The following is a 144,179-nucleotide window of genomic DNA, read 5'->3' as shown; positions in this document are numbered from 1 at the left end:
TCTTCTGCTTCCCAAACAACCTCTGTGTTGACTACCAAAGCCCAGCAGCGCTGTCACAGAGGGAGAAGCTGTCTCCCTGGTCCTGCTGTTTTGAACAGCCCAGCACAGCCTTAGTTGCCACTCTCTGCTGAGGGCTGTTGTTGAAATCTTTGCACAGGCACCCCTCCAGATCCAAAAGCCATGTCCTGTAGTCGTGTCCAGCTTTCTTTGATCTTGGATTATAAACTGTCATTGGAAAATGGCTGAACAGCCTTGCTTATCACATTTTTGCGATCCCTCAATTTAACAGTCTGCTGATTCCTATATTATCTCCACATTTTCTCAGTAATGAATTTAGACTGTTGCTAAAAATAAGCACTAGTTTCAGTCTTGTGACTGTCTTAACAATATCTTGCTTAATCTATGAGGGCTCCTCATTTGCAAACAGTTGTAGAGTTTTTCATTTACCTTGATTTTGACCTATAACATTGCTTTGATACAAAACAGTACTAATACATAAATCAGAACACAGCAGTGCTGACAAAGCACCTCAACAGTCACTGATCGCACTGACAAACATCAGTCATCTCTTTAGCCAACTTTGCCATGCTAGGTTAGTAAGAGTTAAAGCCTACTGGCTTTAAAAGATTTGCCATAAATATCTACCATCATCCTTCTCAGATAATAAAGGTCTGTAAGATCCTTCATCAGGTGAAAATGAATTCTTCTTTACAGGCACACAGAGTTATATTTACTGGTGGTTTTTTCCCTTTCCAAATGTCCACCTACTAATGTGTTACCTAATTTTCAAAATTTACTTTATTTCAGGTATTTGTGCTCTTAATCTTTTGTTTTCAGGGAACCTGTTTTTCTCTTTTTTATTTTGTTTCCCTAATAATCTTTTTTGCTTTTACATAACCTGCCATTTATTTGATTACTATATAATTCTACAGATTTTAGTTTTATGTGCACATGTATGTACACACACATGATTTTTTTTTTCCACTTCATCTGTGAGTCATGAAGTCTTTTTCCTTCTGACTATTTGGTACACCACTATTTCACAGAGTTAGCAAGCTGTATAGCTGTACCAAGAACAGAGAAAGTTCTTAAACAAGGGACATGTCGTCACTGACATAATCTTAACAAAGTCTTACCTCTGTTACAAAATTAAGAATATTAATGACTGCCTAAATTTCCAATTTCCTATATGGAAATACAGGAATTCAGAATATAGGTGTTCAGAATATGAGATACAGAGTTCACTGGGGCTGCAGTATGCTGGTCCATCCTGAGTTACAAAAGGCAGCAAGAGAGGAGGCTAAAAGCATTTCCTTTTCTTCTTGCCCCTCTAAAGGGCACAGATGCCCTCTCCTTGCAGCCAGGCACACCCAAAGACCTTCTTACAAAACAATGCTAGTCAAGGCTGAATAAAGTGTTTGAACACAGGACGAGACCTTAAAAGGAAAAAAATAAAACCACCACAACCCCTTTAAGGTCTATAAATTGTGAAACTGAGGTGAAAAAATATCATTAACAGCTCAGAAGTCATTTCAGAGGCAGCAGAATAAAGCCTTTACTTATGTGCCAAAGGAAATCCAAAACCCAAGTTGAAGCAACCCATTCCTTGGCCAGTATTAAGTTTATAGAGACAAGTCACTTTCTTCCCTGTGCAGATAATGTGTCCAATAAAGCAAGTTTTTAAGTATTGCAGTCTGTCAGGGGAGAGTGAATCCATCCAGTGAAGAAGCATGGAGTATTTCACAAATTTCAGCTTAGAAAAAAATAAAGGCACAGGGAGACAATTACAAAGGATATATTGTAAATATTGGAACTATTATTAGGTAATTATCAGCTCATCGTGTCTGATACTCATTTATCTGTACAAAACAGAAGTTACTAATACAAGTCATGAATACCTGACCCACTCTTCAGCTTCCTCTGCCAAACCTCTCCATTCACCTCAAATGTTTGTGAAGTTTCAACTCAGAAACAAATTTAACATAGAAACAGTTTTAACAATAATTTTTTAAGCTTTTGGAAGAAAGCAGTGGATTAATCATGAAAGAAATGTCATTATTCCATTTGGTGTTTGGCCCTGCCTTCATTATCAGGGAATGGAGTATTTAAAAAGGATGATGAATTTCTCACCAGCCCTCTCTCTTACTCTTCCATGAGGATGAAAAAGCTCTATATCCCAAACATAAAGATGTGACATCCAGGAGAGCAAGACATAAGTTAAAATCACAGCCAGGTGCAACAAGTGGCCCCTTGTCTACCTTTCTGCTCGTTGTTCATAAATAACCAGGACAGTGGTCCAAGAAGGGACCCTTCCAGCAGAGCTATCAGAAGAGTCATCTGAGAACAGACTTTCTTGGTTCTTTTTTTCTCCTTTCCTAAAGATTGTGTGTATTTTTATACTTTCATTTTTGCGGGCTTTGAGAAAAGATGGTTCAGGGAAGTCAGAATGCAAAATGTCTTCAATGTTAAAAGGGGAAAAAGTGATGAGATTTCACACCCCAAAGTGGCTTCACGGATGTGATTTTGCTGTTTATGTCTCAGCTCTAACCAGAATTATGTTGTTATAGTTTTGCCCAGAAGCTCTTCCCCAAAGCAGGTGCTTTGTAGATCCACAAGACAAATCCCTGACCTATGTCTCAATGCCTGAGGAACAGTAAAAATCTTGCCTGTATAGCAAATGAAGGTGCATTAGAAGCACAGGTAGACATCATTCCAGTAGCTCCAACCCCTCATTCACAGTGAACAGTAGCTGTTAAGATATGACAACAAGAATTTTGGAGTTGTACACTGTGCCAGAGATCCAGGAGATTAAGTCACTTTTTATCCATCCAGTAATTTTCAGCACTACCCACAGTTGCTAAATTAAAGCTGAGGGGGTCAGCTGGCCTCATTACCATCTGTCCTTTTATTCAGCTTTCTAAAAATGCCTGGTCTGACCAGAGCCTTGTGTAAACTCACTATCTAAAAAGCTAAGTCTTGTTTTGAAAGAAGGACTGCCTGTTCTCCCTGCAACCCTGTGTTTTATTTAACATGAATTATGAATCATGCAATGCTCCTGTGTCACTGTTTTGCATCAGTCATTCTCAAGGATATACAGGGAGTGGGCACAGATGATGTGACTGGATGAAGTAACATGGCTTTGCAATTATCCCCTGGTATACACTTTCAGTCACTGGCATTAGGAAATGAGAGTTCATTGCACAGAGCTAAGCTGCTTTGGGAAAATACTCAGGAAACATGTGGAAGAGATATTAGCAAAAGCGTTTCAGCTACCCCTCATTGGTGCCAGATGCTGAGTAGCCAGCAGAAGCAAATTATTTTTAGGTTGTTGCTCATCATCTGTCCTCAGGTCAAGAGTTTATGCCCTTCAGAGAGGGAAGGCATGGCACACTGGGAGGCAGGAGGGTGATGCTTCTCCTGTAGATTGAGCTTCCTTTGCTTTCCTTTCAAGTATATGATAGTCTTCAGTGAGAGTACTCTAGGGGGGAGAAGAGTTAGTGGATAGAAGCAAAGAAGAAGTCAGAGACTTGTGAACAGACAATTCACTCATTTCTCCTGCCGATTTATATTCTGTGTGTCCAGGATTTTTCTGCCATGTTCCTACACCATGTACTATATTAGATTTCAGGGCCCAGTTGACAAAAAGTGTTCCTCCATATGGATAGATTCATCACAACTCTGGTTAATTTGCCCCTAGTTCCTGCTCTGATGCTTATTAAAACCAAGATGTTTTTCCAAGATGAAGTGAGTCCCCCTCAAATACTGTAAAACCCCTGAAGACAAATTTTCTGGAGAGACAAGAGACTGTATAAGAAGCTCCAGTGAAAGGAACCACTTAAAATCCCTTGAGCTCTCATATTTAAATAATATTGATATAATGTTTTAATTATATGCTATGAAATGTGGTTCATATATTAAACACATACATTTACACTTTCAGTAGGCCTGTTTTCACTGACATTTGGTGTGCAAATGTTATTATTTGTAAAAGTGCTTACTCCTGTGCATAGCTTCACATTACGCAAAGAGAGGAATGCAAGGGTCCTAGGGTGAGAAGGAGAACCAGAACATTTTGTTCTCAGTCACTGACTCAGCTTAAGGTCAATAGCAATCAAAGTTGTTTCCAGATGAATGGAGTTCAATGGTTCATACAAAATAAATCATCACTCTTGGCAGTCAGATCCACAAAGTGAATCTGTCATGTTCCTACAAAGCAACATGAAGAAAAGAGAATCCAGAAGCCTGTTCCTGAGCAGACATGTCCTGCAAAATCCCTTGCTGCTAGTCCCTGTTCTGAGCAGCACTGGCATGATGGGGAGGAGGAGCCATGTATCCACTGAATTTCTTGAGCCTATTCCATGAATCAAGAGATTTCCATTTCCCAGCATATGAGATATAGAGAATGAGCAGAGAGGAACCTTGGATCCTGGCCCCCTGAAGGGCACAACAGCATCACTGTGCAGTGCAAGGCAACAATTGATGTGGACAGATTTTTAAAGGTGCTTATCAAGAAGTTGAACAGACCTGATTTGGGACTCCTTTGTCACACACTCAGTCTGAGTCACTCAAAGGTATTGCCGCACATGGCAGCACTCCCGAGTAATTTTTATCTGACTGGGATAAGCCCTAGTCTTAACAAAGTAAAATGAGGCCAGTTATTAAGGCACCCAAACTCTGTAATTTCTGAAAAAAATCAGAAGGCAAACTAGCTTAGTATTCCAACCAGTGGTCTTTTCCTCTAGAAGAGAAAAGATTGACTCACATGCCATGAAAATCTGAGAATATTATAGCAACAGGAGGAAGACAATGAGCATCTTTTGGAAACAATTTGTACATATTTCCTGGTAGCTTCACACACTCAGTTGGAAAAGCTGTAGATAACAAACTTCTTAATAGCATTTCTGCCATAAAGCTTATATAGGTGAGGTCATAATCCATATAGTTGTGCTTCAAAGCAATAACGCTGTCTGATCTTCCTGCCCCAAGTTTCTCCAAATTACCATTTTTGTTGTTTTGTTCAGACACTCTAATTTATAGAGGAAGGAAGAAAAGTTACTGACAAACTGTTCAAGCTGTTGTACAGACAGTGTAATGAGGTCCTGGTTACACTATACCTCTCCCTGGAGAACAAATCAGCTCAGAGTGTCTTCTTGTGGCAGAGACCTGCAGGTGAGACTTTATCACGGGGTATCAAAAAGCACTAGAGCTGATTTCTTCTGGTTTTGTTTGATACTAAAGCTCTGCTTTTTAAAAGAATGATACACTGTGGCAGTGAGAGCTGCCACAGGAGCAATTCAGAGAGGGCAGCACCAATTATTGGGTGCTTTTAGTTCATGCTGGGTTTAACAGACATAAGCTCAGCACACCAAAATCAAGAGAGAAGTCATACCCAACAGTGAGCACCAGAAACTTCACAACCAGCCCAGCTTTGTGCTAAGCCTATCTATTTGCTTGTTTGATTGACCTATGTAGGTCAGACCCAGTCAGTGCTGAGCAGTGAAAAGGGGATCCAGCAGCAGTTGCTCAGCTTCCCTCACAGATAGGCTGCAAAGGCAATAGGTTGACGGTTTTGCACAATCAAGTATAAATGACTCAATACAAAACTTGCAACTTGAAACTTACAATTGCTTTGGCAATCCATCTCTATGGCAGCAGCTACTTTCCTGCACCTACTTCAGTGACTAGTAATATCAACAATTATTACCAAAAGACGCCTCTCCTCATGACTCAGCTACCAGAAATATTATATGTGCTAACTGTTAAGAAATGTTACCTACACTCCTGAACAGAGTCCCTGTTGACATATCAATAAATTAAATATTTCTATGCTTTCGAACTTTTGTAATGAGTATCTGAAGGTCAAAGAAGAATAATCATCTGAGATTTGCACAAATACAAATAGCTCAGCAGTTTCTATGGCACAAGAAAAATAACCATAGTAATGCAAGGAAGAAAAGGAGGTTCAAGGGGAGACCTTATGACACTCTACAACTACCTGAAAGGAGGTTGTAGCCAGGTGGGGATTGGTCTCTTTTCCCAAGTAACACAAGAAAGGACAAGAGTTAACAGCCTCAAGTTGTTCCAGGAGAGGTTTATATTGGATATTAGGAAAAATTTCTTCACCAAAAGAGTTGTCAAGCATTGGAACAGGCTGCCCAGACAAGAATTCACTGTCTCTGAATGTATTTAAGTACATGTGGTGCTTGGGGCATGGTTTACAGGTGGGTTTTGCAGTGCTGGGTTAACAGTGGGACTTCATGACCCTAAAGTCTTTTCCATCCTAAATGGTTCTGTGATTCTACGCTGGCTCAGAGAAAGTCATCTACTGGCTGCAGTGTGAGCAGGAAGAATACAGCAGGAGCAGCATTGAAAGAATCAGTCCTGAACACTGTGCATTCCTACCTGAGTGAAGCGCTGAGGACATGAAGAAGGCAAACAGAACCATACTAATCTCATCCTCCTTGAGCCAGGACCCGTGTTCATATCACATCTGCCAATTTACCTGGTGTAGCTTCTGCATGGTGCAGTATGGATGCCTTGAGAGCTGCTGCCAAAAGGTGCTGCTTTAGGACACATACATGGTAAAGGGGGGAAGGGTCTTCAGAGTCCTCTCTCTTTTCAGGCAGATGATGCAACCAGTAAAATTACATCACTCGGCCAGTTATCCCTTACAGCACTCTTCTGATTTATTTCCCAAGAAAAACCACTTGTTTGTTTCTGGTACTGAAAGGTTCAGAACCTTGTTGGGACAAGCTCTGATGATTAACAACAGTCTGCTGCCTTGTTCAGGTTTCTGGGTTTGGGAATGGGAACCGTTCAAGAACTCTCATCTCTAGAGAGGCATTTGCAGGAAATGTTCAACAAGATTGAGGCTCAAAAAAACAATCAGATTTTGTTTTGATTGAGAATAATTTTAAAAAATATTAAAAATCCTGCAATATTTATTCCAATTTCCTTCAAATGAAAGCAAGAAAAAATGCATTCAGTGTTGAATCAAACCTCAAAAAGTTGATTAATTTTTTCTGTTTTGCTTTGTTTTTAATCACAGATGTTTCCTCTTTTTTTTTAATCAGCACAGTTTTATCCCAGGGAATTTAGACTAAATAACATTAAATCAATTTTAATTAAAAGCTTTAGCTATTTCCCTGCAGGTTTGTTTCAAAATCAGAAATAGTCATGGAAGTCACTGGCACTATTCAGCAAATAAATTTTTACTAAAAGTGTAGAAAACTTTGGGTTGGAGAGAATATCTAGAGGTCATCTGGTCCAATCTCTCACTCAAAGCTAGAGTGAGTCTACTCAAGATCTTCCCAAGCTATGTTTTCAAAATATCCAGGCTGAGGATATATTTGAGGATATAAACCTTTCCAGCATTATGTTGCCTGTGTCAGATATGTTTGCTCCATGAAGTAGCTTTTGTGGTGGTCTCCCACCGTGGGATGTGATCTGCACAGGTATCAGAGGTAAAGCTATAATGGCTGCAAGTAGAACAAAGTTCCCCTGTTTATTCCTCTGGATTAGAAGTAAATATGGACAGCTTTCAAGGAAGCTTCACCCTTCAGTGAGTTTTCCTGAGCTGCAAACTTGCACAAACTCTTCCTCAGGAAAGCAGAGATTAATGTCTTCATAAAGAGCAACAGTTCATTAGCTTACCAAATCCCCATTCAACTTACTCTTAGCATTATAATTAAAGAATACTAATACCTTTTATCTAGCACATCCCTGAAGTAAGATCTGAATCAGACTCTGGATCTCCCTTTGCTGTGGAAGGAGCTGCTAGTCAGTGAGTGGACAACCTTGATTATTTATTTGCCCAGATATGGTTAGGAGGAGTCAAGGTCTATATGTAAGTCTTTTAGGAAACGTATGCCCTGTACTTGCATCCAGCAGCTAAAAAGAAACTGATAGTTTGCCATTGTTTTCCTTCTTTTCAGCTGACAGGACCAAGCAGCTGTAACCACAACAGCATAACAGGAAAATAAAAGACCATTTAAATCTTTGGTCTTGTTGCGCATTTCCTGTTCATTTTCGGTGTGCTCATTTCCACACAGTTACCAAAAATTTCTCAAAGCTTCCAACAATACTGTCATAAAAATTTAAAAAGCAGGTTACATCCAGGTTTGTCAAATGCCAATACAGGCTCAACTGTTTTTCATGAATCTCTAAAATTAAAGCCCACAGCTCCCCACATACTGACATTGCACAATGGTCCCATGATAAGCAGCAACATATCAAAATTCTGATTTTTTTTCTTTAATCTGTTTGCCAACTCCTATTCATCTGGGATATGCCCCCTTCTTCCCAGCTATATATCCCAACAAACTACTTTGCTGTGCTTTTCTCAATAATTTTGTCCTGTGTTTTTTAATTTTTTGTCCATAATTGCTGGTAACATTTTTTCAGACGGGCATGCTGTCACTCACTCTTGAACGCGCGCTTCTCTGAAGATGTCTATAAACCATAACTCTTCTCCTAAGAAACTGATGATTGACCAAACGAGTTAGAGAACAGATGTTCTTGGGGGTGAGACTGGGGTCAGCAGAGCACAGAGCAGAAGCAGCAAGTGTTCAGTCCTCTACCTTCTTTGAATACGGTGTCTGTGCCAGCAGGTTTCTAAGATAATAATTTCGTAACTATTCTGTAAAATGCCTCATTAGTAATAGTAATAATAACCATAGTCATCAGTTCTTTCCAGTTAATCACAATTATCAGTCTTAAAATTTTCAGGGAGGTTTTTTCAGACTGAAAACTGGCAGCAGTGCACAGGGCAACAAAACCTCAATGCTTTACCACTCCTTTCTTCCTGTTTCTGGAACAGTCATCCTGCAGAGCATCTCATCCTAACAGCCTCATGCAAGAAGGATCAGTGTCTTTTGTACAGTTTTAATTGGCTGGAAAGCATTTTCTGATTCTCAAGTCTTTGAATTCCAGCTTTGCCAAACGAAGTAGTCCCAGCAGGGTCCCATTGGTTATTTCTGCATTGCTTCATATGAAAGGCTCATTCACTTCAGAATGAATTATAACATGTGATAGTAATTAGCTGTGGAACTCTCATCAAATTCTAAATAAATTCCTTGTGATCAAAATCATATTAGGTAAATAAATACAAAAAAATTGATAAACAAAGGCTTCTGCAGGAGTTCATTGTATGAAGAAAAGTTAATGAAAGTACTGTGTCCTCAAGAACTTCCCCAAAGAATGGGAAAGCAGCAAGGACAGAAAGGCAGCAATAACAGCAGGATTAACATGCTCTTAAAAGGAAACAGAAATTAAAATAAGAGAGGCTTGAGGAGCTGACTAGAGGATGTGGATGGCAGAAGGTTGAATCATTCAAAGACTCCTGGGCCTGGAGGTTACATGATCACTCCTCAGCCTTTAAACACACTGAGATGTAGAAGGCTGCATTATTTAGTGCAAAAAATACATCTCTGTTGAGCTTAGCCTACATTGATAGGGTAGTACTGTTTTACACTAGATGAGAACCTGTCCTACTTGTTAGACTCATGCTTGACACCAGCAGGTTGTTTGCTGGGTTTACAGCAGACATTAGAGAACATCACTTGCTCTTTTAATCCAGATTTTGAAATAAAATAATCCAAATCCAATTGGATTTTTTTTTTAATTTTCTTTACACTGTGCAGGAAGCTGGGAGGGGTGGGGGAAAGGGGAAGGGCAGGGGCAGGCCTTTTGCAAAAGGATGAAAACCATTTGGATTTTCTATATTTTGTTAAAAAGAAATGAAGTATGAAATTTAGAGGAAGAAATTTTCTCAGTGAAAATCAAAATCCACTGGACCATAACACAGTTTCAAGTTATCCCTTTGGGGGTTCATAAATCTTCCGTTAATTTGAGCAAAGATACCCTCTAGGGGGATAATACTCCTAATAGAATTGACAAAACAAGTGGAAAATATCTTTCCAGTCAGATTCACACTATTCCTTACTCAGGAGGAATGAAGACACAACTGAGAGCTCAAGGCAAGCAGTTCTCTTGAGGTTTCTTAAGAACTGGAAGCTGGAATAATCATCTTAGTCATCAAAAGATGAGTATTTAACTGGACCAACAATGTCCTGGATTTTAGAATCAGAGCATGCAATGCTAACTGTAAGCCATATTTATCGAAGACAACTTTGGAAGAATATAAATAGAACCTTCCCAAAGCAGAAGAATTTTCTGTCCAAAAATCTCTTTTCTAATTTGAATGTGGAAAAAAATATGTATAAATGCAAACAACTTAGCAGGAGCAGGTAGATGAAAAGCCTTTCAGTGAAATATTTCTCCTCTTATTGTACAAAGGTTTTAAGAATGGATGACCACACTTTCAATCTAAGGATATTTTCTCTGTGGAGAGTGCTATTCAGAAGACTTCAGCTCCATCTCTGAAGCAAGGTACCTAGATCTGTGTCATATACAATAGTGCCACATCTGTTGCTGTGATGATGGGTCAGTCCTACAATAAAGACCACACACAAGACAAAGCAGCTTGGTATCCTGAATGGTACTTTCCCAAATCATCTACCTCTGGGCATCAGGGAGGAGAAACATTGAAATTTTTAGCAGGGAAAAAGAACATTGCTCTAAAATGCAGAGGTGAAGAACTCAGTCCATGTCAGGGTCAGATAAACTCAGCAGCTGGAATGGACTGTTGCTGCATCTGTGATCTTCACCAGGTAAATCAATATGAAAACATGACCAAAATCTTAATAGTTGGCAATAAGCTGATTGTATTTACTAATCAATAAGTCAGTGCATTTATAAAGATCTTTGTGATGATCTTCAGGATTCAAGAATAAAATTCAAATTTCCTTGAATTATGTCTTCAAACCAAACAGGCAAAATACATTTTTGACAACCTTTTTTCAAAGCACAACCATGGGTTGTCAGCATGTTATAAATTTTTCCTCTTACTGGAATATGATATTCAAAGGTACAAAGCACTTTCAAACAATATTATGTTTAAATCCCAAATCTCAGAGCAGCAACAGCATACTCAGAGTTAATATAGTCAAAGCATTCCTGACACCACTTCATTTTTCCCAGTTGGTGTGCACACTGTCTGCATACCAATATATCTTACACAGTAAAGTGTGCCTGGAATAAGTCTCTAGGAAGCTCTCAGAGCTGCTGGAATGATCAGGCAGGAAGATTTTGCTGCTAGGTCATTAATTAAACACTAGCCTCAGGATAATAATGACTAATCTCTTTTAGCTAGTGTTTTGATATCATGTCCAAAGCAGGGCAGTGGTTTCAGCCCTGTTTCCAGCAGCCAAAACCCACAAAACAGAATGCACTTGCACTCCAGAAAATTTGTTTGTTTGTTACAGTGAAAGCCTCCAAAGACAGAAGGATATCAAGGACATGAAAAAGAAACTCATCAGATATAACTGTGACATTTGCTAATGATGCAAAATGCTAGAATAGTGGCATGGGTGAGCTCCAGGACTCTCCATAGGTTTAATTAGTTGTCCCTTTCACTATTATGTCAGGGTGAGAACCTGTATTCTCATTTTCTGATACCAGGTCCCAAGAAAAACAGGCTTTTCTTCTATTGACATGTAAGCAGGGTCAGGACCTATCTCCTCTCTCTCCCATTCCATTGTCCTGCAGCAACACATGCTAAGTCCTGTTCTTGAAGGATGTCCTCTCTCATCTCTTGCCTAAAACCCACCTTTTCTACACCTCCAACTCAGCCCTATTCCTTCTTCTTTAGGAAAGCAACAGCTTTGCTTTGATTTGGAGAAGCCCTGACACGGGGGTAGGGGACCTGACCTGCTCCTGTCCCAGTCAAATGGAGAGCTCACCCACCCCATGCTGTGAATCTGTCACCCCACCCACACACCACAAGTTGGCTGTCAGGCACCACTGCCTGATGTCTGACTGTGGGATGTCCTCTGTCAGTCTCTTTACAAAGTTTTCACTGTAAGGGTTCATAAAATAATTATTCTAGGATAATAGCTTTGCACTGCCAAGTGTAACATTAAATCCCACAACTATGTACAACTGCAAAGGAAACTTCTGATTGTGACAGTAAATGTATCTCTAAAATCAGTTTTAAATCCCTTTGGCATTTCTTCTGGTATGTTGCTTTTTTTTTTTTTTTTTTTTTAAATAAAGATTAAATTGCTAGAAAATTTGCTTCTGAAGACTTGACTTTGGAAAGAAATTCAAACCCTTACATGTCAGACTGTGCAGTGGAACCAGTTACTTCCTCTTGCTCACTCCAGCATTTCTCAGAAGACTGCAGTTGAAGATAAAGGCAGCTGGTGACAAGGAGCAATCAGACAAATGTGTACACTTAGGATACTTTCTGTCTAGAGGATTTCAGCTTTTTTTCCTACATTCCTTTGATGAAAATATGGAAATGTCAACTTTCCAAAGCAGCCTGGTCTTTCTTCGGGACTTCTTAAGAGATAAAGACGCTCAAGACCTGGTTAGGAAATGACCTTTAAAAAACCCACAAGCTGTACCCTGCAAAAACTTACCTGCTTCAAAACTCCTGATTACATAAAGGAGGAGAAAGAACATGAGTTGTTTTTCAATATCCACCCTGTTAAACGACATCTTACAAGCACTTCATAAAAGAAATCCACTTGACTATACAACAGCTGTAGAAATTAACGTTGCAGGCATGCATTAAGGCACACTGAAAGCTGTGCTCAACATTCCTCCCCAGTCACATGGAATCTGGCTGCTCCTGTGGTCACACACGTGAGGCAGGAGCACTTGGCTGCAGCCTGTGGAAAGCTCACCCGTGACACGTGAGGGTGGCTCTTCCACAACACCAGACTTTCCCCTGGCTTTTCCTTGCTCCTGCAAATGTCGATTCTACAGTTATTCACTTCTTAAAATATTTTCATTTCTTTATCACTGCTATTTTGAACTATGTAACAAATGCTAAACCCGTCCCAGCATATACATGAAGGGGTTTTTTTGAAAGAAAATCTCGGAGGAGCCAGGGTGTCTGGAACAGCCATCTTAGTGCTGAGGGAGCCTTGCAGCACAAATCCTCACAGGCTGCTTCATTAATTAATAATCTGTAGGCATTTAATTGGTACCACTGGATATATTCAGAACATAAAAATGACAGTCTGAGAAAGGAGGCGGCAGAGGTAGAGCTCTTTCAGGAATGCTTTTCTTGTGAATGTTCCTATAACTTTTAGCCTGACTCTCTAACACAGCTCTCCCTTCCACATCCAGGGTGTTTCTGTGGGATATATACATCTCACGCTTCCTTCAAAAGCTGTTGTCAGTATTCTTGGGGCTATGGAGCAAGAAGAAAGGCCCACCCTTGGGCCTTTCCCATAGGTCCCAGAGGGCAATGGAAAAGTTCCTGTTGACTGTGGGCACAACTTTTCCTTAGCATACATTCAAGATGGATGAAGGACTTTCTGCACAAGGGTTTTAGGGTCTGCTCCAGCAAAGGGTTTTGGTGTCAGTAAAATCTTACCCATCTAAAGGCCATGACAGTGCCCTTAAAAGGTCTTTTATTACCAAAGGGCAAGCATTAGTCTTGTTGAGGATTGTTTCCAAAGCATCAAGGGAGAAGGCTGAGCCCTATTAGACACAAGGACATCATTTCCCACCCTTCCTCTTGCTAAATATATGCATGACCTAAAAGTACATACCTTCTTTCCTGAAAAATAGAAGTGACCAGTACAAATTAGGGCTGCTCTGAGTGGGATTGGAAAGTGTCTCAGTATACTTACAACTTCAAGTAAGCGTATAAAATGTTCATTGATTCAAAATCCTTTGTTAAAGTACTGCTTTGCTTCCTCTACGAAAGAAACAATGTCCCTGCATTGAGGCAAACTCCCCAAGGACAGAATGTAGGAGTGTGAGCATAGCTGCACCCTCCCAGCTGGACTGGCAGATGTGCCAGTGCTGGAGAGGCAGCTCAAAACTCTCAGACTTAGAGCTGCCATCAAGCCAGCATGGAAGCTGCCATGGTGCCCACCACTAGACCAGACAGACCTCTGACACTGGACACAAAGGTGTGCGAGGTGGAAGGGAAGATGCCTGCTGCCAGAAACATTTCTCAGCTCCTTGCCTCAGAACAAGTCCCACTGCACACAGCAGGGACAGGACTCCTTCCTCTTCCCACATCTCCAGGAAGACCCACAAGGACTCAGAGCTTTGCCCTGTGGAATCCAAAACCTATTAAACAACATGCTGTAGTTTCAGAGACAGGACATGTTTTGGTTAAAGTGCTTTGCCAGAAGGTTTCCAGCTAACTCCAATTACAGCAAGAGCTTTCAAAACTCGACAGCCCCCAGTTTGCTGAGTTGGTTTGCTAATCTTTTTCACAGCCTCTCCTTCAAACTTCAGCTGGGCCATAGCATCTCTGACATTGATTGCCTCTTCCTCTGCTGAACCCTCTAATTTGAAATCTTCTCTGCATGTTCCTTCTTTCCTAGTGACCAGTATGACCAAATTTAAGCTCTGTGCCCACATTATTCGGGTCATTCCTAACTACAAGTCTCCCTGTGCTGTCCAGCCTATTGACTTTGGCTTTCAACTACCCACTCACCATCTCACCCCGAGCTTTACACTCACAGCTAAGAGAGTGATTCAGCTTCTGGGTGATGTGAAATGGTTTCTATTTCACTTTGCATCACTTGCAGCCTGAGAGGGGAACTAGAGCCCCACTCCCTGCTCTGTGAGCAGAGCATCAGACATGGAGCAGCCCCTGGACAGGAAGGGTGTGGGGGTATCCAGGTAGGGCAAGCGTGGGGCTGCTGATCCTGTCTGTCAGTGTGCTCAAGGCACATATGGTGGGCATGCACTTCCAGGTAACTTATCCTGCATAACTTCGGTTGCCATACCCAAACCTCCTCCTCTGTCCATGGCCTCATTTTTCAGCTGGGCCTTTTGCAATGTCGGCATTTCCCTGCCTCAAGTGTGAACCATGGCAATATTGAGGTGAGCACAAAATCCCTGGCTTCTCAGAGCAGGACACTTGTCTCCACATGTCTGGGCTCAGACACTCACTCAAGGAGGGAGCTCTGCTCTTCTAAAGAAAGATGATCAAATTCAAGGTTGAGTTGGAGGGCAGGATTGCTTAAGCTGTCTTTTCAGCTAAGTTCCAGCTAATTCCTGCCTTAAGCACGTAAGGCAACAGTCTTATGTATCAGTCTCTATGCTTATTTAGAATTTGTATGCACAGTTTGCATTAGGAAATCTGATTCATTCATCTGCCAGAAAGTATCTGGCAAATACAAGGTTAATGTAAAGACATAAAGACATTCCTTTGAATGCTCTCCAGAAGTGGTTAAGGAATTTACACGATTTGTTTCAGAGGCCTAATTACCTAATACCTGCTGAGTTATGACAAACAGGTATAACAGTAAGGACATTCTAACAAACAATAATTCCTGCTGAGGAAAATAGTATTTGCTCCTAAGATAAACCAGGTAAGGTATGTTCTGATTGTCTGGTGACAAGACCTTGTTAGTGTATATAATAACTGCCAAAGGCATAACTTCCAGAAGGCATTGACGTGTTCTGGGTGACATATTTCTAAATCTTCTGTGATTTTGCCATGGTTTTTCTTAAATACCTGCTATTATATTGAACTTAGTGATAAATACTATTTGTGGACAGAAACACTTAAGTCAATCATGGCAATCAGTGGTCATAGCACATTAGCACCATTACAGACCATAGGGCAGTACAGCAGAATTTATTACATATGTTATATTAGACACTTATTAGATTATTCATTAGATTACACCCACCTCACACCTCCTTTCTCTCGCCCCCACTCTCCTGCCAAAAAGAAGACAAAACTAAAAACCAAATCACAAAACTACTTTGGTTTTACCTTAAACTACTATTATGAAACCTGTACAACCACTTTCTCTCAGGAGACAATTATCGGCCATAGGACCACCAGTTAAATGTATTAAATAGCAATATAAATATCTTTTCAAGCAAGAGAACATCTGATAGGTAAGCAGTAGAGAAGTAAAAGGATTCTTTTAGGATATCGGAGATTGTTTTGTATATGTTCTACTTTTTCACCTAATGCTATTTCTAGCAGATCTTTCTCTAACTTCATTTTAGAGCAATTTACTAAGGCTTTATCTCTGTTTGTGTTACATACTTCACATGCCACCACCTCTCAACACCTCTTAACAGTGTGGTGACAGATTGCAGGTGCCTTCAGACTCTTGCTGAAATTCTAAATGTAAGGGAGGGGTGAATTTAGAAACTGCAAATGGACACATCAAAAAATACAGCCAACAAAAAAATCTGTGCGAGTTGTTGCTGAAAAAATTTTTTCAGAAACTTCTCTTCTTTGCTTTGGTCATGGCATTTGTTACACTGATAGGTCATTTCCAATAATAGCAGCTGCAGAGTTTGTCATACATGATTGGGTCACACATGCATAGCTTCCCCAGCTTGTCTAATTCCCTGCGCTTATCCCTTCTCCTAGCCTAGATAACTTTTTTTCATTGACCCAATTTTTTCTTTTTTCCTTTTTTTTTTTAATTCAGGAAGTTCTGCACACTTTCATTCATCTGAGGACTTGCATCAATCCTTTATTTGTGCTCAGGCTCAACTCTGCTCTGGGGATACAATTCTATGTACCCAGCTCTGCTCCTGGCTACACAGACTAGCCTAGTCCATAAAGACTTCATTCAATTGAAAGTCCTTTAAAATAATCAGCTCCCTAATACCAAGGCTGGCTTCTTTTTCCTAGAAATGCAAAGCTGAGAAGTTGCCAGAGACTTTCATTTCTGGAGATTCAAGTACCAATTTTAATTTCAGATGTATCTGAATTCTGATGTCTTCAGCAGGAAGGTTTCTGAGGTAACTTGTACCTACACTTTGAATTTGACAGCATTACCTGTCTCAGCTGAAATACCAGCTCTGTAGATGCATCTTCCTGTCTTGGTGGTCAATGCCACTGACTCTGAGGACTTACTTCTTAGACACAGCAGGTTGTAGACACCCTGTCTGAAGCTGGCCCCAAACTTTTTCAGCTGTTGGTCCTATGCAGTGGCATAGGATGGCACTTCTTTTCAAACAGAATTTCTGGGTTGTCTGCTCTCTTAATTCTCTTCTGACAGTACAAAGTTGATATTCATAGTTCAGGGAAGTAGCTAGAGGGTAATTTTAAGGGGCAGATATATGGTAGTGTTAACTGATCAATAACCAGTTCTTTACTACATTAAAGAAGAAGTAAGTTCACAGTAACCATAGGTTCTATTCAGTCAGGTCTATCAACAGAACTTTTTACTTTCTTACTGCTGAACTTCCTGAGCTATATACTTCATGATAAAAGGAATTATTCTGACCTCTGAGTATTATTTGTAATGCTCCAGTACTTGTAATTGAGCCAAAGCCTTGGACAATGTTATGTCTAACATAGTCTTGTATTTCCTAAAAGTTTTGCTATGGGGCCCACCATTTGTTACAGGGATTTTCAAGAGGGTCCTGGAGCAGAGTTCTTCTGTCAATAGTTACTGCAATTCTTTGAGCCTCTATTGTGAGGAATTGTGCTATTGTCTTTCAAGCACCTCTTTAAAACCAGATTTTAAATTGTTCAGCTAACATTATTAATTACTTTCCTAAGATCTGAGTCACCAATGTTGTACATCTGGTACTGTCATTCACCTTCCAAAATAGTGATAGATTATGAAATTTCACTCTTCTGATTGGTAACAAGCCAAGAGACTCATTATATTATTCATCCTGTTAAGATGCAATCCTCTCTAAAAAAAAAATCAAGATTACTTCAGCTGGCATAACATTCACTTGCCCTAAAATTCCTCTGATGACTTCTGCTGGTCCGTATATTACAGACGGAAAATAACATTTTGGCAATTTGGTGCAGTGAAGTTTAAACTTTAAAATATGGAGGCAAGATTTTCACTGAAGTATAGCGAATGGTAAAAATTTTCTATACCAAAGCTGATCACAGGTTTTGCAGAGCACTTGTGAATATCTCCTACCTTTGCCAATTAAAACAGTGCTATGCCTACACTGCAGTCAGTAACCTCGCCTCTCAAACAGCAGATTAGAGAGCTCTGTGCTGCCTCACCTGCCCATTCCCCAACACCCACCCGAGCCACCTCATAGGGCTGACAGGAAGCACAACCCATAAACTACTCCAATGAACTAAGCAGCACTGTTGGAGACCAAGAAGAGTGGTGTCATGAAAGCTTCATTTTTCCACAGAGCACTTTTACCTTTCATTCCCATGCTGGCTTTTAATGGTTGTTTTAAATTGTGCTGAGTAATTGTGATGTTCCTTTAATCCAGGTCCAGATGTTCCCTTGCTCGGGTCCTGTGACCCCCCCCTCACATATCACAACCTCTTCTGAGCCAGCTTCACGTCTTACCCTCATGCTCAGCAGTTGCTGTCAGCACTGTCATTCCCTGATGCCAGCTTTGAGCCTGCTTAGTGGGTCTAGGTGACATTGTAGCAGATGTCACCCCTTAATAAAGGAGAGAGATTATACATACTCTCCAATCCTAGAAGAAAGGATGGCCAAATGTGTATGCAAATAGCATGGAAGTGCATTTCATAAATAACAAATGACTGCAGTGCCTAGAGAAACTGAATTCAATTAAGAAACATTTATATCACCGTTCTGTGCTCTGATCCTCCTGCATTACAGTTCTTCTTGGAAGTCTGCCTTCCTAGCAGAGCTGCATTGATATAAGCACTATCTAAAAGCACTTTGCAGAGACATCCACTTCTAGCTTGATACTGAGGCTATTATAAAGCAGTTTTCATGAAAGAGTGTTAATTCAAAGGAAAAATCAGAACAGCTTCTTCTCTCTTAAAAACAGAGTTTTTAATGATGGAAAGCAGACACGTATGCCTAAGAGAAACCATCAGTTCCACTGTGTGCAGTCAGTGGAGTATATGAAACCAAGAGCAGCTATGAGGACCATAAGAGGGCCACTGATGCCTAAGTTTGCATGAAACATAACAGTTGGTTTTGCATAAAGGCTTCTTTTCATGTTTCATTGCTACCTGCTTCCTCAGTGGTCTGTTTTCTACTAGACAAACACTGGATAATCCCCTGTTTCTCTGGTGTCATATGCAATCATCTCTGGAATTTAAGATTATTATGTTGCTTACCGTAATTGCCTGTCCCCTGGTTAATGACTAGAGTTATAGATGGACAAAAAGCCTTTCATGTGCTTACACAATCTGCCAGACACAGGGCAGTATGAGGCAGGGTTCAGAGTCCAATTGATTCTAATTCCACACACTAAAAATTTTCACAGCCGCTGTCCCCTGAGGATTTGCTGAGCCTCCCTATATGTTCATGAGGGTATGACAGTGACATGAATCCACCAAATACAGTAGCAGAGAGTGTCTTACCACCCATACAGTACTCCTTGCCTAAGAAGGACACATTCTCTGAAGAACAACATAACCATCCTGACTACTGCTTTTCGCACTACACTGGCAGCCCCCAGAACTACCAGGAAATTATGAAATAGTTAGTTTTGATGAGAGACTACTCCCAATAATGAGAGAAAAAGACTTGATCCACATCATTTCCAGTGAGAAGAGACATATCCAAAAATAGATGGTTAATCAAAATGTGAATCAGATGTTGAAAACTTTGAGAACTTCCCAAACTCTGGGGGCAGAATTGAATTTCAGTTTCCAAGTGCTGGCAGTACTCATAAGACTCTAGATAACCTTCCTAAAACCACATCTACAACACAGTTTTCTGCCACAGCATTAAACTGCACACAGATTAATCTTGGCTGCTGCTGGCTTTGTCTAAGTTACAATGGAGACTCCTCTGTTTTTCTTACACCCAGTCCTGTCAGCCAGACCAATGAATGAATGGCAGCGTGTTTGCATACATTCTGACATAAGCCATATCAGAATGTACTCTAGGAATAATTTATCATGAACATGGAAGTAAATAATATAACTCAGATGAAAGCTTTTATGGGCAATCTTTATAAGATATGTGGAATGAATGAGCACTTCCCAGGATGGGACCATGTGCTCTCCTCAGTTATGTCCTAGCTCAATGTTAAAAGAAGACATGGTTGTGACCCCACTCCCTTACACCTCAGAGTTCCTCTGCATGGCAGAAGGGAGCCAGAGCATATCCAGGGCTTCTTTAGTTGTCAAAATACACCTGTACAGCAAATGTAATTGTGAAATGCCTGGGTGTTTTCCTGCATGCTGTCGTCTCTCTACAGCTTCTCATAAAGTCATCTGGCATCAGAAAAACTCTGCAGCTCTCAGTGTTTAGACTTTGCATTAGGGGTGATCAGTCTGCAGCCTTTGAGGAGGCATGATCCACCAACACTATGGCAGAGACCCTTAAAAATGAGCATATGCCTCATCAGAGGGAAAGAGATGTAAGTACAGATGCTGGTTTTCTTACGGATCTACTACATCATTTTATGGCAAATGTCAGCTATGACAAACAGTGGGATTTTCATATACCTACTGATATAAGCAGCAAACCTGTGATAATGCAGACAACAGAAAGCCTTTATGTCATGGAACAGCTCTCTTAGTGAGCTTGTAAGACAAAGGTGTACAATAAAGTGTAACACTGCAGCATTTCTTTACCACTGCCGCTTCCCGAGCACACCCGGTGAGGAGCACTCTGCTCTCTGGGCTGCTTCTGATTCTCATTTTTAAGTTATTATTGCAAGTGTAATCCCCAGCAATGAGGTAACAGAGATATTTTAGTCTCTCTGTGGGAGGCCTCTATATATCAGGCTTGTGATTGCGAGGATCTTCCAGAGCATTGCACCTTCCCTGCTTGACAAGTGTACCACGTCAGAGGCGTGCTGGAGGGGTGGAGAAAGCAAAATGATGCTCACACAGCAATGTCACCCACAGCATCACTCTGCTCTGGTGACATGGATTGGAACGCCTGCAACCAAACTGAGAGGATCTGAGTTTCTATCAAAAAGCACAGCATCAGAGCAGGAGCCTTACAAAGGGAATCCTATTATATACATATATATATATGCATATATTTTTATATATGTATATGTGTGTGTGGGTATGCGTTTCTGTAGGGGATGCTGTATGGGATGCTGTGCCTCTGGCTGGCAGCTGGCAGGCAGTGGCTGTTAGAGCCTGGTTCCACCTCCCAGGAGCGAGAAAGCTGCCAGCTTCCAGTGCAGGGCTGACTTTCACAGAAGATTGTCCTTGAAAGAGATAAGGAAGCATAAGGATAGTTAACCTGACCATAAGCAGGTCACTGAACTGTTTTTCCTACAGTTGAAATTCCAATCTCACGGGAACAATGGAAATTTCATGGATTAATTTTTTGTATGTAATATTTGGCTCTAAGAGGACTGGAAAGAAAATCAGTTCTGCTTCAAACCCATAAGCTTTCTACAGTTTCCTATGATAAAATATTGTTACTGAGGCACACTGTTTCAAGGAAACTTGTTTTACTGGAAGCATCTGGGAGTTTAGAAATTATCAAGCATAAGACAAAAAATCAAAATTACCATTAGGTTCACCAATCAAGCTAAGTAATAAAAGAAGCTTTTGAAATCCTCCAAGCCACAGTTACAGAAAAAAGGCAGTCCTCAGAGACATGACTGACAGTTTTGTCTTTTAATCCCAAAACCTGATTTTGCAAATTTTAAATTTTTATGCAATTAACTATGGGCACAGAAGGTTGTTTGTGAGGGTAACCTGATTAAACTGTCGGTAAGACATATATGCCTTTAAAGTGCAATATAGAGTAATTAAACTAAAACATTTGGTTATTAATTGGGTTATAAAGGTGAGTGCCAATTTTGACTATTGACAGTATTTAGCTTTATGTCATTATTTTTTCCTTGAGAAATAATCAAAGCCATTTGCAGATGTGAGTGAGTGAAACCTTGCCATGCTCCTGCAGTCATGAAATTCCCTGCTGAAATTCCCACTTCCCTGCTGAAGACCATGTCGTGCTCTGTACACTGGCGCAAAGGGATAACAGGACCTTGCAACAGCAGCAGAGAGATTCATTGCCAGGCTAGAAGCAGGACCAGGGTAACCAGAGCCCTTGGCATACATGTCACAAGCACAGATTCAATCTGAATCTTCCCTTCCCACCTGAGTAGAAATAAAATGAAAAATGCCACAAGACTTCAGACTATGCCCTATACTAATATACCAGTCTCTCAAATGGCAATACTCTCCTTCCTTTGGGCCATCCAGACAGGTCTGGCTTCTCCCTCACCAAGTGGAAACAAACAGCAAAGCTTAGCTGTGGCTGTCTGGTGGCAGCAGGAGCACACCAGGCACAGAGTCAATCCATCACTGAGCGCAGCCTGGCTGCCTTGTGGCTCATGAGGAGGATGTGCAGGATCCTCATGGCAATTTAAGCGATCTGGCCTGTGACCAGCACATTCTTGTTACCAGCAGGAGCTCAGAGCTGGTTTCCACAGTCACCCAGTTCAACCCCTGGCATAATGGTTATTATGAAATGCAACCTGAAATCAGTAACATTTAATAGAGGAAAGTGTGAAAGTATGTAAAAGGGCTGGCAGTGAAATTCTGAGGTTAACTTCCAACTTTTCTAGTTACAGGTACAAGCATAGGGACTTGAGACAGACATTTAACATTATTTCATCTACCATCTCTACATTTCTAAGCACAATTCTGCATTTCTCAAGGCCTTTCCAAAAAGAAGAATGAAGATCAGCTTCATGGGACAAGAAAAATCCATCTGGAAAAGAAGGGCCATTTTATACTATGACAGAGCAGAGGTATGTAACTTCATATACTTATTTAGAGCAGGGAATATGGTGAAGCAAAACAAGGAGAACTAAAGCACAGACACAGTTATCAGTATGAAATCTTCTCATTTACTTCCCACTGTGTAATTTATTCATGTCAGAGCATAAGGGTACATCAAAAGAAACAAGGAAAAATGTGTTTTATCAGAATTCAATCCGTGTTTTCCAAAAAGAAAAGGCCAGCTTTATCCTTTAGGTAATCTTTAATTGTGAACACAGTCCAATGTTCTTATAAGGATACCCATTGCAACTTTTCAAAAGTAGTTAGTGTGGATGATGTTCACAATTACCAATTTTAAAAAGGCCAGAGGAACTGAGACGTCCGTGTGAATCCCAGCTTCCTGCCACACAGCCTGGGAACAGCAGCAGACCAAGCCAGCCTGTTCACCTCATTATGCTGCTGACAGGGAGTCATGTCCTCCACATCCCCCTCCCGCTCTCACAATGAGGGGGAAACAGGTATGTAATAAGGACAGTCTCTCTTTGTTGAATATTTTATGGGAGTGCAGGGATCCAGTCACTCTATTTCCTTCCTCTGCCTCCAGTGAAATTAAAACGAACTTCAGGGCAGCAGAGTGCAATGCCCAAAGAATTTGATTCCTCAATTTTTTGTGCCTTTTAAAAGTTCTAAAAACCCCACTGCATAAGGATAATGGCATTTTCTACCAAAAGTGCATTGTTGCTGACAATGGCAAAGCATTGAGTATTCAACCCCTGCTTTTATCTGATTCCCCTCTGTAATCTCCCAGATAAGAGCAAGCAAAGTGTTTTACTTGTAGACCTTTCATATACCTCCTGGGAAATTAAAAGTTGCAAAAATCCACCGTGGGATACTGGGAAGCTTAAGGGAGAAATAATGAATGCTTGTTAGTGAGAAAGGAAGAAAAGTCTGAGGAACCTGAGGACAGAACTTTAAGGAAAGTCAGCAATGACTGAATGGCTCTGGAAAGTAGGATATTAGCCAAAACCAGTGAGCAGATCATTATGTATACGGCCTTAAGGGACTCCACCCAGAGGAGATAGCAGGGAAAGTTTTTGCAAGACAGCAGGGAGACATAAAGTTTCTTATTCCTCTCTTTCAGATTCATGAGGAAAAAGGAGCATCACACCCTAAGGATGGCTCCATGCTGAAGGACAGCAGTAACCCATCTGGCCTGCAAAAATGCTGGGGAGAAGGGCCAGGCTTTTCAACTGAATTTCATTTCAAGTAAAGAACTTACTTTGAGGAGCCACACAAATTTGGCATCCCTTCATTTTTATTGTTGCAAGTTATTTGCAGCGGAAATAAGGAACAATGACAGAGAGGATATACTCAGTTTTTGAAGGAATTTGTTATTATTTATAGCTAAGGAATGAACAAGTTTTACATTTCCCACTTGCAGATGTCATTTGATGCCCTGTGTTAACTGTCCAGGTTGCCCACTGCAGCCTACCTGTGGCTCTGGGCTGCTGCATAATGTAGCTCCCAGGAGTTTAGGGCACTCACATGGACTGGTAAAGCAAGTGCTCCCAGCAGAGGTGAGCTCTATCAGCCCACTTCACAGTGCCCAGCACTGTATGAGACTGATGGAGTAGAAAAAAGCAGAGGGAATGTGTATAAGGGAAGCTGAAAGTCTGGGAAAAAAGACATTGGGAGATCAGGGGCAAAATGAAGAGCTGAAGAATATCATCTGAGAAACATCACCTCATGTGGTACCATATTCCTTACTTTTACCTTTACTGGTTGTTCCTAGTGCTCTAAAACTCACACACAGAGATCCATTTCAGGCAGGTCTCAGACTGGGAGTTATTAGTGTTGAACAACATCCTGATATACAAGGTTCAGGCAGGGTCCTGTGTGCTAAGACAGGCCAAAAGGAGAAGTCACACCTTTATGTCTGTCTCTTATGACATGAATCTGAAAATTCAGGGTATGTTATTGAATAGCATGCAGCAATTAGTGAAATATGAGTCTTTTTCTAAAACATTAGCTGACAACTTTCTATTGCTGCTATTGACCTTATTATAGCAATAAGGATATAATGAGTACTGAATCCAGAGAGTAACAATTTCCTGGGTACAACATATGGATGAACAGGTCATTTTCCCCTGAACCACTTACCCTTGCTTCATAAGCAGGAATCGTGACCGAATTAAAGGAAAACAGAGAAAGTTCCAATCAGCAGTGCTCACACTTCTGTTTTCAAATAGCTAATTTGAGGAAAATCAAGGACAAGCTGACTGATGACAATGAAATACTTCCAGTTAATTTGCAACCAAGTAGGAAGAATATTATAGAATTTTAATTGGAGAGAAATGGATGAGTAGATCGAGATAATGCATACCAAGGAGTGCCAAAAGTGATGGATGAGGTGTTAGCTGTTGAGAAATTTTCAGTTACGAGTGAAAATTTCAGAAGTATGTCAGTGTTTTATTTTTTACTAAAACAGAAAGTGAGGCAATTCATTTAACTGACATAGCTGACATCAATTTCAGGCAGAGTTATGGCAAACTACACCAGGAGTTTATGACTAACAAGATTGGAGTGCGATGGAAAAACAAGTGTGATCCCACATTCCAGTGAGATTTCACTTCTGCTTGATAACTTTACCAGCACTGGCATACAAAACACTGGCAAAATCAAGAGAAGTAGTGGTACAAACTTGTGATGGGGGAAATGCACCTGTAGCCCTCCAGCCCCACCAGCAACAGCGTGGCGGTCAGAGAGGAAATGGCACAGATGTGGTTTTACATGCCCTGTGGAACTGGGTGGCAGATTCAGTTTGGAGACTAAGGACCAGAATGGCAGCCTGCCACTCTTCATGGTACGGATGTGATGTTTCATATGGTTATAAAATCAAGGGTATCATGGAGTATGGAAATGAACTTTGCCGCCAAAGTTCATATTGACACAAGAAGCTCTGGTAACAGCATGAGAAAGGAAAAAGGAGGAGGAAAATATACTGAAAATTAGAAATTAACAGTTGTTTATAGGAACGGTTTGGTTGATAAAAAATGAACTGTGATTGATGAGAAATTAACTGTGTGGAAGATATACATTTTGTCAGATTATATCAGGTTTGTAAACCCTCCCCTTTTGACTAAAAATCTTAGCTAATAAGCAAAAGTCTTAGAGGCGTGTGTGCAGTTGGAAAATGAGCTTTTCAATAATGCACAAGTGGTCCAAATCCCAGAGGGAAACAGCCCCATGTGGGACTGGGACAGGGAAGCAAGAGGACATGTGGGACCTTATGGTACTCCCTGCAGATGGGAATCTGAAAAACCCAAGCCAGAAGAGATCTGCAGCTGCCAGCTGAATTTGAAAGAGATTTTCCACAGGTAAGACTTGAAGTACTTCCACTTTAGGACAGAGACGGCTGACCTGGCTGCAGGCTCAGAGGGAGCTTATAAGACTTGTGAAGCTGAGTTCATCTCTAGATTCAGACATGCTGGTCATGCAGCAGTAATGGAGTTTTCTGCATATCTAGATGAAGAATTTATTCTGATGCTGAAATTTATTATTTAAAAAATAACTAATGCTATTTCACCTTTGCAGACAACTATACCAGAACATGATATTTCCAGGCATTGATTTGTGAAGTATATAAGATAGACAGATACGAAACATATGTAGCCACTGATTAGGGGACAAAAAAGTAACCTTCAGATTCCATTTACAGTACAAATCTGCCACAGTAATCAATAAAGGCCTGTTAAAGTGAAGAGAGAACAAATGGTGAAGTAGCATACCAGAAAGACACCACTTACATTTCAATTAGCTGTCAAAACACTTCTCTTTTTAACCCACAGCCTCCAGAAATTCAACATTGTTTGGCATTGTTATTTCTCTCCTTTATTTACACACTTACTCTTTGAATGCCTGCAGAAGTCTGATGGGAAACATTAGTGGAAAAATATATTTCTGAAAAGACTTTTGTTTGTGTTTGGAAGAACCCAATTCAATAGAGCTATGAAGAAAATGTGATTCAAGAGGGCCACATACATGCTTACATTTTTATTTGTAATTGCAAAAACAGAGGAACTAAAAAAAATGTTTGGTTTTTTTTTTTTGTTTTTTTTTTTTTTCCCAAACAGATTTTTAGTGGAGAAGTGGGAAAAACTTACTGAAACTGGTTGAAAACAGTGGACCAGTACTGTCTTCTTGTGACCTCGGGTTCCCTCTTCTGAATATTCTTCTAGCTGTTCCAGATAATTAGCACATGCCCAGACTATGGAGCACAGTGTAGCAGTGAATGCCTCCAGCTTTGAACAAGCTTCCTCAGGCAGCCCAACAAGCAGACTGTGCTGCACTTCATGCTCCCACTCTGGAGAGGTCAGGCTCACCAGCAGTGGGTCACAATACCAGCAGCAAGATGGTTGCTCACAGACTGAAGCTGTCCACAGTGATGCCACAAGCCTGGCAGTCCCCAGGACATGGGTACTGTCCCCACATGATACTAACAAAGCAGAGATGTTGTGTTATAGTCCTCCCAAAATTCAAGATCTTTTGAAGAATTTGACCAGCCTTACAAAATGCCTCTCTTCTGAGACAGGTCCTCTGTTTTAGAGGAGAAAGCAATTTTTCAAGAGGGAATAGTCTCCATGCAGTGGGTCTCTGTGATATAATCAACCATTAACATGATGAGGAGATGAAGCCCCTGAGGATGGCACAGCCACGTACCATTGCTCTTTAACTACCAACAGCAATGCAAACCAAAGCCTTACTGGCAGGTTTTTTTAATCTGGATAATTTGACATTTAATAGCTAGGAAATGCACCCTCACGAAAAAGATTAGCAAGTCAGAGCAGTCACCAGGGAGCAGGATACTAAAAAAGAAAAACAAGTCATGATTCATAAACTGCTGTAGTGCCATTGAATGTAGCAGAGCTCTACTGGTCCACGTAAGCTCAGGCTCTGTCCGACAGGACCAGATCCTGCCAGGTCTCTACAACAAATAAGTGGGCCACACTGCCCACATGCTAATTCCTCATGCTGTCCCACAGATTTTTCCCATCTATCCACCCCTGCACAGTCCTTTGACAGCATGGTTTTATTCACATGAAATACTGCTCACTGCTGATAAAGGATCACACTGTCATTTTCTCCCAGGACAGGTGCCAGGGAACTACTGTTCAGTCTAAATGGGGAAGTAAGATATGCTTCTAGGAAAGAAATCATAAGCAGTAAATTAAACACACTGAAAGTCTCCTTGAAGAGTCATCTGCAAGCCCTTGTGCTTATCCAATGCTGACTACACAATGAAAAGCTCATTTGATTAGGAAAAAAGGCTGACAAATCCATGTGACTAAGAAAAACATGTCCTGAGGAGGCTGTCCCTGCTACAGTACAAGAAAGCACACTGTGAAACCACCGTGGTGTGGGTGGGAGAAGCGAATTCCAGAGTTGCAGATGGTATGTGGCAGCATATTGATCACTCCCTGACAGGACTGTCCCAGCTCTGTGCAGGCAGTTTGCCTGAAGGAGATGGAAAACAGAGAAGCAAATACTCCTGCAGCACAGGAACTATTCTAAACAGTCAGTTCATCATCTACATGAAATTGTCCACCATGGTTAGAGTCGTTTAGTTTCTTCAAAAAGTCTTCATACTCCTAGGCTTTGGGCTTTAAGTCTACAGAAACTGTGAGAAGGACTTTCCAAATCAGCTGTTAAACAGCAATGTATTTACTTTAGCTCATTATATAAAAGCACAGGTTCTGTTTTTATAATATTGTAGATTCCTTTGTTTTTCTAAAGCCCTATGCAAACTCTTGGTTATGTAGCACTAAACTTTGGAAGACTTGACCTTGTTCTTCATAACAAAAACATGTGGTAGGGAACCTCTAAGATGAAAGGCTCACATTTCAACCCGTGCACCATATTCAGCTGTAAAAACAGTCTTCACACTCCTCTTGAGAGCTATTGAGCAGGCTTAGCAGTAGAGTGCCTCAAAAGGAATTGCCTACATGGCCCAGAGAGCCAACAGCCCTATTTTAGATCATACTGAGGGAGAAACCTGAAGTGAATGCTGCTAAAAGGCCATCACAAACTGGTAAGTAGAAATGGGAGCAGATTCAAGTACAGACATAAAGTTTTTGCTCCTCATGACTGAGGAGCATGTGGACTTTTTGCCCACATTTCAGGCTTTGTTTGACCCAAATCTTCCCAAGTCATGCACCTACAACTCACAGCCTGAGTTCAAACACTTAAGAGATGGCAGCATCCCCTGAGTCCAAGAAAGAAAATTACAACTGGAAATTATTGCCATGTCTTCTGGGAGACCTGTGGTGAATCCTGGACCTGCCTCTGATTCACACAGACTGCCTGAACAAGCAGACTCGAGTCTGCAACATATCTTCAGTACACTTGATGCTCTGAATCTCCAGAGACTGGGATAGATTTCAAGTTGTGCAGAGATGGTGAATGGATCCAGTCCTTGGTCACACACCCAGAAGTTACCATAAACATGTTCTGCTTCTCCTGCCATGTCTTGTCTTACTTGCCTGCTTGGTGGTCTTCAGAGTTCCCTGACGTAAAATAACAGCATTTCCTATCACTCTTCACACACCTTTTCAGGTAGTCACAGTGAAATTTTCTTGTTAATGAACATTAGAAATAGGCCTTATTGGAGTGAAACACGTGCCGTGAACAGTGACAGAGAACTTCAGGATGAAGAATTATCTCCAGCTCAAACCAGATCACGTCAATGCAGATGCAGATTCAGGCTCTACCAACCTTTACCCCAAGCTCTGTCCAAAGCAGACAGAAATACTATTCTGCTTCTAGCTGGATCAGGCAAACAGCCAGCCAACAAACAAACACTCAAAGCTCAATGCTTTAATTTTGTAATAGACAATTTTGCAAAACAACTATTCCACAGCAATAGGGATGATGTTTCATATCAATACATCAGCTATATACAAGCACCCTGACACATTTCTGTAAGGATGGAAGACTAAGCTTTGTGGTAGTCTATTTCTGTTAGGCAATTGGACCAACTGTCAGAATTATCAGATGCCATTTAACTTGGATGCCTCGCAATCTGGGTGCCAAAATTAGGACATATTGACACAGATTTTCAGGTTTCAGGCACCAGGTAGTGGCAAGTTGTTTTCAGACCTGTGGAAAATAAAAGCTCTCCACACCTCAGAAAGAATACTGACCTCTTTATGTTTTAAACCAGGTGATACAGCTAGGGACAAAAGATCAGACAATCTTACAGGTACACAAGCTTTTGAATGGAATGAAAGGAAACACTCTCTATTTTCCTGATGCTGTGCACCTGCAGACTGAGTCACATCCCAGTGCAGATGTACTCTTTTACATCATGGCTCAAAGAATTGAAGAAGTTGTTTGTGTGTTTTATGTAACAGCTACTGATGTCCTATTGGGAAACAGAACCACTCTCTATTAAGCTTCTTTCTTTGCTTTAGTCACTGGATCGTGCTTTCTGTATTGGAACAGCTCAGTGAAGAGTGGGAGAGCTGAAACACAAACACCAAATGGTAGGACTTTTCCTCCAGTAGCGCTTAAAAAAAGTAGAAAGTGATGGTGATTTGAGCCAGATGATAAAATAGAAATGCAAATGTGCTACATTGCTAGAACAGTGGGGAAATAAATGAAGGCAATCAAGGATTATGCCTGCTCAAAATGTAGTCATATCCAGGTAAAAGTGCACTCATACAGGGCAAGGCACACTTTTTCTTCTATCACAAGTGTACAACCTCATAAGTATAGGACCTCACGGACAAGTATTAGCCCTTACTGAAACCATTTTAAGTACTTCTGATGATATGTACTGAAAATTTCTATGGTCCAACTTAATGATTAGGTGCTAGATAGCTTACATTTTTTAAATTCTAAATAAAAAAAAAATCCTCCTAATTAATTCTAGTACCCGCTAAATTCTTCCAGTACTAATTTAACACATTCCCAGCTAGGCTGAGCCATTCAATATAGCTCACTGCAATACAGATCATCATATTGTCCTGTGCACCTACACTGTGTACACTGCTTGTTACCTCAAAAGCTTTTCATTCAGGCTAAAAAACAGTTATAGATGGAACAACAGGTCCCAGGGCCTTATGGGCTTGGAGAGGGTAGAAAACTGCCAGATAGTTGTTTCCTCCCCAGCATGGCCATACCCTGACTGCTAGGCAGTGATAAATCCTGCTCACAGGTAGAAATACACAGAAGTGAAAGCATTTCTGTGTTGTCAAAGATCTTACTTACGGCTTTCACTGAAGAGCTGTGACCAGTAAATTGTACATTCTAGCCATTCTCCCTTCATTTTTAATAAATAAAAATGCTTTCTTGCAAAAATCAATGACTCAGAGAAAGGTTTGTTTACTCTCCAAGTGATTTGGGAAGGCAGAGGAGAATGCTGTTGGGGAGTTCTTGGCATGAATTTACAGTGTGGAGACAACAGCCTGCAATGGAAGTTGGGAAATATTTAGAAAATCTGAAAACAGATTGTGTTATATTGTTCTTGTCTCAAGTGATGTGTGGATGGTGTTCACCTCCCGGCGGGAGGGAAGGGGGTGAATGGCTGAGGAGGAAGCCAGTGGAATTTGCACACTCCGGCCCTACTGGCCTTTGCTTTGTTTTGGTACAGGGGGAGGATAGAGGGTGAGGAAGGACACTGCTTTTACATCTGAAAAATAAAGAGGTATTTTAACTGTTAGGAATATGTTGTCTTGTTTTAATAGTTTATGGGCAAGAGGCAGCAGGGAGAAAAAAGCTGGAGGTACTTTTTACCCCTGAACTAGACAGCACAGGAAAGCACACATTTAGAGACAGTCAAAAATCTTTGCCATATTAAATTTTGCTAAAATTTTGCCCATTTTGCTAAACATAAGCTGTCATTGTTTTGACAGGAAGGAAGGAAGAGGGTGGAGTAGGAGAAAAAGTAAAGAAGAGAGGAAGACAAAGCACATGAGAACAGACACATGTAGCACTTCCCAAACAGTTCAGAAAAATATGCACAGCTTAAGAACAATTACAGTACTTCAGCAAGTGTTGGGTTCAACTAGGATCACCTGGCAATTTAACCAAAGCAGCCAGTCCATAGTGACCCCTAGAAAACCACCCAAGATTATTGCAGCATAACAAGAGGGCATTTTCTACGTGATTGTTTGCCTTCCAGTTACAGTGAGTGATGCCTTGCTTATGTAAGGTTACCCCTATTACATCAGGTGTAAAGAAGATCAAGGTCTTAGAAAAACCAAAGCTCAGCTGGCTCTGTTTCTAAGCAGAAATCTTATATTTCAAGATCATTGGAGTTCAGGCTTCCAGGGCTGCTCAGGTCAGAAGACAATGGGTTGACAGTGGCTGTAGAAAGGAGCCATGTTTTCATCTTCCCCGCCTGCCACTGGCTGCAGCAGTCCCAGACATGTGACAGGAAGAGAACTGGAAGTGCCATATGTGGTTACAGAGCAAAATATCTTTGCATGGTTCTTAGCATCACTGCAGGCCATTGCTTAGGGGGAAAGACTGTTTGGCAATATCTAGGCATCTAAAATTTAAAGTCAAGAGGGAGTCAGATGTGTGCTCTTCAACGCCCTGTGCCACACAGCACTTCCACATAAGCCTTCCTCTCTCCTAGACTGAGAAGGAGCAGGCACTTTCCTGCCTAGTGCACATGCAAGCACTCATCAGATCCTGCTCAACCAGAGGGACCAGTGCCAGATTTCAATACTCACTGCCTCCATCAGTCCATTTCACTCCACTTACGTGATCTATGGGAATCATTAGGGGACTGTTTGCACAAGCTACTCTGAAAAAGAAGGTCAGCCAATGCTAATCTGCTGAGAAACTGGCAGCCCTATGAGCTCGTGGCACCAGAACTCATTTGCTTTCAAAAGCAGCAGCGTCAGATGCAAAAAAAGTCAGGTCAATAACCTCCAGTTATTTTGTGCCAGTCTACATCATGGTCAGACTAGAATGGACAGTCTTGCTAAATGTGATAAAGTGCTTTATCATATCTACTCTGGCATCTAATTTCCATGCTAACCCCTTGCTGAGTTTTGTATCCTCCGTCCTTTATCTATCGTAATGACATGTTATTAAATATGGAAAAAGTCAGACTTAACATAGCTGGGGAGATGGGAATGTTTGCATGGTGGAGTTACCAGTTCCAGGCATTTGTTTACTGTACACTAATTGTGTCACTGAGTCACTGACACTCTAACATATGTGATGCACTGGCTGGTGTCTTTCAATGCATGGTAAACCTACAGTCACATTAGGTATTGCTCTTATTAGGGTCAGCAAGAGCTGTGCAGATGTTAGGGTGAAAAATCTGAGCTCATCATAAGTTATAAAAAAGACAAGAGAAGTTGTCTACTGCTGTGTTCACATATTTTTGTGCGCTCTTACTGGAAGCAGTCACCCACCTGTTTAACTAGGTTAAAGCATCTTCAGAGATGGAGTTCATACTTACAGATGCAAGGGTTTTACATTTTTACCTCACAAAGTAATCATGCCAGAGACCTGGTTGCAAGTATACTCTCATACTTGAGTGAAAAGGAACATTGTCTCTTATCCAATACAAACTTTCCATCCTGAGCTGCAGAGTTTGCATTTTGCATTCTCAGCTCTGAAAATACGGGGTCAACAAAAGCCAGGAACAAGTTTGTGAAATAATTTTGATTGATGACGGTAAGATTGTTCATAGTCCATTGCCTCACTGAGCAGTAGGAGGCCTTTCTATGGTGATGAGTCAGTGTCTGTAGCTGGGACTAGATGCCTAACAGCAGGTTAATACAAAATCTAACACAAAGGGATCACCAAGGACTGAAAACCATGCTTAGCACCTTCAACAACAAAAACTGGCTGCAGCAAAGGGGCACAAATACCCTTAAGATATCTTGTCACATATCCCACAAAAACATTTCTCCAGACTAGCACTGGATGGCTTTCTGAGGGACCTGTTGGCAGTCAGAAATCCCAGAGGTTTATTTGGGGTTGTGATTATAGGGCTCAGCTCCAGTATTCTCTGAAGTGCACTCTGAATGGGAGCACACTGAGAATGTCTGTTGCCTTGAACCCTTCCCATGCACACTGGCACATGAATGTGGTGGTACTCTCTGAGATGCATCTGAAAGCAAAAAGTGATGCAAGCCTGCATCATAATGAGATACTAGATGGTTAGAGGTACATCAGGTTCTGTCAGTGGGTTACTAAACCCTTAAGGAACAAACAGTACGTTTATCCTGTATTTCCTGAAAAGATCAGGAAAGCAAAATGATCCAACTTATCTTATGTGCTCCCTTACACATCTTGCTTTCTAATGACCCACTTTTTTTGGCACAGTTGTCTTGGCAAAATTCAATGTTTTTAAATACTTAGTACAGATGCACAGTCACAACATTTCTCTTTGTACACACATTTGGATACAGATCTCTCTATTTTTCTCTTAAGAATGGATGGTAGGTGTTATCTTTGTTTATCGTTTAAAATTTCAAAAACAGTCAGGTGCAACGTTTGCTTAGAGGGGCTCTCCATCTGGATTAACACACAGCTTTGAATGAAGCACTGTCACTTGTTTCACCTGCATATGCCTGCTCAGTTTTTCCATGCTCATCATGGAATATCCATTGCCTTAGTTACCTTCAGCCCAACTTAGCAAAAAAATTAGCAAGTAGAAACCTGCCTATTTTGCAGTGAAGGCTGAGAGATACATGTTGGTTGGAGGATTTCAAGATCCAGCTTGAGAATGTTTTCATCTGTCCAGGTTTTGAGCTGAGATAATCGTATTTTATTGGCTCTACACCAGAGCAGTTCTCCCAATTGAAGTATGATAGCTAGAACACTCATCTGCTGAAAAACAGTCCATCTGGAATGATGAATCATCAGCTCTTGTCTGCCAGTACCCACCCATACAAAACGTATGTGTCAACCATACTTTGGATTTACTGAAAGTGGCTTTACCACTCTTGTTTCTAAGGAATCTGCTAAATTAAAAGCCCATTCATTAAAGTACAGCCTTAATTCATTCCAGGCTCTTTCATGCCCTGTCATGTTATGGATATTCCTATTTCACAATCTAAGCAAGCAAAACATCTGATTTGCCAAAACATTCACGAGTTGATGACAAGTATCCATCATGGAAGAAATAAGAGCTTTCACATGATGCCTAAAAAAGAAATGCTCAAATGGAGTAACTTCAGTAAACAATTTAAGTTATTTTGAACAAATATTTGTGCACATCAGGAAACAAAACACCCATTTTGTCTTTCAGCTACTCATTATAAACAACAAAAAATGAAGAACTTATGCGAATTCAAAAACACCACCAACTCCCTTCTTTCCCCGATGTTTGTAAATTGTCTGCAGCAATGTCCCACATACACTGAGCAAAACCACTGATCACTGTCAAAAATGAGACAAATGGCACTACAGAGAAAAGCTTAGACTGAAGAGGAGGTGACTGACCCTTCCATCATGCACTGTCTGAAAGAGGGCTGCTGCTGATTTGTGAAGAGACAGAACAAAAGACCAGGTTTTCCTGATTCTTGGGCCAAAGGGCTTGCAGCACAGTTTGTATCTCTACCCTTTACTCAGAATAAAAGGCCAGAGTGTGCTGAGCGTGTCACTCCTGGTTGCTCCTCAAGCCATGCAGCAGATTCTCATCACCCCAGATATGTGACTCAAAAAACCAATATAATAGTTACAGAATACTGGTAAAAAAACAAGGGGATTTTAGAGTCTTTTAAGTGTCTCCTCTCTTTATATATCTTTTTTTCCCTTCCTTAATTTCCAGATTGAATGTTCTCTGCTGGTAGCAGCTTTTGGTCTTGACTTTTTAAACCCTGCACAGGATGTTTTAAGCTCTCCTATCTAAGTGCACTAGATCCCTTACAGGGTTCAGCCCTGAGGACATTGACTTTCTATAAACAGCAGGGCAATGATCCAACTGTTAAGAGGGAATTGTATTGCAAAACCATGCACAACGAAACTTTGATTTCATATACGCTCTACTGCTGATCTCTCACCATTTTCTTTAAAAATCTTTTTTTCTTTCCTTTAATTTGATCCACAGTTTTCTCCTTTGCATTCAAAGGCTGCTGGCAGAAAAGGAAATGAGAGAAGAATTACAATAAACAAATACAAGAACAGCAGAAGTGTCTTGGTACATGTTTTGGTCCTTATCTGGAAGAAGTTTTAACTTTAGAAGGCCAGCAAGAGGGTACCTGTGGATCACACTGGACATCATTACTTCAGCAAAACAACTAATCTTAAATTCATTTTTATTTTGACTCATAATAATTAATATGGAAACTTTGAAATAGACTCCTCTTGCCTTGACTCGCTCTTTAAATTGGCTGAAAACTCAGGGCAAGGGCCTGATCTCCAACAAAGGGATACAAAAGTCAGAAAAGTCAGTCCAGGGGCAGCAAAACTACCCCCTGTAATTTTCCCCTTAGAGGGCATGCCTGCAATGCTCACCACCCCAATTGTTTCTGTTGAACTTCTTGCAGAAGATGATGCAGAGGATGCCTCTCTGACACCCTCTGGCAAACATCTGTCTCACAACTTGACACTTCACTCACCAATACATTGAAAGTTACATTATGGGAAAGCGGCCCCACAGTATGGAAAGAGAGACTTTGGGGTGTAAGTGGGAGGGAAAGAGCTCTTAACAGGCTCAAGCCCACTAGGACAGGTGGTTTTGGTTTTTCAGCTCAGCTCACCAAGGATAAAAAGGGAAATTACTTCAGACACTTAGTTCATCAAGATTGTATTTAACAGCCTCAGGTGGGAGCCATCAGGCCACAGGGAGTCTAAACCAGCTGAAGGATGTTGAAGTACATATGAGTTACACAGATGGAATAAAGGATTTGAGTTAGATAGACAGAAAGAAGGATTTAGTGCAACAGCATCACTCTTTACCTCTCTGTTTCCCTGTTCTGCCTCCACTCTTTCCTCACCAAGAAATGGAGGCAAAGCAAGGGCCACAGTGCTCCAGAAACCCAGATAGCTGCTGCCAGCAAGGAGGTAAGAAAAATGCAGTTATGTAACTTTATGAACATTTTGCTTACACAGGAAATTTAATCAGCAAAGACATCATGTACTTTAGGACTTCCTGAATAGCAGTGTTATCTATAAAAGGAATATATTCTATTACATGAATTCCCCTTCTGAAGGCAGAAGTATATTTCATCTCCTTTGCCTCCTTGGCATGCCTATAATCCCCAAAGTATTTACAGGTAATGCTCTCCAGGGCTACTGAACAGTGAGTATTTGATTTGGGCAGCTCATAACCTCTTAAGCTCTACTGAGTACTGTATGTTGCATGATTCAAGAGGTGAGTTTTAAAAACTCTAGGTTTTTTCATGCTAGTGACTTCCAAAACACCTATTGTTCTATAGGTGTGGTAACACAGCTCCTGCCTTGTGAGCTGTCTCTTGGAAATGCCCTAAAATCCCTCCTCTTTCAGAGTTACACAACTGAAAATCACATTATAGGTCTGAAATAACAGAGCCTTGTGCTCTAAACTGCAGCATCTCCAAACATTTCCCAAGTCCCAAATTCCATCTGGTGAAAAGGAAAGAGGAGGTAGAGCTGTGTCCACATACTCGTTGGAAAGATACAGATTTAGTCAGGGTTTAAAGTCATGCTTCCTTGTCAATCTCTTATGGACCCAGAGGGGACACCAGGAGGGAAAAAGAAAAAGAAAAGAAAAGCTGCACTAAGCCGATTATTATCCTGTGTTATATTCTTCTCTGAGGTTCTTTACACAGCTAGCATGCTGGAGAGTTCTTTAGGCAGCTCCATGTCTCTGCCATGCAGGAACTAAGGAGCTTTTTAACATGTCTTACAGGACTCTGCAAGTCCCAGGTGCTTTACTAAAAAATTAAGATATTATGAGAAAGTCTGTTTATATTATCTTTGTAACACTCCTTAAAATGACACTTCTTATTTCCTACTTATGAGGGAAGGAAGAAACTAGAAAGAAATAATGTACATATTAAATCCTTTGAATCTCTGTCTTTTTAACAGTCAGACTATACTAACAGTACCTGTAATATTTGAACAGGAACCTGCCCTACCTACGTATCCATATTATATATATAATATCTATGTATAGGAGCATGTAAGTCAAGCTTATTTCATGCACATAAATTCTTTTCAACTTTGTCAGAAAAAACATATCCTGTCCTTTCATTCCTGATCCTGAGACCCCCCCTTTAGGTTTACACCTGTGCTGCCCTAATTTTCAGGGCATTTGTTTCAGGGTTAGTCCTGCCTGCCTGTTTTCTAGTTTCTCCCCACTTGGGTCACCATATCATGAAGGATGAGACAGGTGAGACTTGTTTAGCTTCTCACATTATTAACTGACAGGATTTGTATAATTTTGTGATTATAGCCATTTCTGTGACTGGTACCCTAGCTGGGATTCATTTCCATGGGCTCCAGAGCTAGTCAGGAGAGAAAATGTCACTTCAGTTAGAAAGCAGACTCTGCAAGGGGACTGTAATGTTCTTCCACCTGTGCAATCCAGAGAGGACAAATGAAAGATCCTCTAACCCCAGAATGTGACAGCAGAAATGAGGAATACAACATTCTCACAGGAGATGAGTTCAGCCAGTGACCAAACAGAGAAGCAGATGAATTCATGGGCAAAACCTATTCTGTCTTCATGCAAAATCTGTGTAAAGAAAAATAAAAAGCAGCAGGAAGGACTGTGAAGATATCTAGGCAAAGTTGTTCAACAGGGCTGCATTTGATGGAGTCAGCAAGTCTTTAATACAAACATTGGCACTCTTCAGGCCGTGTGTCCAGTGAGTAGCAAAGTTCAGTGTAGCCTTTTCTGGATGTTTGCAGTCCTTTTATCCACTTGAGCAATGAGCTGTTACTCATTCATATGCTATCATGTCAATGATTCAGTATGGGTATTATTATGCTTGCTGGGGAATTTCCCAACAAAATTAATTTTATTGGAGACTACTGACCAGTCAAAACCAAGAAATTTTAGGCAAATTGTAGGGAAAGACAGGATCTTGTCCAGAATTTGGCCTGCCACTTTTCCTTTGGGGTATCTAATGGTATCAAATGTTCCAGCATCTCAGCTTCTTGAGCATTTTGCCATAACTAGCACTAGCTCACCCACCAGCTCTCAAGATTTCAGGCTCCTTGACTTGATTTTGGATCATAAGGAAGAGCCTCAACCACCAGATCTCTACCAATTTTTCTTCCTCTGTCTGTTTTCCTTGCATAGTCCTATATACAAAGCTATCCCAGATGATCAGCTTCACTTATTTCACGTTGCATTTCACTTTTTCAGGTCTGCATTTTAGTTTTAGGAAAAACCTGTATTGCTAAAATAACAGAGACACTACAACATGATTAAAGCAAGGAGCTTTCTACTTGCGAGCAAGTTACTTCCCAAGACATTGAAGGACAAAAACTGAGTACACTTCTCATTTTGCCTTATGCCAGTGTAATCTTTGTTGCAAATATCCGAGGAGACAATTTCTTCTTCTCGAGATGAACATTAAAACCTGATGGGCAATATGCTGGCTGAAATAAATCCACACAACCATGTTAAGCACTCTTAAGCCAAATGAGCTCTGCTTGTTTGGCATGCTGTTGAAAGAACCAGTGTGAGAATTAGAAGTGTTTGAAGATATCCCCTTGGGGCTAAAAAGAACAAGTTGAATTGAATTGGACTTGTACCATGAAAAGTACACTACCTACACTAGAGCCCTAGTAGCAGAGAGCCAGTAAATGAAAGCCACACTATGCTTGGGCACAACAGGAGGAACAGAACAAATGTAGAGCACATTAATTATGTCTGTGTAACTGATCATTAATCTGAAAAGAGAATAGTGATGTTCATCATTCATCTACTTCAACATATGATATTAGAATAAATCAACACTTTCATGAGCTTGACAACTCTGGGGAAGAAAACACTGTTCTCAAACAGAGAAAGCCTACAGATTCTAATCCAACCCATACTAGTGAGTGACAGAGGACAAACACAGGTGTTTGATGCCCTGAGAATTAGAATAAATCAAGGGCACAAGGGGAAAACAAGGAGGGCTTCAGCATTCTTAATTGTTTTCAGATTACAACAGGGGGGAAAAGTTCGGATTTTGATCTTAAGGAAAAATTTATGACTTCACCCAACTATGTACTTTGCACTATTATTATTTTATTATTAGTTTAATTCCTGTTCTCAGGTGTTGATATAAAACTGAAAGAGAAGAATAGGAAGTCAAAGCTATCATGCTGGAGTCAAGAAAGGATTTTAACTGTTACCATGTTTTACTACACATACAACTATGACACAGTAAAAATCAATTGCTTGTTAATAGCATCACTGTATAAAACAGTGTGGCTAGGAGTCTCTTGGTAAATCTTCTGAGGATTGTAGTTGTCCTCACATAAGTTGTTAAGATGTGAAGCTGAAAGACACAAGCCAAAGCTTTTAAGCTGGCTCCTACTAATTTGTTGGGTGGCATCAAATAAACAATCAATACTTCAAATGAATTCCCTATATTCTAAGGGATGGAAATGTGGAAAAACTCAACACTGGAATTTTTTCCCAAATACTGGCCAGTTCAGACCTCTCTTTGTGTGTGTGTCCCCAAAAACAGGGAAATTAAAGTTTTAAAATCCCAGCCTTTGAACATAAGTTTGCTATTAAAAAAAAAAAAAAGCTGTTTCAGCTCGAGAGAAATGCTTCTTTTCCAAAAATCATTTTTGATCATTTCTGTTAGGAAGAGGTAGATACTCTTTTCAGGATAGCATCAATATTGCAGTAATTAAACAGGAGGAGAACTTTTGTTGTTCTGCTGCCAGTTTACTGATCCTAACTTCTTCCAGAGCCCCCATCACACATCTCTGAGCGCTACAAAATCTTTTAATCCATTTATCCTTATGGTACCCCTAAGAGACAGCAAAGCGCTGTTATCCCCATCTGCCAGGTGAGCTGATGAAGGGAAGGCAGTCCCTTGTGCACTCTCCATGAGCAGACCAAAGTCCAAGGGCAGAGCAATATCCTTCCAGCCAAGGGACAGGAGACGTTATCTATGGTTGGTATACCTCACCAGATGAGGAAGACCTTGAGTCTTTGCTCCCAGTTACGCAAATAACTGAATTCTTCTCTTTGTCATCTTGGATATTTTCAGTGTAGTCCAGCAGCTACTCATGCAGTGTCTGATACCACATTTGAGCAATGAGACCACTTCAGGAAAAAGTGTGAACAGACAGGAATTCTGTAAAGTGAGTATCCACTTCTGACAAGGCCCTCGATGCTGGTGCCAAAAACCTTCCAGTGTATTGTGCTTATTGTTGCCTCTACACAGGAGGCTGCTTCTCCTGGCACACAGCATAGGAAGCCTACACTTTCAACTCACTGCTTGGAGCGGCCCTGAAGGAGTTGGGTCTTGCAGCACTGAGAAAACCTGAGTACAAGCCCCTCTGAGTGGTCTGCCAACAGTAATAGGAAAAAGGTGGTTGAAGATGAAGCAGGGATATAAATTAAGGCATTCCTGAATTTACTTGTGAATTCTGGTGTTCCAGCCCCTGGACTATCCTCACTGTTGGGCCATATAGATGTTTGAAAGGAGATAAGAAGCATTCCTGCCCTGACCAACCTGCTTTTATCCAAGAATATATTAAGAATCGCTTCTCTCGACCATCTGTCCACAAGATGAGCACACATGGGGTGGGAATGTTAATCCATGATATTATCTTCCTTCACCTCCTCCAACTGATACCTAGAGTATAAAGTTATGTGAGTCTGATCTATGCAGAAAGAATAAAATCATTAAATGTAGTTAATTTGGCCAAAAAAACTTCTAAAATGGAGGTGGCTGTAAGAATTTGGAAGGCATAAAAATTAAGTAAGGAAATAACTGGCCATGTTAATCCAAAGGAGTGGAAATTGTTCTATATGGTGATGGTTAAGTACTGTCAATTTTTATACTAGATTAATACAGAGACTAAAAATTGCAAAAAGCCCTGTTTTCACTTACAGTTCCCACTAAGACATGTATTGCTAGAGTAAAATAATGTTGTCTGAGTTTCAGTGTCAGGCCCACAAAGGGCATAAATAAAGGACGAGTGTATGGCAGAGACAAAGGGATTCCATTCCTGGACCAATATACACAAGGCCCAATACATCAAAGGCCCAAATTGCTGCCTGCATCTTTTCCACCCAAAGGCAACATGAGCTGCAGTCATCCCCATTTGCTACTTTACCACATTTCACAGCTCAGTCAGCATAAACCCCAAAGGCTTTTGCATTTACATTGAAGCCAACATGAGAAAGCAGTAAATGCTTCTGTGTATCTCACCACACCATTACAGGTTTTCTTTCCCCCTTCTGCATTCTATGCTCTAATTTCTGTTATATTTCCCAGAATCACAGTATGGTCAAGGTTGAATGGGAACTCTGGAGGTGAACTTATCTAAATTCCCCCCCTCAAGCAGGGTCATCTAGAGTTAGTTGCCTAAGTCTATGTCCAGATGTCTTTTGAATAAATATATTTATATTTTCTAAGATTTTCAATCAGCAATAAAGTCTAAAACAAATTAGAGCTAGCACATATTCTAGGAAGTAAACATTTTATGCTTCTAGGCATAGCAATCATTTAAGTTACAGATGTCCTTAGAGAGCCCACATAGGGCAACTGACTATCCACCTTCAGCAAATTTGAGTATTGACTGTTACTGTCTGTCATCTAAGTAAGATTCCCTTCATGTTCAGTCTAAAAAGGTACAGCTGATGAATAGAAAATCTGCCCCTATGAAAGTCATTTGAGATCTTAGGTAATCTTGATGGATTGGATCTGAATCTCTGTCCCAAGATGTTACAGTGAAAACAGACAAAGCTAATGAACATGAAAAAGGAGAAACAAGAGTAGGAAGAGATCTCTCTCCCATCTTTCAAGAGAACAATGGTACAGAGAAGAGACAAACTTCAAATAACTTGCGCCTAGTTCAATGCTTGGGGCCTGGATCACTCAGTTTGAACAGAGAGCCTCTCCCAAACTACCTTTCTTTCAAAGCTGTTAAAAATTATACTGCTTACCTATGAAATATGGCTATAAATAAGCATTCAAGTCACAGACACATCATTTTTACGACTAGCTCTGTGAGCACATACTGATGGAGCTCTTACAAAGATTGATCTGAAAAAACATGTTTCCCTGCTTTTTGGACAAGCTTTACTACTGCATCTGAAAGCTTTTGTATTGAGCACAGCTCATCACAGCACAACAGGACCCAGGTTTCCATCAGGTTTCTACATAACACGCACTGTTTTCTTCATAAAAGCTTGACTGATAAGACAAGTGTGCCACCTGAGCCAGAGAAGCACATTAGCGGTAAACCTTCCATGTGGGCATAGGCAATGGCTATAAAGAGCAGAAGAATGGTACAGAGTCAACAGGGATCTCACAATCCATGGACTCATTATGTAAATGTGCTCTGATTGTTTACTCAAGCCATTCTAAGCACAGCCTAAACACAAAGCACATGGAGATTTTCAAATGTGAATGAGTCTCTACTAAACATCTAGGTACTTTCTTCTTGGGGGTGCTTTTCTCCAGTGTGTTTGACTTTCTCAAACCAGTCTAAGTAAGTTAAACATGCAATTGCCACTGAAATGGGGATTCAGCTACTTGGTATCCTTTAGAAACACTGTTCTTCTTCAGATATTTCAGAAAGGAAAAACGAGTGCATTATGAAGCTTGGAGGGTAGCTATTGTAAATCTTGATGCTGAAAGTGATCATTTCAAGCTACTGATTCATGCACCTATAAAAGATTACGATGGTTTTAGCGACAAGTTCTTTTGTGCTCCCAGACAGTTAGTTTTAAATGGAGAACAGTGCTTCATAGATAAAGCTAATATAATGTTGGAAATTGTGAGGCACAGCTACAATACTATGGATGACCAGTTCACATTCCTGCAACTTAGATATAAACCCTCCTTCCCTTCTCTCTAAACAAGCATATATTCCTTTTCAGCATATGCAGACACTCCACAGCATGTACATGTCCCACCTAAAGCCCCAGCCCTTCAGCTTTCTTGGCACTCCCACATAACAGATGTCAAGATTTGTGGTTCGCAGTCCATGGTCTACATGTAACAAGTGGTATAGAAAACTCTTCCAGGAGAATATGGAGCAGGCGGCAGAAACAGTTCTTGACAGTGCCTGCATGTATGTTTCCACAGGAGCTGCTGGATAAATCCCTCATGGTTCTCACACAGCAACTGGGAGTTGAAACAATTAGCAACCAACACAACCATGCCTTTAATGACAAGGCAAATGCCAAGAACTTGGCAGAATGAGGTAGAGATCATTGGATTAGGATGGAAGGAAGGCTAGATCATATTTACCCCTGAGGTGAAAGAAGAAGTGCAATTAAGAAAGAAGAAAGATAGGACTGGATTCCTCATTTTGGCAGACAGGAGAAGAAGGAAAGAAAGAAGCCAGAGAGTGAACTGCTGCTTAAGGGTGTGTAAAAGGAAGCAAGGAGCTTAAAATTGGGAAGGGAAGATGGGTGGGAGTGAAGTCCTGGTTTGGAAAGCAAGCAGGGACATGCAGCTTGCCCTGAAAGCTAGCAACTGCTGCTGCCTCGAGTGGTGCTTCTCAGAGTAGAAAGTGAATTTCAGAACAGAGGGTTTACAGCAAAGAACTCCCTGCCCATTTCTTTTATAGGAAGAGAAATCAAAAGAAGGGCTCAGCTTTGGAAACATGGCTCCACTCCCAGTCCAAATAGTGTCAGGACCTCAAAGTGCACCCACAGGACTACAGGGAGCCGTAACAGCACCAAGAACAGGGTATCTATCCCATATTCCCTCTCAGGTATGTTGCCTACTGACATGATGCTTTTCCATTGAGACTGGACTACTGAGAGTGTACTGTGGAACAGCTTCCAGGTCTATGAAAGCAGAGCTACCATTTGCAGTAAAACAAACAAACCAAAAAACCCAAACTTGCAACATTTGTACACCAGAAATAATGCCAGGGAATGGCAGTCATCAATTTTTTTTCTTTTTTTTTTTTTTCATTGACCACTAACGCACACTACAAAAATTTGATAACACTGAAGAAAAGCTGTCCCACTTAGATGAAATTTGGCCTAGTTAAGCAGCATCTGCAGGATCAGAAACTGTGTCCCCATAGCCAGCTTTTACCAGTACAGTTCACAGCACTGACAGAGAATCATATTTAAGACTTTATTGTATTATTATACTATTTAGCTGGTAAGTTGTGCATCTCAGAATAGATAATTGCCACAAAATATTGTTGAAGATTTGCTTTTCTGATTCCCAGTTGTCCTGATAATCTGCTTGCTTTTTTTGTCAAGATGTGATTCATTAAACTGATTTAAATGTACTTTGATTTTCTTTATGTTTATATCAATCATGTTTGCTGAATTCCGTACTCACATTATTTGTGACATGCATAATGTTTGGAAACACATGAGCAATACACTCACTAAGGATAGAAATTACCAGCTCCAAAGGCAAGAAAATGATGTTCATTCCATTATCTAGATTCACCAACAGAAATCTCATAGATGAGCTCCATTCTTATACACAGCCAGAGAAGCAATCTTCTTATCTCATCATGATTTTTTCTCATCTGAATCTCCATTACTTCTGCCATCTCATTTTTATGTAATTTCCTTCATACAGATGCTATTATGTTAAATTTCCCCAAGCAGACAACAGATATTATGTTTTCTTTATATCTATTTCAAAGCCTTTTATGTGGAATGAAAATAAGTGTAGAGAAGCTACAGAAAGGTTTTGTGTTGTCATGCACTCCCAAACTATACATATTCTACAAACTCCTTCTAGATCAAAATTACACTCCTTCTTCTCACAAACAATCCTATTTCCAAAGGTAAGAATTAGGAAGCTAAGTTCCAGGATTAAAAAACTTTTAATTTGATATAATATTATTGCTCAAAATACTGGGAAAAAAAAAAAAATCCAGAAAGCCCCTACAGCTTCTCATCTGAACCATATTCCACAGATCATGTAACAGTAGCATCCTTGAATTCCTTCCAGCCTACCAATACAAATTTCTTCTTCTAACAATCCTATGAACCTCACCACATTTGTCTTCTTAAGGTATAGGTTCTGGAATCTGTCTCTAAAAGATGTAGGAGTGAAACCAAAGCTGAATGAAGTGCATCTTGCCTTTGGCAACTACCTATCAACTAGGCTAACCTGATAATTTTTTCTCTGAACTTACTGAGGCTGCACTCAATCCCCTCATCCAGATAATCAAAAAAGATATTAAACAGGACTGGGCCCAATACTGAGCCTTGAGGAACCCTCACTAGTGATCAGCCACCAACTGGATACAGCCCCATTCATTACCACTCTCTGGCCTTGGCCTTAACCCAGCGAACAGGGCACCTGTCCAAGACGTGGGCTGCCAGTTTCTCCAGGAGAGTGTTGTGGGACACAGTACTGAATTCCAGGTAGACAACATCCACAGCCTTTCCTTCATCCACCAGGTGGGTTACCTGGTCATAAAAGGAGATCAGGCTGGTCAAGGAGGACCTGGCCTTCCTAAACCTGTGCTGACTGGGTCTGAGCCCCTGGTTGTCCTGTATGTGCTACATGAGAGCACTCAATCTGTTCCATAACCTTCCTCAGTAACAAAGTCAAGCTGACAGGTCTGTAGGTCCCTGGATCCTCCTTCCAGCCCTTCTTGTGGATGGGTGTCACACTGGCCAGATTCCAGTCATTTGGGACCTCCCTGGTTAGCCAGGACTGATGATAAATGATGGACAGTGACTTGGCAAGCTCTTCTGCCACTTCCCTCAATACCCTCGGGTGGATTCCATCTAACCCCATAGACTTTTGAGTGTCTAAGTGGCTAAGCAGGTCACTGACTACCTCCTCCTGGATTACAGGGGGTCCATTCTGCTCTCCATCTCTATCTACACACTCAGGGGCCAGTTGCCCTGAGGATAACTGGTCTTTCTGTTAAAGACTGAGGCAAAGAAGGCATTAAGTACTTCAGCCTTTTCCTCATCCTTGGCAACAATGTCCCACCCCCTGCATCTAATAAAGAATGGAAATTTTCCTCCCTCCTTTTGTTGTTAATGTATTTATAAAAACATTTTTTATTGTCTCTCATAGAGTGGCCAGATTGTGTTCTAGCTGAGCTTTCACCTTTCTCATTTTCTCTCTCTGTGATCCAACAACACTTTTGTACTCTTCCTGAGTTCCCTGCCCTTTCTTCTAAAGGTAAAAAACTCTTTTTTTCCCTGAGTTCCTGTGAAAACTCCCAGTTCAACCAGGCTTATCTTCCCTGATATCTTGTCTTTTGTCACATACGGACGGGCTGCCTCTGCATCTCTAATATTTCCTTCTTAAAGTATATCTGGCCTTCCTGGACCCTTTCATTATTAAGAACTGTTTCCCAAGGGACTCTCTGAACCAGTGTCCCGGACAGGCCAAAGTCCATCATCCATAAGTCCAAGGTAGAGGTTTTGTTTACCACTTCACTAATCCACCAAGAACCAAAAACTCTTATAGCTTTGTGCTCACTCTGCCCAAAGCAGCCTCTGACATCTCCCACCAGCCCTTCTCTGTTCATAAAGAGCAGGTCTAGCAGGACACTGCCCCTGTAGGCTCCCTCACCAGCTGTGTCAGGAAGTCATCTTCCAAATGCCCCAGGAACCTCCTAAACTGCCTCCTTTCCACTGTGTTTGGTTTCAAGCAGACACTGACAGGTTAAAGTCTCCCACTAGAACAAAGTCTGGCGATTGTGAAACATCATCCAGCTGCTTACAGGATACTCCATCTGCCTCTTCATCCTGGCTGGGTGGTCTGTAACAGACTCCCACCAGGATATCTGGCGTACCAGCCTTCGCCCTGATTCTCAGCCCTGGGCACTCAACTGTATCATCACTATCCTCAAGCTCTGTGCAGTCAGAACACTCCCTGAGGTACAGAGACACCCCAGTGCCTCTCCTTCCTCTCCTGTCCCCTGTGAAGAGCTTGTAGCCACCCACTGCAGCACTCCAGTCATGATGGTCACTCCACCACATTTCCCTGATGGAGACTACATCATGGCTTTCCTGCTGCACAACGGCCTCCAGTTCCTCCCATACTGCGTGCACTGGTGTAGATGAAATTGCTACTGCTTTACTCTCCTCCAAAATCAGCTTCTATGTGACTCGGGTTCTGCACCTGAAGGGAATTGTAAACTATTTGAAATAATTACCATTATTTGAAATAATTGTCATTAGCTGTCCTTAAATCAATGAATAATTTTAACCACTGCATGTTGCTGAAAAACAAGAGTATGTGTGACTCACAAAAGTTCATGTATACATTTTGAGACTCAGAAGAGAAGGGATTTTCAATTAACAGGTTAGAAAAACAGTATGAAGAATATCCTGAGGGAAAATGATCTAACAATGGTGTCATGACATGTATCTTAGAAAGAAAAAAAGATTAACTGCCATGGTGAGCTAAGTGATCATTTAGACATTTGCAGACAAAGGAACCACAGATCTGCTGAGTTTTTAATGACTTGAGAACAAAACCATCTCCATTTAGACACGAGAAGCATTTGACCCTCACAACCCACTGTTGCTGTGCTCACTAGGTTGTGCCCATACTGCCCTCCTGGTTCAGTGTTGAAGTGAAATCTCGACTGTCCCAATTCACCATCTGTCAGTTGGATTTGCAGAGTGGTTTTAGCATATTCAAACTAGATTATCTGAGCAAGAAACTCATCCAAAAGCTCTTCTTCATCCACCCATGCACCAAATTAACCCCAGTCTGTAATGGAGTCAGTAAGTGGTAAATTGATGACTTGTGCTTCAGACACCCTCCAACTACTGAACAATCAAGACTGCTGTGAGAATTAAAAGATACTGTGTCAAAACTTGCAGGGACCAGAGACCAGGTTTGATTTACCCATCCCAGTTTGTATAGGCAGATGTTCAGAAATGGAGGTTGCATTTTGGCCTTGGGAATAGGTCTCAGTGCTCCTATTACAAAACTCCTATGGATGTCTCCATTACATCTGTCTAGCGCGACTATAATTGTAACGTATAACAAGTCTGGGTTTTCTCCCTCAACAATCAGTCTAGAATTACTCTCACAGTATTGCAAAGTTGGGTCATTTGTGATTCTTGTTTCATCTTGTCCATTTCTGCTGCAGCACTGAATCATGCTAGCTTCAGACAATGTAACTGGTTAGCCACGTGGAAGGTAAGTAGCGTCACAAATCATATAATGCAAGATCTAAACGGGGTTGCCTAATGCCAAGGTACCCCTGCACCAAAGTACTAGGACACCCCTCCTCGCTGCTCTTTCTCTGTGTGTCTCTGTCCTGAGTTCTCCCTGCATCCCAATGCGCTGAATATGACCATACTTTGCAACTGAGCAAAGCCTGCATGCCTTGTGCCCATAGCTCTCCTTCCTTTCTTGTGCTCACCATCCTTTTTTTCCCCCTGAGTACTTCCCTCAGACTGCCTTAGCCCAGGCTCTCTTGGCCATGGGACACAGCTTGAGACAGGCTCTGCACCAGAATGGGAAAGCACCATAATGTACCTGCTGCAATCACACAGACATAAAACACAGGTCTCTGCAGCACCAGGTGTCCAAGCACGTGGCCTCCAACACAACCTGCCACAGATCCAGGGCATGCTCAAGGTTTAGTGACCACTAAAAAAAACCCTCTTCCATGGTAGTTCTTGGCTGCAGCCCTAGGAAGTATCATCCACAGGAGCTCCAGGTGAGGATAATGCAGGGCATTGGGAGGACAGACCACTGCAGCTGCCTTCTCACAGCTGCTGTGTGCCAGGCTGCACCCATGCTTGACCTATTTACAGTTGCCATGGAGAGAATGAAGCATATAGAATTATCACTTCTCCAACTGCAATGAGATCTCATGGAAATAAATATCTATTTGTGCATTTAAAGGGGAAATACAATAAAATAATTAAGAAAATCTATGTCCAATGACTGCTGACAAACATGCATTACTTGACAAAGCTAATCTATCATCCTTTGTTATCAGCAGGCTGCAGCTCTAGCCTTACCAAACCTCTTAACAAGAAAAGAGAGTAAATTGGGCACAAAACTCCATTCCTTTCAAGACTTTCACATTCAAAACTCAAATGCTTTTCATCTTAATGGTCTTGCAACACAAAAATGGATTAAAGCAGCATTAAGCCAGGAATCACATTTTCATGTGCAGTGCAATTTCTTGCAAATTCCATAAATAGCTTGGTCTCCCCCCCAACAATAAGATTTCTTCCCTCTGTAATTGTGTTGCAGCTACAGCAGCTACAAAAGAGACCAGCACAATGAGACTGATTCTCTGAGAGTGCAAAGATGAGCTCCTTCCAAGTGCAAGGTTTCTTAAAGAAACATTAGGTGTTTCTTTAAGAATATTAAGGTTCATTGAATTGATTGATCAGGTGGAAATGACCAAAACCTTTTCATTTAGGCTTCAGTAAACATTTTATACATTGTAATGATTTTTTTCACTCGTTTATTCTCTTTTTCTTCTAAACTGAGAATTTATGAATTTCAAGGATGTATAAAAATGTTTAATTATTGCAAGCAACTCTGCCATCATGAGACACCTCAATTTTGTAAGCTTGGAGGCCGAAGATAATTTTGGTCAAGCCTCCGGTTAAGGGTATTTGCAGAACATAATAAAAATAATTTATTGAAACTACATCTCAGTGAACAGTGCTATCAACACTCACATGTCAGTGAATGGCCCTTGATTAGCCCTTTATGTCCATGTAGCTAAGCACACTCATTAGTTTTTATTTTCACTTGTTAAAAGAACTTAGAAGCTTATCTGGGGACCAGCATTCCCAAACATCACTTGCATTTGGGGGACCTTAGTCTTAAACTAGATATCCAATCCCATTTTTTTTCACGGAGCTTTCTGAGTGCTTTACATTTGTGATAGGAGGGAGAGAAAAACAAGCTAAAAGAACAGAGTACAAAAATCAAGTCTCATAAAGTCTATTATTCTAACCAGAAGGTCCCACAGGGAAATGATTCAGGGCTAGCAACCCTGAGGATAGAGAAGGGAAAACTGTGCTAAATCACATTTGAGTGACACAGACCAAGGCTGTGGGTTTGTGGGGGTTTAGGTTTGGCATTTTTTTCATTTTGTTTCCTGGTAAAGATTAAAGCAGACAGCTGAAAACTCAGAGGTAGGCGATGTCATTCATCCATCTTAGAGACAGAGGGAGGTGGCTTGTCCTGCGGTAACGCAGTGCCATCTAGTGATTCCTTTCTTTAAGGAAAAAAAGGAAAGAAAGAAAACCACACTAGATTGTATCTTCAAGTTAAGGAAAAAACCAAACAACAAAGCCAACCTAAATTGCCCCTCGTGGCAGAGCAGGGAGGCTGGCAGGCAGCCTGTTCCCGTAACGGGGTGCGGGTGTGAACAGGCTTCCCTCTCCCGGGCAGCCGCCGCCGCGGAGGTTCGGGTGGGAGCCGCGGCCACCTCCGCCATCCTCCGCGGGGGCCCGGGTGTCCCCTCGGTGCCAAGCCAGCGCACAGTGACACCGGGCTTTGCGGGTCCCCAGGGCCGTGTGACACGCAGTGACACCGGGCTTTGCGGGTCCCCAGGGCCGTGTGACGCGCAGCACAGCCCGGGCAGGTGCCGCTGGGGCTCTGCTCGCCAGCACTTGGGCTCCCAGCTGTAATCAGGGGCTGCTGCGCCAAATGACAGCTGTCCTGATTCTGACCATGAGCTTTGCAGCACTGCAGCTTACCTGTCTCGGCTACACATAGTTAACTATAGCTAAACCCAAAATATTTATTTCACAGGCGTGAAAAGCTACAAAAATGGGAAGGCAACTTTTTTTTAAAGAAAATAAACTCAAAGTTTCTCATCACAGAAGACTTCATGATATACAGTGATCCCTGTATGCCGGCAGTTACTCTAAATCTGATTTATCTCTGTCCTGTGAGTTGAGGTTCAGGTGTAGGTGCCTTCCAGAATCCACACATTCCCATGAGCTAAGTACTGGGCTACATGCCGGGAAATTCCACGTATTTCATTTCTGCTCCCATCTGGCCTGAAGAAACCCATCCTTTTGTATTGCTGGGTAGCTGCCCTTGGCCAGGAGACAGCTTCAGGCTGCACATAAAGGTGGGGAATGGGATGCAGCTGTATGGTCGTGACTTTGGCATGACCACCACGTGTGTCCACTGCTTCAGCAGGTGTTATATGGGACTGCTACCTTTCCCTCAGCAGTAAATCCATATTTTATCTTCTTTATTCCTAACTGAGAGGAAGACCAGCCAACAAACCTAGTATTTAGGAGTGACAAATATAGCTCATAGTTTTCCACAGATGTTTTTTTTCCCCATATTCTTTCAGTGAGAAAGAGCAATTCCTAATGCAAAACCAAAGAGAAGCTTTTGTACATTTTTGATTGAGCAAGTTTTTATGCACTAGTGCAGCATTTACCTTTTCCCAAAGCTAACATTTTCTCCTTCAAGTTGAAATACTTTCCTGAAAACTAGTTTGCATATTGGGCCATAAAAACACCATGAACATACAGAGTCTGACATGGTGTATTAAAAAAAAATGGTGAGCAGGCTTCTAGAGTAGTAGAGGAGCAGATCCTGAGAGCTTTAATAGTTCAAAGCTGATCTATGTTCGCCACTAACACGTAATTTTCAACTTACATGACATGTAGGAAGTAAGCCTTTTGCCCTGTTCTGTCCTGGCACACTCTCACTTGGATACCATAGCCAGGATTTGGTGTCACCTTCATGATGCGTATGAAGAAATCCAGTGGAAAGCAGTGAACAATGAGAGATCCAGAAAGCATGGCATACAAGGAAAACTTGCATGAGGCAATACTACCTAAAAATATATTAAAAGCCACTGAAGAGAGAAGTAATAAAATCTTCCTGCCTATCATGGGTAGGAGGAAGATGGAATGACCTTCATCTGCAGTTAGGAGAATTCAGGTTCCATGCTAGCAAAAAGCACTTTAGCAGCAGAGGTAGAGATAGGGGAACAGGGCACTTGAGAGTGGACTCCCTTCAACCAGAGATCCTTACTGACAAATTTAATAAAAATACAGGTATAATTACTCTGGCCAGAGGCAAAGCCTAGACAAATGCATGAGGTTCTTCAAGTCCTCCTTGCTCCATGAACTTTAGATATTAAAATTCTAGCCTAGAAAAAAATGAGCTTCCTTCCAACTGCCAACAGAGAGTCAAAATACAAGTACAGCCCAATTTCACACATACTGGTGTAAATCAGGAGGTACTAAACTAGGAGCAGTGGAATTACACTGCTGTAAAGCCCAAAAAGATGTCCTTTAAGATCATTAAGCTAGTGGGTTTTAAAGTACAAAAAGGCAATTTCTAGATATTTTTGTACCCATTCTAGTTTCTTTGTTATGTTCTATTCTGGGTTTTATAGCAATAATGATATCATCCCCTCATTGCCCTGGTATCTAAGTAGTGTAAAAGGTGGAAAAAAATATTAACCAGGAGAAAAATAAGTTGATTTGATCCCCTGCACCATATTTTAAATCCACCAATAGAAGAATGAATATATTCTTTTTATTAAACTCTACTTAGTAAACCAGTTTCTCTATCTTCTGTAGCTAACAGTTTCACACAGCTTTCTTTTTTAAACTGGCTAATTTTGTACAGGATAAGTGATAATTAAAAATTAAACCGAAGGGCCTAGCTAAATCTTTGATTTTCTCTGTGCCCCAGTTTCTCATCTGTAACACAGAGATAGTAGATTTCTCACTCCAGACCTCTTCTGTATGATTCATTAAGATTTTTAGGGTGCTTTGCATATTCGCAAGTTATTAAAACAGACCACAGCAGACAATCCAACCAACATCTTAGAAATTAATTTCCTTTAACTGGGCTTTTGACAGAATTCAAAAAATGAGTGGAAGATCTGTGGTTTTTCTTCCAAGATATACACTGTCAGCCAGTGACTGCCTGTGCTGAGCCCAGTGAATAAATCTCCCATCAGCCTCGATGGGAATGGAATCAGCACATACTTTCCCACTTTTTCTACAGGGTGCCTGACACCTTTCTAACACAATAAGCACCCTCCAAGAGGTACCTCTACATCTGGATTTGCATCCTCTCCCAGTGGATCTCCCTTACTATCACGTCCCAAAAAGCTGGTCTGCCCCTTTGTACATGGGCAGACAGCTTTCATTGTGCACAGGAGTATTTAAATGTCCTTTCTATTTTTCATGAAGGGCAAGTAGTCAGTGCAACTTTGGTTTTGGGGTAATTTGTTGACAAGGATCACCTAATATCACCTATTGCTGGGTGGAAATAAGTTCTCTTTGGGGCAAAGGGGATGCACAGTCTGCCTGGCTGCATGAACAACATCCTCCCTTGTCACTGTGATTACGTTTAACTGCCCATGTGTGGGTAGTTTTATCCTAGGAGTAACAAGTGCATTTTCATGTTTAATCCATTTCTGAAGATAAATGTTGAATGTGAGTAAACTAAGCAGGAAGAAGACATTCATATGCCAGTAGCTGATTAAGCAAAGTTTATCAGACTCAGCACAAAGACAAAGCAAGACACACCTGATTGGTGGATATCAAAAGCCCAGGTTCCAGGCATGAACAAATCACCTTAAAACATTTGACCTCACATGAGTAGCCTGCAAACTAGGAAAAAGGTGTTTGGAAGTGTGAGGCAATGGCCACTAACTCACCAAGAGTATCTGGGACAAAGTGTCCTCACTTTCAATTCTTGATGCCATTGACTCCGGACAGCTCAACTTGTCATGGGTGAAGCTGTTCACTTCCCCATAGCTGAGAGGGTACCAAGCAAGGACAGCTTCCACTGAAGACTACAGCAATCCTCTTGCTTGAGCACTGCAATAACTTTGCTACTTCTTACATTATTTGCTAATTGTGTCCTAAAGTTTTGCTCTAGCAAAGCTTCTTATTTTCCCCCATTTCCAAATATAATTCTGAAATAAGCAAGCCTTAACTTTGGGTTATTAACTGTGAATGCCAGATTATGATTTCCATTGTTTATTGCCACAACGGACTATTAAAGAGGCACCTCCACCCAGCTAAATTTAAGATTTTGTCTTCAGGCATAATAATATCTCTGCAAGCTGCTCAGCTCCAGTAAGTACTTAAATATATACTTAAATTTAAGCATGCACGTTGTCCTCTGACGTCCATCAGAATTCTGTTTAGAAGTAAGTCTGTGGTTAACTCACTACACAGACATTTTCTTTAACTCAATACAACATAGTTGCTGTGGCAATAATCAGTAGCATAGCACTTGTGCTGAAAGGAAGAATGTTTTGATTGTCGTGTGAAGATTCACACCTTCAGAATTAAATTCTTTTACTAGCTGCTACTGTTCCTCCTGCTGGCTCAGCAGACTGCAGTGAGTCTTTATTAGCTCTGATAAGCAGCACCAAGACAATGATTGTCCAGCTTGCTCTAGAAGGCCACTTAGCACTGCAGAATTAACAAGACATTGACTCCCTGTACAAACAAACACCCCAAAGATGTCACTGTAGAACAGGTGTTTAACCTACAAGGAAACTATCTTTGCCTTGGTAAGGAAATCTTTTAACTCACTTCCTCTATAAATAACACCTGACGGACTATATTATGCAAATGCTAATCGTGATCAAAGCAGTCATAAGGGATATCCAATCCATGATCAAAGGTCTATAGTCTTGTGTGTGCACAATATGCACTCAATTTTTATCAGAGCTTTATAGAGCAAAGAACAAATATAGTACCAACTCGTCCACCAAGAACAGAAAAATATCCCCAAGGAGTCAGAAGGAAAAACAGATATGTGGAAAAGAATAAATGAAAAAATCAAAGCAGACAGAATAGGAAGACACAAGTTACTGTTCAGCCTTGAGGTCACAGGCAAGGTCATACAAATTTCTGAAACGATTTTCTATGTTGAAAAACCTGAGACCTCCTAAATTACCTGCTTTTAGAAGATGGTCTCAAGGCTGGTCCTGAACTACCTTTTGGGAATTTTAGGAGAAAAACTCAGTTCCCCAACAGTGTCCTCATGATTCAGCTGAAGCACAGCTGGGCTTTTGCAACTTCCAGCTATTCCCTCTGCCCTTTCAGTGACTGTGCTCAGCATAAAAATGTCAGATGTCTTTCCTTGACATCACTCTAGGATAATCAAGGACTCAGTGTCTTGTTACCACCTGCCACAAAGGCACATGGCCATTATATACAAACTGAATACAAGCTGCTATAAAAGACAACAGCCCCACAAACACTGAGGTCCCAAGGGTGTCCTGGGATTAAGCAGGCTCTGATGCTCTGTTTCAAAAGTAAAGAACAGAAAACATCCCTGAAATTCAACGCAAATACTTCTCTGATAGCAAGAAACACTTGCTAAGACTTTGAAATTATAGCTGGAAAAAAAAAAAAAGGTGGGTACTTTCCATAACATGTTCCTAGGGAATCTGTATTTATTCTGACAGTTTTCATGTAAAAGAACGGTCACATGTTAATACAGAAAAGTAAACAAGCAAAAAGACTGAACAGTGTTAGTAAGAGCTACAGTGGATCCAAAAAGCCACTTTATCTCTGCTTAACTTAGCTGGCTCTGAAATGGGAACACACCAGTGGAAAATTTTTTTGCGTCTGCTACCTATTTTTGGACTTGTCAAAAACATATCACCTGGACTTTTCCAGTTTTCAGCTGATAAAATGCTTACTGCTTTTCCCTACATACTTTCATTCTGCTATGCTTTTTCATGCACGGTAACCAGGTTTGCCTTTCCTCAGTCAAATCCTGTTTTATTAAGCCTGATGTCTATGGTCCATTTCATAATGTTAGAGTCAGGTCTTACACAACTGTAAATGTCCCAATCCTTCCATTTAAAAGACACTAGTTGAAAGTCTCAGCATAGAAAATGAAAGCTGAAAAGAAACCCAACAGAATCTGTCACTAGAAGTGTCTGGACATTTTGACAGGCACAGGTTGACATCAATTTCAGGAAAATATCCAAAGATTTGATATTTCAAAGTATATCACATCTGGATCTGGTCTAGTACCTGAATCTGAAACCTTAGGCATAAGGGTTCCTCACAGGAACAACTTTCCTGCTACCTTTTTAGTGCTTTGTCCTTTTGCTGTTCTGTACTTCAAACTTGCAGAGGCAAAGAGGACAAGAAAAACACCATGGTAAAAAGATGAGAACACAGTGGATTTTTAATAATCAGAACAAAATTTAATTTCTAGAAGTTGGTGAGCTACAGTAACTACTTTTTAAAGAATTCTTGCTTATGATTTTAAAATATTTTTGAAGTCTTTCACTGTCTTTAACACTGGACACTGACCCCAGTGATAAAGACAGATAAGCTCTGAGATGGAAACCAGTATCTTCTCCTTGTCCAGAGAAATGCCTGAGAACTACTTGCTGGGAAATCATCTGTGACAGGCACATAGGAAAACCTCATGAAAATGTTCATCACAAATCTTGGGTCTCCTACTCAAAAGTAGGAAGGCCCTCCAGTCATACATCTTCCAGTTTTAATGGGTATATGTGACCCAGTATGAGAACTTGATGTTCCTTTTGTTTAAATATTAATCAGCTTTTGCAGAAATAGCAGAGCTGTTTCATTCATTCTCTTTTCAATTTATACACATATTAGAATTGTAAAACATAAAAAATCACTTAGCACTTCTAAAACTTAAACTACTACAAACCTGAAATATAATTTCATAAAATATTGAAAAAAAAAACATAATAAAAGAGGGAGGGAAAAAACTGAGAATACTTTCCTAATATACGTGATCAGTCAGATAAGTTTTCTACAGCTATCAACAAACTTGCTTCCAGAAGATTTCATTTGTAGTTCAGCACTACTAAAATGCCCCTAAACTTAGTCTTCCTTGCTATGTATTGCCACAGAAGCTTACAACCGTCAGAATTTAGTTTTCCTCTAGGAAAAATCATGAAAACACATACATTACCACCACTCCCTGCAAATGATTATTTTGGTAAATTTTTTGGTGTGCTTAAGGTAAGATATATAAAACCGCCTCAATCTTGCAGACTAAGTCAAACCATTCCTCAAGTGAAGAGCCACCAGGCAGAAAGGAAAATTCCTTTCTTGGCTCTGAAGTTTGTGAATGCTGAGAAGGGGAGAAGACCTCTGCAGGCAGGGGTAGTTCCTCAGCCTCCTCCCATCCCATCCAAATCAATCAGCAGGACAGCTCTACACACCCTTTGGGGCTGGTTTATATTTAGAACTTAATAAAGAATAAAAAATAGCAAATCATACACCCACTCTGCTTTGGGGAAACAAATGTGCTAGTCAACGGAAGATATAAATAATGCACGATGACACAACGAAACGCCTCATCCGGTGCCTTCAGTGCAAACCGCTGTCCAGGGGCCAGCAGAGCTGCTGGATGTACTCCATGAATCTCTTTTCCAAAGTGATGGATTCCTTTTTTGGGAACCAGCCCAGTTCACTGAGGAGTCATTTTTTCCCCCATCAGCTGAGATCAGTCACCAGTAACTCATCACTTTTGATCCAGCCCGTGCTCTTCACTTGTAACTGAGACTTTCCAGCAACAATACCACAGCTGGCCTGCAGGAAACACCCCCGAGCTTCCTATTCATAGTCTGGGAAGGGCAGAGGAAGGAGAGAGCAGGCAATCAGATACAGAGTGATAGGAAAAGTGCGACCTTCCTTTCCCTCGATAGTGACACCATTTTCTCCCTCAGCTTTAACCTTTTGAAAACATTCAAGAAGCCACGTGAAAACCCACAGCCTCATGCAATCTACACATAGTAACTCCAAATTTTTAGATGCAAAAGAAAATCCATACTAATGGATAGAAATACTAGGCCAGAGAAGGTGAACATGGCCAACAGCTCCAGGGAAGAGCCATTCTGGGTTCCTACTCCACAAATACAGGCATTTCTATTAAAAACTGGTTTTATGTTTCATTAAATAAATTGGACATGCTGTCCTGGGAGCAAGAAAACAGGAGTTTTGTGTACCTAGCTCTCCCATAATTTACCTTTATGGAATGTATGAAAAATAAATCTTTATCAGGGAATTCCATGCCCTCTCCTTACCAGCTGCAAGTGAGGTTGGCATGAGGCAGAAGTCATAATGCTTCCAGATACTCATGTGAAAGGATTGAGAAGCCTGGAACACTTGGATGCTAAATGCAGAGAGGGTGGCAAGTTTATATGGTGGCTAAGCAGGGGTCTGGGAAATTACAACTAAAGTTACTCAATATCTTGCCGTGTCCATCCAAAGCTGGCTCTGTAAGTCCACTCAACTTCACAAGTACTTGCAGACACATGTGACTGGAAGTGTACAGGGACAGAAGAGCAAAAAAATGTGACGGACTTTTAGGGAGGGAACTGGAATGTTTATGGCCTTCCAGCTGTCTTATAAGAAAAAAGTGCTTTTATGGCAGGCTCGTGCTCTGAGGGTGGGCCACAGTGGGGTGGAAAATTGTTGGAGAGTTTATTTACATGCTCAGTCACTCTCTCTGAGCTCTAATAAGAGCAAAAGCAGCATGAAAATAAGTGCCAGCTACTGTGAAGAATTTCCAGATAACGGGATTTATGGAAGAGTAAACATGTTTATATACATCCCTCAGCAGTTAACCACTGTATCCAGTGGAAGACCTGCTGCTACTTCAAGGGTTAAAAGAGATTCATAATTGGAAGGGAGGCTACAAGACCCTGGTGCAATCCCACTGTGCAGGACAAGGAGGAGGGTGGTGAGTGTGTACACACACCTCCTTCTCCTCATAGCAACAATATTTTTATTCACTCTCCCAGATCACAAAATCAAAGAATCATAGAGCAGTTTGGATTGGAAGGGACTTTTAAAGGTCATCTAGTCCAACCCCCCTGTCATGAGCAGGGATACCTGCATTTAAATCAGGTTGCTCAGAACACCTTCCAATCTGGCCTTGAGTGTTCCCAGGGCCCTTGGAGCAGCTATAAATTGCAGAGGTTTTTGTCACCTGGGCTATCACTGCAGTCCTGATTCAAGTTAGTGCTGTAGCTCAAAGCCTGTACTGTCCGGTGCCTCTTTGAGGAGCAGCACAAAGTGAGTGAGTCTGATCCAAGCCTTGGCATTACCATGGCTGCCAGCACCTTTGCTGGTAGCTTCTGGGCACACAAAATTAGTTTCTTCTTCTCAATCCTAGCAAGGCAGAGCTGAGGCACTACTGCAGAAGACATTGCTTGATCTGCCTCCATTTGGGGAGAGAAGTAAATATCAGCCTCTTAGGCTGTAAATTCTACCAGTATTTCTCCATATTTTACCTATGGTTTTCTCAGAATTAAGGGTGGTGGAGGAAACAACTCCAAATAACCACAATGCAAACATTTTACAGTAGAAGAAAGCACCACCCTAAAAATGGCACAGAGCCATCATTTTAAATTACACAGGGCAAGAGCAATGCCCCTTTGGAAAGTGTCATTTCAAGGTAACGAGGGTGTTGAGGAAAGAGTGTGTGACTCTGCCCATTTTTATCCTCCCAGAAGGTGGGGATGTGTCACGAATTGCTGTTACCAACCTGAGCCACTCCTCATTCCTGCACGGCAAGCTCTGCCTTGCCACCAAGGGACAAGGCCCAGCCGCCACCGCAATGGCTCCACAGGAGCAGCTCACAGCTGGTTTAACACTGTGAACCTGCAGCAGGGAGTCAGCAGTGCCAAAAGACAGAAATAGCAGCACTCCTTTTATCACCCAGGGTTTCACAACGCACAATGTGGTGCCAAAAGGTCCATGGATAGGGTGGGGAGATTCCCCTCACCTTTTCCCAGGGCTCATCACTTAGTCCTGATGTTTACAAGAACTGTAAGAAAAGGTTTCTCATTTCCAGGTGTGGCAATGTGACCCTCACCTCTCAGCTCAGGATCTGGTTTTTACAAAGACTGGACTGCACGGGATGCATCCTGAGGAAAGGGTGCAGTGCCACTCTGCGTGACTGCTGCCTGAGACCATGAACTATATTGACCTCCTGGAGAGAAAGGGGGGAAAATGAGACTGCCCCTGATCTGAGATATACAGTCACCTTTAAACAATACTTTGGTCAGCCTAATGACTGTCTCTTTACCTTTGCTCTATCCTGCTCCAGGGAGAATTGCAGCTCTAAGTGGAAAGTTAAGAGCTGGAGCTGTGCTCGGCCAGATTTCCTATTGTGATGACCAGAAGCCAAGTAATGAGAATGGGCTGAGTCCTCCCAGCTCTTCAGGGCTGGACTGAGCTCACCCCTATGCTTACCCATCCAGAGCAAAATTGTCCCTGATGGTAAAAAGGCATCCATTGATGTTGGAAGAACAAATGCTACATTCAGCATCTTCCCTAGGACTAGAGAGCACTTTCCTCATTCACATTTTTCACTCAACAAAGTATGTATCAGTCTCCCCTACAGAGAAATAAGAGTTATTACCGTTCCTGATGTTTCAGATACCAAGTGTTCTGCATGGAGATCTACAGGATCAGAAATCACATCTCTTCAAAGCATGGCAAATTGTTCAGGGCCACATAAAAAAAAAAAACAAACCAAGTTTCACGTGAGGTTTGTGAAACCCCAGGCAACTTCCAGTTTAGTTGAGACAAGCTTGATTTGGCATGCCTAATGCAGCTGCTGCTCTGATCATGCACAGTCACTACTTTGAGTATTCACGTTTCTTAAATTTAACTCTGAGGATAGCTAAGTAGCCACATGTGGAAAGAGAATCAGTGCTTTGAATTAATGGTAAAAATTACCTGACTTAGCTTCAAGGAACAGAGCTCTTTCAAGAGCTATCAAAATCTGACAGCATCCCAGTGACAGCTCCATGGAGTACAACTCCAGCCCTTAATGGCTGTTTCCTAAAACCAAAATAAATTAAGTTCCTACACTACTTCATGGCCGTGAAATCTAAAAGAAAATTTTGTATTGTTCAGAATATTGCTGTAGATTTACTATTTTCCTGTGCACAGATGAGTGTCAGCAGTTGCTTTTTCTCTGTGTACATGATTTGAATTATCTAGCCCTCACTTATATTCTGCTTCTTTACATCTGCTGTTAAGTATGTTTATTATTTAGAGGTATATAAATTGATTTACAAGATTCATCTATAGTGAAACAAGAACTAACCATCCTTCCTGAATTGAAAAGTCTGACCTCCCAGTGATGTACACTGAAATCTTTCACTCTCCCTACCTCTGCTCTTCTCTAACTCATCCTTACCAGACACCCAGTCAGAGTACACACCAGCTGACACCTTCTTCTCTGAGTTCCAGCAGTTAGTTTTCCAGGATGCCTGAAGACAACATGAATCATATTACCACCAAAGAAAGGAATATGCAAGAAAATTTCAGCCAGGAACATTCTGCCTCTCCCTTACAAAGCAACTTTCTTCTCTGGTGAGATTAATCAAACCTTTCAGAACATGACTGCATGGGGGAAAAATTACCCTCAACTCACTTTAAAGAAATGTCTTGCAGGCATTACAGTATAGTCTGTCCTTAAATTGCCTCAGCAGCAAGATGAAAAATGCTTCACACTTCCAGATGTAAGATGTGCAAAGAAGGTTAATTAACTAAAGTTCATATACTGCTTTGAAGGTGGAAAGACCTCTAAAGGAAGTGCTAAGAACAGATAATGAGAATCCATCTTTTCCAATGTCATAATAAACAGATCAATGCTGCACAAAAAACATACAACAGAGGAATTGTCCAACTGTAGGATTATTTATCAGAGTTTTACCTGGAGTCTAAGGGGTTGCTTAGAAACTGGTATTTCCCAGCTGTATCTCAGTCAGAGCTGTGATTTCACTACCTATTTTTGACAGGTAACCTAAATGGGACATTGGAGTAAATATGGCTGGAACATTATGACATTTTCTTCAGTATTCAGGGCTCACAGTTTTGATGTTCAAAAAGCAGATTTCTGACAGCTTCCTCAAAAAGTGATATTTTTTTTGTGTCTGTCCAAGCACAAAACAGCCCTGCTAAAATTGCTGTTTCTGCAGCACAGCATGCCCATTAAATAATTCGTATCACTGACTAACACTAGTGAGAAGTGGTATGCAGGAGCAAAACAACAAGTGAGTCTGAGTACATAGCAGCACATTTCTAAATATTAATTAGGAAGGAAAGAAAGAATGAGCATATTTAAAAATCAAACTGAAATGTACCTCTTGCTGTATATTGTCCTTGGACAGAACATTATGATCCTTATATCCAAACTTCATGAACTGCAGTAACTTAGCCAAACCCCAGGAAGAACAGCTACATCTCTTAGGCAAAGAAGCACAATTCACTTTGGTAAACAATATTCTAATTCCACTGGGGAAAAGAGGTATTGGTCAGATCCTGGGAGGAAAAGAGTCTTAGGTAGGATGACAGCAAAACCTGAACCAAACCATCAGCTGAAGATCAAAAGTAGACATTGATTTGTATCAGCTGAGAGGAATGTGACCTCCCCTGAACCCTTGTTCTCAAAATAAGCTAGTTTTATTATTTAGATGAGTGGATGGTGTTAAGCACTACAAATACATAGCATGTTGTACTATAAAGAGATCAGGAATCTGAAAAACCTGTTTTCTTTTAGGCTGCTCGTGGAAAGAAACTGAACAGGAAAGTGAGGTCTCAGACCAGAATGAGATTTTCTTTGGAAGCACTTGGATAAATACCTCAGCTTGCCGTTCTTACTGAAGCACCACACTATGGAAACTGCATGTCTGAACAGTTATGCACATACACATACTTATTTTTTAAACATAAAGCAAAGGTTTCAAAACATATCACCAACAGAGGAAGCAGCCTGAAGCTCCTTGGAGGGGTCAACCTGATTAGAAGAATCTCCCAGCGCTGTAACAGCAAATTTCTTTTCGAATCACCAACGAACTCTGGTGCATGTGGCTCTTGCAGGATGCTGGTTTTCACCCCTGTCCCATATGACTCAAAGCCACAAAGGCCAGAGACACGTCTGACGATCCAAAAAAACCTCTCCACACTATGCATTTGAATAGGCAAAACTGACAACTCAGGAAAAAAAATGATTCACTGTAGGAATATAATTATGGGTTACAAAAGTATCTTTTCCATCCTCCAAAAGCTTAGTGCAGTTCTGGAAGCAAACCAGCACAGGAAGGAGGTAATTTCCTAATCAAACTTCTAAGGCTATCTTATCATACCTATTCAATGTCCTCTACTTGGAAAACTGGCTCCAGTGTCTCCTTGGAAAAGGGTGGCTGAAATGTAGCCATTCAGCAGGACTGAAATTACTCATTTTCAGCTAACAAGTACTCATGTGAAAATATGGATATTTCACCACAAGAACTGCAAAGAGAATCCCAGACAGACATTCTGCTGTTTCCACCAACAAATGTTTTAGCATTCATCCTGAGGATAAAAGCTCATATTTCAGCAGTAAAACACAGTCAATTCACTGCAGCCAAGTAAGCATAAACAAATCAGTTTTAAAAAATTAAGGCAAGATTAGGAAATGTTCCTTTTCTTTCCTCTTTTTTTTTTTTAACATCAACCCTCGAAAATGCCATTTTACAGCTGCGGAAAATGTGACTTTTGCCTGACTTTTTTGTTGGGTCAGCCAAACTTGAAGAAAACCACGAAATCTCTCCATAACCAAGGATAGACCCTTATTTTAATATGCACTGTTCTCAAAGGGGGAGAAAATCCAGTTATTAAAATGATAGCATACTATTTTCATTATTATTTCAGGAGCTCAGAGTTAATTGGACAAGTTTAGCACCCTGTGAATGAATGTGTGTCCTCACTTCACAATAAATAGTCTATAATTACTTCCATTTCTCTGAAACCAGGAGATCGTTCTCATTAGCAATACCCTGGAAGGAGCCTTTTGTGGGTTTGGGTAATATTACAAACCCCTTCATTATCATGTCTGGGCACACTACAGAAGCTCTTACACACAGAGAAATGTTCTTATTTCATCTTTCATGTAACTGCACAAAGGCCCTACATGCCTTTGGTGAAGCTGCACAAGTGCTTTTGCCTTAGGCTCCACCGCAGCTCAGCATCTGTCTGTCACCTCCTCATGTCCCAGTGGGCTCCTTGGACCAGGCATTCCTGCCTTCACTTGAGCCCAGCTGCAAGGTCCTGCACGTCTTCCCAAAGTGCAGGACAAAAACGGACTGGTTGCAACCAGGTGAGAAACCTCAGCCTGATTCACCTGACAGGTCATGACTTCCATCTTCCCTTTTCCATCTTGAACAACTGCCCTTCCAGGACCCTTGTGCTCCCCTCTGTGGAAGTATCTGCATTTTCTAGGATATTGTTAAGGACACCTGGTGCCAGAGGGAAACGCTACAGGGCAGGATGTGCCATGGTTAACTCATCACCCACCAGAGAACACACCTGTTCGGTGTGCTCTACCACCTCCTGTGTTTTAAGAGGCAAAACTTGCTCTTTGACACAGCACCCCAGGAGTGTGCATCTGCCACTCTGGACTCATCACTGACCCCTGCAATTGCTCCCCTGCATATGAACACACATACACACCAGCTGTCTTGGTAAAACAGGTGTTTTTTGAAGCCAAAAGTTGTTGCAACTCATTGTCCAAGTCCCACACTAGAAGGACTTCTTTCAGAATTTGGAATAATTTTCCTCCCTCCACATCTCTCTGTTAAAGAGAACAGAATTAGATGCACAACATGACAGTAATATTACATACAAAAGTGAACATTATTTGCAGATTCAGCACACTTCTGCTTATTCTCTCCAGGATCATGCTGGCTCTCCTGTTAATTGCAATGATGTAGCAGGGCTCAGGCCGAGTTCTACGCTGTTGGGCTGCTTTGGCTGAGCTGGTATTCTCACACTGATTACGCTTTCCCTCATAATCTCCAAATCCTTTTCAGCTGCTCCTTTTCAGGAGGCAGCACCATACGCATAGTTTCTGGCTGCATAACTAGCCTTCAGCTGCACTAAGATGCATCCTGTTTAACCAGTTTTAATACTGCAGGGCTTCCCTCTTTTCCTCCTTATACCTCGATCTTCACCTAAATTACAAGTGTTACCAACAGAGATTTGATGTATTCTAGAAAAACGCCTGGGCATTGTTGTCCCTTAAGTACAAACATCGCCCTCCAAGTGCAAAAACAAATGCTTGGAAAGGAGGGGAACACAATTCAATGAAGAAAATGTCCCAGAATTTCCTGCAACTGTTGTTGGTTTCCTTTATTCATTATATTTAGCTTTCTATAGCATATTTAATTACCAACTAGGGTGGAAAGTGAGACCCTGGTCTTACTCTAAGACTAAGAAAATTTCATTCCATTTTCCTTTTTCACTCTCCCACCACACATAAAATCCACGAATTTAGTAAGAATCTCAAGGACAAGTACTTGGACACTTCAGCTAGCATCCCTTCAAGAGCTGAGACAGATGTTGAGCTCAAGCTTCAAGCCTGGGAAAAAACTTAAACCTCAGCCCTGAAGACAAGCCTGGGAAGAAACTTCTCACAGTTCCCTCACAATCCCACTGTCTTTTTTTCTTTTTCCTTCTTTTGTTGTTATTAAGAGGAAAATCTTAAGTATCTGACTCTACCTGTGAAGTTGAATCTTAAGGTACAGCTTTCCGAAGTTTGGAAAATCAAAGCTAGGGTTTTAAAACCAGCCTAATTTACATTCTCATTCTGCACATTTACGTTACGCACAAAACTTTCTTTGACCCAAAAAGTCAAGTCTGTTTTCATCCCTGAGAGTTTTACAAATATGTCTTGCTTTGCCTAAGTTACAAACACTGTGGGAACATGGACATAGCTCAATTTGAATATAAATATTAGAGCTGATGTGTCCCCTCTCCAAACTACATCCAGAGTCTCCCTAAGCAAAGCTGCTTTCAAGCATTATACAATAACTGGATACAGACATAAACAGGCTGAGAAAAGATCTGAAATAGAAAAAAAATAGCCCTATGCTAACTGAGAGCTGTAAAAGGTGGAAAATATATTAATACCTCCCCATGTAAAGTAATCATCTCACACCAGTGAGATAATCTTCTAGTGTTAAACAGAACTGTACTCACTCCATCAGTAAGAATTAACAGATGGAGCAACTCTTTGAGATTTATATAACAGTAATTAAACAAATCCTCACAATAACCACGTGATTTCATGCACAAGCCAGGGCAGTCTACCAAAAAAAAAGTTTTACTGTCATGTTTGAAAATTCCAGAATGTGTAGCCTGAAGAGCTCTGCAAGAGCTGTCAGCCTCATGACTTGGATCAGTCTCCCTCATCCTCCAGGATATTCTTTTCACTCTCCACTTAGAGTGAGAGCAGAAAACTCAGAAATAAAGCAGCTGCAATAGACACCTTCATTATCTGCAGGAAGAAGTCATTGGACTGCTTCATCTGTAAGATGAGACAGTTATCCATGCACATTGCTACACTGGAAGTCAATCTGAATAAAAAACACGGGGAAGCTTATAGCTCTTGGTATACAGGAAAATTCTGTGTGCCCACAGAGAGCTCCTGGTACAAGCAGGCAACCTGTCCCATGGCACCTGCTTCACTGCACAAGCACCAGCAGCTCCCTTTGGGGCTAGGACCTGAGGCTGGAGGTGGGCATGGGAAATGCAAGAATTACCCTTTACTACAGGCAAGAAAAAAAATTCCCCCCATGTACATGTACATGTATGAATGTCTATTAATCTTAAAGGGCAAGAAATAGCAGAATAAGCAAGGCACTTGAACTGCACATTAACCAGAGAAGGACTCCATCCATTAGAGACAGAAAACACAGAAAGGGACAATATTCTGTATCTTCACATGGGCTCTTCCTCCTGCCCAAAAGTAAGCAGCATCATTAGCACCAGCAGACCTCTCTTACCTCTCTGAGGTGCTGGACGCAGGGATGATGGAATGGGGCTTCCCAGAAGTTCACCTCTGAGAAACCTTCAGAGCCATGCTGGACACACAGCTACCACCTCCATACCCCACACCTGGGGTCCTGCAGAGCTCTGGCCCCACCCCATCTACTACTCCACCACTGATGTCTTGGGCCAGAATCATGTAGATGGCACACAGGCCTTTGTCTCCAGTATGTGAAATACATATAGAAATCTCCCATCACATCTAATGCAAAGATAAAATCGACATCTGAAAGCAAATTCATCTCATTAAACCTGAACCTAGACTAGACCCAGGTGGGGGAAGGTACCCAACCATTTCTACTAATTGTGCAATATCCCATCTGCAGTTGCTGAAAATGTCTGCCCCTAGCACCCCCCAACTAATGAAGTGTTTCACAGCTTTTGGGATCTTTTGCTCTTCCAAACAGGATGTGTAAATAGAAAAAAAAAAAAAAAAAAAATCCTGGCAAAATGAAACATGCACTGACATGGCTGTTTACTCCCCTCCCAGCTGAGTGACAGGGGATAAAAAGCACCAAAGCAGGTATCCTGCTGCCACCACATGGTCATGAATAGACCTAGGCATTTCTAAAACAAAATGTTTATGCTTCTTCAAAATACATCAGTTCACTAGGCCTATTTTTTACGTATTCCCCTAACATGCCTTCAACTGGAGGTTCTTGTACCAACTCCACCAAATGCCCACAATTCCAGCCTGGCTGCTAGGTCTGCCCTGCAACCAGGTGGCATCCAGAGATGCTGAGGTGCATCCAACCCTATTTCTCTTTCTGTTGAAAGGAAACAAGTAAGTAAGTGAGATATCTGATTAAAAAAAATCTCTGCTAACAAATGAGGAAGAGTTGGAAGAGGTTTTACATTTTGGTGACAAACATTTCCAACAGTTAGTTCTCTTCGGAGGAAATTCTAGGTTTTATTAATGTAGAGTGATGTTGTCTGTGATGCAGCCATATTTTTGTGCAGGGATGTAAAAACCACCATCACTGAGGTCTCAAAGTGACAAAAGGCTTTAATTTCAAAAATTAGATAATACCTGTTGGAGAACAGGTATTAGGATCATTCAGCTCCCTACTATAAAGAAGGTTATAATTAAAACATTTATTGTCTCTGTGAATATCATGAGAATGTCATGACCCCGTGGTTGAAAACCACTTAGTAGGTTAAAAGTAGTTCCTCAGGCTTTCAGTGTGGTATAGTATCAATCCTTGTCTGATACCAGTGAAGTGCAATATGGATGGATTTTCACACCATTCAGAGTGAAATAGAGCTGATGCCCCTTTATAATATCAGCTTCACTATGTGCTTGCTGCTTTCTCCCTGAAGGTAATTCACCAACCAGAGCTACCATCATATATTACTCCTTCTCCAATCTGCCTTAGAGGGACAGATTTTTGAGACAGGAATATCAAAAAGCTTTAGGATCTGTAAGACAGGCAAGTCATCTGGCTTGGGATGGGTTGATTGTGAAGTCCACACTGATCTTCTAATCCAACCTCATGAAAAGCTGCATTTAACATTAGTATTTGGGATGATCATTTTCAGCTGTCATTGATATTACTTGACCAAAGATCAAGAAGGAATGGCCACAATAGTAGCCTGTGTTCTAAGGAGCTATTTTTGATAACTCAAATTGCTGTCATTTATTTCACTCTGAAATACTTCTGTTGATATATGTCAGTGCTTTATTGTGATGGTCTTGACCTCAGTGAAGAACTCGTAGGAATCCTTTGCCCCCTCCCTGCCTATGCCTGAGGCTTTCATCCCACCAAATGGCAAGTTCAGGTCTCTCACAAGCCAGCAGTTGGTCCACACCAATCCAGACTGAAGCCTGTGTGCCACCCTGTGAACACGTCCCACGTTGCCGGACCACACCGTGGCTGCCAAGCCATATTTCACACCGTTGGCTCTTTTGATCACCTCTTCTTCTGTATCAAATGCTACCACACATGTCACAGGACCAAAAATCTCTTCTTGCATGCAACAAGATTCATCCTTGACTTCAGCAATAACTGTGGGCAACATGAAGTAGCCTTTCTGGTTGCCAGGTGGGAGGGCCAAAGGATCCATTCCCTCTCCACAGAGGACTCTGGCTCCTTCAGCCTGGGCTTTCTTCACATAGTTCCTTACCTGGGGAAGCAGCAGAAAAACATCACTGCTAAAGGACGCCAAATCCAGAGGGTTCACACATCAGCAGGAGCCCCCAAACGTCTCCAGTTGGCACATGCTGCCCTCTTACAACAGAGGGCAGCATTCCCTAACTTTTGTTGTTGTGTTTCTTTGTATGCAAAGCTGTGTATTTCTTGCTGAAAAAACAGTGGTTTTCTCTTTCCTAACACTTACTAGCCTAGCAGGCAACACTGCTGGCCCTTCCCACTAAGTATTGTCAAAAGAGTAAGGCCCTTGGTGAAAACACAAGTGGTCCCAGAGACTCCCTCCCCTCTCCCAGGAGCCTGGGCAGTTTGCCATATATCCCATGCCACGGTTCACTCATTTACTCCAAGGGATTTTCCTGCCTCACAGGCAAGGCTTTTTAAATGTTTACATGCCACTAGGATGATGAAGCCATGAATGCTACAGAAAATCTCATCAATAAATAATTAAAGATGTTTCCATGGCTGCTGCTAGCATAAGCTTGCTACCTTGAACATGTAGGACGTACTGTTGATCTGCTTCTGCTGTTCTGCAGTCGTTGCCTGGTTTCTCTCCTTACAGAAAGACCACAGATATACCACAGGTTCCCTTATCTTTTTCCTCTTTTAGCCACCTTAGTAGGTTAAACTTGGAAGTTCTCTGTGGTACTACAGACTAAGGACCTCAGGAAGTGGGTATTTCTACCGCTCTACTGCAGAACAGGAGAATGTGGAGAACCTGCTGAGGCATCAGGAAGCACATCAAAGGCCTGGCTTTCTCTCACTCTGTGGTTTTTCAGTCTGCTTCTTGCGTCAGAGTTCTGGGATATGAGCATTTGCTCTCCCTGAACTCTGACACCACAGCATTCATTTCATATAAGCCACTAAAGCAGACTGTATCTAACTGTGCACCATCTCAGCTGCTCTCCACACACAGACCATTACAAATTCCTGCAAGCAGTTCTAGGGAACTGTGTTTTGTACACCCAGAATTTGCCAGAGTGATATAAAAATAAGACTTTTACCTTGTGAAATAACGTATTAGGCAAATAAGTGATCCTAGCAAATAGACTATTAAAATCCAAGAAAATGTTGTTGAACTCTAAGATTTGTGAGAATAAATTTAGGACTTAGAAACCATTAGAATTATTCCATTCAAACAGGAGGAAATATTCTTTTGTCATTTTAAGTTATTTTCTCCAGGGAGTTTGATTTTTTCAGAGTAATTACATGATCCCAGGCCACAGGCCACAGAAACCTCATTAAAAAGATGCCTTACAATAGCTTTGAGTTACCATCCCTCAGAGCTAATCCTAGAGCTGACATGATCCTTTCCCATATACTCCTGACACTACCTTTTGTAGCCCTCTAAAAGATGACATGAAATCACATGTAACATCACCTTTTCTAGATGCTCTTTACTTATTAGTGCTCCCACGTCGACTGTAGGATCTGAGGGATTCCCAGTCTTCCACTTCTTGGCCTCTGCCACAAACCTCTTCAAAAACTCACTGTATATTCCCCTCTGAACAAAGATCCTGGAGGTGCAAAGACAGATCTCACCCTATCAAAAAGAAAGAAACAAACAAGAAATCAGCAATATTGGTTCATATTACATTGCACTATTGACATGTACTAGGAATTACAACCCAGATCACTTGTGTCTCTGCAACCTCAGGAATGCAAACTACATTAACCAGCACTGCAAAGTGGGATTTTTTTTCCAGATAAAAAAGGAAAAGTGATGGAAAAGGCAAAACAGTATCAGGATCATGCAATCACTACCATAAATAAACTAGGTTTTTCATTGATTATATATCTTTCTTCTCCAACATTTTTTAATAGGAATTATGATTTCCAACTCTGAATGATCTCTCTCTTCATTTCCTGATAATCTCCCTCTGATACCAAGCTATTTTTCTAAACTTTTGCCCAGATACAATTTCCTGGCTTTGGTGTTCTCTCCCGCGGGTAGTGATGAGGGAAGAACAATGCTGGTAAAATTTTGGGGGAAGTCCCCTAACTGAATTCCAGCAAATCAGCAGGCTTCCCACTTACTTGCACAGTGGGTCTTAAAGCAGCTGCTTCCCTGAGAGGTAAGAAATGCATCTACTTTGACAGGAGTAATAGCACCTCATTATCTTCTGATGGAGAGCACGAAAAAGAGCCTTTTATTACTTTGTTTCCCTCCTTGTGGAATAATGAAACCGTTTTTGTATTTTTCTACTTAGGATTTTCTCACACACGGTCTTGAAACAGACCTTGACAATTTGAGGTTCAGATCCAAAGGCAGATGCACCCATGCACACAAACCCTCAGGCACACGCCCCTCCTGCTGCCAGCGGGGTTTATGTGTTACAGGGGTGGGACGCACCTGGTTGGCAAAGCTGGACCTCACGGTGGTGGGGATGCACTGGCTCAAGTCAGCATCATCGAAGACGATGGCGGGGTTTTTGCCGCCCAGCTCCAGCGAGAGCCGCTTGCAGTGTGGAGCACTTCTCTCCGTGATCCGCTGGGCCGTCAGCGTGCTGCCCGTGAAGGAGATCAGAGGCACGTCGGGGTGGCACACCAGGGCCTCTCCTGCCTTGGCACCCGTTCCAAACACGACATTCACCACCCCCGGAGGCACCCCTGATGGGAACAAAGGCACACAGTCATCGGACCCTTCCTGTCACTCGGAGGGGGTCACTTCCCTGTGTTTTGTTAGAAAGTAACCAGCAGCTCGAGGGTGACAAATACTGACCCTTAACTTCAGTAGTAGCTGAAATCCATGCCGTTAAACAGGTCTGGGGTTCATGGGTTAAATGATAAAACCAATTCCACTAATTAATCAAGCTTGTCTAACATGCATCATCAGAGATCTGGTGTTCAGTCATTCAGGGAAAAAGCAACTGTCCTCCCAGTTTTAATCAATAGTGCACCAAATACAGCCATGACACAGTTACCAAGAGCTGATTCTCAGTCTTTTATGCTCTCACGGCTCCTTTGCTTGCATCACAGACTTAGGACATCCTTAAGTGGAGTGCAGGAGGGGCAAAGGATGTACACAAAAACTTTTCATCAGAAGATAATGGAAAAAAATGGGCAATAGCTGGGGTGGGGAAGATAGGGTAGAATGAGGACAGAGAAAGCTTTTTGTTCTCCAGTACAACATTCAGCTACAGCAAACAGTCTTTCCCAAAGCCTTTGAGCACCTTCTGCTTTCTGCAACAACAACAACAAAAAAAATAGTGGTGCACAGACAAGCATTTCCACCCTTTTCCCCCTCCTTAGAGTGCTATGGGACTTACCTGCTTTCTCCAAGAGCTTGCACATCATCCAGGCTGTGACAGATGTCATCTCACTTGGCTTGGCAACCACAGTATTTCCACATGCAATGGCAGGAGCTATTTTCCAAGTCAACAAATACAGTGGCAAATTCCAAGGACTGATTAAACCAGCTACAAAACAAAAACACAAAGACAGGAGGTCAGTCTGCTGGGATACAAAACTCATTTCTCTGACCTCAAGCACTTATACACCAATTCAGTTTTATGAAGGGAATTTGGCCATGGCTTTTATTTCCAGACAACTTGTACAATAATAAATTTGCAGCATTTCTCACAGGGAGATAGCTTCTTAAAAGATCTGTACAAATGATTCTAAAATTGACCAGCTGAACTCTCTGAATAAGTTTTGCTGCTTCTTCAGGGTAGTATTTTACATTCTCAGGAAGTTTTTTAGTGTTTCCTATGAACATTAATGCAAGGTTAGCCATAACAATCATTTACAACAACTGGTCTGTGGTAATACTTTGTGTTAGCAAAGAGCAAGTGAAAGTAATTATAGAATGTTTTGGGTTGTGAGGGTCTTTAAAGATCATCTGGTTCCAAGCTCCAAGGGACACCTTTCACTAGACCAGGTTGCTCAAAGCCCCATCCAACCTGGCCTTGAACAATGCCAGGGTTGGGGCATTGTCCATTTCTCCAGACAACTTGTTCCAGTGCCTCACCACCCTCACAGTAAAGAATTTCTTCCTAATATCTAATCTAAACCTACCCTCCTTCAATTTGAAGCCATTACCCCTTGTCCTATCACTACATGCCCTTGTAAAAAGTCCCTCTTCATCTCTCTTGTAGGTCTCCCAAGAGCTTTCTCTTCTCCAGGCTGAATGTACCAGCTCAGATCATTCCTGCTTTCTCTTGCTCTTTAAAGCTGTTTTTTATTTTTTTATTTTAGTATTAAACAAACTATGTATAGCATATAGTACACATCTTCCAGACAAATTTTAGTCTAACTTATGAGTGCCAAAATTTATCACTGTATTTATCACTGTTGTTCCCATGAATTGCTGAGAGACCAGAATTATTTTCAGTAATTGCTTTTAGGAATATTTTCACTTTACATATTTATAGAAAATTATGGAAAAAAAAATTTGTAATTGTCAGGTGTGACTCCTCACAAAAGCCACAGGATTTCTTTCTGTTTGATGGAGTAGATGCAGTGATGAACTTTTCCTTATGAGAATAATTTTACCAGAAGTCATGCCCTCCACTGCTCAAGAAAACTTTTTAAAAGGTCCTCTACGTCAGCCGATTTTATGTTTTAAGTCATTCAAGTGTAAATGTGGAGCTTTCATATATATTTAATATGTTATTTTTGTTATATATATATATAACATAACCTAATAATGAAATCATTGCCACGCTGTTACTTGTCAGCACAGCACAACCACTTTATTTCTGAAGCAGCAGCAGCATCTAGTGGCCGAGTTCTGCAATTCCCCAGCTAGAGCGGTTTATTCAGCCACGTGCACTCGGGCCACAGACTCACTGCAAACGACTCCCGCTTTCCCAAAGGAGAGGGGGATCCCACTCTCCCCGCAGGAGCAGCAGCTCAGTGCTCTCTGCACATCTCACCGATCCACAGCCGTAATACTCACCCACAGACACACACAGACAAAACACAAGCGAGATTTTGAAGGTGAGAGCAATAGGCTAAGCTTTTTAAGACACGCGTTCTTTTTGCCATGAAGTAGCATAACTGATTTTACATGAGGTTGCTGATGCTTTGGCAGACAAGCCCATGTTTAGCACACAACTCAGAGACAATAAATGCTTTCAAAAAAATCTTTTCTTTGCTGAGCCCCTACTGAGGCAGACATTCTGCCAAGCTTTTCAGCATGTGAGGATCACCATACCAACTCCCACAGGTGCCCTCGAGGTGTAGTGCACACAGCCCATGGTTGGCATCTCAGTGCACTCTGTGACATGATGAAGGATGGAAGAGGCGAAGAAACGGAAGTTGTGCACGGCCCGAGGGATGTCCACTGTTCTGGCAAACGTAATAGTTTTTCCTGAAACAAAACCAAACATGATGTTGTCATCATGGACAGAAACAGTGCTTTGTAGTCTGCTCTGAAAGTTGATTTGTGTATGTTTTGGGAAATGTCTTTTGTCCTGTGCCCAAGTAATCCCAGCACACTGCAACCATAGTCGACAACAGCTCCCCTCTAGTAATGCATTCCAAATATCTGACAACTGAAGTCAAAGTCAGCAATTCAGAAAAGCAAGAATGCCCCAGGAATCCCTAGTCCAAAATATCCTCAAAGTTCTCGCACATCAATTTGCTCCAACAGTTCATACCACACTAAAAATTTCATCCAAATCCTCTATTTCAATATTCAGCAAGGCACACTATATTTGAGATTAACAGTTCCAGTTTTTACCCTGATCTTTTGACTCTGCTTGTGCAAATGCTTCCAGGTCATGTTCAATCAGGTCTGCCAATTTGTTCAGGATCTGAGATCTTTCCGATGGACTTTTTGAGGACCAAACTGGGAAGGCATCCTTGGCAGCTTTGACAGCAGCTTCCACCTAAAAAGGCAAAAGAGGGATGGTGAATGCTAATGAAAGGCTTAAGAAAATATCAAACACTCAGCAGATTAATTCATAGTTTAGAGACTAATAATTCAGTTGACATTGCTGGGAAGATGACAACCCCTTAGAGCTTCTCCATTGTCATCAAGACACTATCCCATAACTCAAGAAGTGTTGTTGAAACAGAATATCTAGAAAAGAAACTTCCACTGGAACTCTTGCTTTTCTCCAAATTACAGCAACCTGTGGGCCACCATCCAGGCCTGGAAGAAATGCTGGACTGATCAACTGGCACCAGCAAGCGCCACTGGCCAAAACAGAAAAGAATCTTGTTTCTCATGGAGGAAAGAGCAACAATCTCCCCAGAGCAAACGCAGCTTCAGTCTAAATACACACAACCCTTGCAACACAGGACTTCAGCCACACCAGGCAATGATGAAAGTTAAGGGGCTGGGGAAGAAATGGACTGGATGGTCTGCTAGCTCTTGATTTTCACCATTTGGTTCAAGCAAGGACTAAGAATATATTTAGGGAATGGACACTCAGAGAAAAATTTTATCTTACCTGATCACAGCTAGAAACTCATTAATGCCCTCACAGGAAAAAAAAAGTTTCTTTCTAAACTCGGGATTTAGTCAGTTCTCTCATCAGACACCTAAGGAAGCCTACAAATAAGCATCATTACATGCATTTATACATATGCACATCACTCTTATCAGTATTTTGCTTGAGATGTACATGACTGCTGCATGTCCTTCAGCCTGACATTTCTGAACAGTGGCAGATTACCAGCACTTTTCTAAAGCAGACACATCCTCAAAGGATTAAAATTCAGACGAAGGCTTTCTCTCCTATCAATCATTTCCTCTGGAGTCTTAAATGGAAGTTACCTGCCTCTGCCATCTGTTGATTTATAAGCAGTTCCTTCTTCAGGTTTACCAGTCTCATGCTAACTAAAGATGGTCATCAATATCCTTCCATATTTTAATTAACTGCCCTATTTCCCAACTTTTGCTTCCTATGTATCACTTATTCAATACTCCCAATGTCCAATATATGCATCCAAGTGGTGATTTAGTCAAAGCTGTCTTAGCTGATTTCCCAAAATTTTGCTCATAGAATTTTTTCAGTTTTGGAAATCTGCCAAAATCAATAACTAGGAGGATGCTGATGTAATATTAATCAGACCATTATGACCTCTCTGAATGTTGCTACATTGCTGGCTCCCATGAAGTCACTGAAGGCTCCTTTCCACCAATTCCACAAAACTGAGTTCCGAATTTGTTCCTTCAGATTGTGACGGGTCGTATAAAAACCATCACAAAATAATTTACAGATACTCCAAAGATGTCTTACTAATGACACAAAAGTTCAAGCAAGCAAAAAGATAAAATCTATCTACCCCTTCTCCTTCCCCTCCCACACACATCAGAATTTATGGGCCCTGTAAAACTAAGGCCCAGAGTTTGAAAGCCAGAACAACACCAGTACAGATGGCAAGGTGGGAAATAAACCAACATGCAGAGGGTCACATGGATCACTGGCCATGCTCAGAAACCCAGACTCTTCTCTTTTGACTGTAGTTCAACAACCTCCTGCTCAAGTGCCAATGGCAACAGGCTGTCAGCCACTGAACAGCTGAAGCAGGACCAAACCAGGCCTGGGAAAGGGGAACTGCAGCTTCCTGAGTGAGTCCAGTGCAGATGCCACGCTACCCTGAAAAGGTTCACCCCCTGTGAAACCATACCACCTTCACTAATTAACTTGTACTTCCACCCTCCCGTCCTGTGGTGCTGATGCAGCTCATCTGTCCTCTCCTCTGTGGCCTTTTCTACCAGGTGCTCCCAGGAAAGGATAACCCTTCAGTGGGTTTAAAAGGACAAAAATGTTGCTTTTTCACAGACGGCACAAGAGAAAACTAGCAGAGGAAGGAATTAAGTGGCAGTAGATTCATCTAAAAAAAAGTAAGAGGAAAAAAGGAGATTTGTAGAGAAGTAAGAGAGCACACAAAGGTTAAACAGTTACTTAGTTTGACTAGCAAAAAGCAGCAAAGAAAGTCAAGCCACAAAGAAAACACGCGTAAGAATTCAACTATGAACTCATGTGTCTGAAACACTTCCTTCTGCTTTCCTCTTCTGCACAAGACAGACACAGAGAAACAACACACAATCCAGACCCATCGTAAAAGATTGCTATCAAAATACCCCAAACTGAACTGCCCTCAGGACATGATGTTTGCTTTTGCAGGGGATGATGTGCAGGAGACAGGTTCTTTAAATGATGCCATGAAGATTTTTGCCTTTTCTTTTATACCCCTGTTATACCTTTTTACAACTTCTGTATTCCTAGTGCTTTTTGCCTACATTCTTGGACTTGTTTGTCCAGCTAAGAAACTAAACATTTTAGAAGCTTCGTAGCTAGGGACCAGTGTGTCCCAGACCCCAAGGTCCTCTCCAGAACACATTCTGTAAGCTAAGATAGAACCATCCAGGGGAAGGTTCCTTGGGGAGGGGGGCTCATTGGAGTCTCTCATTGGGGAATCTTTGATAGATATGCTAATTAGTAAAACCTATAATGTTATACCCAATGTTGGGGGGGGGGGGAGGAGTCAGACACAGAGATGGACTCGGCGGGGTGCATCTCGATGCATATGACCTGGACGTGTGCACCTAAGGATCCTTAAAATAAATACCAAGGTAAAATCCCTTTTCCCCTTCTAACCGTGTCTGACTCTTGATTTTAAGACCAGGAAAAAGCATCATAAAGAGAAGTGTTTTTAAAGTAGGTATTTGTCAGCATTAATTAGTCCTCATCAGCCTGTCTTTTGGAGATACAGGGCACCTACTCAGCTTGCTGTGGTAGTGCTATTTAGAATTTAAGACATCTAGCTGGGGAACAAACTAACCCCTAGAAAAAAAATACATTTGGCATTTTTGGCAGAAGGTGGCTGAAATGGCCACAGCAGCTGACCTGGTGTTAAACTCCAGGGTCAGCAACAGACTCACTGTCTCCCCTTGTGTCACCTTCTAACTTCCCACTAAAATTAACCAAGAAGATATGCAACTGGACGTTGAGCCTTGCTAGAAACCAGCATCCTGAGCCCTTTGTTGAACTCGGGTCAGATGCTTACTTTGATATCTCTAGATAACCTCAAGTAGTATGTGACTGCATTTTCTTCAGCATATTCCATCAGTCACCAGCGGATGCCAGCTCTGCAGAGCCCAACCTTTGTGTACAGGTGTCTAAAGGCACGACTAAAGCACTCACCAAATCTACAGGTCTTTTAACTGGGTTCCCATTGCTACACACAAGCACTGACTCAGAAAGCTGAAAAGAGACAAGCCATTACTCTTAGGATGCTTGAACTGGATCTCTAGAGTAACCAGCAGCCTCTGGCATTCTCGAATCTCTCTGGTTTTAACAATTTTGCAAATGATTGGACAGGAAGATTTGCACCTGCACATAAAACAGCATTCTTTTCAGGCAGAATTAAGAGAGAAATGAACTTACACAGATGTATTCCAACAAACCCAACCTGTTACTCTTTAACCCTTGGTCATCAGCATCTAACAAATATTTACCCAGTTGAAATTACAGTGCAAAGGTTTCTGCAGAGAAAAGCAAAGAGAAAGGATGTCAATAAGGCTGAAATGCAAGTGAAGGGATCAGCTACACACAGTAGTATTTTGTTTAAAAATACATTTTGAAAGTGCTGTCAGTATTTGACAATATTTTCCAAGCCCTCTGTGCTATCCAAGCTTGTACAGTCACTTCCCCCTTCAGTAAATCCGAAATACTATTTTGGACATAGACTTGTAGACCCCCTATAAAGTAGAATCAATGAAACTGCAGCACCCTTGATGAATGTCATTGCCCATCCACACCTGAATATGTACAAAGTTCCAGGAAACATTCACCCCAGTAGAGAGCACAAGACCAGGAAAATCCTATGGATGCAGGGTATGTTGTAAGGAAATGCACTCATCACAGCCACTTCATTACAGCCACTGAATATCCAACTGCTAATCTCAAAACCAGAGAGGTCTGAAAGCTTTTTACCATCTTCAGAGAAGAGACACCAAGCCAAAAATCCTTTTAAATGAAAACTGCAGATCATCAAGACACTAAGGAAGAACACATTTAGTTGCATATGGTGCCTCTAAATTTATTTACAGAAAAGATCAACAAACACTCTTCTCACTTATAGATTGTTTATATTTACAGCCTGTCTGGGTGTTATTGTTAACTTATGCACAAGGCATCTCCCACCATGTGAGCTGAAGAAGCTCCATGCAAGTTACTGAAGCTTTGTTGATTCACACCAGCTTAGAATCCAGACCATAACTTTCTAATAGCAAAATGAAAAAAATGACAGCATTTGCTGCTGCAGCTGTGGATTACACAATACTACAATATAATCAAGAAGTTACTTGTTTAAGCATTGAAGTCATCATTTTTCTGTTCTCTCACCTTCAGCTTCTCTCACCAAAAGGTTATTGTTACATGCATTTAACATTTTTCACTCCTTTGTATCCGTGGATAGTACTCACCTCTTCTTTGCCACTGTCTGGAACCCTGCAATAGACATCTCCGGTGGATGGATTATAGGAGTCTATGTAGGAGGAACAAGGAACAAATTTGCCACCTATGAAGTTTTCCAGAACTAAGAGAGCCTGTGGGTGAGCCATCGTTGGCTGCTTGCTTCATCTGTGATTCTTTTTCAGTGAGGCATCAATTTAGATTAGTATGTCTGTATGTATTTGCACAGCGAGTCCGAACTCCTCCCCCTCCCTCTTCCCTGCACCACTTACAAGTGGGAACAAACCCTGACCGACAACAGCAGGAAAGGGGAAAAATTAGTATTTCTGTAACACTTGGTTCTTTTCTAGGATTCAAAGCAAGGAGGGAAGAACAGCACAGTTGCTGGAAACCAGCTTTTCTCTGTCTATAAGAAATAAAGTGCTGAAAAAAGATAAAAAGAAGAGTATGACAAGGGAATTTCTACCTGTAACAGTTTTTCAAGTTACAGTTTGTAGACATTTTGCAACAACTAAACAAAATAATTCAACACTCAAACACCTAGCCAGGAACCTGCTTCTAAGTGTCAGCAGACACAAGAAAAGACACTTAAGACCAGCATGTCTGCAGCTCATGTACACTGTTTTGTCATCCTCAATACTTTTCCTTCTATCCCCAAAACCAATGCACCTACCAAACCAAAAGATTTTAAGCACTAAGAAACTCTTCCACCGATATCCCCAAACATCAAACAATACAAACAGCTGAGTCACCCCTAAATTCAAACAGCTGAGAAGCACAATCATACCTCGTACACTATTACACGTTGTCAGAAAATAATCTCTTTTTTTTCCCACAAAAAAAGCAAGACACTGGTTTTCATGCTTTCCTTTCCATAGATATTCCAGTAGAAGCCACCTTACTGCAGAGAAGCCTGTTAAACAAAATTAGTTTTTTCATTAGCTTCCCAAGAACCTAAACTGCCTGGTAAGAGCTGTGCAGAAGACATTTTCTCCAAGACAATGCTTAGGATTATCAAATTGCTTTAAGATTGATTGCATGCCACCTCCTTGCTCTCCAGAGATATTAAAAGCACTACACCCAGAGTGCAGTATGTTCTCATCAGGAGATTGTTAGTATCTCAATCAGCAGTTCAGGAAGGTTTTGCATCCTAGACCACTGCCAAGCCATCAAGTTTCACGTGGATTAACATGCAATAATATTTTGACTGAAGAAAGGTGATATGTTTCTATTGCACAACAACAAATCATCTATGCTTCAACCAAGCAGCACCTCCGGGCAGAGTTCAAATCTGTGTTGAAAGGTAGTGCAGGCAAGTTGAAACTGGATTAAGTAATACCATGCTTCTCCCAAGATGCAAACTGGGAAAACATGCAGTAGCTTTTCTGTTATCACAGAAAAGTGAGCCTCAAAATTTAATGCAACCATGTGTGAGAAGAGCTATCAGAGGTTCACCCTGTATCACACTTCCTTGTCCATAAACAGTAAGGAACTTAATGCAAGTCTTAAAACTGAAGACTGCAACTGTCCCCTGACTTAAGAGCAACCTAAACACTTTCAAAGTTTGAAGGCAAGCTCAAGTGGAACAGGTTCAATGCAGGAGCTTGGCAGTATAAATCTCTGGAATCCAACAAGGGCACCAAAACCTTCACAGTGGCATGTTGAAACTGATAAATATTTAAGTGCAATTTTTGGTCTATAAAATGACATAACAAATAGTGGTAATTCATAGCTTCAGTTTTGGCAGTAACAGTTTTCAGGTGTTTCAGATTCGTAAGATTTTACAGAAGTCATTTCTACATAAAGCATTGCTGATACTTCTACAAATATCCATGCAGTCAACAATACAATTCATCTATGTGGTCAAGTGCAGGTAGCTGCTGAATTGGGGCTAAAACACCTAAGTGCAAAAAAAGTTATCTTCAAAAAAAAAATCACGTGGGAAGAGTAGGTACAGACCATGAAGGACTGTGAACTAAATAACAAACAGCATTTTTGTGTTCTTCACAACTCTGGACACAGCTTTCCTTTGGTTAACCACAGCAACCAACGCTCTGGAGCAACTGCTTCAGTTCCTGTCCCTCACGACTAACCCTGGGCAAAGGTGAATTGTCTCCAGTCTGCACTCATATGCAGGTCCTGAAATATCTGACATCCTCTCAAAATTCCTACCCAAAAAAAAACTTCCAAGTTGTAGTAAAGTGTGTCTGTTCTGAGCTGGAGGAGGCAGAAGGATCCTCCTTTCAGCTGGGAGACTTCATTTGCCCCATTACTGAAAAGCAGGAAGGAGTTACAGGAGTAAGTCAGCACAATTTGGCTTTAGCAGATACCACAAGATTAAACTGTCAGCCTTTGTTCAAAAGAGCACTAAATCTGGAAGAAAGAGGTGTATGCACAGTGGCTGCACTGAGTAACATGAGAAAAACTGAAATTATTTCTTCAGAAAGCCAAATTGGATGCCAGTTTCGCATTTTAACTCATAAGTTTACTCTGAAACGTCTCAGTTATGGTAAGTGAAGAATAATTTAACACAATTTAGGAGTGTTTAAATAAAAAAGATGAAGGAGACAAAAATGCTCAGACAAATTAATTTTATTATTCTTACTGTTTAAAAAATAAAATTAGCCAAAGTTGGCACAGCTTCCACTACACAACAAAAGAAAATTTCTTTTTTTTAAATAAATTTTGGGAAAGGGAAAACAATCCCATGATAATACTACATGCTGTTCTCTTGAAAACAAGGTAAATAGTTCTCTTTTTTTCCCTGAATATGCATTCAACTCAAACCTAAAAATATATTAGACCAATAAAGTTACTTTACTGAATTAATGTGCAGCAAAAAAGCAACCAAAGAAAATATGTAAACAATTTATGTCTGGAAGTAAGGAGTTTGTTTCATGATAATTCATCATCTTTTTCTCTAATTCAACTTTCTAGTATTTTTCCATCAACTTCTCTAAGGGCTAAATTCCACATGGATAAACATATGAGATTCTTGAGATAAGAAGTGCAACACTTGCAGTTCCTTGTCAGTTGGCATCTTGTTCTGCACCAGGAGAGACTGATGAAGGGATCCCCAGATGTCTCACACAATTTGACTTTTGTCACCACCACCACCTTCTCCCCAATTAATTGCACTTGTTCCTTCAACTGAAATAATTGGATTCTTAAACAGAAGTTTGGATATCTGATTGTGTTTTGCTTGGAAGGTGGAAATTCTGTCACCGCTGTCATTCTTTAATCTAGAATACAAGTAAATGGAAAAAACCTTATGGTGAAAAATTAAGTACTAAGTGTAAAATGATCACAGTGTTTTTCAGTATTATGTAGTTGTGGAAAAAATAATTCCTTTTCCGCTTAAATTCTCAGAACAAGACGACAGATACTAAAGTAGCAATTCCCAAATAACAAATCAAAGAGTTTATTTAGTCCCCATTCTACAAACATTAGTCTAGATCTAAACATAGCAGATCTAAATAGAACCCCAGTCACCTCAACCTAAATTTAATGAAAAATGGGTGCAATCCATCCTATTTCTGGATCTTATTTAAGACCAGAAAGATCCATAATGCCTCTGGCTGACCTAGCACATCATTCCTATGCATGGATGGAGAAACCAGAAATGTTTGTGCTCTAAGTTTTGCCATTAAATGACTCAGCCTTTAGTTCTCAGTACTAGGACTTGGTTAATGTGTCTAAATCACAGGAAGACTTTTTAAAGGGACAGATAGAGAGACATTCATATTTTTTGCTTCCAGTAGAAGACAAAACATTTATGTTTAGCCACACAGTCTTTGCTTCATCTCACACAGGATCAGAAAATGTTTTTAGGCATAAGTAAGAATCAAATGTACAATAGTTTTTAATTTTAACAGAAAAAGATACTGGACCCAACCTAGACACTGTAAAAATGGCCAACACTTCTTATTTACAAACTGCTTCCAGTATATTTATACAGGCAGATTTCAAAAAGATTGATGTTAACTCAAGAGGGAAGAGGGGAAATTCTAAATAGAGTAATTTTTACTCCTAATAAATTAAACGGAATCATGACAAGTTTTCCTCACATCTTGCTGAAGCACTGTCTTTTTTTTAGCAGAAATAATTCGCTTCTTGGGCTAGAGGGTGTAAAACAAGACTTAACCATATCGTTGTTCCTCTACAGTATAGAAAGTCTATTACAAAAATGCCATACCTCTGTAACAACTCCTGCAGCAATAGTGGAACCACTGTAGCGTAACATAAACCTCCCTAGCTCTTTAAAATCTTTGTACAACTCTAAAGCAACAGGTCTTTGAGTTTGTAGTTCTATTAGAGCATTCTGTCCTTTAGCCAAGAACCTGCAGGTAAAAAAGCAGAAAATTCTATTAGAAATAGATGCATGGATAAATGAATAAAACAACACTGAATAAATGGAAAAAAATCATCTTAAAAGGCCCAAAGTATAATTATCAAGCTTGATTTCAAGTATAATCCAAACCATGAGACTGAAAACTCATTTGCCTGGAGTATACATTTTAATAAGGCATCTGAGTTTTCTTCAAAAACTTCTTGGCACTCACCACAGCATTTAACAAATTGTTTTGAAGCTAATTATCTCATTAACACCTGTTTTTTCATGTCAAGTGGAAATCAAGTCTTGTTTCAAACCCCACGAATAAAAAACCAATTCACTGCTTTGTAGAAGTCTGCAACAGTTTCAGCTATGCAATTTCTGGAAAAGGATTATTCTGAAAATGTTGTATGTATAAAACAGCATTTCTACCCAAATACAGCTTTAAATAACTAGAGGGATGATACTGTAGTTCTGTGGGAAGACTCATTAAATTTCTTTTGCACTGACATGCTGTCTAGTCACGTATATTTTAGACATTTAGCCACCTCCAGAATTATGCAAGGATCCCATACTTTGACATTAAAAAAAGAAATACTGAAAAAAAAAAAAAAGAAAAAGAAAAAGAGAGAAAAAAAACCCTTTAAGTGAAGGGCTGCTGATCTAGGATTCATTCCTAATTCTGCAAGTGACCTTGGGCCTAAGTCATTGCACTTCTCAGGTGCTCCACATTTATCAAGTGGGCAGGAGGTTCTTCACTTTGCAAAGCACGTTGAAATCCAAACACGAAACCAACTAAAACAATAAAAGCATATTCTTATAACATACAACTGATTCATAGTAGAACCTGTTTGACATACTGTGTATTAAAAGTCAACCCATTTCTTGAGTAATTATTAACTATTCAAAACACTTACTTAGGTTTTTTCTTTGTCACTTCACCAGTGCTTTTGTGCAGGACACTCAACAGCCTTGTAATAGTAGCAGGTTCACTTACTGTTTGATAGTGTAAAAGCACCTGAAAACATTTTTTGCAGTTATTAAACATCCTACAATACTCAGCAATCCTAGGTGTTAATACTTGAAAACAGCTGCTTCTTTTAAGACTGATTTTTTAAAAGAAATGCTTATAAAACTTCTCTCACAGGAGTGTCTGCCTCACATCCAGTAACTGTTCCTAGTTCCTAAACTTTGTGATGATTACTGATATGACACAAAGGCCATATTTTATGTTATCATAAATACATTTTTCATCCTTTAGTGTTTTGCTTTTGCCAACTCAGTGCAGTTCTATAGCATGAACTGATACTTATTTTAAAAGGTATCTTACATTTGAGTCCATCATTATATTTCCACAAGATGTGAGCTTCTAAAGCCTAGATGTGATGAAACTCACATTCTCTGAAATGGCTCAGCTATGTATTAAAAGCCAGTAAAAATATGCATAGACAGCCACAGTAGCCCCTTTTATCCACTTTGAATTATAAAAGAATCAGTTTCCTCTGGAGAGACAGAACCACTTCTGGATTCTGAATGTGTCTTGTATTCAGGGGTAGAACATGGAGAAGAAAAGCCCTGAGCAACCTGCCATGAACAGTTTTCACAGAGACTTACAGGAAATCCTTTAGTGATTGGAACCTCAATATTGAAGATGAGAACTCGAGCTCTGAACCGAGTGCAAGCTTTAATGGGTTCCTTGGGATCACAAAATACACAGCCCACACTACAAGAGAGAACAAAAAAAATCAAACAGATGTGTCTTGACATAAAAGCATTAAGTAATTACCCTTTTCCAGTGCAGTGATTAAGACAAGCAAAGGAAAAGCAACACCACTTTAATATAACCGGGGTGGTAGGGGGGTTGTGGGTGCATGGATATCCAGCAACACTGTATTAAAGCCTGTAACAAAATGAGTTCCTAGACAATGTCTACCTTATTTTGTGTGTATGCATGAAGGGCTCTGTCTAGTTCAGTGAACAATTACGTCCATTGATAATCAGTTTCTGAAAATGTCATTGTTTCCTGTGCGTAGGTATTTTTAAGAGTTAAACTTTCATTCAGAGATTCAGTGTTTCCGTTCAATAGCATAAAATACTGCAGTGTCCCCAAAATTGCAGTACTGCTGCCTGTAGCTCAAATGTTTTCTGGATAATAAGGGAACATCATGATCAGGACTCAAAACCTGAGCTCTCAGCAGCACTCATTTCCAAAAAATTCTACATGGAGAACACAAGAAAGCTGCTGCTTATTACAAGTTAGTAAGCATATAGCTTTTTCACAGGGGCTAGTTTTAGCCATCTAAAATGAAAGGAAAATTAATCCCACACAGGAAAACATGATGAAAGAGAACAAACAGCACAATTAAACATGTACATCAAAGTTCATCAATATCAAGAGGACTTGAAAATTCACAGCTTTTCTTGACAACTCTAGCAGATCTCCAAAAGATGAATGACATCAAGGTAACAAATTGACTCAAGACTTCATTCAACAAATAGAACAAGACTTCCCTCACCCTTTTACCACTAAGAATCCCACCCCAATATGGCAATACAGAATACCTGTACTTTTCTCTTAAATCAGAGTATAAACTTGAAAAGCTATCAATGCAAGGAGATTTTCAAAGAATACCTTGAAAGTTTGCTGTCTGAAGTCCAACTGGAATGTAAAGAAGCTGAACAAATTATGGATCCAGTTACCTGGCCTGAGCAACAACTGACACCTAAAAGCTTGGGGCTAATGCTTAGCATGAAACCTACAGACTGGAAAAGACACAAGGAGATTTGCTGTGTCTCACTATCAAACCACCCCTCAGCAAAACATTTAGGAAAACAAATCTTACAAGCAGCTAAATGTGTTGAATAAACAGTTTCCATCAATTCCACTTGTACAGATTTACTCATTAGTACAAAATGGCAGTTGTTTGGATGTGTCTCATTAGAATAACTGATAATTTGAGAAGTTCTTTAAAAATTTTCTGTTTAGTTTAGCAACACAGGTTTAATTTATTTGGCAATTAAAATGTCCAAGGACTAGTCTACAAGAAAAGGGCTTGGAAGGTTACTGGTGTCAGCACTAGGGCAAAGGATGAAACCTGACAGTATTCTTCTGAGGCTGCCGTTGCACATGTGGCAGATGTTTCCAACGTTTGTACATGCAAGCCAGGTGATATGCATCACTTTGGTTTTAAATATCCTGGTAGCCACATCATTCTTCAAGTAAACCGCTGTAATACAGCCCAGTGTAATAGTTATATAGCTTTTCATTAAAAACAAACCGTTACTTAGACTGAAACCCAGTTCTGCTCACTTGATTTTGATGATATCCATGCCGGTCAAAGTGAGATTAACGTGATCTCCTGCTGCAGCCCAATCAACTGGTTCATCGTGCAGTGTGATTCCTGGAAATGAGTAAGAACAGAACCTCACAGTGAAGTACCTAGGTTCTGAGCTACAAACAAACAGCTCTGTTTGGGCCATTTGTGCTTCATCAACCATTACTCATCAATTTTCAATATGAATGGGTTGAGAGTAAAAGCTTTTTAACTGAGAAGACCAAGGAAGCTTTTCTTTCCCGTTGGTGAGGATTCGCTGTTCTCTCTCACCACACCCTGCACCATAACATGGCCTTATTTAAACCAGAGGAGGGGACCTGGCCCTTGTCACTGGCACAGATGACGCAATCCCGAAAACGCTGTAGTACTAATATCTCTGTATCTGCCCCACCCACCCTTTGAGGCACACGCACACCCTAGACCGCATCTTTCATATACTTTAATGGTACTGTGTCAACTTTCATTTACCTTAAGTGGGTTTGCTGACTCTTTCATAAAAAAGCGTAACTGACGCCTTTTGTTCGCAACATCGCGTCTATTAGAAAGCACCTTTACAAGTAATTTAATTCTGATTTTTATGTATTTTAATTTCTTTCAAAGACAGCCTGGTTGGTGGGTGAGGGCAAGACTAATTAGCTCTGATTAAACATTCTGAGGTTTCTGGTAGACACCAAGAGAGAAAGAAAAAAACTGTATTTTAGAAATACTGCATGTATTTATAGGATCTAGTTCCATTTTGCTGCAGATTGTACCTCTTGACTTGCAGATTTGTTCCCAAAATCACCTGCCAAAAACATGCCAGAAAGCATGATTCAACTATAAGCACGTTAAGTACCATTTTTTAAGCAGCATTGATAATTATTTCATCTATCTGTCGTTATCACAGAATGAATGAAATTCAGCCTCTTGAAATGAACAACTTGAATCCTAATGTGCACACTGTCTTTAGTAAATACTGTATGCTAAATTAAATTATTACTTCTTTACATTAAATATAAATAGTACATGCTTAATGAACTAATATCCCCAACCTTCATTTGCATTTCAGTCATGAGAGAGGCATTACAGAAGAAAAACCATAGAATCATGCTGCTGGAGATACTCAGACAAAATACATCTTTTTCCATGGTACTTCCTCCACTCCCCACACAGAAGAGTGACTACAGTGGTCTGCTACCCAAATTCATCTACATTATTGTAACATTCCTGTGCATGTGAAAAATGTGCATAGAACTGTGTAAGTTGATAGACTGAAGAGCTTCCCAAATTAGCATTGAACAAGCTGGGTTTGGAACAGAACAGACAACGAAACCAACACATTGCTGAATTCAGGCTAAATACTTAGATACAAAAATCTATTCATACCTCGAGGACCCAATTTTTTATTCACTGGTCAATGTAGGAAAATCATAATTTTATCTTTCTATTTGCATATGAAACAAAACCAACTATGCAGTACAAAGACAGCAAGCTTAATCAGGAAACAGCTAAGCACTTAATGTCTAGCTATTCCTCTTTTCAGAAATCAAATACATTGAAATTTAAATCCAATTTTCTTCTCTTTTCTAGCTGCTCAAGACCTGAAAGTTTGATACTATGAAAGGATCAGTGACAAATCTTACAACATCAAACAAGAGTGATGACTTAATTCTCGAGCTTTTTCACAACCAATTAATAAGATTAATTTCTAAAGGTTGTTCAACATCCTCACACTTCCTAACAGCAGAACACTCCACAGTAAAGCTGATTACTAATGATTCCTGTACTGAATATCTTTATAGACATTGCTAGAACTCAAATGCTTTTTACAGGCTCTTCATAAAGCAATGTCAAAAGCCACAAGGCTATAACATTTGGATTATCTGATATGGTAAAAAAAAATGCATGCAAGATTTCACATACTCTTCACAGACATATTTATACAGACACAGTCACATCTAAAGAAATTCGTTTTATGCTTTCACAATCTATGTTTGACAGTTAGTATCAGTTTGACAGTCTGTTACCATTTCAGTAACTGTTTCTAGCCCAGTATTGACCTGAAAGTAAACATGCTTCTGAAGACTATACCTTTTGCAGTGCAAGTTTCATTGGGAGGCATTGCCAGAAGTCGTTCTCCAACTTGAATATAGCCTGCTTCTATTTTACCAGTCACACAAAATCCTGACCCTTGGTCTGTAATAAACATAGCAACAATTTCAAAAACCTCATAATACAGTCAATTTCCCATGACAAGTTAGTCCTTCATCAATGCATAGCCAAGTTTTTAATATAATGAAGACTTTTTCCCCTCCCAGCAGAGTGTTCAGTACTTGCAAGTTAGCCAGTTGCACATCATAATGAAAATGAAACATTAAATTCAAAACCTCTAGATCTTACATTTTTCAGAACTAAGGAAGAAACATTCTTTTTCAAACAAATGTAGGTACATAAAGAAATATTTTTTAGTTTTTTCAGTATTAGACTAAGCCCCTTTATTTCTAGCAATATTATTTATCACTTTCTCACTACAATTACAGATTAAAGGCATATGACAGACCTCTCATAATAATTCTCATGCATACAGGTGCAAATTCCTATGCCACTTACTGTTTAACCGAGTCAGAAACCTACATATTCTGTCTGCATATTAGTTTTACTCCTGGAAAAGTCAAAGAATGATTGAGGCCTATATAACACAAGAAACTATTATAACTGGAGATGATTTAAGTATTTCTGAATAAAAGGTCTGCAAAGTTTTCTTCTTCATGTCCTAACACTGTTCATCATTTGAATGAGATGCCAGTTACTTTCCACAGATATGCTACACATGCACATTTATGCACATACACCTTAACAAATGCCTCATCTTCTTAGCATGCGTTTGCAGGTCTATTTAAAAAGAACTCTCTGAACTGATTCTACAATGACATTTTCAGTATCCACACAAACAGCAAATAACCCTTTGCTGAATTCAGTGATATAAGCAAATATCTTAGTATTTTGTGTCTCACATTAAATTAAAAGCTGAATTTAAACCTGAATTCAAAAGAACAAGTTGATCTCAAATCTTGAGGTCACTTACTACCAACTTGCTCTTTGCATTCTTCACAGATACTGATGAATGCTTCCGTGTAATGAATGCTTCCATCTTTCTACCTGGAAAAATATTACCAGTATGCCTGCGTGCTAATTTTCCTCTATTCATTCCAGCAAATGATATGAACACAGACAATTAACAGATGACATCAAATGTCAAACAGAAATCTGTCAAAGCTGATCCTGTCTAGAAAAAGAATACCCAAGCCACGTTACAGATACCACCTCAATATGGAATGCAAAAGAACCTGAAGCTGGCTTTGCAAGCACTGGTGGCAACCAGAAACATGAACCAATTCCAGGTTCTTAACCACTCCCAAGCACAATTGAGAACCATTTATCTTTTGTTCCCCTCATCACCAGGTCTGGCTTGGTAAACCAATGTGGTCTTTGAAGCTTCACCAACTCCCATGCTGATTGCTTCCTGAAAGGTGTCAAGTTCCTTCAGTTCCCCCTGAAATCAGTGTAAGTGCAAAATGGACAGTGGGGGACAGAACCAGGGCATAAAAAATGCCCTCATTTCTGTGCCTTATGGTATTTGGGTTCTGCCAGGGCATGTTCTTTGTCCTCAGGATTTGGTTGGTGGACAAGGCTCTTTCAGGGTCAGATCAGTCATACCCTAGACAGAATTATAATACGGTAAGTGGGGACTGATGAAGCAGTGAAGGGATTTACAGGGACCTCTTCGATCAAGAGATAGTTTGCCTGGAGAGCATGAATATTAGGAGGCCTGTGGCAGATAACAGCTAAAATCTGCCTGAGGCAGGTGAATCATATATGTGGGCAGCCTTAATACAGAAAGGGGTTTTCCAAACCATGTAAGAGTACACTCAGCACTCTCACTTTTTACACACTTCTATGGACAGCTCCTCCTGAGCATGCACAGGTACTGGAACAGAGCTGAGACCAACTGTTGGTTCATGTACTTGTATCTGCAGCTACTTCCTCTGGTGGCATCAAAGTTAATTAAGTTTTGAGATCATAAGGTAAGAAAAAATAGCCTAAAAAAACACCTAAAAGGCCGCATATAGTGATAAACCCTGTATATGTAAATTGAGTCCCTTCCAAAGTCATTATTTTTTTGCATACTTTAGCAAAACAGATTTAGTCAAAATTGCTCATTTTGTGAAACTTTGCTCAACACAAAAATGATTATTGCAGCTGAAAAGCTGTGATAGTATGTTGAAAGATCTCAATCAATAATCCTAACAACACTTTCCCACAGCTCATGAAATTATAAAAAATAAACACAGTGATGGCACAGATGAAGAAAACCGTGCTATCACATCAGGGTAAATTCCCGTGCAAGTTTTCAATATTTAGCATTATGGCTTCAGTAAAATCAGCTAACCAAGGGCATGTAGAATATCTAGTGTTTTTTCAAAGGCCCACATAAAAATTGCACAAACTTGGTTATTTCCATTTATTATCAGTATTTTGATCTGATTTTTTTTGTACTTCCCCTATAAACACCCTAAATATCAAGCAAAATTTCTTAAAATATGAACTTCAATAATAATACTTGATTACAAATATTTACAACATTTCAAATCATGCTGTCATTTAGTTTGCAACATTCCTCAAGAGACCTACAGAATGTTTCAAACGGGATGGGTCTAGAAACCTTATTTCTTCTAAGTTACCTCCAACCGTACATGACTAAATGGAAAAAAAAATAAATCAAGTTTACCATGAAAATTTTAGAGGCTGGAGGCAGTCTATTTTCTCCAGACAATCAAAATAAGAACTGGTTATACTTCTTGCTGTTCCTATCTTTATTAATGATAGGGAATAGCTCACTGCCTTAAATCCTTGACTGGTTGTAATAGCCACCACCACCCTTTTCTTCCACATCACCTGCCCAAATTTTTATACAAAACTGAAGGAATGTATCATTATTTACAACTAAAACAATGAACAGAAAAGAAACAAGACAAACTTGTTTAAAATCTAGGACTGGAAAGCAAAAGAGCCCAAAGCTACACTAATAAAAACTTTGAGAAACACTGATTTAGTCCAGTAGAACCAGTTTGGGAAAGTCCCACGTTCTGTCCCACAGAACTGTGAACCCATTACATAGACAAATAACTGGTCATGCAGATTATTATTCTCAATTTCTTTTCCAGTGTGTTTCGCCTTCAGCAGTACTATTTAAAATCTGACAAGGAATAGTACTTGAAAACTTACTATTCTGGTCCCAGACTACTGACATACATGAAGTTCCAACTTTAAGTCTTATTTTGACAGCATTTTTCAACACTTGTGTTAAATATCAGTGAAATGATGGTAAAAATATCATAAAAACAACCAACCTTTAAAAACATCAGCAACACACAGTCTAAATGGTTTATCCACTGATCTCTGTGGTGGTTTGAAAGAATCTGCAAATAAATTGATAAGATCTTTTAGAATTTCTGCATATAATGACTATCTCAGCAACTTCTCAGTTAGAGAAACTAATTATGTTGCATTCCAATGACTTTGTCTCACGTTCTCCCCAAAATAAAAGTTTTAACACACACAGGATTAAGATGTATTAGTTTTCAAGTGAGGAAAATTGCACTTACCAATTTGCTCTAACAAACACTTTCCTTTATACCATTGTGTGAGGTCACTTGACTGACCCCTTGTGACTAGGTTTTCACCACCAAGGCCACTTGTTGGAACATAAGCCACATCTGATTCCTAATGAAGAAAACAAACAGATGTGAAGCATACATTAACAACAGGATCTGTTAGCAGAAGCAAAAGGTGCATTTTTTCAACATTACACATCTAAACTTGAATAGTTGTCACATCTGTATTTCCCCTGGAGAAAGCAGGTTACTCAGTGGATCCGTTTCCTTTGTGGTTACCTCTTGCCTGATCACTCTGCTCCAGAAAAGAGTTGGAGATACTTAAGTATGATGATATCAACACTGACAACTAGAAACTGAGTTCAGGTAACAAACTCATCCATGTCTGACAGGCAAAACTTTGGTTTGAATTGCTGCTTTATCCATAGAGATTGCAGGAAGACCACACCCAGTCCAAACGAATAGCAGTTGGAACTGAGAAAACGTGAGCAGAGGGTTCTCATGAGCTCATAGTCCACACTGACATCTGCTGCAGTATAAAACTCTCTACTGTCATTCACGTAATCGTGAACATTAGGACAGACCATTTTTGGTCTCTTCTGCTTTGTAAACAACAATCCCAAGAACTTACAAGTGATCTGAGTACCCCAAAGATTCAACAGACCTAAACAAAGATGATGACACAAAGAGTATTAAAGAACTGATTACCCTTATCCAGGGCTCAGTGTCACCCTACCAGTAAGAAAAGGAATCTGTTATATTATGCACACGTAGCAGTAGCAGGAAAGTGACACAAAATAACCTGACTGTAGGAAAAGCTCATCCCACCCAAATGCTTGAACAAAGCAACAAAGGCATCATAAATGTAATTACCTTAAAGCCAGCTTGCTTAAGAAATTGGCCAAGCTTACTTGTAATTTCCTGAAATCTTTCCTGTTGCCAATTAACCTAAAATAAAGCACAGATTACAATATGATAATAAAATGATAGATTTTTAACCATGACTTGAACATACAGCTGCATGTCATCAATTCTGTAGTAGAAACAGATGTGTATTTATAAACATGAGATTTCCAGGTGCATTCATACTTGAATATATAAGAGCATACACATTAGCAATTACTGATCACAAACAACACACCACCAAAATTGCAAGCCCTTTTAATTTCAACAGCAACTTTTTTTTTTAAGTTTACACAAAATTCAGACTCAGCAAGATATATTCAACACAGTAATAACTTAAAACATAAATAGTAATCTTTAACACACTTTACACATTTAAATAAAACTGCTGCGGTCTTGACCTGAATGACCACCCAGATGATCTTAGAGATGCCACTGAGATCAACCATTACATGAGATTTCCACAAGTACAAAAGGGACCCCTGCTCATTTTAGCACCAGAATTAACCTTTTGTGTACTGTGAAAATACACCCATAAATGAAAAGAATGGCATCGTAAAGTCTAAATATAAGGGACAGAGCCGGAAAGCAAAAAAACAATGCTTTATTATTAGTTCCACAATACTGATCCTTAAACTTACTGTCCACAAATCTAGATAGAAGCCCTTCACTTAAACGCAGAAATTAAGCGTGTACCTGGTCCATTTTATTGACTGCAACAGCCAGCTGCGTCACTCCAAGAGAGCGTACTAATAATCCATGTTCTCGAGTTTGTCCACCTGTCTCAAATCCTGCCTCAAACTCTCCTCTGCTGGCATCCACAACCAAAATTGCCACATCAGCCTATATTATAAAGAAAAAAAAAATCAAAAGTGGTCAAAAGGTGGAAATAATCTGGGTAAACACCTCAGTCAGTAACATTCCGCACAAAACGTACTTTACAGAGGAGGGATCCTGATGTGCTCCAAAGGTAATTGAAACTGCTCAGTCCCATCTGTATCATACCCACTTTGCTGAGATATTATGGCATTATGTCATCTCATGTCATAAACCAGCACCTCCTGGTTAAACACAAGACAACTGCTGGTTTGGGGAACCTGTGCCCTTCAATCTACCCACTGTGGGTGCTGCACAGATCTAAACAAAAGCAGCCTGTGCTCAGAAGCTTTAGAATACAACGTATGAGTACAGTGTCCAGTTCCCCCTGCCTCAGTCTGGACACCTTGTTAGTGAGAAGCTGCAAAAATAGCAAACAAATCCCCACACTACAACTGGGACAACCAGTTGACTGTACGCTGGATGTGAATGCTTCACAGTCCACTCAACACACTGGAGCATGCCAAAATCACAAGGTGGCAAAGACAAAGTAGCCTATTTTATCACCTAGACAAACTCTCTAATACCAAAGCATTAAGAGCATATAGTCTACAGTGCAGCATGGAAGTCATGCAGCATGTAAGCACTGGGAAAAAACACAGCTCTTGCTGTTAGCCTTAAATGCTGCTAATATTTCTTGCACTTTTCCTCCATTGGTAAGTAATTGCCAGTTAGATCATCATCATGTACTAAGTGAGGGCAACAGACAAGAACAACAAAGGTACTGGTGTCAACAGGCAGGTGTAAGACAATTTCATAGGCCTGAGGAGTTGGACATAACGGAAAGAGGGAAGAAAAAGTGGCATTTTCTCCCTTTCCTGAAACACTCATGCTTCAGAATGCCAAGAAAAGGAACTGAGTCCTGACTCTGAACTCTCCTCGCCTCATCCTAGGCATGAAATCCCCACAGCTCATTCAGAGACAGCAGGAGTGTGAGAACGGGAAAAGGATGACTGATGAATTTCCCCAGAGCTCCCAGCCTCAGAAGTGCATTGCAGTGAACTTCTCCTTCAAAAAAAAAAGACGACATCCTGCATTTTCTAAATTATAAATTATAAAAACAGTACCTCAGGACTTACTGAATGTGTATCAAAGGCCAGATGCTGGCCTTGATAAGGCTGATTTGCATTTTGCATAACAGCAGTTGGGGATTCACCTCCTAACAGCATTCTCCACAATAAAAAGGCACTAAAGCCATTTCCAGCCATTGCTTCAGCACTAAGCCTACTCTAACAGGCAATGGAAAGTTGCAAAGTTTCAGTGATTCCTTAACAGGCTTCAGAACAGACCAGCCTCTCATCATCCTGAGAGCTGGAACACAAAGATACCAAGCCTTATGTGGTCAGCCCCATCTTCTGTTGAACTGATACAATTGCTGGGGGATTTGCAACTCTTCTCTTAATACTTGTGCCTGTGTTACTTTTCTCCCAAACAAAAAAACTATTTAAATAACAACTGTAAAGAAAATAGCACATCTGAGTCAACATTTTCCACTGCTCTGAAACTAAAGATCCACTTCTAATTTTTAAACTCATAAAATTGCTACAACATATATTCCACTGTATAGATGGCTGTATAAGCACTACACCATAATTTGCAAACTTCAGACTATTCTGCAGCCTAACCACTGGGTCACAAGGTCTGAGTTCTCACTCAGGCTCTGCTTCAGAGCTAAAGCAGAACTTGGGACAAATCAGTCTCCCTACAGTGTAGTTTTCTATCTGTAAGATCATACTAGCAGTACTCATCTAAGTACTCAACAAAGATCTTAAGATATAACCCATATTTCAGACTGTTGTGACACACACAAAGCAAAAACCTATACACAGCTTAGCTTTTGAAAAAAAAAATTGATTAAATCTCTACTTTGGAGAATTAATTTTATTATTTAAAGAAGGATGCCTTTAAGCGAAGAAAAATAAAATCACTCATTTAATGCCATGTAACCATGTTAATTTCCCCCACCTCTGATGTATTACTTCCACAAATAAGTAATCTATAGATTACTGGTGAGTGCCATACTTAATTCAATGGGTAGTGCCCAATACTTTTGACTTCGCCTAATGCTCCTAAAACAAGTGACATGCAGTCTCTGCAAATATCCTCTTAACAAGACAGATGCATTCTGTATAAACCTGGTTATCTATGTCTTCTCATCCCATAAAAAATACACTGTAAAACAGAAAAATGATTTGTTTGACCAATAAATCTTTTTTCTTTAAGCTCAAAATCACTTAAAATCTTAACCTACAAGATGACTTTCACAGAACTACTCACTGAGTAGCCATATACCACATCTAAATAGCTTTCAAAGCTTAACTGCAGTTTTATCAAACTGAAACTTACTATTAAATTACTTGCATAATAAAACCCTCCTCCCAAATGTTAGCATGAAAAAAAATGCAACTACCTTTAATGTTTAACAAACACCTTCTTTTTTAAGTTTAGAAAACTCAAAGATATGCTAACACCATCAATGATTCCATTCGATCTTAGATTTTAAAAGAAAAAAACAGTATTGGAAAAACCATTTGAGACCATCTCTACCTGTGCAGCTCCTGTGATCATATTTGGAATGAAGTCTTTGTGGCCTGGAGCATCCATCAGCGTAATTACTTTAGTCGGTGTCTCGAATTTGGTCATACCCACATCCATTGTCACTCCCCTTAAACAAAGCATACATGCAATGCACCATTAAAACTGCTTTGAAAACTTCACAGAGATATGAAGTATTAAAAACACAACCATGCACTTATACACTTCATATCTTTCACTGATTTAGCCTTCACCATAGGGATACCTGCTTGCTGGAAGAGCAGACCTCTAGAGCTGCCTTTTAGTAAATCCAGTCATAAGAAAAACACCCAAAATTCCCAGTACTAACTCCATGCACCCACAGACTGTGCCCCAACAAGCACAGCAAGAACGTGAAAACTGAACTGCATATTTAAATCATTACTAATTATACTTTTGATATTTAGTTCTTCAGAAAAAGGTATCAGCAGAGTAAGAGAAACATAGCTGAGTTTAAAAAAAAAAAAAGTGGTATGGGACTATAGATACAGTTACATATTTGCGAAGATTCACAGGCAGAACTCCCAATTACCAAGGAAGGATCACAACACACTTGGCCTCCGTTCCACACCTCACTAACCACTACATGTTCTGCATGATACACAGGATAGGATTCATCTCATCAAATGCAACGCCTACTGTACACATGTCTGTATCTGGGTTAGTCATCTGCATCTCCCTTTACAGACAATTAAGAGAGACAGAAACTTTCAAGGGACAAAACATCTTCTAGTAGTAGATACTTCTAGTATGCTACTTCCAATCACCAAAAAATTCCAACAACAAAACAAGCCCCCCAAAATCCCAATGATTTACAGATGACTCCAGAAAGTTTTTCTCTAAAAATAAAAATCTCAGAGCAAAGAGAAAATAAAATCAACCGAAAATACCAATTCAGAAAACTCACTTCTTCAATACAAAAATGTAATTTAAATTTCATATTTCAAATCAATAAAGGCATTTTATAAAGCATACAAATATAATTGCTAATTTAATTAATTTGTGATTTAATTTTAAAAGTAACATAAGTCAAATGTGATGAACTGACATTTCAACGCTTAGTTTATTACATTAATATTTTCTAACAAATGCTGTTCTTTCAGAGAAAAAAGGTTACTCCCATTAAAATGTATTTCTACCTTTCTCTTTCTTCACCAGTTTCATCCAAGACCCATGCATAGGCAAATGAAGCTTTACCAGCCTTTTTAGATTCCTGTTCGTATTTGTGCATAGTTCTTTTGTTCACATTTCCCAAAAGGTAGAGCAAATGACCCATTAAAGTACTTTTGCCTGCATCAACATGTCCTGTGGAGGAAAATAAATATTATAGCAATTTTATTCATTTATGCAACTTAGGTAGAGCACAGGAAATATACTAAACATATGAACATCACATGCACTAATAATGCTTGTGTAATCCACAGAACTTCATAATCCTGTGAGATAGAGACACAGGGAGACAGTTTATCCTAACAGCCAGTTAGCATGACAGCCGTAGAGCACCTCCAAATTCATACTAAAAACAACACACTGCAACAATGAAACCAAACCAAACATGTTCTACTGTATGCTCAAAGGGAAGCCAAGTGAACCTCACTGTCCACGTCAAAGGCATCTGAATGTACTCCCCTCCAAAGAATGCAGATGCAACTGACAACAGTATGAGATTTTCCTTCCCTGGAGTGAGGACAGTTTTGCTTCTGTATCACTTCCAGATTCAATCAACACACTTTTTAAACTTTATGTTTGTCGAAAATGTAATTTAACAGTATTACCTATTACCACCAAATTCAGCAGTTGCTTTCCTCCTTGTCTCTTCTCCAACTCTGCTTTCACATCTATTTGTGGTTTTGCCTTGCTTGACTTTTTTGCTGGACTAGGCAACATATTCTGCTCTTCTGAAACCTGCACTACTTGAGGTGAAAGAGTAGATTTTGAGACAGCCTCAAGTACCCCAGAAGCTACTCTGGCGGCTTCAGGTAACAGTCCTTTCTGAGGTGAGTTAAGGTGGCCATTTTCCTCAGCAATCGCACTAGGGAAAAAAAGAAAACACAAAGAATGCAAATGGCAAAGAAGACATAGATATATAGGATAGAAATTGAGTTTCCCCTTCAGTATTCTGTAAGCCCCTAAGAGTATGGAATAAGCCCATTAAGGTGGAACCGATAAGCAGCTGGATACAAACTGCAGATATACCAGCTCTGAACATCTTGTCTGAAAAGCACTGTCTACAAAAGCAAGATAAGAAGTAATCTTGTAAAATATATGAAATAGATAAACAAGCTTTCCATCGACTCTACCAGGAAGGGAAAGGACAATTATGCAGAACAACCACAGAGAGCAGGTCTCCTCTGAACTAAGAGCCCAAGTCAGCTTTGCAGCACGGATCCTGAAACAGTTTCCACATACACTAAACTACTGCAGCTGAATATAGTGATGTCCTATTGTGAGAACAGCAATACAATATAAAGAGTTGATATTAAGCACATGTAAGCTGCAATTTAAAGTGCAATGGTTATATAGAACCATAACAGATAATTTAAGATTTATCAATATTGAAAAAAATTGTTTCATGCATAAAACAAGGCACCTAGGACTAAAGAGATTTGGATTCTCAAACTCCCTTTTTCTAACACCCTGTTCTCCCACAGATCACCATACTAATTCTAATGGTAAATAATCCTCAATATATTATTTTCTTACACTCTCTCTTTTTGTCTCCATTTTGTAAATGAACATATTTTCCTGATTTACACAAGCTTTCTGAGAATATACAGTATTATTCTTCATCTATCATAGCAAAGATGATCACTAAAAACAAACACTAAGTAACATTTTAAAGACAGCAAAAGCTTTCTTACTGCCTGACAGCTGCATGGTGAGGCATTAATGTAAGCAACAAGACGGGAACAGAAGCTCTTATTACAGGTGTGCCAACATTCTATCACAGCAAACGTCAATATACAAACCACTGATTATTACAGTATAATGAAAATCCCTACAAAACACTGTATTTAAAATTTTTTCCAAGGGGAAGAAGCTTCTTTCCCTGGAAAACTGGAAATCCTTTCAAGTTCAGTACCATCATGCTGCAGACTGCTTTCTCAGGAACAGGTTCATGCAGGCTCTAAAGAGTCAAGTGTTTCCACATCCACAGTGAAATCTTCACTCTTCACTTTCTGTTTACATGCCACAATTAACTACCCAGTTTTAATCTTTTCAATTTCTACAAACAAAACTATTTGTTTTGGTACTTTAGAATCCCACATTGTGACATCTCAGCTTTTATTTGACATTCCTTCTCATTTTCTGTCTGTGTAGGCGTATTTGCATTGCATTAGTCCCTTTCCATTACACAGATCTCATGGAACAATACAGTCTAAACATGCTAGTCTACTGAAGAGTTATGATCTAAAAAATTAAATATTATAAATGTTCAGGTCAAATGCAAACTTAGCCTCTCATTACAGCACTAAGTAACATGGGACATCGCAGCATGATGGTACTGAACTTGAAAGGATTTCCAGTTTTCCAGGGGAAGAAGCTTCTTCCCCTTGGATAAAATTTTAAATACAGTGTTTCGTAGGGATTTTCATTATACTGTAATAATCAGTGGTTTGTGGCTCTCCCTTCTTCCCCACAGTTTTAGAACCCACCTGTGTTATCAGTACTGCAGCAGACTGATTGATTTGGACACCTTTTCATAAGGCCCAAAGCCAAGTCTTTCTCTTGATTGTGAGACCAAAGCAGAAATTCCAACACTCATATTTTTGGCTACAGTTCCAAAACCCAAGGTCAGGCTCTTGCTTCAAGGCTGGATACCCAGGCATGCTTCTCAAATTAGTTAAGCAAACAACCTGTTTTATGCCAGCCTTCATGGTTGCAGGGGTTTAGATGGTACCTGTGCTTCTGCAGAATGGATAGACAATTCTGCATAAAGCCTATTTGATATTAAATAAAATATAGATGCATAAAGTCTATTTATATTTTTGTATTGAAGTATTTTCTAAAAAGAAGTTACCCTGTCAAAATATTGTAAACCACTTGAAGGAGAAGGACAAGTTTATATCAAACTATTGCCTTAGGTCACACAGTCTTGACATTCCAGAATTCACACTACAAAGCCAAGTGTTCTGTATCGCCAACTACCACTCCAATGTTGTAGATAACATTGCAGCTTGACAAGCTGAATAACTTTCCTAACACTTGATTCTCTAAACCAAAATAACAGTCGGTCATCACTGCTCTACATGTAGCTATGAAGAACGTTGATTACACATGAATTATTCCACAGGAAAAATATACTACAACCATTTATGCTTTCTTTTACTGGAAAAGGTAAGTGCATTTCTATAAGGATGAACAGAAGGCTCTGCTTCTAAAATTCCTTAAATAGTACATTAAGTTTTAGTTGAAAATCTACTTAGGAATGGCAAAACAATTATTTTTTCCAATGTCTCTGCAGGAAAATTTTACTTCATGAAAACAGACTGGAAACAATCAAGCTGATAGAGGGTAAATATGCAGAGAATTGTGGTAACAAAGTTTTCTACATATTTTAATAACATATTTAAAATCATCTGAATGATGTAAAGTATACCAAATAATTTTTGTCTCAATCATTGAAGAGAGTCTCATGTATTTACAATTAAGTTGCATTAGACAACTTTCATCAAGATTAAGACTCTTCCATCTTTTTCCCTTTTTTCAGGCAAACTTCACTTCAGTCTCAGCATAATATCTAGCATGTTCACATTGAAGTACCAGGACTAGTGCCAATATGCAAAGGTCACACTGTAATGCAAATATGGTATTTTACATTGGTATCAAGTTTTCTTCCTTGAAAGTCTAATATTTGAAATTCTGGAGGAAAGTATTTGTGTAAGAAGTCATATCAAAGCAGCCTTTACAGCTGGCAATAGTTTTCTCTCCTTTTCAGTGTCTGCATTTCTTCCCAAACCAAATTTTCAAAAGAAAAAAAAAAAAATTAAAAGGTAGTTATTTAGATGAAGCTGAAAGCAGTATGACCCAAAAACATAACTCTCATGTTTTTCTATACCTTTCCAAAATATATTCAAGCATTGTCACATCAGCCTATTAACAGACAAGAATGTATTTTCAAAGAGAGGTTATTTGTAAGCTTCTAAATTTTATGTCATTAAGTTAGCTAATTATTCTTTTTCTAATCCCAGATGCTAATAAGATCTTCCTGCAGGCCAAAGCCTATGTCAGTAAGGATTCCCCAAAACAGGATGGATTTTGTGTGGTAGAATTCAAACTAATGACAGCACCTGAAAGAACGATGGTTATTGCCAGAAACAGTAAATACTCTCTCATTTCTAAGTAGCTTTTATTGCAACCACCACTGCTTAAGGCTGCCAAATAGCTTTTATTTTGGGTGGTGCAAAGAAAAAGTGCTAGATACAAATGAAATGAGTGAAACATGACTCCAGCCATCATTAGGACTTGCTATTTTTTCAAGGGTACAGTATTTGAACAGTCAGTACACTGCTAGAGTTTTAAAAGTTTCAGATATTAGTGTGTTTTGGAAACTTGGAAACAACTTGTGCCATGATTAACCTAGACTTGCCATTCCAGAGAAGAAACACCAGAATGGACAGAGCGTATGATCTACTTACAGAGTATCTCTAATAATATAATTCAGCTTCTTGCTGACCAGTGTCAGGGAAAGGGAGAGCAAATTTATTGCTAGGTACCTAAACAGGAAAGTGGGCAGATGAAATTCCAGTCTCATGGAAGTACATGAAGAGAAAAACAACAGTAAGACTCTGACAGTTTGTTATGCTTCACAGCAACTAGATGAGTAGTTTATTAAAAGCTTCATAATGGCTCAGAAAAATGCTAAGGAGCTCCATTTCTGACCGTTAATAAACAAAATGAATGACATTGGAAATGCTCTTCAGCAAGCCTCTTCCCACAAGGTCTTCCAAAATTACTGAATTGAAAATTTCTATCAGAAGACAGTACCTAGTACGTCACTAGTGCAGGCAGTTCAGGATATAACCAAGTCAACTGCACTAGAAAGCATTTTTGGTAGCAAAGTTCCAGCTTGGTCTGAGCCATGATGACCTACCATATGAAGAAAAATTTATATTGGAGGAAGACCACTTCCTAACCAATTGCTTGCATTGCTGTTTGAGAACTTGATGGAACTATCAAATGCAGTCTCAGTTTGCCAGCCACTGCTAGCTGGTAACATGGAGCCATTGATTGATTATGCAACTCGACTTCTTTGAAAAGACAGAACTATCATGAACCTTGTATGTCCACTGCAATCACGTACTCAAGAAAGCTTGACCATCAGCAATTCACACACAAATGTCAAAACAGCTCTTTTGGAAATCAGCAGACAAACCAAAGCCTGGCAAGTGCCAACACTTAGTCAAAATTAAAACTGCCAGGCCAGAAACTTCCTATGCTGTCTTGCCAGCAAGGACCACAACAGTAAACTGAATAAAATGTTATGGTTACATTACTGTTTTCTGGGGAATATTAATAAATACAACATATGTTGTTATAAGATGTGTTAGAAGGCATTCAATTTCCTGTAAGTATTGAAAGGTTCACACTACCATGCATTCAAAGAGGAACCTGAAAGCTTATCTGCTCAATATTAACTCTTCAGAATTCAGCTTTTAAACATTAATTTCAATCTTCTAGTCTGGATGCTGGGTGAATTATTTTTATAGAACCGACTCTTTCGGAGTACTTACAGTCATTACAGAAATGTCTGCATTTATTTCCCCTTTCAAAATTATTAATTACAAAGTATTGGTCATATTAGTTAAAATAATCAACCCTTTTTGGTCACAACTTCTTCTGACTTCCTTTATTACTTAACAGAAAGAAAAAGCCTAGTAAACAGTTTTGCTAGAGCACCAGTTTACCAGCAAATTCCATTTTCTGTAGCCAATCCCACTAACACACAGCAACAAAGGCAATCAATGCTCAAAGCAATTAATGGCTCCTAATAATCCATCCATTTCAAATAAGATTCACTGATTAATATGAGGTTATGCCCCATAAAAAGACTGAATCATAGACTGAATAGCTAGTCAAAGAATGGGTTTCTTGGCTACTCCAGTGTTGCTGCTTTTAAAAACATGGTCCAAAAACTACCTTTAAGATCCCATAGTGGTAACAACAAAAACTAGTTCATATATACTATACAACCCCCTTCTAATGGTATCTGCACCAGCACCATGAAAATATTTTGGGGTGAAAGTAGGGGGCATTCAAAGACGTTTTAGAATCCATTTAGAATGCTTTGAGTAATTCATACCAGTGCTTTTGGTCAGTGACATAAACTATGTACTTAAAAAGCTGTATTATTATAAACACCCTGTATTAAATGAACAATGAAACAATAACATAAAAAAGGTATGATAAGGGTCAAAGGAACAAGTCTTTCTTAGGTGTTAATAAACACAGATTCCTTCTGTTCCCTAACAGGTTATCCTTATCCTGCCATTAATGCAGGAGGTAACTGCAGAAGAAAAAAACCAATCCTACTACTCATTGAATTGAGGTGGAGGTTCATGATTTGTTTTGTTTTTCAAGTTTAGAAATAGATGATTCTCTGCTTCTATAAAGTCAAAGTCATAGGCCTTTGGCAGTGCCTCCACAGCAGTCTGTTGGACAAAAAAAGAAAGAAGGCCTTCATCAGACTCATTGAAGCAGGGGTCATTAAGACAAGCAAGTAACTTTGCCATTTACATTCTATCTTCTTCCATATTCATTGATTGGCTGTGCCCCAAATGTCATGCTCTTTTACACATCATTCTACTTCTTACCTATTCCTCCCACTTCAAGCTAAATACCTAATGTATATCCAATTTCTACAGTAAAGGGAAGTTTGTTTTCAGTTAGTATTTCAGCAGTACCACTAAGTGAGATGAATTAAAAACCATCTTCACAAGCACAGAATGACAGAATAGTTTAGGTTGGAAAGGGCCTTTAAATGTCATCTAGTCCAAACCCCTTGCAATGAGCAGGGACAACTTCAACTAGATCAGGTTGTTCAGAGCCTGGTCCAGTCTGATTTTGAAAGTTTCCAGGGTTGGGGCATCCACCACTTCTTTGGGGAACCTGCTCCAGTGTTTTAACATCCTCACTGTAAAAAACTTCTTCCTTACGTACGATCTACACTCTCTTGCAGTTTAAAACCATTATACCTGTCAGAATAAGCCCTCCAAAACGTCTGTCTCCATCTTTCTTATATATCCCCTTCAGGTACTGGAAAGCTGCAATAAGGTCACCCCAAAGCATTCTCTTCTTCAGGTCAAACAAGCCCAGCTTTTCTCAGGCTGTCTTCATAGGAGAGGTGCTTCATCTCTAATAATCTTGGTAGCCTCCTCTGGGCCCACTCCAAACAGGTCCATGTCTTTCCTGTGCTGAAAACCCCAGGATTGGATGCAGCACTTGAGATGGGGCCTCACAAGAGCAATATTAAGGATTTATCTAAAGCATTTACCAACAGGTCATGAGGGCTTGGTCTTTTTTCTGCCACTGAACTGTAAGCAAGCATGAAACAAACTATTTCAGTGTCCCTGAAAAGAAGCAGAATGGCTGAGGACCATGTTGCAAACAATCATCTTTCATCAGAGACTGGGTCATCACTAGCCTGTCCAAGAATTACTTTAGTCTACAGATGAGGAAGCACTCTTCTTATCTCCTCCTTCCCTATGGAGCAGGCACACATGCTAAGTATCAGAGATACAAATTCTGTATTTGCTCTTTTTTGGAAACAAACATTTAAATTAGCCATTATGACAGATTTAAAAAAAAAAAATCAATCACAACTACTTAAAACTAGCTGGCAGATTGTCTTCACTCACTTAATATTCCTTTCTATTTATAAACTTCTATCCAAATTAAATTACTACATGAAAGCCCCCTTGAAAAACTCCAGCTTCTGAGAAGTTTAGTAGGAACATAAGAGATGAAGGTGCCCCAAACTTCATGATCAAGTCCAGTTTTCAAACCCAGAGTCACTGATTAGTAGACAGCAAGGGGAAAAAAAATTATGCTTCCTTTATATATTGCAACTCTCAAACAGTACAGACAAAAGATTTTGAAAGTCACAGAAATTTTTGATTTGGAGCTTACTGTACCTAAGGAGACTGAATGAAGGTGATGTTTTTTAGCAAAGACATTTAGCAGCATAAAGGAATAATGACATCAGCTTCACGCCCTGTATTAAATGTGCTTAAGCAGAAACTGCTTGCTTTCCACTCAGTTATCAAACAAGCACAAGATACTGTAAAATAAAGCATGCTGCCCTTGTACTCCCAAAAATGCTTTCCAGACCAGAACCACAAACATTGAAGGATGAGGCTGTGATGTTGGCACTTACACTTGAGAATTTTTTGACCTCAGGATGAACTATGGAATCTCTTGCCACAGATTAGGTGGCTATTATAAGACTGGGTTCAAAAACAGAATAAGGGTACCTAAGTAAGAAAAATACATTGACCTTTCTTAATAGAAATAGACAAAACCAAAAAGATATTTTGTGGACCACATTCCCAAAATACATGCCCTGTCCTTATATATTTCTTTAACTATTCACTGCTAGCTACTGTTGTAGGTAGACTCTGATCCAGATGTCTGTCTTCTTGCTCTCATGAGACATCACCCTCAACAGTTCCAAGTCAGGATAAAATTAGAACCACTCTAATTTAGCTATAGCGTAAGCAGGACTGAAGTCTACAACAGTTGTACCCTGGACACCTGTTAAAGTTAATAAAAGCTGCAGAGGAAGGCAAGGTTTAGCCATAAGTGATTGTTTTCCCCATTAACTATTCTTAAATATATTACTTCCTTTGAAGAACAAGCAATTACAGTTAAGATTTATTGATTTCATAATTCCACTTAGAGAACTAAATTTAAAATAAACGAACCCCAAGAAAGTTCAGTATTCTATGAAGCGGATGTTTAAATAATCTGACTACCTGATATCTCTATGCACTATTCATAGTGAAAGGATTTGTTAAATTCAAAACGTGAGGTACCATCTTCTGAAAGTAATTCTGAGTCAAACAAGAAGCTGAGATGGTTAGTTCTGAAGAGTGACACTAAAACTGCTGTGAAAAATAGAAAAAAATAAGAAGAAAACTTGCTACAGGTGCATCAGTCTGAAAGAGGAGCTGCTGATGTACCTTGATGTATGAGGGCTTGGCTTACCATGGAACTTCAAATCCCATAGATTGTTTCTTTCCAGACACTGTCATTTTGGTAATTTTTGGCACAATTTCAGATTCCATTCTGGTTGACTGGGAATCCCTTGTTTTTCCTAGTAATAGACAAAAAGTAAGTTTGAACTTAAGGTTGTGACTAACAGGTATTAAATACAAAGTTTAACAAGTCCCATTACTTCTCTCCAACCCAAAGATGCCAGTCCTTCATGAACAACTCTCACATTTCAGTATCTTACTTGAACATATTACATAATTAATCGAAATAATCTACAGTTAGATCTATTGTGAAAATCTCCAAGCATTCACCTGACACCTACACTATCCAAGAGCTTTACTAGAAGCAGCTCTGCAGGATGCCAGAAGCATTTCATACAATACAAGCATAAAGAAATACTTTGCAGCTGCTCACTAGATGATTGAATTAATTCTTCTTTAGAGTTTTTCTTTTGCCTTAACATTATTAACATTGTAAAGCAAAAAAATATTTCCACCTCAGGGAATGCTATCAGCAGCACCAGCTATGTGTGGGCTGTAAGGCCTTCCCTGAAACCTGTAAACAGAGTTGTCTTGTACTGAATTACACTCAAGAAGCCAAGCAATACTCCAAAGTTAGCTAGTTTAAAGGTTATTTAGAAATAATTACCAGAATTGAGTAACTTAAGTCATTAAGGGTATTAACTTTTACCATAACCTAAAGGGAAACACAATTAAAGTTCATTCTTAATTTTGTGAAACTAGTTGCACAACTAACAGCACTACAGTGCTATTAGTTTCTTATCAAGCTGTAAAAAAAAAGACAAATTATTTACTTTGCAGAGGAGGAGTTTCTATAAAAGAAGTAAACTAGTTATTTTCTTTCCACAATTTCCTTGTTATTATGTTAGGATCCCTTCTTCCTTCAAGGAAAAAGACTTCCTGCTTTACAGCATTTGTGACAGTAGCTGCACATTGTGTTCTGAAGGATGTTACATACATGAGAAAGCAAAACAATAACCCAAATTCAGAATTAAGCTGCAATTTTTAAACATGCTTTACCTACAAGTGTATCTGAAAGCTAGAAAAATGCCACTACTCTTCCAGTATCAGACCAATTTGGATACTCAAGAGTCAAGTGAATATCAAGTTACTCTTGCAAGTATTTTAGATATACTACATTAGGATGAACTCTTGGAGCCATTTGGCCCCACTCATTTATGTTAATGCTGCGCTTCCTTCTAAAGCACAACGGCTACACCTTTAAACCACAAAATCATATTGGTTTGCAGGTTACATAAATGGTTGCGGTCAAGGCTGCTGAAGATTTCAGACAAGGAAACAGAATACCACAGACACGTCTACAACTACAAACCAAAAAAGCAAGCAGTCACAATACAGATGGAGACATTCTTATTTATCTGATGACTTGGTCTTCATCTCCCTCATTTGTCTTATCTGCTATTTTATTTATATGCCACCTGCAGATCTCTGAAAGAAGTAGCCTGTATGAGTTTTATTAATAGTTGCATACAAATTACACTGTAAATAAGAAACAAAAGTAAGAGAAATAAAGACAACAGCAGAAAGCACAGCTTACAAGAATCTCAAATCATGTAACTAACAAATATAAATATTCAGAATATAAAATTCTCATTGGACAGGGACTATTAGCTAAGCACAAAGATTGTGTTCTATCTTCAAGCTCTTAAATAGATCCCCTACGGCATTTTTAAACACTTCACTTACAGTAAAAATTACTTTTGCTGCCAAATTGGTGTGATATTTTCTGCTTCAATCCTAACAATTTTCAAGCAGATGTAATTTTTGACTGACAGGTAAACACGACTGCTTTACATGTAATTTGAAAGCTAAATTACAGTTAATTCTCAGAAAAACACATGTCTGAAATCTGGCTGCAAGGAACTAATAATTAGTAAAACACAATTAAATTGAAATGAGATTAGTTTAAAGAAAAGACAATTAAATTTATATTACATAACTTGAAAATAACTTGCAATCTACTACTCCAAAAGTCAAAGGTTTTACAAAAGATACCTTCTCTAATCAATTTTGAAATTAAGCTTTACTCTGTACAAGTAGTGCTGCAGTGTTTGACACAGACTCAAAGTGAAATTGTACAAGACAAAATACATTCAACAAATGGAGTATTTGACACAAAAATAAACTTAAAACTAGAATTTGGGAAACACCGCAAGTGGAAAGACGATACAAAACTAAAATCACAAAGAACACGAGAAAGTAAAACAATAATGGTCCATTAAAACTGACAGTTTGGGTGGCTTTTTTTCTGTATTTATATATATACTTTAGTTTTATAGGTAACAATAACAATAATAATTATATAAATATATAAATACTAAAGCATAGGTGGAGCAAGGAAGCAGACTGGGATCATATAAAGACAAATCAAACCATAGAAATAATCCCAGAATGGCGACATTCAAACAGATGAAAAGACAAGGCAAGAATTATTAGTTACACTACTGATAGAAGCATCAAATACAATTTTCTGCCTTCAATGTTTTTATAACCAAACACAATAAAATCAAGCAGCACCTTGAGATAAGGACCAAGTCTGTCTTTTATGCATTGCAGGCGCCATTAAAGATTAATAATTATGGCTTCATTACAAAGGACAGAAGGCTGGGAAAGGAATATACTTTACTATCTAATCTATAGGGAACCGGAGAAAACTGCATGATAAATTCTTATCTGCTCTAGCAGGCAAAGCAAAAGCTATTCGGCACTTAACAGATTGCATGCAAATCCTTAAATTGCACCTTGGAACTAAAAGGAAGTCAATGCACAAAGCTGATACAATTCTTAAAACACTTCTTAATCTACAGGCAGGGTACCCTATAGCAACTGAAGTGCACTACAAAGCCAGAAAAAATGCAGAAGCAGTAATCCCAATCTGATTAGGACAAGAGCAACTGTGGAAAAACAACTTCTGAAGGGAAAGGTTTACAAGGATATACAGATTTTTGCCAAGAAGGCCTTCATAAAGTCCTTCATGCCTACTGCCATTTGGACATTCTCAAACACATACCTAGGTAATTCAGTGTTTCCTAAATCAAGAGTACACATAAAATAAAAACAGATACATCTTTCACAAATTCCAAAAGAAGCCCCAATACCTCCTTGTTACATTTCACTACTCTAGCATTGCAAGAAGTAAATCTAGGTGTATATCCCTACAAGTAAATGCACTGACTGACGTAACACTAGGAAAATTTAGAAGTTTTCCTGCCATGAAAACACCTAGTATACATTTATAAACCAGAAAAACTAAAACTGAAAATAAAAAAGTAAAACCTTAAAGGCTTATCAGCATGATAGTTCTCACAATTCAGAATGTTTAGAACTCCAAACTTCTAGCCTATTTTAAGTGAAGTAACTTCCAGAGAGGTATTTGGACTGCATTAACATCAGAGTACCTAGGCTAAAGAGCACTGTAGCTACAAGTCAAACAGTATTACAAAACTAAACGTGTGCTGATGAACCTTGTCTCAGTATTAAACTAGGATGAGCCTAACACCAAAGGGAACTGTTACAGGCCTGCACTGCCATTACTCCAGCACAACTGGAGGGTATGACACTTTGACAAAGTTCTCTTGTATTATTCTTGGCTGGTTTTTTACCTTTCCTGTGACTGCCAGTTGGTCGTCTGACTTTAAACAGAAAGTATTACTTCAAAAAGTATTACTAATGACACCTGATGTAACTTCAAAAATTTTGGAAGTACAACCCCAAAATCTGATGGCACAATAAAGCACCTGCAGGCTGATAAACATGACACAGACACATACATACACAGGAAAGAAATAAAACATAGGGACAGTCTTTAAAAATTAACACAGTCTCTCTAGATGTTCAAGATGGAATAGCAAAAGTATATAGTCAACCATCTTCCTTTACTGTGAGCAACTCCCTTTGGATTTCTTTTCTAAAACTGGTTGTAAGCAGTACCTGTAGAAGATCTGTACAAAGAAATACAAAGATTACTCTGGCTACATTATCAAACCTAGCAGGCTTGATGAGTCCTTTTTTCAGTTTTGGTTCATATACACACTTGAGATTGAAAGTAACAGGAAGATAAAAATTGATCTTTTCTCTAATTCTGTTGGAGGTATGGAAGGTTTCAGTAAATGGAAGAGTTGACTGACAGTCTAGTCTGTTCCCATGTAGTTTAGAGGTGAATGAAAAGAGGAGTCTGCTATACAGTCACTCTCTCAAGAAATACACATTGACACTAAATGGGTATTGGCAAATTTGGAGAAACGAACACGAGCACTGGGTATTTAAATCCACACTGACTTTGTTCAGATGACCATATCTTTTCAACAGCAGAAACAAAATGCCACTGCTTTCAATTCCTACACATGTAAGCTTCTCCTCCCAACTAGTCTTTCACTCATCAAACTGCAAATTGGTAGTGAGACTTTACACTCAACTACCCCATTGCACAGAGAAGCCTGTTTCTGATACAATGAACCAGAATGTTTCATGTGCATGAAAAACAAAGACAAATGTCAACAAGTCAGGCATGTCTTGAGTCCACGTTTTTTCAGATGGCAATCCCATCTCTACTCACAAACCAATTACTAATGGTATATAAGCACTGGCAAAGGATCACACTTTCAAGGGAATTATGTTCCAATTAACTGTAGACAGAATGCAGTTAGTTTTTCACTTGCATGCTTCTGACATTTTTATTGGTAATATTGATTCGTCTCTTTTCAAAACTGCATGTGCACTTGAAGGCAGCTGCATACTATTTCAATTTTGAATGAGGCTAAGGATCCTACATTCAATGAATACTTGACAGAATAAAGTTACTTAAGCAGGTCCTCCTAATGCTGTCTAAACCAGCACTGCCATGAAAAAAAATACACATGTAACACCATGCTTTCTAATCTACAAGATATGGTTTGCATCCTTTCCTCTGCTACAGACTTTCTATATAACCACAAACAAGCCACTTGCATCTCTGTCTGCTGATTATACAGCAACAGCCAATTACTTAAAAGAAAACAGGGCACTGGCTTTGTGCACCATGTCATGAGTTTGGCGTACATCATGAGAAGACAGTTTTATCTGAAAAGCAGAACTAATAACTGAGGCCCCTCTCAAGATAATACTTCCCTTCCTATATGCTATGCTATGATTTTAAACTAATTTTAAGGCCCTACAATTGTGAAAATATTTCAAATATTTTGAAATAGACGAGTGAGTCAAGTAGATGTTAGATATGCAGCTGGTTACACACAATTTCATGCCCAGAAACATGTATCACCGGTTTGCTCACATATATCTGGGTTATATTAACATCTAATAAATCCATCATGTAACATAACCCACCTGAAAAACTTCAAATTGTTTACATTCTTTTTTTTATGCCATAAACCTCACAAGCTTCTAGCCTTTTTAAAATTTGCCTTAAATACAGTAGAATTTTATTTTTCTCCCTTCAAATTTCACAGCACATGGGAAAAAATAACATAAGGAAATAGCAAAACTTGTCAAATTAGAGAGATATGCTACTGAAAATAATTTATTTTGGTTTTTGTAATTCAATTGAATTATTTGAAAGTAAAATTCTACAAAATGCTGTAGGATATAGTGGCAACTTACAGTTTAGTTAAGTTTACACTGGGATGTAGCACACTGTATCATCAGTGGCATTGGTACTGTGCATTAGTATTACCAACATATCACAATTCTGAGAACAATACCAGAAGTCCAAGACTCTCAACAAAGTACCACCAGTACATAACATGACTACAGAACTCAGAACATCCCAGATTTCCTAAATTTAGACAGTTTCCTAACCTTTAAAACATTCTGCCTGCATATAATTTGCTGTGCATCATCCCTATAGCCCATCAATTAAATGCCTTTGGATGTAAGAGCAGTGACAAAGTCTGCATGTGTGAGAACTTCAACATCCAGAATTTCTTTCATATGCAAACTTCAGTACTTAAATTATACTGGTTCAAAACATCCATTTTTAGGAAACTGTATGACATGCTACTATGAACCACAATATGCAAGTGGATGCTACTGAATATCCACAGCACTTCCAAATATAATGCAACAGTCCAAAATAATAGAAAAGGCAACTTGCTAAGTCACCACCCAGTGATGAGAGCCAGCCATTCTAAAGATACTACTGAAAACAATTCTCCAAACAAGAACACTGAACTTTTTCTTTTTAAAAGAAAGGTTATTTCCTAATAGAAACCACAGTCAGGGGCTTTCCAGGTAACTTGGTCTCGTTGTTATAACTATTACCTTCTCTGCAAAGTTTCAGATGGTGAATATGATTTTTTTTTTCATGAAACTGGGAGTAGGCATTTTCACTGAAAAATGCTGAGAATAAAAATGTCCACTTGCACCTAACTACAAGAATGTTTTTGTTTTGTTCTTAAAGTTTGACACAGCAAGAGGGAAGAGGGATACAGCAGGCTCTTGAGTGGGGATATTCCTGAGTCTCTCCATCATGAGCCAGTTTCCTGGGATCCACAATACACAAACAGCACAACTCGCTACCCCAGGACTGAAGTTCCAGAAACAGTTTGCTTCACTACATGCAGCTGCAACAACTGGGTGTGCAGCAGCCACAGTGAGAAGGCCTGGCAGCCTGCTACAGCCAGCTGGCACTCCTCACCTCTCTGGCTTTACTTTCAATGTTTGCAACTTTCAGCAAGTTGACATCTCCAGTCCAAAAATTAATGTGTTCAAATGAGGCTCCTGCCTGGGGCTGATTTTTTTTTTTTTTTTTTTTTTTTTTTACTTCCAAACAGGAGAACAGAGAAACTGGAAGATAAAAGATACAACAGGAGATTTTTTAAAATGGCACCTAAGGAAAGTATTATTTGCATAAACTAAGTCCTTCAAGTGATCTTTCCACAGTCTGAAAACCCACTTGATTTTTGCCTTAGAAAACAGTTTGCACATGCTCTTATGGCTTAAGTTTTTAAAACTAAATCCCAGAAACACTTCATTAACATTCAGTATGTAGCTGTTGCGACTATTTTTGTCCAGGCTGGACACAGCTGTGTCGCTTGAACTCAAATTTTACTTCTCCTATGGTCTCCATAGTTTCCTACCACATCAATAAACTGGAGGCATAAATTTGTCTTGGGTAAATCATAAAAACAAACAAAACTGGAGGGCAAGAGAAGAAAAACATATAGTGAGAACTGAAAAGCAGCAAAACACACAGATTATCAAGGACAAAGACTAGAATAATGAAAACCAATCAAGAGGAGAAGATGAAATGAGAGATAGAGTGACTGGGGGGGAAAAAAAAAAGCGAGTAATAGTGAACAACCTAACTTGGGGAAAAGCTGTGTGTAAGGAGAGGGAGAAAGTAAGAGGCCACATACTCAATGACAAGTTACATGCAGAGCTAAACATGAACAAAGGAAGCAGAACAGGAGCAGAACTGAAAGCGAATGCAAACTACGACTGGAAAAGAGCAAACATGGAAAATAATAATGGCCAATGAGTGGAAAAATAGGTAGGAAACTGGGAATGGCTAGATAAGGAGTTTGCAACTATGAAGTAGAAAAAATGAACTGCAATAAAAAATGTGGACTGACATGAGGAAATACTGTGTTTACAGCACAAAGACAAATTCAACAAAAAAACTGAACACAACTAAGAGGATTAGAAGGACACAGACACTGATGTTAGATCAGGTTGAAGCAGAGGGAGTGGAATATGTTATAACAAGGCAACAACACATTTTCTTTCCTGTCTGAAACATAGCCAAAACTTCTGGAGTCTCACCATGTCTCTTGCCATCAATACTACCTCCCTGAATGAAGCCAAATGATACAGAATCCAGCAGTCAGTTACAGCTGCATTGTCTTGCTCCTCTCGCCTGAAACAAATGTCTTCCCGTGAGAATTTTCTGGCCATCAGGACTTATTTAAATTACGTACAGTCAAGCCTGCAAGTAGCACCTATTAAAACTATTTTTTCCCCAGTGACTCCTTATTGCAATCATTCCATTGAATGCTTAACATTTAATTTAGACTATCTAAAGTTGCTACAGAAACATGTCTCAGAGAGCAGAGTACAAATATATTTTATATAGAAAGACTTTACTCCTGTCTATTACAACTGGGAGCTTTCAGCATTCTCACAACTTAAACTTGTATGTCTAAATATTTGGATGCTTAATACAACATTCCAATTCCTATGAAATTATGTTTAAGCAACACACAATAGCAAAGAAATGCACAGACCAGTTTCTATATGTAGACCATTGGTACAGTCTTTCCAGAAACATGGATAACTGGTCTGGTTTGCATTCGTGGTTAATCTGTTAGGGGAAAGACAGGCACTGATGCTATAGCAAAACTCTTAAGATTTCCAGTTTTACTAAGCCAACACCTCCCCTGTAAAAGAACGGAGTTCTCCTGTACAGAAAGGCAGACTGGGGGGTGGTGTACTTTTTCTTTTAAAGCACCCAAACAGCTGTCTCTCCTTTTGATGTTTCCGATACAAAAAATGCGTAAAGGTCCAACAGGAATTCAACAATGAAAACAGCAGCTTTCTCATCCACCAAGTTTTTCAAAAAAATGTCCCTGTGGTATTTCTCATACCTACTGCTTATAGTTCAGTGGACTAAAATCCAGTCCTTCACATGACCGTAACTCAGCACAACTCATCCTGTAACTACTGAAACCTAATTTGTGGGAGGTGTACTGCTCTGCACTCTAGCAATGCCAACGATACCCATTCTCAACCCGTAACTGAAGCTACGATCTCCTATAAAAATAATTTATTAGATATTTGCAGTTGTTCTGTTACAGCAGCTTTATTCTCCCCCAAATACACAACCATAGGTCGTTGGTGGTGTTTTCTAACTCAACGAATTTTTCTTAAATGACTGTGAATTGTCTTTCACTGAGATTTAGAAAAAGCTCGGTCTGATATTTCTGAAGTGCAACTTCCTACCATAAATGGTCATGCAAAGAGCAGAGTCAGCACTATGGGCAGGATAACCTGAAAAAGATATCCCCTTTAGCCAGTCACTTAATTGAACAGAACACAGAGTCCATGCAAATTACCAGAATTTCTGTTAAACCCTGGCCCAAAATGAGTATGTAAAACTGAAAGTACAATATGTACATTCTATCATAATTGTATTGAATTTCCAAAAATAACAAATAGCAATTTCAGGTTTAATTAATAACTAACGTTATAATGCCAGAGGATGGTGCTATTTGCCTGTACATCATCCAGGTAATTCAGAAACAACATCAAGCCCTTTACACGTCGATGTTATTTATTTAAGTACACTCTTGTTGATTGTATTGAAGGAGTGCAATGCATTTTACAAAAAGAAAGCTTTCCTGATCCATGACTTTTATTTTTGCACTGAAACTATTTCAGTATGAAACAGAAGTTTAAATTAAGAACAGTGAACATGAAAAACACAGAACTGACAGTGTTTGAAGAGTAAAACCATCTTACAATTGTTCAACTTTTCCACAACCATTCTGCAAATTTCCTCCAGAAACTTAATGAGGTAGCCTTTTAAAGCTGCAGAAGAAAATGTATTTATTGGCCAATGATTGTAAAAGCTGCCAACATATTTAACATTTTTATGCTACAGAAAATTGCAAAAATTTAGTGTAGTAAAAACTTCTAGGTAGGATTAGCTAAAGCCTTATTTAATTTAGGTTCTCTGAATTCTCAACCCTCCCACTCTGCTGGTGACATTACAATCACACTAGATCCTGAACAGGCCAGAGAGCTGACATATCTGTGGGCGAATCAATAATTTTTTGTCTTAAAACTCAAATTTGAAAATTTCATTTGTCCACGCATTCACTTTTTTGTTTCTCTGTAAAGTTAGTTCCATGATTTTAGAGATGGCAATGCAGACCACACAGGGCAAGGCCACAGCATAAGGCACATTCCAGAGAGGAAGACTGGTGGCTTCAGAATGCCAAAAGTCTAATCATATATCAAAAATTTATCAGTTATTGAAAAAAGCGGTTCAGGGGCTTACATAAGATGTGATTTTAAAGAAGCAAGTATTCAACAGGTTGAGTATAGTTTAAAAGAAAAAAAAAATCAAGGTCCAGCAGTACAGTAATTATTCATAATACTGTGTATACACAAACACCCATCCCTTACTATAAACTGATACACAAATGCATTTAATAACAAAAACTAGGAGTTGTTCATGAGTACAAGGGAGAAACTCACTGACTGACAATGACTTTTGCATTTCTGCTTGCATGGTTATGGTAATCAAACAGCAAATCCTCAGAGACGTCCCCTTTCAGTTCGTGAGTTTTTTCCCTTAAAAAGACAAAAAATAGATGTATTCTACTTACATATTTTACAAAAAGTCAGACAAATACTCCCATTTTGAAAGCTTTATTTATAATGAAGATAAAAGGAAATGACAGTATTTACTAAAATTTCATTAAAGACAGTAGGAGTGGAGGTATGGGATTGCCAGCAGAAACGGAACTGAAAAGATGGAAGCACATCATGTGAAACAGTTTAGATTTCAAGGGGTTTTTTTTGGTTTGATGAAACTGACTTCTTGATCATTCTTGCCATGCCCACCACCTACTCAACATAGCTGGACACATCTCCCCCAGCCAGTAGTTAGGGTAGTTCTCTGGGATCTGGCAAAACTAAGTTCCATCTTTACTACAACTGACAGAAACTGTGGATGATATGGGTATCATCCGCAGCACAGTAAATGTTCAGGCTCTTGATATTTTTGAGTGGGTTTTTTTCTACTTAGGCAAGAGACAACCTTCCTACTAAAAAGCACTTCACTATAACTACTAACCAGCTTTGGGTGTGAACCTCAGTTCAGAACCATCTTTATGTTCAGTATTTGTTCATACACAGAACTCAAAGCAGACCTAGCTTGTATTTTTGCTACAAATACTTAAATGCCACTTGAATTCTAGAGCCCATAGCCATAGTGGGGATTTGAACTCAAGAAGAATTGCTTCAGGACATTGTGCTGCTTTCACTAAGAAAGAAAACTGCTACTGAAGAAAAAGATGCTAAGGAACAAAGATGAATAAAGTTCCAGAACTTTTTCTTCTGAAACATAAATAATACTCTAAATATTCATAATATTAAAAATGTACCAAAGAGTATTACAGTTCCCTAGATTGAAAACTACAATTACATACAAGGACACAAAAAAACATTGCCAACAATAATACAGTGAAACAAGTGCGCTATTTTCAATCCCAAAATAAAAATCATTAAAAGATACCATTTTGACCAAATAAATTAGACTCAGTCATTTTCCAAATTGTCACAAAACAACGTAGAGTGTTTGGGTTTCTTGATCAGGAGCAATTTTAATAAATTGAGGAAAGTGACAAGGAAAAAGCTGACAGTATTAACCTGAATGGAAATAATGATGCTGGAAGGTAGGCTCCAGTGAAGATAAAACCAGTAAAACACAAGACTGACATCTTAACAAGCTCGCCGTCAGAAACAGTGGTGTACTATGCAAGGCCTCTAGCTCAGTGAATAAACAACACCTTTTACTCTGGACCAAAAAAAACAAAACCCAAGAATAAGGAGTGAAATAGGAACTTAGATGTTACACCTAATACATGCTCTCACTTTTTTAAGGCAATCTAGCAGAGTGGGCCTGCCCATGTGCCCCCAAGAAAATTGGAATGTTTTTCAGAGCAGGTATTTGTAGCAGTGCATACATGTATTTTATGTAAGATAAATATCTAACTACTGTAAATATTGCACATGAACTAATAATACACCTGAACGATGGAAAAGGTACCTCTGACAGGTGCCAATATAGAACCCCCAGACCTAGGAGCTGATAGGCCCCTAATTACCAGGGGTGTAATAAACATGATAGAGTAGGAGAGATGGTATTTACAATTTTACAAAACAGAATAGCTCAAAGGTACTGTAACTTGAAAATCCTACCTCTTTTGCTATTCCAACTAATTCCTTAATATCCAAAACTTAAGCAGCTACTGAAAATGTATAACCTTGTAAAAAGTTAAATAATACACTGAGTTTATTTTAGAAAACTGAATCTTTAGCAGTTAAATGCATACGTTTAAAAGTCATTTGAACAATTACCTTGAAGGTAAAAATGTTAAATGTTCAGATTTTTACCATTCAGAAGGGATAAATGTCAAGAAAGGACAAATCGGAAACAAAAGGAATTAAAAATACATTGATCTTTGCACATGTAAATAAGGTCAAGTTAAACATTTCACACAATCTGTTCAAAGGAAACATGCTGAGTGAACACACACCTCTGATAGTGCTTGTTTTACTAGGATTAAATGTAACATAATGAAGCAAAACACCGAAGAGAACCAAGCAAAATAATTAACAAAGTGCTGTTTCTCCTTTGCATTTTTTCTCCAAATAAGACTCATATTGATCAACCTACTCTTCCCCTCCTTAACTGTTCCAAGATTTCAGATTAAGGGATGATGTTTTAGGCTATTAGTTCAATTTTGCATTATTACTCAACATCAACATATTAAGTGGGGGGGTTAAAAAAATAACTGCAGGATCACAATTCTTTCACAGAAATTTCAGAAAAGCTACATAAAGTTTAACACTTTTTCTTATACCAGATTCAGCCTAAAATAATTTTTTAAATATTAGATTTATAAATTATTTCTATGTAGCTGGGACAGTTTAAGTACTCTAGAGGGATTCAATTTTAAAAACATAATACCAGGAGAAAACACTTAAGATTTCCTCCTTCCAGCTGAATTTTGTTTTCAGTGTTCTTACATCATGAAACCAAAGGTTGTAGGTGCACCATCAAATGTTTCTACAATATGCTCACAACCCTCAGTTCAATACTAGAGATTACATTTCACAACGTGCTATTATTTAGCAGGGTGCTCTCACTATTTTTTTATTAGATACTATTTCAAACATCTTCCCCTCTCAATGCTATTTGCCACTCATGCTGGAACATCAGAAGAGAAACAAAAGGAAATGAGGCTTCGAGTCCAGTCACACTTTTATCTACCAGTTTTTGGCAATCTGTCCATAACATAACGGGGTATGTGAAGTTGTGTTACTCCACATGTGACTGCTCTCAACTGGAAGAGCCTTGACTGCTCATAACTACGCTGGTGAACCAGCATTTTATTCTACCTTACTACTGACATTCAAAGCTCAGTTTTTCTGATATGACTAGCTACATCACCACTAGCCTCTCTAGCTGGTAGACCTTTCGGGTATTCCTGTGCTGTAAAAGACACTTTTTTTTGCATGTACCTCCTAAACTCAAGCAACTCCTGCCTTTTGGAAAGAAAGAGTGCAATCTCAGTTTTGTCCTCAGTGCTACCCAGATCAAAGCTCAATTATCACACACACAAACCTAATCAACAGCAGCTATCTTTAACAAAAGACAAGTAATAACTAAATACACCTACAGGAGAGGATGACCATACTATCACAGCTTGAGATGGAAACTGTTAGATAAAGAAGTTTGATACTACTAAGGCATACTTTACTTCACATAATTTTCTTCTAGTTCTATTTTTGTGAAATTTTCTCTTTGTCTTCACTGTAAGATCAAGAGGCTTCATTCAACATCTATTTCTGCTCTTCCTTCAATTCTAATGGAAGGTACCCTACTCATTTCCTAAATAAACAGAATTAGTTTGCCACACTGTCATCTTGTCCTGTTCATAAATAGAGTACATTTGAGGAAGGGCAAAAATGAAGAGGAAGCAATGGCTACTAAAATTACAAAGGAAAAAAAAAAAAAGCTTTAGCATTCTTTCTTATTTAAGTATCTTACTGACAATACAAAGAATATTTGAATGCTAGGTGTGAATCTGGTAAAGATCTCTGAATCTAACTTGCAAAACAAACTTCAGCTGCATCAATGCAGCAGGCTGATCAAAGGTACTTAATTTATCTGCAGTCCAGGATCTCCACAGTACCAAAACCAACATATTAGCAGAAAAAAAATATAACTGAAAAAAAGTTCACACAACTATTACTACAAATTTAGAGACTAAACTTAAGCTATCTGAAATGTCCCAAAGTTTTCCTGGACCACTGCTGTGCACTACGCAGTTTGTACAAACACCTAGTTACAACACATTATATACCAGAAAGACACAATTCCCTAAGGAATACATTACGGATGCCACCAGCAACAATGGACATTATTACAGATTTAGAGAACCAACCATTCGTTTGATGATTAAGCTGACAGCAGGCCTTTGAGTGGCTAACTGATATAAAATCCTAGAATTGAGCTCTAACTGTATTTATCAGGGAAATCACTGCAAGGAAGAATACAGATACTGGCCAAGCTGAAGTAAGCAAGGTACAAAAAAGCTACCTGACATACACAGCAGCACACATTTGAAAAACACAAAATACATTTAAAAACCTTATCACCTCTGCATTAAAATTTAGGAAAAGTTTATAAAAATTGCACCATACTTCAGCATAAGAAATGTTTTCTCTTTTTAACTACAGCTATTTTACATTATCTGCATTACTTATCTACACTTGCAATACTTATATAATTACTCTGAAAATTTACTCCACATTTTCCTATGAACTCATCCGGCATCAGCCAAACTTATCTGAACCCCAGCATTATCAAAGATGAACTTGTTTAATTAAGACTAGAAAAAATTGAGACCTATTATTACCATAATCTGAAAAAGAAGACCCATATTTAGAGAACAACAACCTATATATATATATGTGATGTGAAACATAACACTTGAGACTCTATTCTTCATTGCCAAAATAGTTCAGAGACATAAACAGATTTATAAAAAGCTGCATATCTGAGTTTAGAAGCAAAATTGAATATAGTAAAGTACAGCTTATAGTTTTAGATGAGCTTTGGAAGATTTATCAGATGTGGATCAATGCCAGAAAAATTTCATTTGCCAGACTCAAGCAGTGCATTTCACTCTATCATGACTTAAGAAAGGAACCTGCATGGACTCTAGTTCATTGCTTGATGTTTTTCTCTACACTTCACATTTACAGTAGCACCTGTAAGCACACAGATAGCATCTACAATCTTGTAATAGTTTGCTTGCATACATGTTATCCTAAAAATAGCATCAAAAGCATCAAATCTAAAGTACATTTTTGCCTTGAAAAATGTTTATCTAACATCTTTGGGTAGCACTTATTTTCCTTTTTTCAACTTAAGCACAGCACTTGGTGTATACACAGTTATGCCATCTTGCCTAGTGGACAAGCAAAGTTAGTCATTTTCCTGTTTATGTGGGTCAGCAATAGGGAAGAGGAAAACATTAATAGGAAAATGTGATTCTAAAACCACAAAAAGTTGCAGCAGGGACTCGAACAAGGAGTACCCAAAACAACTTCAACTCATATTTTGGAATTAATTAGATACAAAATTTCCACTTAGGGTGAGCTTTTATAGGCAGTAAAAACATAGAAAAAGAACTGAAGCAAGAACCACTCAAAGCTCTTCCATGTCTTTGACAATATGGCATTATAACTTCTACAGAGACAAGTATTTTCCACAACAAAATTAGCTAGGTTTTCCAAGCTCTTGGGATTTTAAGCATGAATTTCTACTTTCTCCCAGGGATTCTTACAGTAGACTCATGAGTTTTAATTCTAATGGGCATTTCAATCATCACAAGTATTACACAAGGAAGGAAACTGGTACTTCACCTATTTTTAAGTGTCCACGCTGAAGACTGAAAAACTGAGATGATGAAAAATGGGTAAAATCTTGTCAACCAAGAAGAAAACAGTTCAAATATAACTAGAGGTACAACAAGAGGTGGCACTTCTGTTATGTCTGATATGTATGTGGCATAATACACTAGACTATGCAACTAATATGCTTTATAACAATTCTGAGTCATCCACAATACTGCAGAAACACATCCAGAAGACAGTACAGAGATGAAGTTTGCACTGATGACACAAATTTTCTAGGGAAGGGACAGTATTTGTAGTGAAAGACACTTAGCATAAACAGACATTGTGAAGTAATTTTGTGTTTAAAGCTTGCATTTTTACACCTTCCTGGCTTTTACTTTTCTGAATTTTCCCAGGTTTCCTGTTAGCACTCAAGCTCCTTTTTATCAGTATGTAATGTATTTTAAACTGTTTCTTTTGCTCCCATTATGTTGGATTGGATATGCCACTTCTAACATTTAGATGTCTTACTAGTTTCTAGAGCTGAAATGCATTAGTTTTCAACTGTGAAATACTCCTGTGTCAGCATTCCCAACAGCCTTGCTTTGAGCACTCAAAGTGCAAACTTCAGGTAGGATTTACAATCTTTAAATTGGTATATGATAGCACTACAGCAGCAGTGATTAATTCATCCTTAAGGCAGGATTTAAAAGAATTCTCTCTCCAATTATACCTTCCTGAAACCCCAGCAATCCCACCTGAGGACTTAGTAAATTCTTCACTTTACCTTCTAACAACACCGAGAAAATCATGTGATAGCTGATCTTTACCGTGACCTGAATGGACCGAGATAGGACACTGTAAGAACCAGCGGAGCTACGGTTTCCCCAGGATCTCTGGTTCTTCTGGAATCCCAAAGTTCTAAAAAGGACACAATCGTTTTTAGTTTCATCCAAGTTCTCTTCACTTCCAAGCAAAACACCCAGTTTTCATACATGATACAGTCAACTACAGAAATTACTGACTTTGTATTGGTTTACACTTTGTCCTAACAAAAGTAACTAGTGTTAAGAGGACCATAAAGGAAAACTCAGAAAAAGCCTGGAGTGTCACTTTTTCCAGTGTAGGTGTACAGTATGTATGAGGAGAATCTCAAAAATGTATTTCAAAGGATTTTAAAAAACTTTTCATTGCTGGTGACACATTTTTCCCTGAAATAAGCCACTTCCTTTCTAAAACCCACACAGTGCCTCAGTGTCAAGATTCAGTAACTTCACAAAGTCTGTGTATATATTTTTCTTACCCAAAACACGGAAGTCCTAAATTCTCATTTACTTTCCATGATTTAAGATATATCATGTCAGATTTTAAACATTTCCACTGAGAAAAGAACACATTTTCTTTGTCACAGACTTAATGCATGGCATATCTCAGTGTAATTAAGTACAACAGGTCCTCATCTCTATAGCAGGCATTTGAGAATTGTAATGCTACAGAAAAGTTACCACAGCCAACTGAATTGGGAATAAAAATTTCTTCTGAAACACCCATGTATAAAGAACGGATTTTCAAATGCGCAAAATCAAAGCATCAGAGCCCTATATGATAAATGACAGAAAAACCTGAGGAACTCTAAAGCTAATGAAAATTTATTGTACAACACCATTAACCTTCAGAATGTTTGCTCCTCTTTGGAATTCTCCCTATAAATAAAATCCAAAAGTATCAGTTTGCCTGGGTTTGGTTGCTTTTTTATTCATTGAAGGCTCCCAACTTCATTTGTCCACTAACCACAAGCAGAAGTGATAAAAGTTATCTGTTAAAGCACAATAATCTGCATTCTGACACTTTGCACTAGGAAGTAACTGCTATCACAATGTCCATCTGCAACATAAAAAGACAGAAGATAAATAAGTATTTGCTCATGGAAAGAGAATCACCTATCATTGTGAACCAAAATCAAATCTTGCTGCACTCAACTGACAGAAAAGAAAAAGCTAGTGACATCGAGTCACACTGTGGTGATGTTTGTATGATTTTTTCATTTTTAACTGCAACTGGTGTAAAGCAAAATTGAAGAAGATACTTACACAGGAGAGGCAAAAAAAAAAAAATTCAGAAAATGAAAAGAAACATTAACAAAATGCAAGGTAAGCACCTGCCAACTTTATTCATGCTTTTCTTGAAACTGCCCACACTGTATTAACAGTTATGTCAAAATCCTGAACATGTGCAGTATTAATAAAAAGCATAAATCAAAAATACATGCCAGTGAAGAAATACCTGTGTCTCTATTAACACCTATTAACTGCTTCTCTATTAAGAAACTAGTAAAGCCCAGTATCAACAAAACTAGATTTAAATGTGAGACATGTGCACTACTCCCAGATTATCTGGCATGTCATGAGTAAGGCTTTTTTTCAGCTTCCTGTGCCTTACTTTCAACTTTGACTCTTTACTGTGAAGCTTGCTTCTTATTAAATATTTATAAAAATAGACCTGTTCTTGGTGCTATTCTTGAGAAATTACCATAAAACAAAATGGCCAGTGCAACCACAAAGACAGCTCAACTCTAGATTCCTTGCTGTCCCAACGGCAATCAAACCAAAGAGACTCAGTTCACAGCACTTTTTATTTCCTGCAAGGACTGCACATTTACAGACATCTGACCTCCTTCTTGCTCAAGCATCACTAAAATCAAAAATCTTAATGTCATAAAGTGGTTAACAATTCCATTATCGGTGCCTAAAATGGAATAGAACCTCACTCACCAGTATCTGTTTGTTCTGTTAACACTAACACAAGCAAAAAGAAATGAAAATGTAGTTTAGCCAGAAATAAACATGCAGAAATGAAACGAAGATGCAGAAAATGCAGATCTTTTTGACTAAGGGTACCATTTTCACACACATACTTTTTAGAAATTTGAATTTTATGAAAGATTTCTCAGAGAATCCATAAATACCAGCTACAACTCCTGAAACAAAAATCTTTGCTTATTTTGACTACCAGTAAGAGCACCTTATTACAAGAGTGTGTTTCAAATTGCAATCTCTGAATATCATTGATACCAGAGCAAAAGGCACCTGAGAAATTCTACACGTCAAGAACATACGCACCAGTCAAAAGGAGAAATCTATATTAAGGTTTCATTCTTCCATGTTATGGATAAAAAGACTCAAAATAGCCAATTGAAATATTAAAATAATGTCCATCTTCATAAGCTATTATCTCCATACATTGACAAGATCACAAAATATGTTGAGTTGGAAGGGACCCCCAGAGATCAAGTCCAGCTCCTGGCCCTGCACAGCGCCATCCCCAAGAGTCACATCATGTGCCTGAGAGCACTGTCCAAACACCTCTTGAACTCTGTCAAGGCTGATGCTGTCACCACTTCCCTGGGGAGCCTGTTCCAGTGTCCACCCACCCTCTGGGTGAAAAACCTTTTTCTTATATCTAACTTGAACCTCCCCTGACACAGCTTCAGACCATTTCCTCAGGTTCTGTCAGTGGTCACCAGAGAGATCAGTCTCTGCCCCTCCTCTTCCCCTCATGAGGAAGCTGCAGACTGTGATGAGGTCTGTCCTCAGTCTCCTCCAGGCTAAACGGACTGAGTGACTTCAGCTGCTCCTCAAAAAGCTTCACCTCCAGACCCAGATCATTCTTTGGATGAACTCTAATGTTGTTGTATTGGGGGCCCCAAAACTGCCCCCAGCACTCGAGGCGAGGCTGTCCCAGTGCAGAGCAGAGTGGGACAATCCCCTCCCTTGCCTGGCTGGCGATGCTGTGCCTGATGCCCCCCAGGACATGCTTGGCCCTCCTGGCTGCCAGGGCACTGCTGGCTCATGTTCAACTTGTCATTGACCAGGAGCCCCAGGTCCCTTTCTGTGGCACTGCTCTCCAGCCCTTCATTCCCCAGTCTGTACATACAGCCAGGGTGGTCCCATCCCAGGTGCAGGATTTGACACTTTCCCTTGCTGACCTTCACTTGGTTGAGAATTGCTCAACCCTCCAATTTATTGAGGTCTGTCTGCAGGTCCTCCCAGTTTTCTATCATCTGTGAACTCGCTCATTATCCCTTCCAGTTCTGTGTTCCAAGTAATTTATGAAGATGTTGAAGAGCACAGGCCCGAGGATGGAGCCCTGTGAAGTCCCACTAGCAATGTCTGATGTCACCCCATTCACTGTAACCCTTTGTGCCCAACCCATGAGCCAGTTGCTCACCCATCTCACGATGTGTTTACCCAGCTGTGTGCTGGACCTTATCAGGAAGGATCCTGTGAGAGACAGTATCAAAAGCTTTACTGAAATCCAAAAAGATTACATCAACTGCATTCCCTTGGTCAACTAGGCAGGTTACCTTGTCATAAAACAAAATCAGACAGGACTTTCCTCTCATGAAGCCATGCTGGCTGTGACCGCAGACTGTGTTGTCTTTCAGATGTTTTTCAATACCACCCAGAAAAATCTCCTCCGTAACTTTATCAGGCACTGAAGTGAGACTGACAGGCCTGTAGTTTCTGGGGTCCTCCTTAATGCCCATCTTGAAAATCAGGACAATGCTCACCAGCTTCCAGTCAGCGGGACCTCACTGATGATGAGTAAATGCTTCACAAACAACTCTTCTCTAAAATCTCTATAATTTCATTATAAAAAGAATAAAATAATTTTCACTGTGTTTTGATAAGTCTAATTCTTAAGAAATTGTTCAAAGATTCTCTTTCAACACATATTTTAATCTCTACAGACTATAACCATTTTACACGTTCTAGTCATCTTCTGGTCTTACTATTACCAGAAACTTATAGGGCAATGGGTTATTTTCTAAAGGAATCCTACCAACACTAAGCATACAAATCAATTATTTGACCAACAAACTACAGACATACCTCAGAAGTCATTGACAACTGTTTCTAATGGGCCATTTTTAAGCATGCAATGTAACAAATCCACAAACCAGATAAAGCACACTTCCATGATGACACTAGAAGCTGATGAGCAGTTTCATACAGATTGTTCATCTCAAGAATCACCTAAAATCACAAACCGCAATTAGCTTTTACTTTTTGGTAAAATAGTGTATGTGCACAGACCACACAAAGAAGCAACTGGCTGCATAATACAGCAATATTAAAATAGAAACCCATTCCCACTGAACTGCATTGAGATAGCAATTTGGGAAGACAAATGCATGCTTAAATGAATAAATAAATCACCACTGGCTTTTTGTTTCATAACATTGTTCTCCAGTGCAGACAGATAACTTGGACTAATAATATTTCCTATTATCTCATTAGAAGCCTGGACACAATAAATTGAACACAAAATCTAAGTTTATCAGCTTTCTACATTTCAGAGGAAAACAAAAAAGTAAGACATCTATAAAATTCAACTCAATTAAAAAAATTTTTTTTAAAAATTTAAAGAAAACCAAAACCAGCCAAAACACAACCCAAAAAACAGAAAAACACCCCCTTTCAGCACCTGAGGAAGTTTACTACATGAATTGCAATGTGATGAAGTATTTGCTTGAAATATAGATCCATAATCAATACCTAATACGAAGAGATTTTAAAAATTTGAGAAGTCAAGTACTTTAGATTTGAAAAAGATGTGAATGAACGTTTGTATAACCCTAACCTACAGCACCTGTATAAAGGTAAACTACTGCCCTTGTATAATGGGACTGTAATAAACCACATTTGCTTCATAAAAAGACGAGTTGTATCCTATCTTCATACAAATCTTTTGTACAGATATTCATTTTTGCAGTAGTAGTTGTTGCTGTTTAACTTTTTGCAGAAGTGCAGATTTTGAGAAATTGCTGATTATGGGCAAATGTTTTTGAATGGCACAGTAAGGAAATAGGGAAAAACACAAGATTGCAAAGACTACCTCACTGCACCCATTAGTCACTTAGAAATAAGATTTTGAAATATTATTGTGCAGCATTTCTAGAAATTCAAACAGCTTGCTGCATGTGAAACTTAAGATCTTGAGAACTGTTCATATAGATTTTGCCTTGCCTTCTCCAAAGGAATCTTCTGCGCAAAGAATGTCCATGCAAACCTAGGTAAGAACTGGAGTCTGTTTCCACAGTAGATACAAACATTACAGAACATTCAACTCTATCAGGTAAGTTAACAAGAAATTGTAATTAACTCAGTCCTTTAATAATATGCATTTTATTTACATATATAAAGCAACATCCAGAAGTCAATTTTGTATTAAAAATAGTCAGCAGCCACTTAAAAACTATGCACAAAATAAATTTGATGTACTAAATGCCTTAGGAGTATACAGTAGTAGTATGTCTATGCAGTTTAATATTATCTTTTTCTGTTTATATGGAAAGACAGACAAGTATTTTGCAATGTTAATATTTGAATTCCAAAACAAGTAACACAACCCTTATTAAAATAGGCAGATTAAGTTTACTAGAATTCCAGCATTCATTAGGCACAAACCCTTTGGTGCAAAGGGCAAACACAGTTGTTACACAAAAATGCCACATACCCTATCATGCAGTATTCTAACACAATTAAAACTGTCCTTGATACCATAAGCCTCATTCTCAGTAAAAAAATTAAAGGAATAATTAAGGAAACTATTAAAATACCTGTTTAATTTAAAAAGCAAATATAGTGACACAATACCTTTTGTTTAGAAAAACAATACTATAAAATTGTCTAGGCATGAAATTAAATCTCTGCTGAAAATTAACTGGAATTCAGGTTTACCCACCACTTAGGCACCTTCTCCTATGTTCAGCCTGCAGGTCTGTATTAATTCAAGGCTCATTTCAGGTTTCAGGATTGCAAACTGAAGAAAAATCCCTCCCCTACTGCTTATACCCTGAACAGCATACACTGTTCCTTCATGACCACGAACACCACAGTCAAATGCCAATGAAAAACTAATTATATATGAAAATCTAGGTACCTAACAAGATCCAAAGTTGTTTACTAAGGTAACAATCCCACAGTAAGATCCATGATTAACATACAATGCTGATGCCCTTTAGCTTGTCACTTGTTCAAACTTTAATCTGCATGAAAACAATGCCAAATCTGAGCTCCAAGTACTACACATTGCCCCCTACTACTTTTTCCAATGGTATACACAGGATTTTATATTTATTATATTTATTATATTTAGTTGTATATCCAGTTCATGCTCTAAAACTATTACAAATTATAAGAAGTTTTATGCACATAAGGGCAGCCAGGGAAATGAGAAAACAGACCAAAACCAAAGAGAAGCTAGACAGAGAAAATAAGAAAAGATTTAGATGGGAAAACAAAGCTATTCCATTTTAAAAGACCCACATGTATTAGAAATATCTATTGACATTAATTAAGTCTGGAGTATTAGAAACACAGGAAAGCAAAACCACCTACAAATATAACAGGCATGACAATGCCAAACTTTGCACTCGTGTTTTATGCTGAAAAATTAGAATTTCTCTACTAGAAAAATACACACGGTTTTGGGAAAAGTGAGCTTTAATTACAAACTCTGCTAATAGGACCCTTTGGTGAGTAGGAAAAACAGACTTGGATTTTTAAGCAGGGGGAAGTTAATGCTTGGATTAACTTCAGAGAAACAGATCACTGAAAAGCATTTCATATTCTTGACACAGTAGAATTTGCTATTATGACTAATTAATAAAACAACCAGTATTACAATGAGTATCAAACCAGACTTCTATGGAAAGTCTTCTCAGGAAATCAATTATGCTCCTGCTAATGAACTTATCAGATCATAGTATGTACACTAGATTGCATTATTTAATCCTTTAAAGGAACCCCAAATAGGTTAGGATACAGATGGCTAGATTAACACGTCAACTGGAACATAAACACTGCAGCACTGTAATTATATAAAACTTTTATTAATTAGGTTAAGAAACATTAATTTCATTCACAAGGTCAAAGATCACACTGCTCTTAGTCCTAAATGACAACTGACAGACAAGACAACTAGACAAAAAGCAAAATATACAGACCATTAAATTTGTACCTGAGAGAACTGGAACGTGTTTTCTTTTATTTTATTTAGAAACAAAATCGTAGTGCAACCTGGAGTCAGGAATAAACCTAAAGGTTTTGTCTTCTTTTTGATGTAACATGCTCAACAAAAATTAGATTAAAACTAGATGAAAGTCATATCTACTGTTTCATACTAGCTGCCAAGTTTAGCACGAATTAAGTGTATGAACAAACATTTTCTAGTTGCAGCAGTATCTCTATTGAAATTATTGCTGTTCTGAATCTAAAATACTGACAATGACACTGGAAATATATTAGAAGTCATAATGTGTACTAAAAGGAAAGTTCAAACATACATGCAGCTACTAATTTGAATAACAGGGCACCATAATAAGTCCAGAATGTTCTGATTTGGATCTTTCATCTAAGGATTCAAAGTAACAGCAATGGGTGCAAACAGTAGAAGAGAATGCATTTCCATTTCTAAAGGAAGTTTTCTTCAAAAAAGACTAGAGGCAGACACAAACAGCACTTAGGCTTTGCCTGATTTTTTTTTTCCACTGAGCAGAGACTCTCATGCTACAGTATTAAGAACCGATACTTCAGTACTTCTTTGTAAGACTTGAGAATAAACAATAGAATCCTAGGGAAACTTCTTATGAAATACATGCAGCATGTACATACCTATAAAATTGCTGGTTTAAAATGCTGGATATCACATTTTGATAGCTAATTGCAGTCGGGGGGCACAACAATTTAATTGCTTGCTCCCCTACAAATTTGGTCCTATCAAAACCTACACGTGTATTACCACAACCAGAAGTGTCAAAACCTGAGGTCCTTGAGGCTTTTAAAAACTAAAGGCATTTCTGTTGTAATAGTGTGATCAGTATAAAGATAGAAACAGAATAATGACATTGACTGGAAACATCCATTACAAGACTGGAAGGCTAATAACATACTTTTATCAGAATATCTAACCTTAAGAACATTTAATAAAACATTGTAATATAAACTGAGGCTCCTGCTCCCCAAACTATACACCATATAGCAAAAGTAAATTACTTTACAAAATAATCATTCACTGTTCTTCCCAATGAACTGTATCTTGAACACATAGTGATATTTCAAGAAGTCTAATGGTGTTTACAGAATTTTGTACAAGCAGTAGCTATACAGTAAAGTTCAAGGCTTTCCAAAAGTTAAGAATGTTAAACTGTCAGTGAAAATTATGCAAAAATTGAGATATTCAGTGCAACACTTTCAAAGTTCACATACAAATTTCTGCCTATCAGCAAGAACTGTAATATGTCAATTAAAAAAAATTTTTAAAAAGTCAGTTCTGGATCATAAATAGGTCCTATATAATTTTTTAAATATAATGCAATATTAATACTGATGCTTTTTTTTTCCCTCATTACTGTCTTGTAAAAGCTTTCCTTTGGTTAGCTTTCACAATATCATCAGGAGATGCTGATTTGAAGTCAAATGGTGTTATGGCTATTGTAGGACCAGTTTCCTTGGGTTTTACATCTTGTACTTGTCTACTGTATAGGAAAGTTTTATGTATCCCAACTGTGCGCTGCTTATATCCTTTTGGAGGATAACGGAGGCACAAGGTTAAAGCAAAAGCTGAAGGTCTTGCACGCAGTGCCTTTATCCATGAAAGGGACAAATCCTGCCTCTTAAGACCATGCCCTTTTTTGGGTTTCCTGCTTGTTTTGGCAAAACCAGAACATTTTCCTTGTTTTTCTTTTAAAAGTTTCGTTTCAGGACTTAGTATATTTGACTGTCCTACCACACTTTTCTCTGTAGATACATCTGCATTTTTTACAAGGACACTTAAATCAATGTTGGTTCCTTGGGAGGGCCTCAATTCAAATACATTGTGTGTGGCCAAGTCAGTTCTCAGCTGAGCTTTATCTATTTCAATGGTCTCTGCTATTAAATCTGAGAGTGATAAATTCTCAACCTCCTTTATTGGAGAAACTTTAGAAAGGGCTAGAGAAGACAAAGATCCTGTTAGCTCTGGCATCCCACCTGAAGTCTGGGGTTGACTTACTAGTTGTGATAATGATGAGGTTCCCAATTTCCTATCAGTGAGACTTGCTGTTGACTGGGTGTAAAGATCAGCCAAAGAGTAACAGTGGCTAGCACTGCTTTCCTGGTGCTCCTGAAGCAAGTCAGCCAATGATGTGCTTCCAGGTCTTAACACTGGCAAAGCAGCCATATCTGAAGAGGGGCTTTCTTGTTTTCGACTATGCGCAAGTGAAGAAAAATTTTCAAGAAGTTCATTCCTTTTATTTACAGTATGACTGACTTCATTATCAAGAACCAAGTTTCCTAAAGCACTTGTTAAACATGGAGGACTATAAAAATGTGCATTACTATTACAATCGGAAGTTTTTGAGGAAACAAGAGGAATGCTGTGTTCAGGACTCAGAGAATCACAAACCACACTCTGCATCAGCAAGGATTTCAAGTCCTGTGTTTCCTTGCATTTCAATGGGTTATTTCCTATGCTAGAGCGAACATCTTCACTCTCAGGAACCAAATTTACTGCATTAGCATTTTCTGGTAGTTGCTTCTCTGCCTGTTTATTCACAGGTTCACAAAATGATCCTTTACACAAATCCTCACTGAACGCAGATGACAGAACAAGTGAAGAGGATTTCAATCCTTTCCTTTCACATGAAGGTATATCAGATTTTTCAAAATTTGTAGTTAAAGAATAAAGAGCTGAACCACTTTTGGCTGTCAAGTTTCCAAACCCAGGTCTGCTGGTGTTGTCAGCAAAATTGTCTACTGCACAAGAGAAATTGCCTGTATCAATACACATTTCTGGACAACAATGTAAGTCTCCTTACCTTACAATAGCCAATAATTTTCAGATGGAAGTCCAGTCACAATGAAATATCCCATTTTTTAAAAGTTGACAGCAGGAACAAAAAAAAGAATCAAGAAACATGAAAAGGCATTTAATTACTAAGTGTTATCCAAAGGTAAGGAATGTTCAACAATTAAATTACAGGTATCTATTGAAATACATAAAGAACTTTAAGAATTAGTAGAGAATGCCAGTAAAGACTACCAATATTTAAGTACAAATCAAAATAAGAAAGCTACTATAGAGACACTACCAAAAAAGGGAGGTATTAGGGATGGGAGATGTCAGTTCATCAAATAAAAAAGAGAAGCACTAAAAATTTAAAGATGCTTTAAATTAAAGATTTAAGGACATGCATTAATTCAGTTAAATCATGTAAGTCAGAAATTGATCATGAACTGTAGATGGTCGCAGCTTGAATTTTAACTGACACTGAGATGTTATTTTGACTTGTAGCTCAAAAAAAGCTGTTTCCTTTAAATGTTTTAGAACACACATATAGTAAGTCAGTCTTCTTTCATTTTCCAAGAAATGACTACTGCTATGATAAGCGTCTTCACAGTTTGTAAAGCCAAAATTAAACTGTAGATAGAAATGAATCACCTTGAATGTAAACAATTAAATATAAGTATACCTTTTGTAGTCTTTGCTAAAATCACAGCATCCTTATTCTTGGTCTTCACATTTTGCTTACTGCCTTGTGAAAGCACAAGATCCAAAGCCTTTTGTACATCAAATTTAGTATCCAGTACTGCTTGCACCATTGCTTGTTCTGGTATGGACTCTGCCAAAACTTCTCTCATTTGATCAAGGCATGAATTAAGACGGGCTGAAAGAAACATATTACTGTTATAAGCTGCCCAAAAATATGTCTTCAATGGCCTAACCACTAGCACCACACCTCTGACTAGCGAACAGAAGGGAAAAATATTACAGTAAGAGCTAAAACCTTTAGAAATTAATTTCAATCTCACTTACTGCCCTGATAAACTTTGTTCCCACACCTTGCAGAGTATTTACCTATTTCAGATATTGCAATAAAGAACATCTTACTGACTACCATTTATTATTCTAGAAAGTCTCAGTACTGAAATATGTTGATGTTGTAAAATATGTATCTTCACTGCAGAGGAGAAATACAAATAATCACCTTAAAATTATCTAAAATAATTTAGTAAGTCAACGTAAAATCCCACTGAACAGCACATTTAAGTTTACAGAGGCTACAATTAACACCCAAAGTACAACAGCATTTTCAGGGTCCTCAGGCCTTAACTGAAAACTGATCAACATGCCAGGTTTCAAACTACCTGTAATCTTTACTTTTTCTAAAATTGTAATACATTTTTGGCTGATAAAATCAATTTTCTTTGATGCATATTTCTGCAACTACTATAAGCATTTACTAAGATACTTGCTGCACAACAAGAGACTGAAAATTCACCAGGCTGCCACTCACTGGAAGCCATACAAACACTAAAGAGCACAAGAAAATCTTCCTGAATAGTCCAGTTGCTGCCAGTTCAGATTTTAGAAAACAGGAGCTGAAGAACAGGAAGACAACTACATCTTTTTATTTGAACACTTCCTGGAAGATGTTTAAAGAAGTTTGCTTAAAGGAATTCAACACCACAGAATTCCAACCTCTACAAGGTTACTTATATTAGCACCCTTTACCTGTAATTCAAATAGCAAGTGAATCTTCCCCAGACATCTGCCCTGCAAAACAAGTATGGGCAGAGCCCTGCACAACGTGCTTGTTGCCATTTTACTATCTAATACTCAACAAGAACAACCTCGTGAAACTCTTTGCAGCCACACTGGCTACATCAATAATTTTGTATTAATGGCCAACACTACATACTGTATCAAACATATTAGGTCTTGTGAGACCACTGCTGTTTTCACAGTACAAGTGGATATTTTGAGGTTTCTTTTCCCTCTTTTTTATAGTCCAAAATGTTACTTTCCTTCCTGCCCCGATAGCAGTTCTTAGCTGACTGTGTCAAAAGCGTTCTGCAAAGCCAGAGGACTGCATTGTCTAGATCACCTGTACCATTCTACTAGCTCATTCTTTCAAATCGCCCTCTACAGCTTAATTTCCTGCTGTAAAAACATGTATATTATTACCCAATATACCATATTCAACCATATCTCTAAGCATTAGCTTAACTTCTACCAATTCACTTGACATGGAATCAAAATTCTTTCTAACTTACTGTTCAGAATTGTTCACAATTTTCTGCAACCTTTTTGAAGTATTGAATTTCAACACACTTTAGTGCGATCTTATCAACATTTAAAAATAACCCTGATTATTTCCAAAACATTAAAAACTACATTAACTATTAACACCTAGAAAAGAGACTTGTGACTCTTTTTCACAAAGCAAGCAATTAAGCAATCAGGCAGCAAGCTTAAAAAACAAAAGCAAGTATTTTTCCCCAACCACTCAGCTCAGAACTCAGCTTGAAACGTGGAATTCACGGCTGCAAGACTGAATGGAAACAGAAGTCTCATGAATTCAAAACAGGATAAGAAAAGATTGTACAGAATATTGGCTACTCTTTCAAGGAAATGCAAGACTTTGAAAACCTCTCAAATACTGCTGATTGCTATAATTTGGAATGCAAAACAACAACAAAAAAATCATTCTACAAATACTCAGTTTATAATATTCAAGAGTCAAGACTTGAGTTGTCAGTACAGATGTTCTAATGCCTCCACATGAAATCTCATTTCTAGTAAGAAACTAAGAACACGTTTCAACGTGTGCAACCAAGTTACAAGTAGTACACAAAAGGTAGTTACGAACTTGAAGAATGACCACTGAAGGGAGGCTCCTGAAGTGTATTGCTTTATAACAAGATTCCAGAATTCTGAGCAGTGTCAGTCAAGTAAGAAACATTAATTTAAGACTATTCTAGTAAATCCTTAATTCATGTAAGAGGTTATTCTGATAGTTGTTTTCCATAATTACCTTTATCAACTTCAGTCAACTGATGCGTGGATGCAAAACAATCAGCAGCAGCATCGGTACCTTCATAGCCATATTCTTCTTCTAATGGCTCAGCAAATGTGGCTGGTTTGTCTCGTCTGGAGTAAATAAATTGAGCTGCTGCATTAGATAAAAAAACAAAGTATAAAAAAAGAGTCAAATGTTTTTCCTCCTTTAAAAGCACAACACAAGTAAAGGTAAAATAAGTTAGGATGCTGAACTGTTGCAGTGGTTTCAAGGGGGTGGTGAGACACTGCTGTATAGTTACTACTACCTGAGGACTGCACAGAGCATACAACAGCTCATGCTGGAATATATATAAATTCATCACAGTGAAACTACAGGCTGGGCAATATCCTTGTATCCATGGAATGTGGTAATTCTGCAAAGCTCAGCATTAGAAAAAAGAATATACCCCAGGTTTGAAAAACAGTACTTTCTATACAAATCTATGGCCTAATGTCTTCAGAACCTTACTCAACCATTTTTGTTAAACTCAGTCTCAATTTTCAAAAGTTAGCACAAAATTAACATTGCTATTACAGCATGTCACTGTCAAATTACTGGTAAGAATTTAACAGAGTTGAACACATCCTTTCTTTCATAGAATTTCATTTGAAATACAGCCCATGAGTAAAAATGCATATTCACACAAAACTTTAAACAAGTGCATGGCATCACTCTGATTTAGCAATGTTAAGGCATATACAAATAAAACTCCTCACTGAACAAGAGCCCCAGTCATTCCATACTCTCAGAAACGTGCAAAGCATAATGTAAACAAATTGCCTTATATAATAGTCTCTGCAGCTCTGAAATCCATACTGAAAGCAGGTGTATATCCAGAAGTAGTACAGCCTTGGCAACTGTTTCCCAAATGCATACACAGCATTACATATTCAATCCCCATAACTGAAGCAACTATTAAGATTGTTAAACAATCTAGATCAGATTACTTTATAATTGAAGCTTACACATGAAGAGTTCTTAGGAAAATTACTGTACACAGGCAGGAATTAATTTTGCCATTTATCAGTCTATACTTGAGTAAAAAGTACAGATTGCACATTTTCACCACTAAAATCGAGGGCATGAGAGAGGACTAGAGTTTTAAAGAACAAATTATCTCAAATTCCTGTGGCCAGAGGTCACACACTACATCACAGTCACAGTGGACCTGGATCCAGACCAGCTACCTGCAGTAGCACAGCTTTGTGTCAACACTGGCTGTACTATTTCCAGGGCCTACTCAGCTCTAGAAACACTGCCACCAAATGTGGGGAAACCCTAAACTGATAATCTTGTCAGAGACTTGACTGAAGAACACAACTTAAATGTTCTACAGCCAGGCTGAATTCAGCTGAGCCGAGTGACTACAATTATGCCTTACCTAAGCACACAGCCATCACTATTTTAAACCTACTTTGCAACATTACAAATGCTGGAAGGCTGATTAGCTCCACATGATCTTGCACGAGAGGACCACCCACTGCAACCCACAATAAGACTCCCTACTCCCTACATATTTACTCGAAGTTGCATAGAATGACTACCAGGTGCACAATAACAACTGTTAAGCCCAGGTAGATCCTACTAACCATATGAAAAGATACCAAATGTTTCAAGATTATCAACACATTCCCACAGATCAGATTTTTACATTACCAAGTACATTCCAACCATCTAAGACAATATACATATAGGATGCAAAATGTGGCCAGCTGTCTAATAAGACTTTCAGAAGTATAATGCCTAACACTACGTAACTGACTGTAATAGGATTATCGCCACTAGGCACTTTGGAAAAGTGTCACTAGCTTTTAAATATTTTAATTTAGAAATAAATATCAGAGCAGGTATCAATGAACAATACTTCAATGTAATTATCTGAACCAACCTGTTGAAGGAGAAATGCAATACTCATCTTCTACTGATTGGCCATACACATCATCATCTTCAAAGTCTATGAGGCAAAAACAGCAAAATTAATCTGCACAATTTCTAAATAATAATTCAAAGCATAGGTTTTGCATAAGGTTTTATGAAATTATTCATTTCCTGTATTCCAGAAGTGCAGTTAAGTTCTGTTTATTTACCTAGGTAAGAAGTAACCTTCTACATTACAGTAATAAAATTTTATTACAATAATATGTTTTAACATTTAATTCTCTATTTATTAGGCCGAAAATTTTCAAGAGCTACCATACTTCACACCTCCTCCTTCAGCATCTCCTCTGCCCTCACAGACCAAACCCAGTTCCAAAAATGGCACTTCTCTTGATATTTTTACTTGACCTCTCAGTCTCAACCCCAGACAGTTCAACTGCAATTTCTACTCCAACAACTCAGGATCAGCATTTCTACTCCATTCCTATGCATTCCTCACCTTTCTTCTCTGTTTTGTCCTCACACCCATCCACCTTTCAAATGAAGTTCAGCAAGGCAAAAATCCCAATTCACAATTCCCTTTAAACACGCAAAATTGTTTCAGGCAAAAAGCAAGTATCTCATACAGTTACTTAAAAATATTCTTTACTCATAAAAAAAGGCACCAAGAAATACAAAGAGTAAGTTATGCACCTTTCCCTCCAAAATCTAATCCTACTATTATGTCAATCTCTTAAAAAAGTGTAATTTTCACTAAGTAATAAGGAAACACCTGAAAAAAATAACAAACTATTATTAAAGACACTACTGCACTTGGCAATTTCACAAGTAACATCTATTGTTTACTGTTTTAAAAGACTTACAGACCACAACATGCACTGACCATAAAAATAAGTATTTAAAAATCACATAAATTACAGAGAAGAGTAGAAGCTACTGAAGCATTCCAGCTGTATTGCAAACATATCTGCAGATGGAATATCACACTGGTTACATTCACAATATCTCAGAAAGGAGGGGGAAAAAATGGAACATGGTCAAATGAAGACCAGAAGATCTAAGGCCTCAGAAGTCTTCCTATGAAAGGAAATCAAAAAATACTGTAAATATTTAGTTTAGAAATGCAACTTATATTTGGACATTACAGAATCACAAGCAGCATAAAAAGAATATATAGCATTTAACAGAGAAGAAGACACAAAGTCTACTTCATTTGGGCCATAAATGATTCTGTGTGACTACAGTGGTAGTATACGGTACAAGGGTCAAGACCTGACATGTAACCTCACAGCCAGGTTTCCAACAGCAATAGCAACTTAATGGCTACAGCAAATTACTGTGTATCTCAGAAAACTCATTAAAAGAGAGTCTGATGAGTGTACGAACACTGAAATTAACTCTGTGGATTGCACACGTAACTTTATGAATGCCAGAGACTCAGCTGAAATACTTTCAACAAACCTGTGAAATGGTCTCTGGAGGATGAAAAATCAAGCAGTAAAATTCCCAATCTAGTCCAATATTTTGCCTATATTAGGCAAATTTACACTAGCAGAAACTGCAAGGTGGGAACACACAGCACAACTCACATGAATTTACAACTTCCAAGAAATTCCAAGATCACACTGCAAAACCCAATTTGTGCTACTATCATACGTATAAACCGCGTAGTCTGGTCACTCAGCAGAAGCCCAGAGGCAGGCTGAATTTCTTGCATTTTTTTTAATAATCTGACAAAGTGAAGCAACAAAATTGCTGCTCTTACCAAAGGGTTCTTTAAAATACCGGTATCAACTGAAGTGTGTCCATTTCTCCATGGCCCAAGCCAACAAAAATAAAGACTTCGAGTGGAAAAAAAAACCCTCTGATTTACAGTTTGGCTAAGTTAATGGGGCCAGGGCACAAAGAAAGTGCAGATACAAGCCAAGTTCTTACAGAAGAACTTCTTCATTCCACACAAGCTTAAGTAAAATGAGACAGCTGCTTGAAAAAGATTATTCCCTAAATGCACAACTCCATCTTTAAGAATTACATTTCTTCCTCAGGTAACAGCTGGTGACTCCATCTATTAACATCAGCAATACTTTGCTAGAGTTTGGCCGTGAATATCAATTTTTAAGTTTTACAAGACTAAAGATGGATGGCTTCAACTGTACTGAGGCTTTCTTCAAGCCAATGCCGCTGTTGAAGAGCACAGTCAAACTTGGGCAGCTCAAAGCAACGCAGGTAGAACCCAGCTGTGGCTTGGACCGCGTACCAAGGCCACGCTCTCCCCGTGTGGAAACTCCCGGGAGGCCCCGGCAGCAGGAAGAGATCCTGGATGGCAGAGCGGCCACGTGTGCCGGACCCTCCACTCGGGCGTGAAACGGGCCGGGAACGGGGCGGGGAGAGGCCTCGCCCGGAGCCCCGTCCAACCCCCGCCGAGGGGAGGTGAGGGGGCGGCTTCTCCCCTCCCACCGCCCCGACAGCCCCCCGGGCCCTCCCCTACCGCGGCGCGGGCCCCGCCACACGCTGCTGCCCGCGGCCACCGGGACGGGAGGGCCGGCTGGTAGAAGGGGCGCGGGCCGGGGGCAGCGTGGAGGGGCCGGCAGTTAGGCGGGCCCCGCAGCTCTGCCACCAGCACCTGCTCGCCATAACCGCTACCTTCGTCGTAGTTATATCCTCGGACGTTCCTGTGCCGGGACATGACGATGGCGGTGGCGGCAGCGGTCTCGCTCGCTCGCTCGCTCGCCCGCCCGTGGTGGCGCTGGCGCGGCCGGCCTAGGTCGCCATGTTGAAGTCCGGGGGCGCCTCGCGGAATCGCCTCTTGCGCAGGCGCGCGGGGCACCGCTTCCGCCCTCGAGCGCTGCTGGGCATGCGCACGGCGGGTCCCGCCCGGCTCCCTCGCGTCCTCGGGCCGGCGGCTCGCGCCCAGGCGGGGGCCGCTCCCTGGGGCGCTCGCGCTCCGCCCACGCGCCGGGCCCGGCTCAGGCAGGGCGGGAGCACCGGCCCCGGTGACGGAACGCTTAAGTGGCGACTGGAGGTGGCACTTGGTGCTGAGGTGTAGATGTCGTGGTGGAGCCCAGCTCAAGTTTGGGCTCGATGATCTTGGGGGCCTCTTCCAACCTGAATAAATGTTGCTGCGATTCTATGGGGTCTAGTAGTACCGGGTCTGCATGTGGTATCTGTCTGTGTAGTAATGTGAGTTACAAGGGAAAACTAGGTACGAGACGCCCATTTTCTGTCAATGATGGGTTTGATTCAAGCCAGAAATGGGAAGTGTTACATGCACAGATGTAAGCTAGTGTTTTAAAGCTAATTCAAAAACAGCTGCATCATCGATGAAAAGGGAGCGCTGTGGATTGGCCTAATAGTCATTTAAACACATCTGAAACAAAGTCTATGATTTGTGCACCACCACACGAAGAGAGTTTGAAAGGCTTTGAAATTAAGTACAAGGCCTTTTTCAATTCTGGATCAATTGACCTGGCTTGTTGGTGACGAGTAGCCATTACAATCCAGTGACTGACTTGTGGCTAGGATTAGATGAACTGCTGTAGGTAAATACAATTTGTAATAATTAGCATTGCTGTTGGCAGTGTTAAGAAGCAAAATGTCAAACCATTAGGCTCCATGGAGCCTTGATCTGACTTAATTGGCACATTACTGTGACACCATCTAATACCAAGTTTCAGCCTGCAGGAGCAGTTGCACTGCCAAGGATTCAGATGACCAAGGAATGTCCCTACAGCTACTCCTCATGCTGGGGCAGAGAGAGAAGGACAAGCAGACAACACCTTAAGCTCTGGTGGGAAAGGGAGTTGGGATAGAGATCCCAGTTCATGAGCTCCAGCTCTGACAGAATCTGCTTCTGTATCTGCCCCAGTTGTTCCCCAGATACTTGCATTCATCTATGGGCTTGGGAGCTGCTAGGCCAGTGATCCTATTAATATTTCTGAAGTCAGGTGTCATCATCTTTGAGAACTTTAATAATTTATTTACCATCTTTTCAACCAGTCTTGACAATATGAGAAATTGAGCCCCCTTCAGCCACCTGCATGCTCCAGGTGTCCTCTGATACCCCAGCACACCACCAAACATCCCTACGAACACACATGCCCTTCTGTAACTGCCACCTAACTATTGTCTTGTCCTTGCCCACATGCCAAAACTGTCACTATCTACTGCTCCACATCCTTCCTGGTCACCGCCAGAGGCAGGGACTGTTAACCATAAGCCAAAGTTTGTGTTCATATACAAATTGTATGCAAAGGTGCAGATTGTTTCATTACCTTATTTGCATATTTCTAACTAATTTCTACAGAGAAGCACATGCAGCTCACAGGCTTAGGTTCTATACAGTGGCTTTCGTATGGTGCTAGGATTACAACAGAATTGGAAACAAAGATTTCTAGTTAGTACTGGTGTCCTGTTGACCTTTAGTGTCCCAAATGTTCTCTGCAGCACACGTTTGACAGTAGTTGTGCTAATCCTTATCTATCCCAATCTCTTGACATGAGCTGAAGATACAAAAGTGAAGACTTGCTATCATCCATTATTGCTATGGCCAGGGTAGCACACTTCTAAATTCAAAACCTGATTCCAGCATCTGCTCTCTGAGTCTTCAGTGAAGTAACCTGAGACACTGTATCAGTACAACTATAGAGCATCCTCCCAGTCTGCCTCCAACAGCTTTACTTTGGAGAAGACACACTTTCCCGCCTCCAAATTACT

The 144,179-nt window shown here is 39.5% G+C and overlaps 2 protein-coding genes across 6 annotated transcripts; both read right to left on the bottom strand.

The window, feature by feature from the left end:
- Positions 1-69,284: 69,284 nt before the first annotated feature.
- Positions 69,285-80,285, bottom strand: ALDH8A1 (aldehyde dehydrogenase 8 family member A1; the record flags this gene model as incomplete). 3 transcript variants are annotated; one of them, XM_082302763.1, is made up of 7 exons in its annotated part: positions 69,285-69,737; positions 71,142-71,303; positions 72,114-72,370; positions 73,030-73,179; positions 74,919-75,074; positions 75,447-75,594; positions 80,148-80,285. In XM_082302763.1, 7 exons carry the CDS (start codon positions 80,283-80,285, stop codon positions 69,285-69,287), a joined length of 1,464 nt encoding a protein of 487 aa, XP_082158889.1. The 3 variants fall into 3 exon arrangements, with proteins under 3 accessions (XP_082158889.1, XP_082158890.1, XP_082158891.1); XM_082302764.1 differs by lacking the exon at positions 71,142-71,303; XM_082302765.1 differs by lacking the exon at positions 73,030-73,179.
- A 2,431-nt stretch (positions 80,286-82,716) lies between these two features.
- HBS1L (HBS1 like translational GTPase) lies at positions 82,717-142,250 on the bottom strand. 3 transcript variants are annotated; one of them, XM_082302821.1, is made up of 18 exons: positions 142,110-142,250; positions 139,477-139,542; positions 137,562-137,699; positions 135,216-135,410; positions 108,018-108,126; positions 99,587-99,843; positions 98,951-99,116; positions 97,785-97,902; positions 95,058-95,204; positions 94,332-94,406; positions 93,450-93,567; positions 93,195-93,263; positions 89,875-89,979; positions 87,780-87,870; positions 86,084-86,192; positions 85,387-85,487; positions 84,332-84,476; positions 82,717-83,378 (listed from the first exon to the last, which is right to left on the bottom strand). In XM_082302821.1, exons 1-18 carry the CDS (start codon positions 142,150-142,152, stop codon positions 83,367-83,369), a joined length of 2,064 nt encoding a protein of 687 aa, XP_082158947.1. In that variant the 5' UTR covers positions 142,153-142,250; the 3' UTR covers positions 82,717-83,366. The 3 variants fall into 3 exon arrangements, with proteins under 3 accessions (XP_082158947.1, XP_082158949.1, XP_082158948.1); XM_082302823.1 differs by lacking the exons at positions 135,216-135,410; positions 137,562-137,699; positions 139,477-139,542; positions 142,110-142,250 and adding an exon at positions 118,262-118,310; XM_082302822.1 differs by lacking the exons at positions 82,717-83,378; positions 84,332-84,476; positions 85,387-85,487; ... (9 more) ...; positions 99,587-99,843; positions 108,018-108,126 and adding an exon at positions 129,970-134,556.
- Positions 142,251-144,179: the final 1,929 nt, after the last annotated feature.

The sequence above is a fragment of the Coloeus monedula genome (genome assembly GCF_965178545.1).
Source record: "Coloeus monedula genome assembly, chromosome: 2".
Taxonomy (NCBI): domain Eukaryota; kingdom Metazoa; phylum Chordata; class Aves; order Passeriformes; family Corvidae; genus Coloeus; species Coloeus monedula.
The sequence above is the reverse complement of the archived record's forward strand: the minus strand, read 5'-3'. Positions and strand labels throughout refer to the sequence as shown.

Bases quoted from the DNA above. Each gene is read 5' to 3' on its own strand.
- HBS1L (XM_082302821.1), bottom strand. From the start codon at position 142,152: ATGTCCCGGCACAGGAACGTCCGAGGATATAACTACGACGAAG. The intron at 97,903-98,950 runs GTAGAAATACAT...GCTTTGTTTAAG, and splicing joins ACTGGTGAAGAAAGAGAAAG to GGGAGTGACAATGGATGTGG. The intron at 94,407-95,057 runs GTACACGCTTAA...GCTTTATTTTAG, and splicing joins CAGTCAATAAAATGGACCAG to GTTAATTGGCAACAGGAAAG.